The sequence below is a fragment of the Mesoplodon densirostris genome, chromosome 11 (genome assembly GCF_025265405.1).
Source record: "Mesoplodon densirostris isolate mMesDen1 chromosome 11, mMesDen1 primary haplotype, whole genome shotgun sequence".
NCBI classification, from domain to species: Eukaryota; Metazoa; Chordata; class Mammalia; order Artiodactyla; family Ziphiidae; genus Mesoplodon; species Mesoplodon densirostris.
The window spans coordinates 4,704,245-4,836,548 of record NC_082671.1 but is presented as its reverse complement, the minus strand read 5'-3'; the positions used below and the strand labels follow the sequence as shown (position 1 = coordinate 4,836,548).

General features: G+C 54.7%; 2 protein-coding genes and 1 non-coding gene across 4 annotated transcripts in view; 1 reads left to right on the top strand and 2 right to left on the bottom strand.

Annotated features, from left to right (window-relative positions):
• Positions 1 to 2,926: 2,926 nt before the first annotated feature.
• LOC132499686 (U6 spliceosomal RNA) lies at positions 2,927 to 3,033 on the bottom strand. The gene has a single exon (XR_009533915.1). It is a non-coding gene; the product is annotated as a U6 spliceosomal RNA (small nuclear RNA).
• An 18,731-nt stretch (positions 3,034 to 21,764) lies between these two features.
• Positions 21,765 to 110,855, top strand: IQSEC3 (IQ motif and Sec7 domain ArfGEF 3). Of its 2 annotated transcripts, XM_060112950.1 has the most exons (14): positions 21,765 to 22,288; positions 48,220 to 48,303; positions 65,993 to 66,272; positions 77,628 to 78,724; positions 80,868 to 81,029; positions 92,072 to 92,194; positions 92,646 to 92,812; positions 97,464 to 97,603; positions 98,730 to 98,855; positions 100,880 to 100,979; positions 101,111 to 101,272; positions 104,749 to 104,841; positions 107,184 to 107,233; positions 110,442 to 110,855. In XM_060112950.1, the coding sequence occupies exons 1-14, from the start codon at positions 21,765 to 21,767 to the stop codon at positions 110,853 to 110,855; spliced, it is 3,522 nt and encodes a 1,173-aa protein (XP_059968933.1). The 2 variants fall into 2 exon arrangements, with proteins under 2 accessions (XP_059968933.1, XP_059968934.1); XM_060112951.1 differs by lacking the exons at positions 21,765 to 22,288; positions 48,220 to 48,303; positions 65,993 to 66,272; positions 110,442 to 110,855 and adding an exon at positions 107,316 to 107,390 and having other exon boundaries at positions 77,634 to 78,724.
• A 16,193-nt stretch (positions 110,856 to 127,048) lies between these two features.
• Positions 127,049 to 132,304, bottom strand: part of SLC6A12 (solute carrier family 6 member 12) — a 17,148-nt gene continuing 11,892 nt past the window's right edge. The window contains exons 10-14 of the mRNA XM_060111968.1: positions 131,817 to 131,954; positions 130,949 to 131,051; positions 128,974 to 129,074; positions 128,371 to 128,541; positions 127,049 to 127,192 (exon numbers count right to left, since the gene is read on the bottom strand). Of these exons, the coding sequence (XP_059967951.1) occupies positions 127,049 to 127,192; positions 128,371 to 128,541; positions 128,974 to 129,074; positions 130,949 to 131,051; positions 131,817 to 131,954 (657 nt within the window). The remainder of the gene's footprint in view (positions 127,193 to 128,370; positions 128,542 to 128,973; positions 129,075 to 130,948; positions 131,052 to 131,816; positions 131,955 to 132,304) is intronic.

The window sequence follows — 132,304 nt, the reverse complement described above, 5'->3', positions numbered from 1 at the left end:
AGAACATGAAGAGCATGTGGGAGTTTTGATGGAGCAGGTCTGGCAGCAGCATGGATTACGCTTGTTCCTCTTGCACTGGCAAGACCTTGTTCACATGGCCACATCTAAGTGCAGGCGAGGCTGGGAAATACAGTCTATAGATGAGCCAGTTTCTGCTACAGTGATCAGGAGGTGAGAAAATGTGCAGCTGGTGTGGAGTGGGACGTGACACAAGACCATAAGCAGTTTGGTGTTGCTGAAGTTCAAGGCAGAGGGGAGGTGGGGATGAGATTAGAGAAGTAGTAGGAACCAGACCACAATACTGGGTACCGTTTTTGGAGCTCCTGCTCTGTGCCGGGCAATGCACCTAGTACTTTACATCTATAATCTCAGTTATGGTAGGGTGTCTGACCTGTGGAGAAGAGGCGGGAGATCTTCTGTGTGTATTTGCTTTGTATAACAATCCTATTTCCTAACGAGTATATAGAGTTTCACTGTGTGCAAAGCACATGTATGTACACAATATTTATAAGAATTTGGTGAGGAAAATAGTCCCGTCATTCCTATGTACATTGGGGGGGAAATGAGGCTTTGAGAGGTTTAAGAACTTGTCCCAAGTTCAGCCAGGTCCACCTGTTAATAAACACTCTCACCCATTCTATTCTATCACCTCCCAAAGAGGGTCTCATGTGTCATAGTAGGGAGTTGGGACTTGAGCCTGAAGTCTAATGGCCGATGCGCTTGGAAGAAGCCATCCCTTTCTGATGCTAAAATTGGACTCCCTCAGATTTGCTCAGACTTACCTGTCATCGGTGGCATTGGCCAGGGTTGGGGGGGCGCGAGGGTCAAGAAGGACTCTGTGAAACCAGGAACTCGTCCTTCCTGGGGCAGCACCTGGCTCTCCCAGCTGAGGAAGTTCTCCGTTTTCAGAGGGAAGGGGGCAGGGAGAGTCCACGCCTCCCTCTGAGGCCAAAATGACCCACCTGCGGACCTTACAGCTCTCCTGCCACCCCCAATCCCAGCCTCCTCTGCAGCCTCGAAGGACCAGGCTGGGAACAGAGGGCGGGGCGCAGGCAGGGCCAACAGTAACACAGTACTTTCAGAGGACCACCAACGTGTTTTCATTAAGATCAGAAGAAAAGTGAACTTCAGATGGAAGAAGATATTTAAATATATAATATTGTCATCTGTGTACCAACATAGAACATATGATTTTTAATATTTTTTATGGAGTAAGGTCCCCGCGAAGGCAAAAGGACCCACCTAGTCTATGAAAGTTGTCATGAGGTTGGTGTGTGTGTGTGTGTGTTTCAAGGCAGAGACTGAGGGCCTAGGGCTCCGGCTCTGACTCTCCAGCGCGCAGCCTGGCAGGCTGCCTGCGTCTTCCTGCTAAACTCCACACGCCAGGACGTGCTCTAAGGAACCTGGACCCCACAGCCTGGTGCTCACCACCCTGCGTGAATCTGCATTCCAGGAGCCGCACCCCCTTCCTGGCACGGCGTCCACCGCTCTGAAACCCCACCGTGTGCGAGCTGGACACAAGGCAGCAGGACTAATCCTTGCAATAACCCAGGGAGGATTATCCCAGCCTCTCCCAGCAGCGAGGCTGGGTTGGTTCCCAGGGAGGGGGAGGCCAGAGCAGGGGGGCTGCCCACAGTGCGAAGACGGGGAAAGGTGAATGAATGCCCAGCAGAGAGGCTTCCAGACTGGACCAGGCAAGAGGGGGTCCTCAGGGGCGGGGCTAAATCTCAGAGGTGGGATTATGCAAATCAATTCCAGGCAGAGATCTGAAGCTTGAAAAAACCCAGACTGGGGGAAAGAATTTAATTTATAAAAATTTAAAAGTATGAAATAGAAAATAATCCCTTAAGGTGCTTATTTAACAACCAAATCATTCCAACACAATGAACCGTATGTAAAATGTACCTCCCCCAGCCCCCCACCTACACCCCGAGGAGCCCCTCTACTCTCCACCATCCTACCACCCGGGCTTGGGTGCCTTCCCTGTCCTCCCTTCCGTCTCACTGACCCAGCAAATTGTGAAGTCCCACCTCCTCCAGGGGGTGACTGGAGGACAAGGCCCGATTTCCTGGGCTCCCAATCTGTGGGGGGAATATGTCTCCAGATCCTGAATTTGCCTATGCAAATTGGCTTTCTGATATGCTGATGTCTATACGTGGAGACTTAATCTTGGTAGGAGGCCTAGGTAGGTGAAAGTGTGCCAGGGGAGCAGGGACGCGTATGAGTCATGGGTGACTCCCACAGGCCGGGGTGTGGGTAGGCAGGGGAGCCCCTTTGAATGGAGACATGCGCACAGAGGGTCTGGGTAAGTCTGGGTGACTGGAGGAGCCCAAGTGGGTGCTGGACCCGGGGCCCAGACAGCAGAGGCTTACACTCTGGTAGCCACTAGTCACAAGTGAGTGTCCGAGCACTGGAAATGCAGCTTGTGTGTGCAACTGAGGAAGCGAACTGCTAATGTGCTTAATTTTCACTAAAAATTAAAAGTTGTTACTCTCTCCATTTAGTTATTGGAAAACATAAGTATTGGTGAGATAATTTGAGTATGTGAACTTACTTTTCAATGTGAATGTTGTGAAATCTGAACACAGGCCACATATTTCCAATAAAAATTTAGCATCCAAATTGAAATGTGGTGTAAGTGTAAAATACACAGTATACCTCTAGGACTTAGTATGAAAAAAAAGAATTTTTTCAAGGACCTCAGTAATTTTGTACATGATTACATGTTGAAATGATAATATTTTAGATACAAGTTAAATAAATATATTATTGAAATTAATTTCACTTTTTTAAGATTAAAAAAAGTTTTTTTACTGGAGTATAGTTGATTTACAATATTGTGTTAGTTTCAGGTGTACAGTAAAGTGAATCAGTTATACATGTACATAGATCCACTCTTTTTTAGATTCTTTTCCCATAGAGGCCAAAAAATATGGAACGCTTCATAAATCTGCATGGCCTCCTTGTGCAGGGGTCATGCTAATCTTCTCTGTATCATTCCAATTTTAGTATATGTGCTGCCGAAGCAAGCACTTTTTTTTTACTTTAAAAAATATGGTTACCAGAAATTTAAAAATCATGCATGTTGCTCACACTGTATTTCTGTTGGGCAACTCTTCTCTAGAGGGAAAGGCTAAGAGGGACCTAACTGGCTTCACGTGGCAAGGCAGGGTGGAAGGCTCTCTAGGGCAGGGCCAAAGGTAGCTTGACGCAGGGGTGGAGGTTGGGGGTAGGAGGGGAGTGGGGGCTGGAAGAGGGCAGAGACAACTCGACCTGGCAATGTTGAGAATGTGTTTCACGGGGCCGGCCGTGTCTGCTGTGTGTATCATGAGGCTCAGGTGTCTCTGCATCCCTCCATACCCTCTGTGCCCTTCTCCCCCGTCTTCCTTAGGTGCTGGCAGAGTGGGTCTCACCTCCAGCGGTATAACCATCACTGGACCGGAAGCTTCTCCAGCACACAGACCGTGTCTTATTTCTCTTTGTATTCTCAGTCTCAACATCATGTATAAAGACACTGAGCAAGTTTTGCCGACAGAGGGACCGGCAGTCCAAATGCTGTTTGCTTTAGTGGGCTGACACGTGTGTGTTGGGACAGGCCCCCCGAGGGGCAGGATGTGAAGGGGAGTGGCTACAGCCTGCTGGGGGAGGGGAGTCCTCATCCCCTCATCCCTGGGGAAGTGCAGGGGGTATCCCTCGGAAATGGACAGGAGTCTTGTCTGTGTCAGTTCCCACAGCACTGTCTGTGTCAATCCTGGGTCTAACGAAGACCCAATGCAGCCAAAAATTAATTAATTAATTAATTAATTAATTTAAAAAACCAAAACAAAACCTAAGCAGGGAACACCCAACATTGGCTCAGTGAATTTCAGAACCTCTATGGACCAGCGATTCCTTTGTACCTCTCCTGCTACCCTCCCCTGTTACTTTTTGAGCAGATTTTGAGCAGAAATGTCTGTAGTTGTTGTCCTGCCATGGTATGCTGTGTGTGGGCAGGCAGATAACTTGCATCTTTAGTTGTACAGGGCAGGTAAGAGGAATACCTAAAGGAAACTCACCTACACCTAAACCTGATTTAGATGAGATTCTGGACCCTGAGCTTTAGGGTGTCTTGGGAGGGAAGTGAATGTGTTTTGCAGGTGCAATGGACATGAGTCACTGAGGGACAGAGGACGGCGTGGACAGACTCTAAGGTGACCCGCATGATCCCACCTCCTGGTACTCACACCATTGTATAACCCCCCCGGCCCTTGGGGGTGGGCAGGGCCCGTGCCTTGCTTCTAATCAATAAAGCACAGCAAAGATGACAGTATATATGTGATTATGCATCCAGAGTATATAACATCCATGATCGTTACACTGGTCTCGCTAGAGCACTGACTCCCTTGCTGCCTTTGAAGAAGGAGGCTGCCGTGTTGAGCTGCCATATGGAGAGGGCCATACAGCAAGGAGCTGGAAGACACGTCCAGCTGACGTCCAACAAGCACTGAGGCCTTCCGTCCAGCAGTCGGCAAGGATATGAAGGCTGCCCCTAGATGAGGACCCAGCCCTGGCCCACAGCTTGACTGCAGTCTTACGGAGGACTCAGTTAAGCTGTGCCCACGCTCCTGATCTTCAGAAACTATGAGCTGATGTGTGTTGTTTGAAGCTGCCAAGTTTCCGATCATTTGTTTCCAGCAGTAGAGAACCGACACCGCCTACCCGCCCTCCTCAGTCTGAGCCTCACCTGCACCTCTCTGACCTCATCTCCAGCCACTGTGCCCCTGGCTCACTGCACAGGAGCCACAGGGCCCACTGGCTGATCTCCAAAACCACCAGGCAAGCATCTGCCTCCCAGCCGTGGCATTTGCTGTTCCCTGTTCCTGGAATGCTCTTCCTGCACCTAAAAGCAGGACTCACTCCCTTGCCCCCTTCAGATTATTGCTAAAGTTTTGCCATCACAGTGAGGCCTTCCATGGGCACCCTTAAAAAATTGCCACTCACCTCTGCCCCAACTCCCATACTCCCTACTCCTCTTTCTTCTTTATTTTTCTCCAATTCTTTTTAAAAATCATTTTTGCTTGTTTTTTCGTTTGTTGTTTACTGTTGCGTCCCCAGATCATAGGAGGTGCTCATCAAATACTAGCAGAGAAGTGAAATGAACCAGGGAGATTGGTGGAAGCTGCAGTACGGATAAGGTTAAAGTTAAGACAACAAAGAGGAAGAGACTGAGGCCAGAGGGCAGTTGCTGGCCGTCCGATGTCCGCAGACTCCAACTTCGGACATGCTTTTCCCAGAAACACTCCTCATTATATAAAATACGATCCTGGGAATTCCCTGGCGGTCCGGTGGTTAGGACTCCGCACTCTCAATGCCGAGGGCTGAGATTCCATGCCTGGTCAGGGAAACTAAGATCACACAAGCGGTGCAGCGCAGCGCTGCCAAAAAAAAGAAAAAGAAAATAGGATCCTGCAGGTGGGGAATGGACTGTATAAAATAGCTCTAGAACATAGCAATGACTGGATACATCGAATTACTCCAGGTATGTGAAGAGGCTGACATAACGTTACCCCTGGTAAGTGGTCTGTAGTGAAGGAGGTGCCCATCGTCAGACCCTCGTTACGCTCGTGAAGACACCCAGGTTCTCACGTGACCCAGGAACTTGATCCGGGTCACTCAGGTATTTCATTCCAGGTCTAGGAATCAGAAAGGAGGTCTCTGGACTCACCGGAGTGAGTGATGAAATTTCATTTTCATTTGTTGATGAAAATTCAATTAATTATCAAGTTAAGAAGAAAAAAAGGGAATTTTATTCGAGCCAAACTGAGGCTTATTATTATTATCATTTTGGTCGCACTGCACAGCTTGTGGGATCTTAGTTCCTCGACCAGGGATTGAACCCAGGCCACAGCAGTGAAAGTGCCAAGTCCTAACTCTTGGACCACCAGGAAATTCCCCAAACTGAGAATTATAACCTGGGAAGCAGATTCTCATAAAGATCTGAGAACTGTTCCGCCTGTTAGAAGTGGAAGGCACAGTCATACACATTTTCGAGATAAAGGACTGTACATCAAAATGACACACTGATGTTTTACATAAAGCTCACCAAGGATACACAGTCCAGGTAAGTGCATACAAAGCGAGCAGCAAGTCGCCATGACCCCCTGCAGAGCTGGGAAAGAACATTCTTCTTTTAAGGAGTTACATTGCTAGCATCAGAAGAAAGAAAAAAAATTGATTTCCACAGCTAAGAAGGCACTCCCATCTTTGAAAAGTTTTGATTAACGCGTAATGCAGGTGCACACTGCACATTAGGGAGGGAGGGAGAAGGCCCAAACAAACACAGAGAGAGAATTTTATGTTTAATTTTTTCTTGTCCCGCCTTAAAATATAATTTTTTTTTTTGGCCGCGCCGCATGGCATGTGGGATCTTAGTTCCCTGACCAGGGATCGAACCTGTACCCTCTTCAGTGGAAGCACGGAATCCTAACCACTGGACCACCAGGGTTTTATTTCATCACACGGTAACAGTGAAATAACTTTTTAAAAACAGATTTGAGGGTTTCCCCGGTGGCGCAGTGATTAAGAATCCACCTGCCAATGCAGGGGACACGGGTTCGAGCCCTCGTCCAGGAAGTCCCACATGCCGCACAGCAACTAAGCCTGTGCGCCACAACTACTGAGCCTGCGCTCTAGAGCCCGTGAGCCACAACTACTGAGCCCACATGCCACAGCCACTGAAGCCCGTGTGGCTAGAGCCCGTGCTCCACAACAAGAGGAGCCACTGCAATGAGAAGCCTGCGCACCGCAACAAAGAGTAGCCCCCGCTTGCAGCAACTAGAGAACGCCCGCGCACAGCAACAAGGACCCAACGCAGCCAAAAATAAACAAATAAATTTATTTTAAAAACCCAAAACAGATTTGATCCCATTTACTCTCCTATTTAGATACTTTGTGTGTGTGTGTTGGGGGGAGGAATTCTATTTAGGTTTTTTGTTTGTTTTTTAATTTTAATTTTTTGGCCATGCCATGCTGCCTGCAGAATCTTAGTTCCCTGGCCAGGGATCAAACCCACCCCCCATGCAGTGGAAGCTCAGAGTCTTAACCACTGGACCGCCAGGGAAGTTCTCTATTTAGATTCTTAATGGCTTTCCATAACTTCTAGGAGAAAGATCAATTCCTAATGGGATTTATAAGACTGGGCCATGTTCCAGTCAGGTGGCTTTCTTTTCCTGGGATGCCAGGGTCTCTCCTGCCTCAGGGCCTTTGCACAGGCTGTCCCCTCTGTCTGGAACAGTCATTCCTTGTTCTTTACTTCACTAACACCTTCTTATTGTTCACACATCACTGCCTCAGGGAAGTCTCCCCTGACCCCAAGGCTAGTTTAGGTCCTGCTACTACATGCCCTGAGGGAACCCTATAATATTTTTACTTAGCACTGATCAGCTTGTAATGATGTATTTCTAGGATCATTCGGTTAACCTATGTTTCTCTCACTAGACTGGTAGGCTCTATGAGGACAGGGACTGTATTTTGTAGATCCTGTGTCCCTGGTACCTCACCCCAGGGCTGCTATGTAATGTGTGGGCTCCATGTAAAATGAAAATGCAGGGCGCTGTTCAAGAAGTAGGAAAAAAGTGTCATTAAAGGTAGTAAAATATACAGCTTTTTCTTTTCTTCCGTGTTCTCTTTCTCTCTCGACTTGTCACAGTATTTTTTTTAAAATTTGTTTTTGATTGTAGTTGCCTTACAGTGTTGTGTTAGTTTCTGGTGTATAACAAAGTGATTCAGTTATATATATCTAATGGAAAAGAATCTTAAAAAGAATATATCTATATGTATCTAGATATATTCTTTCAAGATTCTTTTCCATTATAGTTTGTTTGTTTGTTTGTTTGTTTGTGGTACGCGGGCCTCTCACTGTTGTGGCCTCTCCCGTTGTGGAGCACAGGCTCCGGACGCGCAGGCTCAGCGGCCATGGCTCACGGGCCATGGCTCACGGGCCCAGCCGCTCCGCGGCATGTGGGATCTTCCCAGACCGGGGCACGAACCCGTGTCCCCTGCATCGGCAGGCGGACTCTCAACCACTGCGCCACCAGGGAAGCCCTATAGTTTATTTTTAAAAGCATTTTATTGAAGTATAGTTTGTCATAGTACTTTTATTTGCTCTTTCGTGTTATCCTAAGTTAAAAGGTTAAAAAATAAATTTAAATTATCGTCACGAATTTTCATTCATCTTTACACTGTACATTGCAAATTTTAAATGGAAATATGAGCCTTTAGCTGCTATGTGGAATCAGCAAAGTCACACAGTTCACGGCGGGTTCATGTGTATGTATTTCATTCTTACGGGAGCAATGGACGTGCTGCATGAACGAACTCGGACGTCTCTCTCCCTCCTGACATGCGCCATTCCACCCCGGCACTCTGCCTCGGGTCACTGATGACTCAGGCAGGGCTGCAAGGAAAGGGAGCTGGCGGCTGCTCTGTCTTTTCCTTTCCTTCCATGTAACCATTTTCAGCCTAAGCGTTGGTTAATAGGGACGTAACATCAGTAGCAAAGGATGTGATAAGGTTCCTTGGTCATTTGTGTCTCTTCGAATGTCACTGCCTCCTTTCTGCGCACAGAGCCAGCTCTGCGTTGGATGGATGGTGTGGCCTCTCCAGCCCTTGGGCGCCCCACCCGTCAGTCGGGGACCTGACAGCCCTCCCCTCTGTGCTGACTTGAGTCTCCCTGCACTGACCCCACGGTGTGTGTCCCCTGGAGCTCCCTGCCCATGGGGTGTCGAGAAGGCTGCACGGGAGTGGGCTGAAGGGTCTGGACACACTCGCATGACTCGTCTCCTGTCCGTGTGCGCTCCCCCCTGCACTGGACTTCCCTGACCACCTTACAAAACAACAACGTCAAGGTAAAATGATGAACGATTTCAAGATGTTGACAGAACAGCATTAAACCAAATGCAGGGTCCTTCTGAGCATAGGACCTTGTGTCATTTCACAGGTCACATGCTCATGAAGGTGACCCTTCAGAACGTACATAGTAGACACTCAAAAAACGTGTTAAATGAATGAGTGAGGGGTGTCACTTGATATAAGAGAAACAGTTCATTTGGTTTTGATAAAAACTAAAGACCTCCGTCCTCTATCACCTTGGAGATGCAACATAAATGTCAGAGGGGCACCCCTGCCTGGAATTGCGTGTTTGGGGAGAGATGCTTCCTCTCATGTTTCAGAGTGAGAGTGAGAGAGGAGGGGAGAGGGGGCGGAGAAAGGCTGATGGGTCTCCAGACTCGCCTGTCAATTAATCACTGCATTTTGCACGTACAGCATGTAACATCTTGTAGCCTGTGCTCTTAAGCCCTGGCCTCTGTGTGAATTAAGCTTCACAGCTCACTGCCTTCACCCACCTCCTCCCCACCTTTCAGCCTCCACCCTTACTCCAAGAGACCCAAAGTTGCTACTTCCTCTGCACAGGACCTCTGGGAGCCAGCCTGGAGGGAACGGGGCGTAGAGCAGCTCAGCCAAGGTCAGACCCGCTGGCTGCTGGGTGACGCTGATTCCTTGTCCTTGGCTTTGACTTGGGTCCACAGCTCGGCTCGTGCAGAAAGATATTTGAGAATTGCAAAGGCCAGGAGGCAGGAGACCTCAGCTCAAGATCTGGCTTTGTTCTACAGCACTCCATCGTGTGACCCTTCTCTAGGTCTCTGTCAAATGAGAAAATGAACTAGATAAGTGGTCTCCAAGCAGTGTTCCCAGAACCTCCAATGTCTCAAGAATTACACTGGTTGGAGGAAGGGAGAGTCTCCCCAACTTCAGTCATTGATCATCATCACCATCATCATCACCATCATCAACACCACCACCACCATCATCACCATCATCAACATCATCACCATCAACACCACCATCACCACCACCACCACCATCACCACCACCATCACCATCAACACCACCACCACCATCGTCACCACCACCATCATCACCACCATATCATCATCACCATCATCAACACCACCGTCACCACCACCACCATCACCACCACCATATCATCATCACCACCATCACCACCACCACCACCATCATCACCATCACCACCACCACCATCACCATCACCACCACCATCACCACCACCACCACCATCACCACCATATCATCATCACCATCAACACCACCACCATCACCATCAACACCACCACCACCACCATCACCATCAACACCACCATCACCACCACCACCACCATCAACACCACCGTCACCACCACCACCATCACCACCATATCATCATCACCATCAACACCACCACCACCACCACCACCACCACCATCATCACCATCATCAACACCACCATCACCACCACCACCATCATCACCACCATATCATCATCATCACCATCGTCATGGCAGACACTCACTGCTCCAGGGGTTATCTTAAGGCTTTAGATGCAGTAACTCATTTAGTAGTCACAATATTCCTATAAGGTGGGTTTTAACCATTACGCGCATCTTCAGATGAGGAAACTGAGGAGCTGAATAGTTAAGTGACTCGCTCCGGGTCACACAGCTAGTAAGTGACGGAGCAAGGACTTAAACCTTGTGGTCTGGCTCTACAGCACACCTATGTAACCACGCCATCCCCATCTTATCTAACCACCCGCCTCTCTGTTCATCCACCCATCCGTGTTCCACGCAAGAGTCTATTTGATAAAGAAGGATTCTTCTGAAAAACTATTAAAAAGGATAAAGAGGTGAAAACTACTAAATATTGCCATTCAAACTGGAGAAGCCCCAGGGGGTGGGGTGCTAGGATTGCTTCCCACTTCCTGGGTCATTCTCAGAGCAGCTTCTGTGGGTGGGGCGGTGGGGGGGGTGGTGAGGAAAAGTTGGCAGCAATCAGAAAAAGAGAATATTTCAAAACAATTTGTCAAATGTGACACCCACAGCTTCTGTGGAGACGATGCCATGTGAGAAAGTCAGGCGTTTTGGCTGTGGCTTCCTCCCTCCTCCCTCTCCCTCATCTCTCCCTATTCCTGGAAAGGCAGAGCTGGAAGGGGTTAAAAGGGATTGGCTGGTATAATGAGACTTCAGAGGGCTGAACTTGACCCATGGGAGAAAGGTCAAGGGAGGCAGATTACAGCTCAATGTAAGTAGAATCTTCCTAGCCATGCTGTCATCCTGAAATTAGACAACCATCTCGTGACGCAGGGACTTGCTTGTCCTGGGAAATCTGGGGCAGAGCCTGGTGATTTGGGACGACACGGTGGGATGCTTGCGTTTGTGGGGGAGGGTGTCCTCAGGTAGGTGAGCGCCCAGGCCGTTCTTTCTCCTGGATCCAGTGATTCCACCTCCACCCCGACTCCACAGCGGGACTCCTGAGGTCTGGAGAAAAGCAGACCTTGGCCCCAGCTCACGGGCTTGTCGGGGCAAAGGGGAAGGATTCGAACCAGTAACCAGGGTTCGCAGACCTGTGGCTCCAGCTGCAGCTTCTCAAATGTTCTCAGCGACACGCACAGCACTCCCTCTAAGGAGGAGGACAGTTCTCTCTGTGCCCTTCTCACTCCAGGGCTTTCTGGGGCATCTCTAGGCATCTGCCGTGGAGGCTTATGACCTTCTCCAAATTCAAGGCAGGCCTTTTACTGGGGCTGGAGACGGGGGGACAATGGCGGAGGGGTGTTCCCACCTTCAGCTGGGCCCACAGGTTCTGTTTGGATCTGGACTTCCTCCTAAAACTATGTATTCACCACTTTCCTGTTCACACAGAACATTCACAGATGTGAGCTCAGGGGATACCGCTACTGACCCCTTCACAGATGGAGGTGGGGATGCGCAGAGACAGCGACCATGACTCCGGGGAAACCTGTACTGCCCCTACTCTGGAAGCCGGTGGCGTGTACTCTATAGCAGGTACCGTGTAGCCACAGCATCCGCATGAGGTCCACCATACGGGTGAAGGAACGCAGACTCAGAGAAGGTGAGTAATTTCCCCAAGGCCTTATGGGTGGAAGGGTTAGAGTGAGGGTTCAAACCCACAACTGCCTCCTCCAGAATCCACGTTCTTTTCCATTCCTACATCCAGAGGAGCCCCAAGGAAATGGTATCTTGGGAGAATGGGTGTGCAGCTCTCTTCAAGCCAGAAAGCTTGGGATGCCTTCGGAATGGCCCGGAACCTGGCAGGACTGGCCTGATCCATCGGGGGGCAGTTAGGGTGACTAGGGCTTCCCCAGCTCAAACCCCGACTGCAGGAGGACCTCGGAGGCTCCTTCTGAGGCCCATGCCATGAACTGCACACCCTCAACTGAACTTCGCTCTGTGAGACACAGAAACGCCACCTCCTGGGCTGCGTTTGAAAGAAGCCCTGCCTGAGGAGACCCAGGGCAGCCCGGCCTGAGGGGGGTCTCGGGCTCTGGCATCTACTAGCCTTGGGAAAGCCACATTATTCCCGTGTGCCCCTGCACCCTTTTCTGTAAAATCAGGTTAATACAGATACTCCATGGAGGAGGACTAAATGACACTGTGCATCTGTGAAAGTACTTTGTACATGGTATAGCATTACTATATTTATTACTGTGTTATATAAGCTTTATTAAAATAAAGCTGATTTTATTGGACACGTGCTCTGTGCCAGACATGGCTCTAAGTGCTTTAACGCTTCACCTCATTTAAGCACACATACAAGTATAAGGTCATTGCTGACCATCCCCTAAAGTATTCTTTCCACATCCTATCAGGATGTCCGAATATGTGGTGCAGAGGAAGAGGAGTAGGGGCTTAGAATAGGAGACCTGGGTTCCGGTCCTGGTGCTGCCATCATTGGCTGTGTAACGTCAGGAAAGCTACTCACCCTCTCTGAGCCTCACTTGCCACATCTGAAAAACGTACTTGTCTTGCTAACCACTCGCTGAGAATCAAATAAAATGAATACGTGTGATTGCACATCTCACGCACTATTTATCCTTACAATATTCTTACAACTTATGATGGGGATTCAGTTATTATTCCCATTTTACAGTTAAGAAAACCCAGGCACAGAGAGTGAAATACAAATTCTGGCTAGGACTATCATCACGGTTATTATATAATAAGGCAAACACCTGTGAAAACAGGCCCAAAAGGTCACTGGAAGAGGCTGTGTTTGCTTTACTTCCCTGTAGGCTGATAGCCTGATTTATTTACAGTCCTGGCAACAAAATACGTAAGAAGCATGTGTGAGCCCGAGTTCTGGTTTGTATGGAGCCCAGAGGCAGAGGGTTGGACAAAATGCTCCCGAATGCCCCCTCTAGTTGTCTGGCATCCATTGAACCTCGTGGGCCGGAGCAGACACCGCCACTGTTTCTTCCCCAGCCCCACGTGCCCATCTGGCGAGCTGTCCAGTCAGAGCTATGTGTGAAATCCGTGGGTCTTCTGTGCTGAAGTGAGAGGATTCCCAGCCCACTCATCCCCCACCATGCGAGGCATCGTGTGGACAGAGGTGGTCAGGTCGTTGAGGGAGAAGAAAGGCACAGATTCACACCCTGGGCCAGAAAAACTGAATCCCTTGCTGTCCATTGGGCATCAAAGCCCTCATCAGTATTCCTTCTGCTCTTACCAAGTTACCCTAGAGTTATAATTTTACCAACATATATGTCCTAGCTAAGAGGGAAGTCTTAAAACCCCACCTCCTTCAGGAAGTCTTCCTGAACTGACCTCAATGTTGAAACATTTTATTGTTGATTATGCATACACGTAGAAAAGTACATACACACACCACACACACACACAATTTAACCAAGTGTCCTACCACGTCATTTTAAAAGAGACGTCGGACGGACTTCCCTGGCGGTCCGGTGGTTAAGACTCCGTGCTTCCACCGCAGGGGCTGCGGGTTCGATCTCTGGTCGGGGAGCTAAGATCCCACATGCTGCACGGCATGGCCAAAAAATAAAACAATCAGTAGGAAAACAAAAGCGACATCGGAGGCTCAAGGGGGTAAAGCGCCATTTTCTGTGGCTGAATTCTTCCCTACGACTGAGCATAACTGTGCACTGTCCTCTCTCTCACCGCTGTCAACCACCACCTTATTCTTCCACTGAACACATATCACTGCAATATTGGCCCAAGGCCCTGGGATGAGGGCAGATCAGGTGTGGGGTGGGTGCCCAGATTTATAAGGCACTAATTCTTGCCCTGGAGGAGTTTGCAGTCTAGGAGGAGAAGACAACTACATGGATAACCAGATAACAGAGAGAGTGGTTAAAGTCAGAGAGAGAGAGAGACATCAAGGCGCTATGAGAATCTAAACAAAGAAGAGAGGATGGAAGATGCTCACAGTGTAAGTGGTCTTTATACTGAACCTTGATGGGATGGGATCTAGACACGCAGGGATTCAGAGTGAGGAAGAGCGCTTTACACAAAATAGAAAATACCAGGAAGATGGACTTCCCTGGCGGTCCAGTGGTTAGGACTCCGTGCTGTCACTGCCAACGGCCCAGGTTCAATGCCTGGTCGGGGAACTAAGATCCTGCAAGCCGCGTGATGCGGCCAAAAAAAAAAAAAAAAAAAAAAGTGTCCTGAAAGGGGAATGGTAATCTCTTCCCAGCCATCCTCAGAGGGTGGATTGAGGATGACATGACAACGAACATGAAGGTGTCCTGTGACCTGGAAAGGCATTCCCTTTATTGCTCTCCAGCCCGGGAGCTCTCCACATTAAGGTGCATCGGAATCACCTGAGGTGCTCGTTAAACATGCAGTTTTTGGCTTCCGGCCATAAAAAATTGGCCGGAAGCCAAGAACTGGGACTGCATTTGCCCTTCTTCTATCAACGGCTAGAAAATTGTTATATTCCAGGACACACATGTATTTAAAAACCAATTTCCAGACATTGGGAAACTAGCTGCACAGGGCTACGGTTCCTGAGAAAAGGAATGCAAACCAGGTGAGCCCTGATCGCCCTGGCTTGCCGCCTGGGAGGAACTTTCAAGATGGCTATGCAGGGAGGGAGACCAAAGCAGAGCACGACAATCTCTCGGAGTTGAGGTCACAGACACTGGAGCTTGGGGAGGCTGAGGTGGCCGGAATTTACAGGGCAGAGGTAGAGAAGAAGGAGTTATACGAAGAAAGCTCCAGGAACCCGCAGAGAGCCCCCTTGAGTCTGTTGCTAAACACTGAACTGTACACATCCAGGGTAACACTCTACAAGACTCAGCAAATAATGACGGGGTTTAAGCTGAACAATTCTCAGGGCTCACACAGGCTGGAAGAGATTAGAGCTCTGACCAGCCAGACTGAAGAGACCTTGATGGCGTTCAATCAGATGACAGAGTGATCGCACCATAGCAGTAGGGATAGATTAGCCCTAGAATAATGATTACTCTAGACTGGCCCTTCAAAAAAGCCTGGAGGGCTTCCCTGGTGGCGCAGTGGTAGAGAGTCCGCCTGCCGATGCAGGGGACACGGGTTCGTGCCCCGGTCCGGGAAGATCCCACATGCCGTGGAGCAGCTGGGCCCGTGAGCCATGGCCGCTGAGCCTGCGCGTCCGGAACCTGTGCTCCGCAGCGGGAGAGGCCGCAACAGTGAGAGGCCTGCGTACCGCAAAAAAAAAAAAAAAAAAAAAAAAAGCCTGGAAAGTAGTCTTGAAAGGACCAAGTGGATCCACGGGTAACTTAACTACTTGCAAAAACAAAGCCCAACACTCTTTAAAGGAAAACAACAAAATCCAGCACTCAACAAAGTCACATTCAGAATGTCCAGCATAGCATAAAACAGTTACTAGATATGTGAAGAAGCAGGAAAATGAGACCCAAACTAGGAGAAAAACATAAACATAATGAGGTGAGAAATGTAAGATATAAAAAAGAACTAAGTGGAACTTCTAGGGGTAAAACTATCCTCAAAAAGCTCAGAGGGAAAAAAAGACTGGGGAAAAAAAAAAAAAGAATAGAGACTCAGTGACCTGTGGAATAATATCAATCAGTTTGGATAGTTTCTGTTGCTATATCTTTAAGTTTATTGATTTTTAAAATTCTGTAGTGTTTATCTGCTTTAATCCCATCCAGTAAAACTTTCATTTTAGATACTGTATTTTCACCACTAAATGCTATCTATAAGAAAAAAGACTTTAAATTTAAAGACACAGATAAATTTAAAGGATGGGAAAAAATGTAACATGCTGTATTAGTTTTCTGTGGCTGCCATAACAAATGATCACAAATGTAGTGGTTTAAGCCATTCAAATGTATTATCTTACAGTTCTGTAAGTTAGAAATCCAACATGGGTCTCACTGGGCTAAAATCAAGGCATCAGCAGGGCTGCATTCCTTTCTGAAAGCTCTAGGGGAAAATCAGTTACTCTGCTTTTCTAGAGATGACCCACATTCCTTGGCTCATGGCCTCTTCCTCCATCTTCAAAGCAAATAGAGTAGGTCTAGTTCTTCTCACATCACACTACTCTGACCATTCTTTTGTTGTCATGTCTCCAAGTGCCTACAGCCAGGAAAGGTTCTCTGCCTTTAAGGAATCAGGTGGTTAGATTTGGCACACTTGGATAATCCATGACAATCTTCCCATCTCAAGGTTTTAATTTTAATGGCATCTGCAAAGTCCCTTTTACCATGTAAGGTAACATATTCATAGGTTCCCAGGGGTAGGATATGAACATTTTGGGGAGCTATTAGTCTGCCTATCACACATGCAAACATTAACAATGAGAAAGCTGGAGTGGCTACCAGACACTTGCACATGAAATGTTCATCAAAACAGGCTGTAGACTGGACCATATAAAAGGCCCAGAAGTTTCAATAAATGTAAAAGAGATTGAACTCACACAGAGTATGTTCTCTGACCACAAAGGAATTAAATTAGAAATCAGGAATAGAAAGATTTGGAAGTAACAAGGGAAATTACAAAATATTTTGCACTGAGTGAAAATGAAAACAAAATTTGTGGGATGCAGCAAAAACAGTGCTGGGTGGGAACTTTAGAGCTTTAAGTGCTTATATTAAAAAAGAAGAAAGGTCCAAAGTCAATAATCAAAGCTTCTGGGACTTCCCTGGTGGCGCAGTGGTTAAGAATCCGCCCGCCAATGCAGGGGACATGGGTTCGAGCTCTGGTCGGGAAGATCCCACATGCTGCGGAGCAACTAAGCCCATGCGCCACAACTACTGAGCCTGTGCTCTAGAGCCCGTGAGCCACAACTACTGAGCTCATGTGCCACAACTACTGAGGCCCACGCGCCTAGAGCCCGTGCTCCGCAACAAGAGAAACCACTGCAATGAGAAGCCCACACACCGCAACGAAGAGTAGCCCCCGCTCGCCGCAACTAGAGAAAGCCTGTGTGCAGCCATGAAGACCCAACACAGCCCAAAATAAATAAATATATAAAATTAAAAAAAGATTTTTAAAAAAGGCTAATAGGAAAATATTACAAACAACTTCATGCCAATAAGTTTGACTCTTCAGATGAAATGGACACATTCTTAAAAGACACTTATATCTACTTCCTATTGTTGCTGTTTACCACAAAGATGGTGACATTTTTTTTTTTTTGGTCGCGCAGCACGGCTTGCAGGATCTTAGTTCCCCAGGGACTGAACCCAGGCCCACAGCAGTGAAAGTGCCAAGTCCTAACCACTAGACCACCAGGGAATTCCCCCATTTAAAACAACACAAATTTACCATCCATCTTAGAGTTCCGGAAGCCAGAAGTCCAAGATGCATCTCACCTCGCTAAAGCCAAGGTATTGGCAGGATTGCATTCCTTCTGGAGGCTCTGGAGGAGAATTTGTTTCCCTCCCTTTTCCAGCTTCTGCATTCCTTGCCTTCTGGCTTCCAGACAGCACTTGCCTCACTGTGACCTCTGCTTCTGTTGTCACATCTCCTCTCTGACACTCTTTTTTTTTTTTACGGTACGCGGGCCTCTCACTGTTGTGGCCTCTCCCGTTGCGGAGCACAGGCTCCGACGTGCAGGCTCAGTGGCCTTGGCTCACGGGCCTAGCCGCTCCGTGGCATGTGGGATCTTCCCAGATCGGGGCACGAGCCCGTGTCCCCTGCATTGGCAGGCGGACTCTCAACCACTGTGCCACCAGGGAAGCCCCTCTCTGACACTCTTGACTCCCTCTTACAAAGACTCTTGTGATTACACTGGACCCATCAGATAATCCAGAATAATCTTCCCAATTCAAGATCCTTATCTTTACCGCATACTTAAAGTTGCTTTTGCCATATAAATTAACATATTCACAGGTTTTGGTGATTAAGACAAAGGCATCGTTGGGAGGTCATTCTGCCTACCAGAGACACAAATTGCCAAAATGGATACACAAAGAAAGAGAATGTTGAATAGCCCCATATATACTAAAGAACTTGAATTTGTGGTTTAAAATCTTCCCACAAGGAAACCTCCAGGCTGGGATGGCTTCAGTGGTGAATTATGTCAAACATTTAAGGAAGAAATGGAATTTGACTCATCATATCAAACACAAAAATTAACCTGAAATGGATCATAAGCCTAAACATAAAAGCATAAACAATAAAACTTCTAGAAGAACACATAGAATATGATTTTGGCCTTGGGACAGGCAAAGAATTTTTGATAGGACACAAAAAGCATGAACTATAAAAGAAAGAAAGAAATTTTTCTTCATCAAAATAAAAACCTCATCAAAAGACAATGTTAAGAAAAAAAAGGTAAGCCATAGACTGGAGAAAATATGTGCAAGGCATACATCTGGCCAAGACTACTTTCCATAATAAATAAAGAACTCTTACAACTCAAAAATAAGACAAACAATTCACTAGAAACAGTGGGTAAAGAAGATAATGGCCAAATGGCCAAAAGCTCATGAGAAGATACTCAACAGCTTAGTCAATAGGGAAATACTTACTAAAGCCATATTAATATACTCCTGATTGATAAAGTAAAAAAAAAAAGGCTAAAAATACCAAGGGTTAGCAGGGATGCAAAACATCTGAACCTCTCACATACTGCTGGTCAGAATAAAAAATTGTACAACCACTTTGGAAAACAATCTGACAGTTTCTTATTAAGTTAAATATATATATATATATATATATATATATTTAGTATATGACTTGGCAACTCCAATTCTAGATTTTTCCTTCTGATAAGACACATGTAACATAAAACATGAAACATATGAAAACATATGTCTACACAAAGACTTGTCCTTTAATGATCGTAGCAGCTTTATTCAAGATAACCAAAACCTGGAAACAACTAAAATGGCCATTAATAGGTGAGTAGAAAAATTATGGTATACCCATACCATAGAAGACTACTCAGAAATAAAAAGGAACAAACTATTGATACCTATAAGAGAATAGATGAACCTCAAAAATATTATGCTGTGGAAAAAAAAAGAAGACACAAAAGAGTATATATTCTATGATTGCCATTTACATGAAATTTACACGACCAGGCAAAACTAATCTGTCTTGACAGAAAGCAGATCAGTAGTTGACTGGGGATGAGGATGACAGCAATTGACTGCAAAGGGGCATGAGGTAGTAACCTCATTTTTTGCAGTGATGGAAATTTTGATTTGAAGGTGTATATATTTGTCAAAATTCATTGAACCGTGCACTCAAAGTGGGTACATACTATTACATGTGAGTGCTAACCCAATAACGTTTTTTTTTAAATGAAACAAAAACAATTAAAAATATGAAAACACTTGGGCCCCATTCCAAGTGATTCCAACACAGCAGGACTAATACAGGGCCCAGAAATCTATGTTTTAAACAAGCTCCATAGGGAACTATGCTGCAGGCTGTTTTGCTTATAGAAACAGTATTGGTTTCTATGAACACCCAACTCTTATTTAGACAACAAATCAACTAGGCAAGCAAAGAAAATTCAGAAGAAAAGTGTTTGAGTTTTTGTGGGCTCTCATTCCACCCCTCAACCTCCATTCCTCAGCTGGAACACCGGTCACTACCAAAGCCTCCTCTTGGAAGCTGGCTCAGCTATGGCTAAGCTTCCTTCATGCATTCTTTACAAAAGGAAGTCTGCTAGGAAAATGAATGGGAGGAAAGCACATAAAAACACAAGTGCAGAGAAACCAATATATTTATTTGCAGAGTACAGATCCTTTCCTATAATGTCATTCAAGTCTGGCACCAGATGGGCTTGGCTGGCCCAGCTCACGGGACACGTGGTACCAACAGATATGCCTACTCTGGTGGGGGGAACAGCAGGTCCACAGGGAGGCTGGTGGCCCACCTGTGTGGAAGATACAACAGTACAACAGATATGCTAAGGGTACTCATAGCCCAGACAAAAGGGTCATTTTTTGGCCAGATTGGATTGAACGGAGATGCTCTATTTCCATTCCCTAGTCTTTTCCTGCTGCCTGACGTATCTCCCGTCTTCCTCTGTTCTACATGTTGAAACACTTCCCATCCTTCAAGGCCCAGCTTGAATAACGCTTCCTCCTTATCAGATCACCATAGTCAAACACAGCTTCCCACTCCCCGAACTCCTATGGCACTTGGCTTGAAGAGCCCTTACAGAAATTTTGATTGGTATTTTAGATATTCATGTGCATGCTGTATCTACTCTACTAGGTTGTAATCTTGCTTATAGAAACTATAACTTATGGTCCATGCTAGGGCTAGACTACAAAGTTCCTAGTACGTTACTTGGCACTTAGTGTGTGTTTTATGTACCTGTATTGTAGAAAGTAATGAATGATTCAGTCCATGCGGATTCCTATCTCTGAGCTTTTGCTTATGCTGTTCCCCCTTTCTAGAAAATCCTTCCCACTTCAAGTGTTATTCCCTCCAAGGAGCCTTCCCAAATCCCCAAGCTGTTGGGCTCCTATAGCGCTCTGGGCAATCTCTATCTTATCACTTACAACTACCGCCTTCTATTGAAATTAAATATTTATTACCTGTTTCTCCTACTTAATCAGAAGCTTCAAGAAGCCAAAGAGTCCGTCCCAGTCATCCTTATCTTACCACCACCTAGCACAGTGTTCCATTTCATATTTTCCAGACAGAATGCTCTCTTAAGAAGTTTCTGGAAGCATTAGCCCTGTGACACAGAGGGCCCTGTTTATTTAGTCTGTGTTCCCATTAGAGTGGCCCAAACTGTCCTCAGGTCTCATTCCCAGAGAAAATCCAGCGGAAACAGCCTTCCCACCCGAACTTTCTCCTCGGCTGGAGGAGTAGGACCAGATGTTCCCTCTGGGGTCCCTTACCGTCCCCTGATCCTCCCGATCCAAGGAAGACCCCAGCAGGACAGACTGCCGAGCGTGTGGCCTCTCCTCACAAGGTCTTTAAGGGGGACCCCCGTCCTCTGGGATGACTGGACATAGGAAAAAGCCGTGACCTTCCAGACCACCTCTGTCCAATACACTTCTCTCTCCTTTCACCGCCTTCCCTTTCTGCGCTTCCTCGTTCTCCCAGCCGCGCTCTTCTCCGCCTCCTCTTTCCTCCTCTGCTTCTGCTCTCCTACCGGTCCCACCGCACCCTCCCGGCGCCGCTGCTTCCGCCTGGCCGGCTTTCTCTTTCTCGCCAGATCCCGCTCATCCATCCCGGGTCCCTTCGTTTATCCTGCTCCTCTGCCAGCCCTGCAGGAAGCCGAGACTCCTCGCGAAGCTTAGAGGTGGGGGGGGGAGGGGTGGGCCCTGGCGCCGCGGTCCCGCCCCTCGTGCGTGTGTGAATGTCTGTGTGGCGGTGACGCGGCGCCGGCAGTGGCGAGGCGAGCGGATCGCCGGGGCTGCTCGGCTCCTGCGCGCCCTCGCGCTCCCCGCCGCCCGCCCAGGCGCAGGCAGGGCGCAGGCGGCGGCGGGCGGCATGGAGAGCTTGCTGGAGAACCCGGTGCGCGCCGTGCTCTACCTCAAGGAGCTCACGGCCATCGTGCAGAACCAGCAGAGCCTCATCCACACGCAGCGCCAGCGCATCGACGAGCTGGAGCGGCGGCTGGACGAGCTAAGCGCCGAGAACCGCAGCCTGTGGGAGCACCAGCAGCTGCTGCAAGCCCTGCCTCCGCCCGGGCTCGTCCCCCCGTCGCCGGCCACCCCGGCCACCGCCGCCTCCGGGGCCCAGGAACAAATCCGGGACCACGGACAGCTCCCGCCCACCGCGCCCGAGAAGCCCCCGCTTCAGCACCAAGGACAGCTCCTGGCGCAGCCCCAGCCGGGCCCCAGCGGCAGGGCTCACGCATCCCAGCAGCCCCACCAGCACCCGGCGGCGGGGCCCGGGGCCGTCGCCGACAAGGAGAAGGAGCGTCCCCCGAGCTGTTGCGCCGCTGCTGGAACCCTCCTTCAGCACAAATCCCCCGCCGCCCTCGGCAAGGGCGTCCTGAGCAGGAGACCCGAGTGAGTGGGGAAGGCGGCACGGGGACCAACGTGCCGGGAAGAAGGGAAGCAAATGGGCGTGAGGAGGGGACAAGGGGGAAGTGGGGTGCACCGGAGACCGAAGGACTAGGGCCTTCAGTGTGCTTGCGGGGAGAAGTGTGTCAAGGAGGCTTGGGGGAAAGGAGGGAATGATATCAGAGTCGGAGAGGGCTTGGGAGGTGCTGGAGCAGACGGCAGTATCCCAACCGTCACTGGGGGCAAAGGAGGAAAGAAATGAGGGTTATTGGAAAGTGGCACATTTTAAAGGGGACAAGACTGGGGGGCAAATTATACTGAAGAAAAGAGAACAGTTAAAGAATCTTTTCAAGTTAGGAAAAATCTGGATGGGAGTTTGGGTAGTAAAATTATTCGGATGGAGAGTGAGCTACGAAAAAGACAGAGGCTTGGCAAAGAGACATGTTGAGAGCTTTGAAAAGGGCAGGGTCCAGGAACGGTAGACCTGGGGTCTGAGGGGATTCAGAAGGCAGAGCACAAGGCTGAGAGGCAGGATGATGTGAGAAGGCGGGGGGCTGGAGACAGAGGAAGAGGAAGGGTGGGAGAAAGCGTTCCCCAGAGGAACGAGGTGGCTCTTTAAGTGATGCAGTGGGAGTCCAAGCCAGGAATGGCTCATTTGGGGACGCTTACTCTGCTCTGACCTGAGTGGGCACCTTTCTTCTGAATGCCCACAGACCCAGAGGGGTGCAAGGTAACAACCCACCAGGCCCATAGAGGATCCCTTTATAGTGTCAGGATTCAGTCTGGTTATAGCTTTTTCCTCTGACTCAAGGAGGATTTCTGTGCAGGGTGTTAGCAGTCGTGGAAAGGGGATAATGATGAGAGAGACAGTTGGCTTACGGAGATGGTATTTGGATGGAATTCCTGTTTAAATCTCTGTTGTGGCTGGTGACTGCAAACCTTGCTTCCCCTTGGTTATTTGGTGATGACTGGAATCCCATGTTAGGTCCAGAGAGAAATATGCTCATTAGCCCCTGATGAGAAACTCTAGGACTTCAAGCTCTTTCTTTATGCCCAATGCCCATGAACTAAAGATATGGGAAGAAGAGATGAAAGCGGACTGGAATATTCTCTCCTCTGTATTGGGAAGGCTGTGACCATGTCAGCTTCCTTTCTCTGATTAGACAGGTGATAGAACACCTCACGGGAAATCGGAACCCAGTCAGCTCCTGACCCTGACTATGGGGATGCTAAGGGAGTTGGGGGCGGGGGTGGGAAGGGTGGAGAGCCAAGAATCATCTTCAGCAGCCTTGGCGTGCTTTAGTCTAGGGCTACTTGTGAAGATTTGATGTAGACTCATTTTCTCCTCACATCTACTGCAGAGTTAGACAAGTTGGGTCAGAACACAGGGTAGATTTGACCAGAACTTTGGTTCCTTAGGCAGAAGATCCAGGAGGATCTTGCAGCATTTGATGCAAGTCCCAAGAAGATGTGGTTTTCCTTCCTACCTTCCTCAATGGCCCATTTGCCCTTCCTTCGGTTTAATGGTTTTTTTTCCTTATCTGGCAGAAGCAGCAGAAAGTCAGTTTTCCCTCAGTGCCCATGGCTCAGCAAGAGGCAAAAAAAAAAAAAAAAAACAGAAAAATAACCCACAAGATATTATGTGGCTTTTTCCCCAAATACGGGCAGCTATTCCATTCCATTTCCCGGGGGGCAGCCACAGCTTCATGGGAACTGTGGTTCTTCTCCTGATTCCGCTCCTCATGCCCTTTGGTGTCTCCCTCCTCTTCCACCACGTCCCCACATTCTTTGCATCCCTTCAGGGGACTGTGTGGGCAAGACCGGTTGAGGAAAGGTCATTTTTCTTGGATAAGGACTTTGCTGTGGCCCCCAGGGTGGCTTACAGAGCCCAAGCTCTCCTGCTCAGGTGCTCTTGTTGGGAATCCAGGGATTGTAGGAATCACCTGGATCCCTACCCATCCTCACATGTCAAAACTGGAAAGCAACCGTCATGTCCTCATCTTTCCTTCTCCCTTGTCCTGCTTTTGCTTCCCAAGGGAGCAGAACAAAAATAAGTAGTTAAAATGGTGGAAGAGAGTGGAAGTTTTGGAAATCTTTCACGTGGGAAGTTGTGCCAGGCACCAAGAGGTTAAACCCAGCAGTAACTCCTTCCTTTCTCCAGATCCTCCAGCTTTTCCCCCCTGCTCCCCAAGCCTGGACACCCAGAGACTTAGAGAGCTCAGACACACACGCCTCCTCCCTCTTCCTGCAGCTCCCTCCCCGCTCGCATGGGAAATCATGGATATCTAGGTGGACTGAATGCCCTTTGGATCACCCATTTCTTCCCACTGTTTTGCTTAACTTCAATCCAAGTTTCCCCCCCTAGAATCTCAGGAAGGAATCATCTTTGCTGACTACATGTTTAGCCCCACCCTGCTCTCCACCCACGACCCCAGTTTCGCACGTCTTGTCCTCCTCTGCCCAGCCTCTCAGTGGTGTAGGGCTAGATGCAGGCGGCAGGCAGGGGCACCTCTCCATGGATCGGGTGACATGGGGAGAGGGAGAGCGGAGCCAGCAGCCGTCTCCCTGGGGCCTCTCCTGGGGACCTCCCTGATGAATCAGTTCTCTACTGGGCATGCTGACGTAGGAGGAAGAGCCGGCGGAGGGGGGTCCCTGGGTCGTAATTTTGCTGAAATCCGTTCTCATTTCTTACTTCCCCTTCTCGGGACTCATTAGGCTGAGAATGCAGCTCTGGTGAGGTTGCTGAGGGGTGGGTGAGGGTTACCAGGGGCCAGGCAGCGTGAGATGCATTATCTCACCGCACAGCTTATCTCTTAGCCCCAGAACGCATCTTCCTCCCCAAATCCAGGAGAGGCAGGAGCCCTGGGGATCCTGGGGCTGGGAAATAATAGATTGTTTAATTGTCATCAGATCTGCATTAACATGCAGCCTGGCCTCTCTCCCTCCTTCAGCTGAGGGAGCTACTGAAGGTGATGGCCTTGGAGGTCGGGCCAAGGAAGCAACAACGTGGGTGTGAGTGAGCTCAAAGGCATCACGGAAGAATGACACCCGAGGGGTTAAAATTCTTTCTCTGCTGCTTCCTGGCTCTGGCTAAACTCCAGCCCCCACTGCCTTTGCCTCTTAATGAGAGCAGCAATCTAGCTTCCTCCTCTTTATTTTTTCAATCAAGGCTCACAGCATCTACAGAATTGATTATCCCTTTCCTGGCTGGAGCCAGAGCCTCAGCTTGACCTGGCAAAATCCCCTCCGCGTCATGGAAGCACATGACCCGACCTGAAGCTCCTGGCTTCAGTGGGGCCACAACTTCTCTGTCTGAGCATGTGTTGGTCCACCCACCCAGCCGTGCATTTAGAGCCAGTGGATCCCAGTGTTTGCCCAAGTCCCCAAGCCCACAGGCAGAGGATTACTGGAGGGTGGCAAAGATTCTTGCCTTATAATTCAAATTCAGCACCTACCCTGGGCTCCCTACCTCCAAGGGACCATGAAGTCCGAATAGCTCCTGTGTTCTCCTCTTCCTCCCTTGTCTTTCTTTATACCCTTCCTCTTCCTCCCTACTTTCCCCCTTTCTCCTTTTCCTTTCTTTGCTCTTACCCTTCTTCCCTCCCCTCAGATATGTTCCCTCTCCTGTATTTTCTTCCTTCCATCCTTTGCTTCCATTTAAGCTGCGTAGGGAAGTCTCTTCCTCTCTGCTCCCATCCTAAGCATAAACTGAATCTTCAGTCATCTTTTGAGCACCACGGTCTCATGCTACCTGGAGGCCGGGGCACGGCAGGAAGACCACTGGATGTGCTTTTTAGCCTGTTGTCTGAGATGCTGATTGGAGCCGGCATCTCTGCTCCTACTGAGTCAGGGTTGTCTGCCTGGAGGTGGCAGACAGCCAAGACTGGCCCCTCCTGGGAGCTATTAAGAGAGTATGACGGTCTGTCTGTCAGTCCACTCTACTGTATCAAGCGTCCGGTCCGTTCAAAATCCTGCACTCTGTGCTGCGAAAAGACAGGAAAGACGCCGACAGTCCTTGCTCAACACACTCGAGACACAGATCTAGAAACATCTAAATAAGTGGAAGCAGACTGCAGGTGCCCAGAGCTATCCTCTATCAGAACAGAATGGGGTTAAAGAGGGTGGGCGTACAAAGCATGCTCAGAGCCCAGAGGGAAGGGTTCCTTGGTTGGCGTCAAGGGCTTATGTCAGGAATAGCGAGAGTCAAGGAGAGCTGGAAGCCAGACGGAGCCGGGGGAGTCGATCCAGAGATGTCTGTGCTATATGCGCTCACCATCCCACCCTCTGACCTACAGCCCCTCCCCCCACCATCCCTCCCCGACCAGGCTAAACCCATCAACGTGGGAAGGAGATCTCTGCCTTGCGGCCAAAAGCCCTTCTTGCTGAGGAAGCAACGTTACCGCCTTGCTCCCTGGCCTGCCTGCCCTCCTTCTCTTTCCTATCTCAGCGAGGAGAGAACTTCTGGCTGGTCACCTGGAAAAGGGGGCCGAATGAAGGCTCACTGAGAGGAGGGCGTGGGGGTCTTTTGCTCACTCAGCAGCTGGTACGGAGCAGGCACTTGTGACCATCTGCTGTCCCCTGCCTCTCCGAGGGCCTGGACCACAGTTCTTCCCTCCCTCTCATCCAAAAAGAAACCAGTCACCCCGGCCTCAGGAAAACCCGACGGCCCCCCTGCTGCTCAGCAGCCCGTGTGCCTTGCTCCCCCGCCATCTCCTTCCTAGCCGGAGCCCTTCCTGGGCCCACACAGTCAACACCAGAGGCCCTTGCACAGGCATTTGGCGCGTCTTCCTCTTGGCCTGAAACCCAGCGGGAGGAGCAGCAGTTGGTCCTGCTGATTCAGCAAATATCTATGCGGTCCGAGTTTCAAAGATCACTTACGAAAAACGAAAAACGGCAGATGGGGGTCAGGTCTGGGGGGGAGAGTGAATGAAAGGGAGGGTGACATGAAAAAGTGGGGAGAGCCAGGACAAGCAGCTGGACCCTGGTCTGGAAAGAGGCTCGGATCTTGGATTGAAGTCCCACGTAAGGGGTTTCTTAGTAAGAGGACCTGGGGATGCTTTCATTGCACCTGGCAGATCCCCAAATGCAAGGCCATCTGGCAGGATCTCCGAGGCTTGGGCCACTGCAGCGCCTTCCTCCTCTGCTTCTGGAAAAGCACAAAGCGCGGGTTCCCACACAGGCTGCAAAGGGTTTTTGTTTTCACGCAGGAATGGAGTGGTCCTCTCCATTTCGGGCAGTGAGGGCATTAACAAACAGACAGGGGCAGGAGTAGAGGGAGGGAGAAATGAGGCTGTTCAGGCCAAGAGGAACTTAAGGAAACCACAGAATCACAGAATTTTCAAGATCTAGGTGGTTCAGAACATGGGCTTTGGAGGTAGGCATACCTGGGTATGAATCCTGCTCCACCACCTACCAGCTGGGACACCTTACATTCACGGTGTACCTTCTTTGAGCCTTGGTTTTTTCATTTATGATATGAAGAATAATATCTACTTTAAAGGGTTGTTGTAAAATTTTAAAATTAGATAGTTTTTTTTTTTCTTTTTACTGTTTCAGGCACAAAGTAAGTGCTCAATGTATTGTAACATTTCTATGGATAAAGAAACCAGGGCCCAGGCTTCCCTGGCGGCGCAGTGGTTGCAAGTCCGCCTGCCGATGCAGGGGGACACGGGTTCGTGACCCGATCCGGGAAGATCCCACATGCCGCGGAGAGGCTGGGCCCGTGAGCCATGGCCGCTGAGCCTGCACATCTGGAGCCTGTGCTCCGCAACGGGAGAGGCCGCAACAGTGAGAGGCCCGCGTACCGCAAAAAAAAAAAAAAAAAAAAGAAACCAGGGCCCAAGGCTCATCCAGAGTTAGACCATAGCTATCGAGGAGAATCCAGGTTCAGGATTCCTTCAGGAATTCTTCCAGGCCACCTTTCTAGAGTGACCTTTCCTCAACCACTCCCCTACCTCTGGACAGTGTGCACCCAAGCTATTCCAGATATGTGAATGGGCGCCTGCCTTAAAATGCAGCTAGGCAGGACAAATCACCATCCCTTAGTGATCTATAATGAGGTCTCACAACTGTATAGCTGGGAAATGCTTCCTTAAGCCCAACCTAAATTTCTTCGGTTGCATTTTCAGATTGTTTGCACTTCTCTTAAGGACACTGAAGGGATCTGAGCTACCACCCAACACCCCATGGGGATAAGAATGACCTCATCCATTTTCTAAATGGGGAAACTACAGTCTCATCCAGCACGCAGACGTGACAAGGACAAAAGTGGAGAGTGGGGACCGGAGTCTGGACCAGGAGACGGCCTCCCATTTGCTGGGATGAAAGCTAAATCCACTGTTCCAAATTCTTCCATCCCGGGGATGGAAGGGAGAAGGTAGAACCGCACTTTGCAGGACTCTGAGGTCAGAAAGCGACACAGAACAGCAGGGAGGGGCCGAGAAAAGGGAGGCCTGACCCGACGCGGGGTTCTGGTGGAGGCTGGGGGGGAGGGTGGCTGGCGGAGGACTCTGCTTTTCCTGGTCAAGCCCAGAGGGTAAAGGAAAAGAAAGGGTGGCAAGGTGGTCGTGGCTGTGTGTGTGTGTGTGTGTGTGTGTGTGTGTGTGTGTGTGTGTTGAGACACGGCGTGGGGCAAAGGCTGTCGTGCTGTTGCTGTTTGGAATATCCCATCTGGAGGATTATGTAACTCTGCGATACTGATGCCTGGGCTGTGCTGAGCGCTCCCTTTCCTGGCCAGCTGGGGCCCGGGCTCTGTGGACAGGGGGCCTGCAGGCCTGTCCAAGTCCAGAGAAGTGCCCCCCTGCCCCATACCCTCACGCTGTATGGTGGCAGGTCATTTCCTCTGGGCCACAGCTGCAGGGGCTGGAGGGCCTTAGGAGCTGGACCAGGGTCCCCCAGCCCCTCTGGGGAGTCAGGTGAATGTCAGAGCTGGAAAGGTCCTGTTAGGTCATTTGGACTGAACTTCTCATTTGGCAAATGAGAAAACTGTGGCCCGAGACAGAAGTGACTAGTGCTTCCAAACTGGTTAGTAGCCGAACTAGGTACAGAACTCAGCTTCTCTAAACTCTTCATCCAGTACTCTCGTCAACATAGTGAGGGACCAAGAGGACCAGTCAGGACTGCTCCGTGGGTGCGCATGGCCAAACTTACCGCGAGTTATGGGGGCTTCAGGCATTCCACGGAGGTCTCTGTGCCTTCCAGAATATCTTGCCTATGCCAGCAATTCCACAAGTAGAGATTCCTTTGGGTACTTCAAGGTTATCCCCCTTGTTAAAATGCAGATTCTCCTAGGACAGGAGAAAAAAAACACATTTGGCTCTATTAGACTGTTGCACTTCAGCATGACAGAGTTTATCTGAGCCGTTTCTGAAGGGCGGGTTTGATAAGGGAGAAGGATGCCTAGCGGCCAGGGCAGGACGCTCATAAGGCATTGAAGGGCTCATGGGGGACGCTGTTGAGAGTCTAAATGGTCTTCACCTCCACTGTATTTTGCAGAGAATTAGCACTGCCTTGCCTGGGCCTGGTAAGCAAAGGGCAGGGACCCAGGGCACTCACTCCCACACTGGCTTGTCTTGGAAAAGTAATTATCTGGGCTGGAGAAGGAATACTTCCCCAAGGAGCTTCATGTGTAAAAGTCATAACGCAGGAATTTAAGGAGCATCCTGGTGCTTGGTAAGCACTTTTGATGCTTTCTAGGCTCTTAAAGTAATTTTTTTTTTTTTTGCGGTACGCAGGCCTCTCACTGTTGTGGCCTCTCCCGTCGTGGAGCACAGGCTCCGGACGCACAGGCTCAGTGGCCATGGCTCACGGGCCCAGCCGTTCCACGGCATGTGGGATCTTCCCGGACCAGGGCACGAACCCGTGTCCCCTGCATCAGCAGGCGGACTCTCAACCACTGCGCCACCATGGAAGCCCTTAAAATAATTTTTTGGATGGCAAAATTTCACACAGCTCTATTGGGGTTTGTCATGGTGGGGATGAACAGCATGGGGGATGGAGGCCAACTCAACACCTAGTAGGTGTGTGATGAGTAATGCTGGAAGGAATAAACTCTCAGTGCGTAGGGCACAGGCAGGCCCATCCACGCTTGAGTGGAGGAAGTGGGTATGGAGTCAGGGCTGAAGAAGGTCTCAGCTGGAGGGAGCCCCACCAGGGGGTGGGTTGTGCCCTGGCCCACGAGCACAGTTTCTGCAGCTGAGCACCTGGGAAATGCTGGATCAGAGGCTTAGCTCTTAAGGCCATCTGGGGAGTGAGGGGGACCTAGGTGCCCCTCGCAGCTAACAGATCCCACCTCAATTCTACCCGTGAGTATGGAGAGCCCTCCTCCCGCTCTGCCCCCAGCCTCTGCCCAGTCCAGTCTTTAGCCTGGGAAGCTGCATTAAGAATGAAGCATGAGAAAGCCCTTGGAGTGTTTCACCTCAGACACCCACATGCACGGCCTGTCAGCAGGTTGAACCAGAAATGGAAAATGGACCTATGAGGATGGGAGGGAAAGGAAGCCGGAATCGTGGCCATGTCTCCAGGTAGAAAGAGACGAAGGAAAGCTGGATTCTGGGGTCCCACTCTGGCCTGGGAGAAGCAACAGGAAGCAGCATCCGGCTCCAGCCGCTCCTCTTTCTCTGCCAGGCAGTGGTGTTAGCTCTGGTCAGGGAGACGTTAGGACCCTGCTGGGAGGTGACTGGATGTGAGTCTGGCGTGGCTGCATTTGTGGGACTGAGGGGGTGCGTCTGAGTGTGGGTGAGCATTTTCCTGACTTGGGCTGGGGGAAAGGGGTGAGGACCCCACCACACAGCACAGGCCTTCTTCCGGTCTCCCCACCCCCGGGGCTCGTCACCCTGTCAGGACTCTGGGTTCCTTCTCCTTTTCTCTGCGTGCTTGTTTCTCTCTTCTGGCCAGCCAGTTCCTCCCGTCTGTAAAATGGGGCGAGTCTACAGTGCCTCCACGCCCCGCTTTCTACCCCTCACTCTGGTGTAGGAGACCTGGCCTCTGGAGGCTGTGAGCTCCTGGGAAAAAGGCTGCCTGGACGGCGGGCGGCGTGGGGCGAGACATCGGGGGGTCTAGTGACGCATTGTGTTTGGAAGGTCAGGTACCAGCAGCAGCAGGATGCATGCCAAGCTGCAGCGTGATCTTCCCTGCACCCGACTTGGCCTAGCTGTGGCCAGGGACTGGCGCCCATGACCTCTCTGGGCTGGACAAGTCAGGTCAAACCAGCTGTCCCCCTGCCTCCAGTCAGGAATGCACTCCCCATCCCAGCAGAGAGGCAAGGGAATTCCACCATTTCTTCTGTGATAAATGATTCCAAACGACCACAATTTTCATTCAACACATCAATCCAACACAATGATTATTTAAAACAGCAACAGCAACAAAAACTCTGCAGAGCAGTTGGGAATCTCTTGCCTACATCTAGTTTCAGCGCTTCCAGTGCACAGCCTGGTCTTTACAAACGGAGATGCCCTGGTGCTTCCAAACCGGCTGGTTGGGCGTCTTGGACATTCCTGGAGCTACTCAACTCATAAGAGCCCGTGCGTGAGGGCCAAAGGGAATTCCAGAGGCAGGTGAAGGCACCGTGCTGCACAGCACTGGATCGGGGTGGGGAGGGAGCCCAGAAGCTAGACTGAGCCCAGAAGCCAGGACTCCCGAGTTCCGACTGCTGTGCCCACCCTCACAGACCCCAAGTGTGAGCTTGCAGCTAACCGCTCCCCCTTCGCCGGGCCTTGGTGTCCCCGCTGCCCAACGGGGACAATCAGTCTTTGCCCACCTTTGGGCCCCTCTCTGCCCTCAGTTCACTGAGTCTGTGGCAAAGCAGCGCTGTTCAGAGGCTGCTGCAGCAGAAAGCACTTACCTTAGATGGGCAAAGTGACTTCCAAATGGTAAGAGCCTCAGGAAGGGAGCTCAGAATCCACTCTCCATTTCGAGAAAACAAAGGAGACAGACCCTGGGGCCGGGTGTAGGGCGGCCGGCCCCGCAGGTTGGGGAGGGCGGGGTGAATTCTGCAGGGGCTTCCAGCTCCAGCCTCCCAGGAATTTCCACGGGGCCCCCTCTGGACATTGGCGCGTCAACAGCTGGAGGGGGGCGCTAAGGATGCAGCCCCCTCCTCCCCGCGACTCGCCGGGAGCCTGGGGAAGCCCTTCCGCGGGCGGCGCATCCCTCGGGCTCCGGGGGGGCGGACCCAACGAGCCGGGCTCGCGGCTGCGTGGGCGGCCTGGCGGGCGGCCGGCGGGCGGCCGGCGGGCGGCGCGGGATCTACCCGCCCACGCGCCCCTCGGCGCTTCCCAGCGGGGGCGGCAGAGTGAGCCCCCACCCCGGCTCCCGGAAGCCGCGCGCCCGGCGCCCATCCCGGCGTGGCGGCTGCTGAGTCACGCGCCCGGGAAGCGCGGCCGCTGCCCCCGCCATTTCCCCACTGCGCGCCCGGGCCCCGTGGGGGTGGGGAGGGCGCGTCTCGCGGGTCCGCTGCTCCCCTCCCCCCACCCCCGCGGCCCTCCCCCCTAGCCTGGCGAGCCGCCCGCCCACGTCGTCTGGGAGCATCCCAGACGCGCGCCTCCCGGGGGAGGAGCTTACGGGCTGCGACCCCGCCCCAGACTCGACAGGCCGGGCCGCTGCCCGAGGGTGCGGGCGCTCCGGGCGGACGTGCGCTCCTGTCCCGGCCTCCGTGGGCCACTGCCCGGGCTGCGGGGGAGGGCCATCGCCTTGCTGGGGGAAGCCGCGGGGGCGGCTAAGAGGTGCGGGTCAGGGTGGTGTCACGGAGGTCCAGTTCTACCGAGCATCCCACCTCCCTAGCCTTCCTTGTACCCGAGTCACCTTGGCCAGAGAATCCCAGCTCCGTCTTAGCCTTACATATCTATATGTGTATTCTGTACAAATACAAATCTTCGAGTTCTGGCCCAGCCTGTGATAACCATAGTAGTTCAGAAGGTGGCCTGGGGTTTGAACCCTGACTCGGTCCTGTACTAACTGTGATTCTCAGCAATGACAGCCTTGGCTTCCTTGTCTGTAAAATGGGGGTAGGATTAGTGATGACCTCCCAGGACCGCTGTGAAAATTCAGAGTTGATGCCAATAAAGCACCGAGCAACCCAGGCGCCTGGCGCAGTTATTTGGGGACCCCTCTGGCAGGAACTGGGCCAGAAAGTGATTTTTGAAGGTAGAGGCTTCCCGAGGGCTGCGAACAGGGCTCCTCCTTCCCTCCCTGACAGCCTGTCCCCCTCCCTGGCCTCCTTTTCTTTCTCTTTTTCTTTCCGGTGAGCACACTGACGCCTACACTTTCTGCTCCACGTGGGTCTGGGGGTGTCTCTGCCCACCTGGTCACTGGCTTCTAGCTTCCAGAACACAGGAGCTGGAGACAGCCCTGTGGCCCAGGAGGTGTGGCTTGGCCAGTGGGGGCAAGGAGAGTCCCTCCCTCCCCCTTCCCCCCTCCCCCCTCCCCCCAGCGTTGCAGGTTCTGGACCTTGCCTGGCTCTGGATGGCACCTAGGAACCCACTGGCTTTCTCGGCCCCGGGCCACACAGATGGGACCTGTCAAAAGAGGTCAATGAAAGTCCCTGGGCTCCTTCTGCTGTCCTTCCACTTCTGGCCACTTGTACTTCTGCAAGTGGCTTTCATTTTAACACCCAAAGAGCTGAACTTTTCACATGGCTCCGTTGGTTTTCATTTTGTTAATCTGGTTGTGTTGTTTTTAAAAGTTAATTTACTCTTTTCAAACAGGTAATACTTCGACATAGTCCAAAATTTGAAAGATGCAAGTGTTTTCAGTGAAAAGTGTCTCCCCGCCCTTGTTTCCCACCCACTCACCCACAACCCTACCCCCATCCGCTGTCCCCAGCAACTACTGTTAGAAATTTCTTGTGCATCCTTCCAGGGATAGTCTATGTATATTCAAGCAAATATACATATATATATATATATATATATATATATATATATATATATACTTGTTTAGATATGTGTATGTTTCTTTTTACACAAATGGTAGTATACTATATGCCATTCTGCATCTTGTGTTTCTTTTTCCTCCCCCTAATAATAATCTATCCTGGTGATCCTTCCATATTCAGTATAAAAAGAGCTGTCTCATTCCTTTCAATAGCTGTAAAGTATTCCATTGTGTGGCTGTGAATCTAGGTCCTTTCTTCTCGTCTGCTGAGCGTGTAGAAGGCAAGCTCTGGGTAGCCTGCCTCTGTGTAATCATTTGGGGTGGGCTTTTCTGAGGGTGGGGTGGGTGGTGGATGGGTAGGCAGACATTACCCAGGGGCTCCATTTGAACTTGGCCCTCCAGCTGCGGACCTGCTGCTGGAGCCTTCTACAGACATTGGTAAATTGCGGTAGAAATAAGATTAAGGGAGCGGGCTTCCCTACCTGAAAACGCTTCACCACTCTTCCAGCTTGGAAGAGTTGTCTGCAGTCCTCAGGGCTGGGGGAGCTCCCAGGATATTATAATCTGGTTCAAAATGAGCTGAAAGTGAGTCCTACAGCCCCACCTCCTTCAGGAAGTCTTCCTTAACTGATCTAATAAACAGAGTTTCTCATCGCCTCTTCCCCTACTTCCCACCCCGGGCTGAGCACACTCCAGTCCTTGCTAATGATGAAATTAATTCTTCATTCCTGTGGCTTAAAAGTGCTTGTTTTCTTCTCTGCATAAGTATATGCTTACGGCATCTGTATTCTTTCTTTCTTTCACTTAACAAATATTTATCGATTAGCTGCTGTGTGACAGTTACTGTGCCAGGTACCAGGGTACAGCAGTGAGCAAAAAACCCCACATCCCTTCAGGAAGCTTATAGACAAAAAAATAAACAACATAAGAATGAAAACATAGAGTACATCTGATGGGATAAGTGCTCTGGGGAGAAATAAAACAGAGCAAGGGGGCCTGGGAATAAAGGGATTTGCAATTTCAGACAGGGTGCCCTGGGCAGGCCTCCTGGAGAGCTAGGAGAGCACCTGAGAAATGCCCTGGAGGAGGGGTCCTGTGCCATCTGGGGGAGGAGCTTTCCTGGCCAAGGCAGGCGCAGCACAGAGGTGAGGGAGGGAGCCTGTCTAGTTGTTCAGGTAAGACAGGAGCAGAGGGAGCGCAGGGAGAGTGGTCTGAGGTGGGTCAGAGACTTTGGTGGGGTGGAGGGAGGGTGGGAGCGTACAGGGCTGCAGCAGATCTTGTAAGAGGTTCCCACCTGCTATTTCCAAATCCACCAGGCAGTGTTTGGAAGTGCATAGGGACGCTTTAGCTGTCGCAGTGGCTGGCAGGGTTACGGGGGGGGGGGGGGGCGAGGAAGCATTGCTCTGCTGGCATTTAGTGGGCAAAGGCTACAGCAAACACCCTCTAGTGCTCAGGACCATTCCCGCAAGGAAGAATTTTCCTGCCCCAAATGCCAGCGTTTCTTGTTGAGAAACACTGATAGGGCCCTGGAACCTATTGTGAAGAGTTTGGCTTCCACATTAAGAAAAACTGGAAGCCAGTGGACGGTTTTAAGCAGAGAATGCTTCAAAGGGACCTCGGCTGCTGGGTTGAGAATAGACTTGAGGAAGAAGAAAGCCAGCCGGCAGCAGGGAGATAAGGTAGGAAGTGGTTGCGAAGTCCAGGTACGAGAAGGAAGTAGCTTGGACGAGAGGCCATGGCAGCAAGTGGGGATAAACAGTCAACCCAGCAGGGCTTCCTGCGGGATTAATGTGGGTGTGAGAGGAAGAGGAGTTGAGGCTGAGCCCAAGAGTTTGGACTGAAGTTACTGGAAGGATGAGATGGGGACATCTGAGGGGGTAAAGGTTTAGCCACGCTAAGCTGGGGATGCCTGTGAGACGTGCACTGGAGAGGACTGGCAGCTCTTTGGATGGACTGGAGATAAAAATTTGGGAGGGCTTTTAAAGCCTCAAGGCTGGATGACACCACCAAGGAGTGAGAAAAGAAGACCACAGAGGGCCGGTGTGGAGCCTTGGAGCACGCCGGTGTCCAGAGGTGGGGATGGGAGCTGAGAAAGAACAGCCAAAGAGGGAGCAGCAGACAGCTGGAGAACCACGTGGTGTCCCAGCGAAGAGGGGTCTCAGTGAGGACGGTGCAGCAGAGTCACCTCCTGGAGAGGGTGAGCAGGGAGGAGAGTCCATTGTGCAGCACGGAGGTCATTGGTGACCCTGAAAAGCACAGCTTGGGTAGAGCAAGGGGCAGGGTGGAAGCTTGATTGGTGTGGGTTTAAGAGAGAAGGGAAAAGAGATTTAGACAAATCAACCTCGGGTAAAGTGTGGACCTTGACTAGGTCCTAATTCAAATGAAGCAACTGTGAAAAGACATGTTTAAGGCCATCAGGGAAATTTGAACACAGATATTGGAAGTATGGTTACTTTAGTTAGCTATAATAATGATGCTGTGATATCTTTTCAAAGTTCTTACCTGTTTAGATGTACATTCTGGGTGAAATGGTATTATTTCTGGAGTACACTTTACAATACTCCAGCAAAAAAGATGGGGTAGAAGACTGGCAAAAATGTATGTTTGAAATTTCTATAAAAGGAAGTTTAGAAGGTGACAGAATGGGAGGGGCTGCAGAAAGTGAGTGTAGAAAACTCTTCGGTGAATTTTGCTGGAAAGAAGAGGAAAGAAATGGGGTGGTTCCTGGAGGGGGGAGAGGGTTCCAGACAGAAGAGTGTTCTTGAAGGGGGGAGCAACGGTGGTATGTTTGTCTCAGCCAACTGCGGGGACTGGCCGTCCACAGGAAAGGCCCTACGCTGGACGCTGCAGGGAGACTAAGGAACACGGCCTCACTGCCTGGAGGAAAGTAATAATAATTTAATGAAAGCTAATTTTTTATCTTGCACTCACTGTGGGCTGGGCATTGTGTTAAGTGCCTTACAAACTTTATCTCAATGTATGTCTCAAGAACTTCTTTTTTTGGTTAATTTTTATTGGAGTATAGTTGCTTTACAATATTGTGTTTCTACTGTACAGCAAAGTGAATCAGTTCTACGTATACATATATCCCCTCTTTTTTGGATTTCCTTCTTGTTTAGGTCACCACAGAGCACTGAGTGGAATTCCCTGTGCTCTACAGTAGGTTCTCATTAGTTATCTGTTTTATACATAGTATCAATAGATATATGTCAACCCCAATCTCCCAGTTCATCCCACCCTGCCCCTTTCCCCCTTGGTATCCATGTGTTTGTTCTCTGTGTCTGTGTCTCTATTTCTGCTTTGTAAATAAGATCGTCTATACCAGTTTTTCAGATTCCCCATGCATGCGTTAATATACGATATTTGTTTTTCTCTTTCTGACTTACTTCACTCTGTAGGACACTCTGTCTCAATAACTTCTACGGTTGGGGGGTGAGGCACAAGAGGGTCAGGAACTGCCGCCGCCCCCCACCTCGTTCAAGCAACCACCGTGAGGCAGCGTCCAGATTCAAACCCAGGGGTGTGATTCTGGGGTCATTGCTCTCAGCCTCTCTCCTCCTGCAGACGATTGCAGGAACAATTGCAGGAACATACGTCCAAATGGCCTCCGCCCTGGAGCCTGTCATTCAGGAGGAGGTTAAGGGAAGGAGGGAAGCCACATCTACTCTAAAGGAAGCTCTCAGGATTCCGACGCAGCTCCCCACTCGAGGACCATCAGAATAGATCAGCCTGAATCGGCTCGCTGGGGGCTGGGAAAAAAAATGAAAATATGTTGAGCTGATGAGCTGAGCTGTACGGGAGAAAGGAATGTGGAGAGAGGGAAGCTGAGCATATTACTGTTATTTAGGGATGAAGATTTTATTTAGGCTCCTCAAGGGCCGGAGTCCTATCTGTACATCCATTTAACAAGTAGTTATTGAGCACCTACTGCATGTCAGGCTCTGCTGTAGGTGCTGGGGATTCACAGCGAACGAGTCAGACAAAGACTCGGCCATCTTGGAGCTCACATTCGAGAGGAGAAGACAGACGTTAAACCAGAAAAGTGACCCAGGGATATATATACACTCATAAGGACTCTAAGGAAGAATAAGGGGGTAACTGGGAGGAGGGAGCTTGATAGGCAAGACCTCACTTAGGCGGTGACATCTGAGCAGAGAAATAAAGTGAAGGACAGAGTCATGGGAAGACCTGAGGGAAAAACATTCTGTGCAAATGCCCTGGGGCTGGAAGAAACACATGTTCAAAGAATAGGAGGGAAAGGTGGAGAGAGAGAGAGAGGGTCCTCCAGAGGGGTTTGTGGGGTGGAAGTTGTTTGGGTGGCGGTTTTGAGCAGGGAGCAATGTGATCCACTCCTGCAGGAAAGTCAGGGGGCTCAAGGGGCAGAAAAGGGAGAGCAGCTTGCAGAGAGAGCCCCGCAGTGCAACCCGCAACCATTTGATCTTCACTCATTTATTCAGTCTTTCTTTCAACATCCACGTACTAATTTCTGCTGTGCACTAGGCATTTATGTATGTCTTCTAATCTCATTTTCTCCATGCAATCCTAATGGAAAGGTATTATCCCCATTTCACAGATGTGATAAGTGAGGCAAGTGGGAGGCTATCAAACCAAAAAGCTTCTGCACAGCATGGAAACCATCAACAAAATGAAAAGGCAACATTCCGAATGGGAGAAAATATTTGCAAGTACTATACTGATAAGAGGTTAATATTCAAAATATGTAAAGAACTCATACAACCCAATAGCAAAAAATAAACAATCTGATTAAAAACTGGGCAGAAGGGACTTCCCTGGTGGTCCAGTGGTAAAGAATTCGCCTTCCAATGCAGGGGATGCGGGTTTGACCCCTGGTCGGGGAACTAAGATCCCACATGCTGCGGGGCAACTAAGCCCTCCTGACACAACTACTGAGCTCGTGCGCCTCAACTAGAGAGGCTGCGTACCGCAAACTACAGAGCCCATGTACTCTGGAACCCGCGTGCCACAACTAGAGAGAAGCCCGCATGCTGCGACGAAGAGCCCATACGCCACAATGATAAAACGATCCTGCGTGCCTCAACGAAGGTCCAGGGTGCCACAACTAAGACCCGACGCATCAAAAGAAAAAGAAAAAATAAAGGGGAAGAGGACCTGAATAGACATTTTTCCAAAGAAGACAAACAGACTGACCAATAGACACATGAGAAGATGCTCAACATCACTGATCATCAGGGAAATGAAAATCAAAACCACAATGAGATGCCACCTCACACCTGTTAAAATGGTCTTCATCAAAAGGACAAGAAATAAGTGCTGGTGAGGATGTGGAGAAAAGGGAACCCTCTTGCAGTGTTGGTGGGAAGGTAAATTGGTGCAGCCACTATGGAGAACAGTATGGAGGTTCCTCAGAAAATTAAAGATACAGCTACCATATGATTGAGTAATTCCACTTTAGAGTATTTATCCAAAGGAAGCGAAAGCAGGATCTGGAAGAGTTATCTGCCCTCCCATGTTCATTGCCCCACTATTTACAATAGCCAAGTTATGGAAACAACCTAAATGTCCATCAATGGGTGAATGGATAAAGATGTGAGATATATATATTCCACACAGTGGAATATTATTCAGCCATGAGAAAGAAGGAAATCCTGCCTTTTGTGACAACATGGACAGACTTGAGGGCGTTATGCTAACAAAATAAGCCAGACAGAGAAAGACAAATGCTGCATGGTATTACTTGTATGTGACTCTCAAAAAGAAAAAAAACTCAAACTCATAGAAACAGAATGTAGAAAAGTGGTTGCCAGGGGCTGGGGGTGGGATGGGAGAAATAGTGACAGGCTGGTGAAAGGGTACAAACTTTCAGCTGTGAGATGAATAAGGTCTGAGAAGCTGATGTAAGGCATAGTTGATAACGTTGTGTTGCATCACTGAAAAAAAAAAAAAGAATGCAAGCAGACTCTGCCCTCAGCCCAGCAAACATTGAACAGGTAATCAGTGGCCAGTCCGGTGCATGGGATAGGGATGCGGACACCCAAGATGTGGAGTTTGCCGTTTGATTGGGAAATAGAGCATCTCGTTCAAGAATGGAGCGACCGGGGCTTCCCTGGTGGCGCAGTGGTTGAGAATCTGCCTGCTAATGCAGGGGACACGGGTTCGAGCCCTGGTCTGGGAGGATCCCACATGCCGCGGAGCAACTAGGCCCGTGAGCCACGACTACTGAGCCTGCACGTCTGGAGCCTGTGCTCCGCAACAAGAGGCCACGATAGTGAGAGGCCCGCGCACCGCGATGAAGAGTGGCCCCCGCTTGCCACGACTAGAGAAAGCCCTCGCACAGAAACGAAGACGCAACACAGCAAAAATAAATAAATTAATTAATAAAAACTCCTACCCCCAACATCTTCTTTAAAAAAAAAAAGAAAGAAAAGAATGGAGCAACCTCTAGTTACTACGACCGCGGGCTGTGAGCTGAACATTTTCTCGTTTAGCTAATTCTAAAGGCACTCAGGCTTCCTGTTCGGTCCGCCCCATGCCCCAGCCTCTGCCTTACCTGTGAAATGGGGGGCAGCATCTCTGCCTCTCCAGTCCGTTGTGTTGTGTGTGTGGCCGTGGGTTCCTGGCAGGCAGTGTGGACATGATGCCTAGACAGACAGGCAGGCCGTTGAGCGTCCGCTGTCTTCTGGGCTCCATGGGCGACTCTGAATGAGGAGGAGAGACGGTTTTCCTGTTGGGGATGGGATGCCTCGATGCCCTCTTCAGGAAATGTGAAAAGGAGATGGGGTTGCTGTTTGCAGTTTGAATTGGGTGGAAAATTTGCAAAACCCGCACATAAGTGAGTCCAAGACGCTTCCTCTCTCTCCGCAGAGGCCTCTCGCATGTGCCATGTGAGTAAGGGCCGTGAGAGTGTCCACCTGGCAGGGGTACTGGGTGTGGAAGACCTGTAGTCATTCCACTGAAATCAGATTCAGAGACTGGTCTCTCCCTGAAGCGGCTTACAGTCTAGTGAGGAGGGAAATGCCCACAGTCCACAGGTGAGAGCTGTTATGAACCAGCCCAAGACATGGTGTCTGAAAACCACCCCGGGTCGGAAAGCAGCAACAGCATCTGTCTGCGCAGAAATCTCTTGCCGGGTCGGCTCTTCTGTGCGTGGCAGTGGTTGGCCGGGCCTGACTGCCCTGGAAAGCTCACTTTCAGGGTGCTCACGAGCACTGCCTGGCCGGCTGTGATTGGCGTCGGCCCCGTTCCTCTCCATGGATTCTTCCCCGCAGGGTTCTTTCAATCACCACGAAAACCACCGGGCAGACCACTTCCCTGGAAGCCAGGGGCTGGGGTGTTTCAAGAAGGAAGGTTGGGGCTTCCCTGGGGGCGCAGTGGTTGAGAGTCCGCCTGCCGATGCAGGGGACACAGGTTTGCGCCCCGGTCCGGGAAGATCCCACATTCCGCGGAGCGGCTGAGCCCGTGAGCCATGGCCGCTGAGCCTGCGCGTCCGGAGCCTGTGCTCCGCAAGGGGAGGGGCCACAGCGGTGAGAGGCCCGCGTACCGCAAAAAAAATAAAATAAAATAAGGAAGGTTGGGCTGGGAAAAGTTGAGTCAATGAGGAACTGAGAAGGTCCCGCTGGATTGGCAACCGGATCGCTGGGGGACTCCCTGGGGGGCTCCCTGGGGAAAGCTCTGTTAGGGCTCCTGGGAGGAGGCGCGTCCCAGCAGGTTGGCAGGAGATCAAGGTGAAAGGAAGCACCTGCAAGCAGACAGCTCTTCCTGGGAGGCAGTTGTAGGGAAAAATAGTGTTTCTAGGATGAGAGATTTGATGAGCAAAAGGCTGTGCCAACGACAGCAGAGAAGACCAGCGGGGGAGGAGAGGGCCTGAAGATGGGGCTTGGAGAGGAGGGAGCACCCCTCTCCTGAGATGGAAGCGAGAGAGGCAAGGGTGGCCGAAGGGGGACATTAATAACAGCTGACACAGGGGCTTCCCTGGCGGTCCAGTGGATAAGACTCCACGCTCCCAATGCAGGGGGCCTGGGTTCGATCCCTGGTCAGGGAACTAGATCCCGCAAGCATGCCACAACTAAGAGTCTGTATGCCACAACTAAAAAGGATCCTGCATGCCGCAACTAAGACCCGGCACAACCAAAATAAATAAATATTTTAAAAAAAGGAAAAAAAAAACAGCTGACACTTATTATTAAGCACTTACTGTGTGCCAAGTTCTATTGTAAGTACCTTGTGTGTCTTAACTCATTTCACCCTCAAAACGCTTTAGAGAAGTTCTATTGTTAACCCCATTTATAGATGAGGAAACCAAGGCAAGGCTGTACCAAGGAGTTAGGCAGGATGACGCAAGGAGTCTTGCTCCAGGCAGTGAGAAAAGGAGGGCTGGGGTGGGCCGCCGCTGGGAGGGCGGCCAGCAGCTCCTCTCCAAGCCCACTGCAATCGATCGGAGAGATGGAGCAGCCTTAGTAATCGCAGGAGGAGGGCTTTTGCTTAGAAGAATACTTTCCCAGTTGTTGCTTTTTTAAATAAATTTATTTATTTTGGCTACATTGGGTCTTCATTGCTGCACGTGGGCTTTCTCTAGTTGCCGTGAGCGGGGCCTACTCTTTGTTGTGGTGCGTGGGCTTCTCATCACGGTGGCTTCTGTTGTTGCGAAGCCTGGGCTCTAGGCGCATGGGCTTCAGTAGTTGTGGCTCGCGGGCTCAGTAGCTGTGGCTCGTGGGCTTAGTTGCTCCGCGGCATGTGGGATCTTCTCGGACCAGGGCTCAAACCCATGTCCCCTGCATTGGCAGGCGGATTCTTAACCGCTGCACCACCAGGGAAGTCCCTCCCAGTTGTTTTTTTAAAACAAGGAAACTTATTCCCCCAGCCCCCAAATCAAACCCAATGGGTGTCTCTAACACATAATCAGACCAAATCAGAGCTGCACTGGTTGAAGTGGAAGGTCCATGCCCTGCCTTCTCCACTTGCCTCCTCACCTCAGGGGGGGCCCTGGGGCAGCCGGGGGGGCCCTGAGGTTTCTCAGGGCACAGGAGAGAAGCACAGCGTTTCCGCAAGACCAGACTTGTTCATATGAACGTTCAGGGGAAACCTCTCTGAAAAGGAGAGGCAGGCGGCTCTTTCCCCAGACTCTGTAACCCCTATTCCTTGGCGGCGGGGATGTGCACTAGATGACCTTTAAAGCTCCCCAAAGGAGACTGAGCAGAGAAGGAAGGAGAAGCAAAGCCTGGTGAGACGGAGGCCCATCCGAGCTTTCAGCCTTCGTCAGGCTCGGGGCAGAACGCTGGAGCCCGCGGGCCTACCAGACCAGGGTGACATTTCTGTAGCTTTTTGCCCCTGGCTGCTGGGACATCCATCACTTGCCTTATTAAGACCTTTCCAAAGCTTTCTGAGGAGGACTGTGCAGTTGCCGATGGCACCAAGGAGCAAAGGAAGTCCACCCCTTCCTCCTCGGCCCCGGGGCCTGCAGGGGGGGGCGGGGAGGAGGGGGGAGGAGGGGGGAGGGGGAGGGGGGAGGAGGGGGAGGGGTGATGGGCCTGGTAGGTCTCTGATGGCAGCAGAGCTGGGGCTGCGGAGTCCCTCGTTGGCTCAGACTGATCCCAGTAATAGTCATTATAAAATTGTGCATCTGTGCAGGGCTTATTAGGTTTCTCCCAAGGCAGTTTCACATTCAAAGTCTTACTAAATCCCCATAACTCAGTGAGATAAACAGGACAGGGATAAGAGCCTTGTTTACAGCGACTTGACCTTCCCCAGGGCCAGCCACGTGGAGAGGGGGCTGGGTCTCCAACGCCAGCTCCACACTGTTGCTATGGTCCTTCCTGGAACCCTCAGCCCCAGGCCCGGGGCCAGCATTTCCCCAGCTCTCCTGCCCCACCCCCAACTTTCTCATTGTCCTGCTTTCTAGCCCCTGGACTCCTTTGGCTCAGTTACGCGCCATCTTGTCTCTGAAGATCCAAGCTAGCAGTTGAAGGGAAGGAAAGGAAAAAGTTGGTGTTTTTTCCTGCTGCTTGGAGGGGGGTTAATAATTAGGTGATCGGGGGCATTGGGAGAAGGGAAGTTAGAAATTATTCTCAAGACTCTTGATGAAGTATCAAGAAGTGAGAAGGGGGAGAAAATATTGTGCTCTTACAAAAATCAGCCATATTGGGCTTCCCTGGTGGCGCAGTGGTTGAGAGTCCGCCTGCCGATGCAGGGGACGCGGGTTCGTGCCCCGGTCCGGGAAGATCCCACATGCCGCAGAGCAGCTGGGCCCGTGAGCCATGGCCGCTGAGCCTGCGCGTCCGGAGCCTGTGCTCCGCAACGGGAGAGGCCACAACAGTGAGAGGCCCACGTACCGCAAAAAGAAAAAAAAAAAAAAAAAAAAGTATACAGTCAAGGTCATTGTGCAGAAGGAGGGGAGGAAACCTGAGCCCAGGTGACAAACCGGGAAAGGAGCCGAGGGGCAGGCCAAAGGCGTCACCAAGGAGAGTCCATGGGACTTAGGAGGATTTGCAACCTCTTGAATCAGTAGCAAAATCCTACTACAAATCTCATCTTTTATTGCTGTCTAGTGAGCTGTTCTATACCCTCTGTATTGTTTTTCCTGAAATACACTTCACCCACTGCATCACCGCATGCCTCATCACTTCCTCTCAACTACTCAGCTGTGTTGACGGCCAAGCAGTGGAATCCTGAGTCTCAAACTAAATAGACACGTGGGAAATTGTAGGTGCACAGCCTCCCGTGGCTCGGAGCCTGGCCTGGCTACAGCCTCATTAGCTCCTGGCAGCTCTCGGTGTTTCTTCTCCCTGCAGCCAGATGGCCTCTGAGGTCTCTGCCCTTCCCCAGGCAGCACCACCACTCTCTTCTCCGCTTCCTGGCTCTTTCAGAGTAAGAAACGGGGTCCTCTTCCAGATGAACCCCAGCTTCTCCTCTTCCTTCAGGCCCACGCTGACTCCTTGGAAGAGCCTTACCCCCCATCTTGCTTGGGTGATGCCCTGAAATGCCCCGATGGCCCACTCCTCTCATCCCCTGAGAACTCCATGCTCCTTCCCAGCCCAGCGTGGCAGCAAGACCAGGGATAAGCCACACACTGAAACCCTCATTCTGGGTCTGGACTGCCCCGCTCTAGGGTCAGCACATCCACCCACAATCCAGCCACCCCATCAGCACTCATCAACTCGGGGCACCTGGGATCGCTAAAGCCAGGGAGGACCGAGTTCTGCCTAAAGTCAGGGGCCCTGGGGTTACGTACCCGAGAAATAAGCTTTCAGCCTGGATACCATACGCCTCCCTCCTTTGATTCCAAGAGCCCAGGACTGAGAATGGGTTGTGTTCTTTTTTTCAGAGGGGCCCCCTTCCACTGCCAACTTGCTGGGGCTGCTCAGTTCCAGATCTCCGAGGGCCACGGCCTTGGGCTGCGAACTGCACAGACCGCGAGGTGAATGATGCAGCATGGCAGCTCCAGGAAGGCCCCTCCCGGGCTCCTGCTCTGGGCCGGGTTGGGGGCTGTAGGATTCCAAGGTCTGGCTCACGTTCCTGGCTCACCTTGAAGGGTGCCCCTCACCCCAAAGCGCAGCGGTTGCACTCAGGCCTGTGAGCACAGGCTTTCCTCCTTTCTTTACTTCCCCAGCAGCAAGGGGAAACAGGCCTGCCTACAGGTCCTCCACCTAAATGCCCAGCGTCTTCGGTATTCGCTCCACCTGCTGAGCCTCAGTTTCCACCACAATGAAATGGGGATGCAGGGATGTTGCAGGTTGCCATCTTCCCTGTCGATGAATTAGGTACCAAGGGCAGAGGTCTGAGAAGCCGGTTCTGAGAGTAGCAGGTTCTTGCTACGTGGAGGGGACGTTTTCTGCCTCTCGGTGCTCACAAAATGCAGCACTGGCTGCCTTCAGGCGTGCAGAGAGCACCCTTCGTGGAAGAAAAATTCTTCCTTTCTTTCTGTCATTTGAGCTGATGAAATTAAAGCCTGGGTCAGAAAAGTGAATGAATAAAACGTTTGCTCATATGACCCTTACCTTTATGATGTGCTTGTACATTCACTGTTGTATCTGCTCCCCTGAAAGCCCTGCCAAGTGAAGGATTCACTATTATCCTACTGGTGAGAAAACGGAGGCTTCGGGAGATAAAGGACTTGACGAACCTACACAGGGGTTGTGGTCCGCTTGTGGAGGGCTGATGAACCCAGCACAGATCCCAGCACCTTATCGGGGCTGGGCTGGGGGCAAGGCCTCAGGCCAGCTGTCCTGGGTTCTGCAGACAGGCCTCCTGCCTCACATCTGGACAGGCTGTGATGGGTGGTGGCAGTTAGTTATCACGTCTCAGTTTTCTCTGGTCTGTGGCAGTTTCTGTCTCTTTGTGGATTTCAAGACCTTGACAGTTTTGAGGAGGACTGGTCAGATATTTTGTAGAATGTCCTCGATTTGGGTTTGTCTGACGCTCTCCCACGTTTGGAATGGGTTATAGGTTTGGGGGAAGGATACCACAGAGGTGACGTGTGCCTTCCCCTCACTGCTCCACTTTTTTCTTCCAATTTTATCTCTAACGGGAATGAATTCTTGGGGTTCCTCTGTGTGGGTTCTCCTCTGAGGTGGAGGGAAGGGAGGTCTGGGCCTGACTTAAGCTAAGACCTGCCCAGATCAGGCACTTGGACGGTGACCTTGGGCAGGGCAGGGGGCCAGGGTGGTCAGAGGTGGGTAGCATGAAATTAATCCCAGAAGGAGGCACCGAGGGGGTGTCTATTAGGAAGCCCCTGGCCCAGGCTGAGAAGGTCCATGGGCAGGAGGTGGATAGAGAGGAAACAGGGGAGGGGCTGAAGGCAAACTCCTTCTCCCAGCTGGACTGTCCTGAGGGACCCCATCAGTAGGAACCCCAAAAGAGACTGCGACCCCCAATACACTGCCAGCCCGAGCCTGAGGTGTGGAAGGACTTGGAGACATCCAGGCTTATGTCTCCCATCGCACGTGCCAACGCAGCCGCGTCTGGTGACCTGGGAGGACCACGTGGAACTGGCCTCAATGCTGCTCAGGGGAGCGGCTCCCAGCCCTGGGAGGTTGATCAGAACAGAGCCCTTTCGGGTCTGACTTTCTCTGACTTCATGCTGGTGACTGCTTGCCAAAGGGGAGAAGGCAGGAGGTCAAGATAGCTTTATCCAAAAGTAATTTCAGGGGAGTTCCCTGGCGGTCCAGTGGTTAGGACTCCACGTTCTCACTGCCAGGGCCCGGGTTCCATCCCTGGTCGGGGAACTAAGATTCCACGAGTCGCACAGCACAGCCAAAAAAACCAAACCAAAACAACAACAACAAAAATAATTTCCGTGTTAAGTCTCAAGGTGGCTCAAGACAGGTATTAGAATCCCAGCCTCGCAGCAACGGAAGGACCTTGGAAATTGTGTAGTCGAACAGCTCTCAATTCTGGCTGCCCTTAGAAAAATCACCCGGGGGCTTATAAAATGTCCTGCTTCCCCTGACCCAGGCCAGCCCAAGTGAATCCGTAATTTAAAAAATCTCCTGGAGAGATTAGTAAGCAGCTGGGGCTGGGAATCGCTCCTGTGGTTCATTAGTAAATAAGCTGAAACCCAGAAAAGGTGAACCAGGTATCACAACCCAAGCCACCTGTAGCGATGGCCCCAGAACCCGGATCTCCACCTTCCGGTCGGCTTCTTCACCCACATCAGACAAATCTCTCATCGAGCCGGCAACTCTAAGGCCTCTATGAGTGCTTTGCATCTCTGCATATGATTAGCTTAAAACTGTTCACTGCGTGCAATTCTGCGCATCTTGGATGAATAGACCTAGTTCCGCCTCGCTGGTCGGACCTCAGTGGGGGAAAGGGTTACAGAGGGCTCACCGTGATAATGACAAAAGATACAGTCAAATAAATGTTACGTCACATGCAGGAGCCTGCTGCAGGGATTGGGGCGCAGAAGTAGAAGAGGTCAGGGGGCTGCAAACAGGAGGCGGTGTTTGCACTGACTCAGTGCTGCGCGTCCTCCCCTGGGTAGTGTTTGCGACCTTGGTGTTACCCAGGGGCAAGGTGTTGGGGCAAGGTGTTGGGGCATGAGCGCCTTGGGGTCAGAGGGCGCTGACCTTCTTCCTCTGCTCTGCCCTCAGGAATGAGACTGTGCTGCACCAGTTCTGCTGCCCAGCCGCCGACTCCGAGCAGAAGCCCGCCTGCTCCGACCTGGCCTCCCAAAGGTGGGAATAATTGCCGGACGGTCCTCCCTTCCCCACCCCCACTGTCCTTCCCCCTCCAAGCAGAGCACACACCGGGGCCCTACTCGGCCTCTTCCTCCCGAGTCTCGTGGGTTTTTTTATCTGGTTTTACCTCCTCCCTCATATTTCCATCTCTCCATCTTTCCTCTGGACCCCAGATGAGCCGTTCCCGATTTTTAGGTCATGATACCCTGCTGGGCAAATCCCAAACCTATGCTCCTTCCCACTAAGCAGCCTGTAAAAAAAAATCACCTTTTTAAACATCAGGGGAAATTAGCTTGATTCTATCTATACGTCTCACGCGGTGGGTTGTCTGGCACCCGAAGGTGCCCCATCAGTAATAGTACCCATCCTGCCTCTCATATCCAAGATTTGCATTTTTCTCTCTAATCTTTCTCCTTCCACAAAGGAGCCAAGGTAACTTTGATTTGAGGTTTGTCATACTCCGCTGGGTTTGCCGGCCACCTGGGAAGGGAGGGGGCCCAATGAGAAGTCAGGTCTGGAGTCCCATCCCAGGCTCTCCCCGCTGTCCCGTTCTGCATCGTTCGCCCAGCCTCTCCCTTCCCCGCAGGCTCTCGCCATCGCTTTCCTGCTTCCCCTCCCCTCCATCGTCCACCCCCCTGTCCCTCCCCTTCTCCTCCTCCCCAGCATCGCGTCCTCTCCCCCATCTCTGTGCTGCTCACACTTTGTCCACACGTTTTCCATCTCAGTTCAGTGCATTTCTCTTTTCTTTCCTTGTTCTTTACCTCCCTGGGGGTCAGGATACTCAGAGTCCAGCCTGAAACGCACCCCACCTGCAGTCTCCTCTTGTTGGAATGAACTTGGGCAAGTCCCTGGATGCCCCTGGGCCCCACTTTCCCCATCTGTACGATGGAGGGGCTGGTCTACGCAGGGAGCAGCATGACTTCCCATCTCACCGAGGCTTCTGGGCTGCTCAGAGTCTGGACGGGCTTTAGGATCCGTCTCACGGGAGGGCAGCAGAAGGTCCAGAGCCGCGAGCACCCTGGCCCGGACGTGCTGCACTAAGGGCCACGTCCAGGTTTAAGCCTCAGCGATGCCACGATCCCTCCATTCCTTGGGAAGTAACTGGGCAGACATCAGAGATGGTAGCCAGTGGGCTTGGGGATGGAAAACCTCCCCCGAAAGGTGTTACTGCTTGTTTTCCCTCAAAGGGAGTCCCAGCGGATTGGGAGACGCAGGACTCTGGAGAGGGAATGGTGGGAGTGGAGCCAAAATAAGGGGCCCACCCTGGGGATCCAGGACCGCAGGAGGCACGACCACATCGGGGGAAAGAAGGCAAGGGGAGGGCCAGTGCTGGCCGATGCCCAGAGGTCTCAGGGCCGAGCTCTGTGCCCAGGACCTAAGGAGAGTGAGGCCACCTGGATCTCGAGGGGCTCCCCATCCAGGGGCATGCGATGCCCCCGAGTTGAAAATGGCCCTCCTGGAAACGGGAAGGAAGAAGAGAAACGGGAGAGAGAGACGGTGGGAGAGGAAAGGAAAGAGGGCAGAGAGTGAGAGAGAGGCCCAGGGTGATGGGGAGCAAGGGGTGGGAGGGCCCTGCCCCATCCCCTGAGCGGTCACTCTCAGACACAGGAGAGGCTTCCTCCTAGAAATGTACTCCTCGGCAGGGAGGAGAAGAGGGGGGCTGTCTGCTCTGTCCCCTGCCCAGCAGGCCACCTCAGTCCCGTCCACCTCCACTGCTGCCCCCCAAGCACCGGCATCAGATGAGGGTGGATAACAGGGCGCCCCCAAGAGGCTCGCGCCTGGCAGGCGCTGGGGACGGAAATCCTCCCTTGGGTCCCCCACGCCCCTTCCTCTCTGTCCCGCTCACCCTTCCCTCTTTTTCTCCAACTGCCTGGCCTCCTACCCCGAAGCCCCGAGTCCTGCTCGGAGGCGGTGGGAGGACCTGGTACTGGAGACAGGGGCGGTGTACTGGGGCGGGGCGGGGCACTGCCCGTTCATGGGGGCCGGGGGCCAGGGGAGCGGGCTTCTTATACATCTATTATCAGTTTCCCATGGGGGGGCAGTGATGCTGGGAGGGAGGGTGGGAGGTGGGAGATTCTCTTGGTCCCCGAGGGCCTGTGACACTGCCCCCTGCCGCCCTCCGTCTACGCAGTCCAGACCCTCAGTCGCTGTCTGCTTCTGTTCCCAGTTATCCCGAGTCGTCCCATCTGTCTGGCTTGGAGTGTGTTTCTGTCTGTCTGTCTGTTCGTCTGTCTGATGTCAGCGTCTCAGCTTCTCTGGGAGGAGCCCCCTGGGTGCATTCGGACGTCCAATAGTCTGCGTGTCAGTCAGTCTGTCTGTTCTTGGCTTCCTGGGGGGATTCCACCCCCAGATAAGCTTTCTCCCTTCAGACTCCCAACATCCCTGCTCCCAACCTGATCCGTGACCTTCCCAGCCCCTCCCTTCCCTTTGACCAGGCGTCCCGCCCCCAGAGAGCATACCCAGTCCCTCCCCCCACCCCTCCCCCGAGTCACTCTAAGGAGGTGCGAGGTCAGAGGCCTGTGTGCTGTGAGCACACGGTGGCGTGGTGGGTCGCCAGGCCCTCGGGGCCACGCTGGGGAGACCCTGGGCTGGGCTCTGAGACAAGCCAGCCCCTCCCACTGCTCAGCCTGGGCTCCCACCGGCTCAGCAGGGCCGAGATGGACTCCTCTGGGGTTTCCAGGGATAAGCCAGGTGGTCTCTACAGGGGTCCCAGTAAGGACTGCACGCCATCAGTCAGAGCTCAGGGTCGGGGTCTCTGGTGTGTGAGCGCAGGGCTGGCCACCTCCCTCCTCTGCACCTGGCCAACAGTGACCCAGGTCGGCAGAGCCTGAGGTGCTATGCCCTCCCTGTCCCCACCCAAGCTGTGGGGCTGAGCGGGAGTCCCCTTGCTGAGCCGCTGGCCTCGTCCCCGGCGGGTGGCGGCCCATCACCCCTAGCGCCTCTGTTCAGACGCACAAAGACCAGCTGCTGCAGCCTGAGGGAAACCCTCGGCCCGGGGAGACCTGGGGGTCCAGGAGAGACCCTTGCCCCTCCCAAAGCCCCAGTCCTGGGTGTGTGTGTGGCGGAGAGGGGCTAGGACGGCCTTCCCCAGCTACCCAAAGGGCAGCCCTGGGGGATGGGGTCAGGAGAAACTCTGTCTTGGGACACGGAGCCTTGGGGAGAGCTAGGGATGGGCAGTGACAGGGCCAAGGGACGGGGTGCAGCGGCGTGGTTATGGGGTTGGCAAGGTCTCTACCACCCGTGCATCGCCCCAGGCACACAACCCATGCTTCCCAGGTGACAGGCCCTCGGGTGAGAGCAGCCTCCAGGGACCACGAGTGGAGTGCATGCCTCCCGCCTCCCCTCCGCTGCCACTAATGACAAGGCTTTATTCCGGGCCACTGACCAGGCCAGTAATCACAGCCCTGCTTTCCATCCGCGGGCTCTCCTCCCTGTGGGGGTCTCAGTGACGTCGGGAACAATGACCCTGGAGCTGGCCGCTGCGTCCTGCATCTAGAGAAATAGTGGCCCATTTGTCTCCGTGGGTGGCAGAGTGGGGCCTGAGAGGAGGAAGACTGGCTTCTGTTAGAGTAAGGACAGGAGGTGGCGGGGGACGAGGGGTCAGGAGGGGGGCCACTGGGCAGGAAACAGAACCAGCCCCAGCCCTGGGGAGGGGGAGGGTCTGGGGGCACGCTGCGCGTTGGGTCCTTCCGCTAGGATGGAAGAGGCACTAATATTACGGAACCTGCCGGGGCGTGGCACTAAGCACTCAGTACTTTATCTCGCTTCATTCCGTGTGACAGCGCTATGGCCGTTTGCAGATAAGGACTGGAGGGTGGAGAGAAGTTTGGGGTCTTGACAGAGGGACCCCTGCCAACTAGTTTTGGAGCCGGAAGGTCAGCCCAGGCCAAACTCCGACAGGCAGCCGCTTTCCACGGAGCTGCCGCTAGGATTTTCTTTAGGAGCACAGGAGGAATCCTTCCAGCCGTTCCATTTGACCCTAAATAACATCTATTTTCTCTGATTATAAGTTATACTGCTAGTTGTTGGAAATGTGGTAAATGCAGAAGTATAAAGAAGAAAATAAAAATGGAAGACAGTCATATAGAATGAACCACTGTTAATATATTAGTGTGCAACCTGCCAGGGTTTATTTTTCTAGGCTGGGTTTTACATTGTTCCCCCAGGAAAGAAAAAACGATTTTGTAGCCTGCCCTTCCGACGCAGGGCACCGCAGCCAAGGAGAGCCTGCCACCCTGACCAGTCCCTCCTGGTGCCCCTGCCCCCATCAGCTGCCAACCAGCCAGGCCGGGGGCCCTGCTTGGGATCCCTGAGGAGGGGACACCCAGCCAGGAGCGGTGTTGCAGGGAGAGCCCTGCGTCAGCAACCACCACATCTTGTCTCTCCCCAGCGGCCGGAGGCCTGATCAATGGACCAGACAGAGTTTACTCAGGGATCACAGAGCAATTAAATTCTCAAATCGATACAGTTTAGGCTTCAAACAGCTGGGCTCGGGGGCCACTGAGTCCTTTGCTGGCTGCATTAGTCGCATCCAGGCTCCAAGGCTGCTGGGAACCCTGCCCCACCCCCCGTGGAAGTGGGGAGGGTCATTCTGGGGCTGCAGAACTGCATGCTCTTCCCCAGAGACAGAAAGGCCTCAGCTTCCCTCGTGGCCCTGGGTGGAGGCAGGACAGGGGTGGAAGCGGGCCCACCCGGCCTGCCCGGCCCCCAGTCTCTGGGGTCCTTGCATCTTCACGTCAGGAGGGCCACAGGCAGCAGAAAGGCCAGGGGGGAGCTGTCTGGTCTCCTCGGAGACCGGAGATTCGTTTCCAGAGGTCTTTGCAGGGGTTGGGGTCCTGCACCCTGAGCCAGGGCTGTGAAGACCCCCAGGGTGCGCTGCCCTGGAGTGGAGCCCAGGAGGGAGCCCTGGGGGTTGAGGACCACCGTCCATGGTGGGCGCGGCAACCTGCCTTCAGTGCAGAGCAGCGGGCGTGGGGAGGGGCTGCTCCTCCTTCTTTGGGCCTTGTGAGCAGATGTGCTCCCTGTCCTCTGAGGGTCCCCATGTCGTCACAGCAGAGTCCAGCCCGGCTGGCTCCATACCAGAGGGTGACCTCAACGGAGGTGGCAGAGGAATTTGGCCCTGGAGCTAGGGAAGTCTGTCCCCTGTCACTTTACCCCTCTGTGCTCTTTGCCCCACCTGTGTCTTCCCTGCCAGACCCTGGAGACACAAAAGACAAAACAGATGCTGTCTGGGTGGGGACGTCCCCCTAACTCAACGGGCAGCAGGAAAGCTCTGTCCTGAGCTGCTGTCTGCCGTTCTGCTCTGTGGGACGTGGGACTCGTGTCTGGAACAATCTCCTGTGTGCCTTCCTCCCAGGCCTGGCCATCCTCTGAGATGGTCTCTCCCAGGACTTAGTTGGTCACCAGAGGTACTCAGGAAACGCACATGCCCAGGGGGCGGTGCCTGGGCCACCACGTGAGCCAGGCCAGGCTGGGCCCGCGTCCAGACAGCCCGCTTCCCGTCAGCAGCGTGTTTGGAGCAGGTTAGAGAATCCCTCCTCCCTTGGTGTTTCTGTTATGTGTCCCTGCACCCACAAAAGGGAAGGAGAATGCTAGCTGTCATGTGCTGAGCGCTTGCTGTGTGCAATAGATACGGGCATTATTTAATTTTCACTGAAAACTCATAAAATGTTGTTATTCCATGTTACACACAAGGAAGCTGAGGCTCCGAGGTGATGAATGACTTGTCCACGGGCCGTAAACCTGGGAAATGGCACAGCTGGGACTTGAACCGGGTCTGTTACCGCTTCTATCACTGGAGACAAAAGAAGGGAGGGGTTCGCTGGCGCAGGAAGTGAAGTGTGGCCACCACCCTGCACAGACCCTCCCGGAGAACGTGGCTCGTGGTCCAGGGACCGAGAAGTCGGGCCTTTCCCTGCCACCCCCCTCCCAGCAGGAGACTCAGGCAGCCTTAGGTAAACACATCAGCACAACCAGACTGAACAGAAAAATGACCAAGAGAATATTTTTAGAGGAGAAAAGCTCTAGGCTTTATTATTTAAAGAAATAAACATGGGAGCTCCTTGGTGGTTTAGTAGTTAGGATTCTGGGCTCTCACTGCTGTGGCCCGGGTTCAGTCCCTGGTCGGGGAACTGAGATCCCACAAGCTGCGTGGCATGGCCAAAAAAAAAAAGAGAGAGAGAGAAATAAACATAACTAAGATAATACTTCCAGAATAACAAAATGAAAGCTATCACAAGGATTAGCATTTATTAATGCAGAGTTTCGTCCAGTTTTGGGGGAAACAAATTCTTGTTCCATTTGCTGAAAACTTCTTGTTTGAATCTTTTGGATATCCTTTTTTCATTCCCAGAACGTGTGGCCTCTCTTTGCAGGCCTAGAGCTTCTTCTAACCTCACTGTTTCCTGTGCTGTCTTGTTTTCTCCTCTGAAAGGTCATCTTTACCTGTTCATTTATCTTGTAACTGATAACACAACTATGAAAATGACATAATTCCAATAAGCATTTCTGATGGATGACAGAAAGAGTTTTAAATGCGTTTCCTCAGACCCCAAATGAGGAAATAGTCTATAACAGGAGGGACTGCATGAGATCAGGCATTCTTCAAGAATTTACTGCCTTTGAGAGGCATTGGAATGGTTTAAGAAAAGAGATCTTTAAAGATTACTTTGTGACGATTAAAAAACAAAACAAAACAGAAAAGACAGCTGTTGGTGAAGGAAGACGTGTTTTTGTGTCTGGAGCCAGGAGAAGTGTGGCGGAGCACGGAGAAGGGGTCCGTGGACTTGGAACCACAGGCCGTCAAGGCGGCAGAGAACCAGGAAGACTTGGCCCTTTACTGCCCAGACAGGAGACCCAGGAGAGGAAGTGCTTCACCCCAGGTCTCCCACTGGTGATGCTGGTGTCATGCAGAACAGGGTGGGCTCAGGCCACCTGACATCGCTGGTGCTCCCCCCACTGCTCTAGGCCTCAGTGTCCTCAGCTAGCACATGGGTGGTGACCAGTCTAATCCCCCCAGAGTGATTCTATAGGAAGGCAAGGAGCTGCCTTGGCCGGATGAGGCATCCACATCTGGCCAAGGGAACAGGAGCGTTTGCAAAACAGGATAAAGCAAAGTGGTGTGGCCTGAACAGGAGCACCTGGGCGGAGGCTCGTGGGGAGGAAGCAATGGAACCTGAGTCAGAGGAGGGCTGGGAGGATGGCTGGCCACGGGGTTCCTTTCTCCATTTCACTTACTGTGAAAACACAAAAGGCAGTTTTAAAGGAGACCAGCCTCACCTCACAAGCATGACCCCACAGCCCTCGCATGACCGCCTGTCTCGTTTCCATCCCCGTCGCCTCCCCAGGGTGCGGCCTGGGAGCTGGGCTGGGCCCCCGGGAACGAGGGAGCGTTCGGTGGCAAGCCAGCCTCAGCCTCAGCTAACTGTATGCAGCGTCTGCCAGGTGACAGGCTCCTTCCCGCCCTCCACTCCACCAATCCTCCCCACCGACCTTCAAAGTCACGAGGGTGAGAATCCCTGTGTCCAGTTTTCAGCCGAGGAAATGCTCAGGGAGGGGCAGCAACTGGCTCAGGTTCTGGAGGTGAAGACAGAGCCCGTACAGACAGAGGAGCGGCGGGGCGCCTCTTTCTTGTCACTGTTTGACGGGTCAGGCCTGGGGCCCCCTCCTCCCCACCCCCGCGCAGGCTGGTGGGAACTGGTGTGGGCACCGGGCTCTAAGTCTAGGCTGCAGTCTTGCAGGTTTGGAGAATCAATTAGGCATCCCTGTGGTTCTTGGATTCCAGGGGGACTGACTCACCAGAAACAAATTCATGAGAGACTGATGTATCACATTAGGATGCATTTACTAATTCGTAACAAGAGACGATTCTGGTAAACAGGAGACTCTTAATTACTGACCAATGAAGAACTCTACAATACAAGGGAATACAAAGAATTCCCTTTCTTCTCTGAGGGCGGAGAGATGAGCACCAGATTCTTGTGGGATTCCCTTCTAGGTCGGAAAGGAGCAGGGTGAGGAGGTGGGATAGGAGGGCCTGGGCTGGAAGGTGAGCTCAGGAAGCCTTCAAGGAAGCACGAGGATGCGGAGCAGCTGAGAGCACAGACAGAGTAACTCAAATCCAGGTTCAAGTCCTGGCTTCGCCACTTACAAACTCTCTGACCTTGGTGCGATTACTGAAGCTTTCGAATCCGCGATTTTCTTATCTGTCCAACGGGGACAAGAGTAGCACTTAGCTCTTAGGGTGGTTGGGAGGATTCAACAACATGACGTGTGCAAAGGTGTCTGGTATATAGTAGGCACTCAATAAGTGCTCGCTGTTTTAAAGCTGGACTTTTCAAGAGCAGAGAGGGAGACATCAGTTAAGATCCAGGAGTCTCAGGAGAAGGGTTCTAGAAACTCAGGTGTGACTGAGAAATACTTAGAGTGGGCCGACTCCTTCAGGGGATGGAGTCCCAGCAGGAGCCCCTAGTATGGCAATCAGGAGGGGACCCACTACCCTGCATCTTGCTCAGGGTCGTTGAGCTGTGCCCTTCAGGGAGAGGGTCCAGTCCCTCCTTTGGACAGCAGGCGATGGGCATGGGGGAGGGGGCCACTTTCAGATGTTTCTACTCAAGCCTAGCCCGTGACACACAGAGTTGGCTGGAGAGAGAACGAGAGAGAGAGAAGCAGGGTGGGGTGTGGGGGGGTGACTCAAGAACTGAGGGACCAATTTGGGGAAGAGATCAAAGAAGCTAAGAGCCCCGATGGATGACAATCAAGCAGGGCCAACAGGCCGGAGAGGAGATTTTCTAGACGTCAGGGCAGGGGAGGAAATTATTTAACCCAGCACTGGGCTGTCACGGTGCGGCTAGGATGCGATTAAGGGCAGAGACATTTTATCAGGAACACCTTCTCGCCAGCCGGCAGTTTGGCTTCCTCTTAAGAGGAGGAGACAGTTTAGCCCCCGCAGGGAAAGGTTTATGGCCTGGCACTGACCCCTGCCCTGCCTGGAAGGGGGTGGCTCCCCATGCTGGGAGCTCTGGAGCTTCTGATGGTTGCTACTTATAGGGCTTAGAGCATCTCACATACATTACTACTGCGATCCTTTCCTAGAGAGGAAAGTAAGGCCCAAGTAGGTTAGGAGAATTGCCCAGGGCCACACGCAGGTGCATGGCAGAGCCCGGCCGCGTGGCGCCGGGTCTGCGTTTGTAACTTCTACCGTGCTGTGCTGAACTGTGAGTTGGCTGACACCGCCTCGTGTGCTCCCTCCTCTCAGGGACCCCAAAGGCACTCACACCCTTGACCTGGCTGCCAGCGGCTCACAGGCTGATGCTTCTCCCGAGTCCACCTCTGCCAGCCTCACCTGGCATTTCCATGGGCTATTTCTGCATGGCTCCGGACGGTCCCCATGGTGCCTTTGGAAATCGTTACCCATCCGGCCACACGGGGCCAGAAGCAGGGCTCCTGAGGGAGCAAGCCCATTTTCTCACTCGAAAGCCCTCCTTGTGCAGTAACGGGCACAGCCCGGCTGCGTCAGAGCCCTGCCATCTTTCCAGTCCAGCCTGGAGCTGGGGGCTGGGGGCCGTCCCCTGAGAGGCCCTCCTGCCCCTCCCTGGGCTCTGCTAGACCGTGAGAGCTCCCGAGCCGCCCCCGCCAGCACGAGGAGCACTTGGCAGTGCCCCTGCCCAGCAGCCAATGCTGCTTATGCAACATGACAAGGAGGAGATTCACCCCTAAGGAGAAGCTGGGGATGATAAACACAAATCCAGGGCAGGCATTCCTCCGAGGAGAGAAGGAGGAATCCACGGATATGGACGGGCTGTTTCTTGAGCTGGGTGCAAGCGAAGATTTTTCTCCGAACCTCGCATACACGTTATTCGTATTTGCATGTATCAGATAGTTCATAATAAAAGGAAAACGTGGACTAAAAGCCAGAGTTCACTAGGCTGTAACTATTCAGTGCAGCTGTGAGGTGACCGTGGGGTGTGTCAGGGACAGATTACAGGCCATACTTCTGCAGCTTCAGCCTCAGGGTGGGTGAGATGGGAATGTGGACAGACACGGGAGGTAAGAAAGCCCGAGGTGTATTCGGGGGCTCAGAGGGGCACGCACTTGGGAGCTGTGTGCGGTGTGACAGGCAGCGACCGGGGCGGGCGTCCTTAGAGCCTGATTTTCCTTCCAGATCCACGTCTACTGGGAGGAAATCAAATGCTCAAAAATATTAGGCCTCCAGGGGCAATAAGATGGCGTTAGTCCATGCGGCCCAGCTTGTGAGTCTGTGAAGGAGGCGTCCTGAGGAAGCTTCTAGGTGAGGCCTCCCTGGTGCTGGCATCCCGAGGAATGGGCTACGCAGGGGCCGTTTCCACGTTGGACTCTGGGGTCCCACCGTGACTGGGCCTGGGTCTGGGGAGGGCACAGGCCCGGAGGAGGACTGTGACGCCTTCAACAAGAAACCCGCCCCCCCGCAGACAAAGTAACCCAGCCAGCACCTTCTGGAGCAGCTGTGTAATCAAAGCCTGGAGTCTCCAAGGAGCCCACGGGAGAGACAATAACTCATTCTCTCGGGGCCTTGGGATGTGTCACAGCCAATGAAGGCAGGGCGGCCTCTGCAAGTGGACAGCAGGGAAGACACAGCCACCCTCCTCCAGGGCATTCTATTGTGAACTCTGGCTTCCAGCTTGGATGACACGGGGTCAGGGAGGCGGGGAGTATTCTGTTGTGCCCCTGCGTGTGGTGTGAACAGGAAGGTGCATGGCGGCCAGCATTTCCTAGCCTGTGCTTGGAATCAGCAGCGAGTGAATTTGTTTCTTACGCTGGCCCTCTGTTCACTGCAACCTCTCCCCAGTACCATCTGGGACACCCAAGGACACTTGACTCCCCTTGCTTGGCCTTTATCCTGACCACCTGAGATCACTTTATCGATTCAGGAGAGGGAGAGACAGGAGTTTTAGTAAAGGCTGAAAAATCTTGAGATGTGAGGCTTTTTGTTAGCCTTTGTCTGGAAAATGCCTAGTTTCTTTGTCCCAGAAGAGCTTTAAGAAAGGCTGGCAGAGACCGAGATAATCTAGTGCAATTGGTCAGGCCCTCTGGGGGAATCTTCTAGCCCAAGGAATCCTCCAGCCTTCAAAACACTCCTGGCTGGGTCTCTGGTAATTGCTGCTCTGGCCTTTGCAGGGAGGGGAAAGCAGCCCTCCCTCCCCGCCCATCACCCCCACCAACCAGCCGCAGGGGCTGGGCCTGCAGGACCCTCCTCATGCCTTTCTCTGCCTTTGTGCCAGGACCTGGGTGCCCCCTCCCCTGAAGTCTTCCCCTCCCCAGGCCCAGCACCCCCCTCCCTGGCCCTCACAGGCTCTGCAGTAGCTCCTGTCCCCTCAGCTCCTGGCACTGGGCAGGGTCTGCCTGGGAGCCTGGGGAGGACACCACTGCCGGGACCAGCCCCCTGGCAGGGGCTGCACAGCGGCCCTCCCTTCTCCCTCATCCTTCTTAGGGACGTATTTTCCACGGTGGCCAGCACACCAGCCTAGGAGGTCACTTCGTCTTCATCACTCTCTTGGAAAGGAGATATTCACACACCCATTTTGCAAATGAGAAAACTGAGGTGCAGAAAAGTTAAGTGTTTCGCTCGAAATCACCTGACTAGTGAGTCGCAGGACCAGGGGCTCCCTCCACTCAAGCTCTCTTAGCGGTGAGGGAGGATCCGTCGGTATTCAGGGGAACAGTGACTGGTGTCTGAAAGCCCTGTGGTGTGTGGAACCCTCATGTTTCCTCTGTATGACCAGAGCTGCCGGCAGCGCTTGGTGCAGCCCTCAGCATATGGACAAAATCCATGATCATCCCTCCAGAAGAGCGTTTTCAGCCCCGTCCGCGGAGTCTGTAAAGCCTCTGAAAGTGGAGGTAAAGCTTGGCGTGTATGAAATCACGTGCATTTTCTGGTAAGAGAGTCCAGAGTCTTTATCAAAGACATCTGGAGCCCAGAAAGGCTTTGCAGGTCTCGGGGCAGGGAGACCAGGGTAATCCTGGCTGACAAGGAAAAGGAAGGAAAAAGAAAAGCTGGGTCTCCATCGCTGACTGGTGCCTCTGGGAAGGAGATTCTGAGTTCAGGGTGCTGGATGCTTACTAGAGGATGCTGGGGACCAACACCCATAGAAGGGAGGGCAGGAACACGGCATGGGGCAGAGAGAGAGTCAACCCGTGTTGCAGGTCCACCAGAAGCCTTGGCTAATCCCACGGGAGCTCTGGAGGGAGAGTGACCTATCCAACCCATGTTGGGTCATGTGGCTGAGCCTTTATGTCCCCTCTTTGTCAGCTGTTGGATGCAGATAGCCCTGGGGAGGATTTTTTTTTTTTTTTTTTGCAGTACGCGGGCCTCTCACTGTTGTGGCCTCTCCCGTTGCGGAGCACAGGCTCCAGACGCACAGGCTCAGCGGCCATGGCTCACGGGCCCAGCCGCTCTGCGGCATGTGGGATCTTCCCGGACCAGGGCACGAACCCGCGTCCCATGCATCGGCAGGCGGACTCTCAACCACTGCGCCACCAGGGAAGCCCCCCTGGGGAGGATTTGACTTTGGCCCAGTAGCTCACTGCAGTTCCTGAAGGAACTGGGGTGGGGGGGGTGCAGCTGACAGCTAAAGGCAATCTTGAACAGCACCTCCAGAGCTGGGCAAGCAGTCCTTGATGAGGGTCTGGGTGGTACATCACCAAGCTCACCACAGTATCTCTGCCCTTGGGAAAGTATAAAAGATCAAATGCCATCCATCCATCCATTCCTCCCTCCCTCCCTCTATCCATCCACCCAGCCATCCCTCCATCCATTTAACATTTATTAAACATGACTTAAAAGCCAGCTCACTGTGATAAGCACCTGTGACAAAAAGGTGTACATAGCACCGTCTGGTGGAAGACAGAGACATATCGATGAACAATTAGGGCACAAAGTGGCCATTGCTAAAATAGAGGCAAGTGCCAAGAATTATTGGAGCATATTGTAGGGTGGACTCTTCCTGGGGCAATGAGTGAGCCCTGAAAGGGTTGACAAGGCAGAGAGAGGAATGGATGGAAGGGTCAGGGGCATGAGGCATTTCAGGCAGGAGGAAATCACGGGAGAGGCGTGGTGGTCTGAGGGTGTGTGGCAGATTTGGGGAGAGTTTCAGCGTGGACAGAGTGGCTAGGTCACTCCCGGAGATGAGGCTGGAAAAGGAGATCGGGGTGAGATCACGAACGCTCTTGAGTACCGCTCGGCTATGGACGTGAGAGGAACAGTGAACTGTATCCGGCGTTACTGGAAAGTCACTGCTGGGTTTGGGGCAGAGTATTGGCGTTAAAACATCGCATTTTAGGAAGTCAACTCCGACAGCAGAGATGATAGACAGGCCGGGTGGTCACCGGAACCTCAAGGGAGTCCTATATGTGCCAGGACCAGGCTTGCTCAGGGGGTACCTGGAATCCCACTACACACAAGCCAGCGTCCCACGTGAGTGACCCTCCCCTGATGATGCTGAGTTCCAATACAGATCATTCTGGTCCTGTGTGCATGCAGTATTCCTCTGAGCAACTGCTTGTCCCCCCGAGTTCTCAAAGACTCTCATTTCCCATACTCACATCCTGTGTTCTCACGCGTGGCATAACCCCGTGGATGGCCTAGGCCCCTTGTACGTGTATCAGCCTAATGTCATGTGGGTACAACCAAAGCCTTCTGAGAACCTCTCATTCTGATGCCACCCACATTCTACTTTTCCCTTCTCAAATGGGTGCCCCAACCCAGGCAAGACTCTTGTGCCAGCATCTCCCAGCATCACCAGCAGGCTAGTGGACTACCATTCAAGGAATCTGTTTCTGCAGCTGGATATGAAGCCCAGGACCGCTAAGTTCATAAGGATTCCTCTCCAGAAGCTCAAGGAAGAGGCTTCAAAGAAGCTATGCTTGTCATAGAGTGAATCCCATTCACATGATTCCTGTCCACGTGCCAGGCTGCCTGAAATTGGACCCACTAGGGATGCCGGCTTTATGATGTGAGGTCAGCCTGGCAAATTCTGGAAACTTAAGGGACCCAGCCTGTGTCTGGAGAGGAGTGATGCTCTGGGCGCTGGAACAATGGACTTCCAGTTCCGTAAGAGACTGTGGATTGAGAGAGATGGTCCTTCCAGCTATGACAGCCTAGGCTGAAGATTTGAGCTTCTTTCCCTGTGCCCAAAGCACAAATCCACACAACCAGCACTGGACAAACGTCCACCTAGGGCATGCCCCACACTGTGGTGGGTCCCACCAGGGGGTGAATACACACAGATTCCTCAGAGGCCATGGATCCCATGACTCGGTAACTCCCAAGACCAAGGCCCTTCACTGGGTTCTTTCTCCAGTGGGTGGAGAACGGTGGTGGGAGCCAGTCCATCTTCACTTGTCTCCCTAAAGACCCTGGGAGTTAGTCGGGGGTCTGGGAAAGGCCATGAGGAATGATGAAAAGCCCTATTATTTCAATTTTGTGAAGGTTGACAGGAAGGCTAAATATTGAGAACCTCTTCCACTTAGGAATACTCCATGCTATTTTTCTGGGCATTCTTGTGGGACTCCATGCTATAGGGTTTCAGCTCAGAATACATCCACCATTGCCATCAACTACCGTGTGCCAGGCACTGTACTGGGGGCTGTGCCAGCTGTATTTATTCCTCACAGCAACTTTGTAAAGGCCTTACAAGGATGCCTGTTTTGCAGATGAAGAAATAGAGCCACAAGGAGGTTATGTAATTTGCCCAAGGTCACATCACAAGTAGCAGAACCAGGATTCTAACCCAGGTCTGCCTTCCATATTCTTTGGCCTCCACTGACAAGTCTAAACCTTGCCATGTTGATGACAGTAGTCTTGGGTTTCCATCGCCACCTACCACCACACAAGGCTGGGGAGTATTGTAAGGAAGGAAGACAAGGATGGGGTCCCCTTTCCAACACTCTTCATCATACACCTGGCGGGGGCACAGTCTCTCGGGTCCTTGTGCACATAGGTGGGCAAAGACGGCGTTGGTTCCACCAGCCAGAGAGCCTGGAACCTTGGGGCCGGTGGGCCTTGGTGGTCTGGCCTTGGCACTGGAATCCAAGCTCCCAGAACGTCCAAGCTGGAGGGTCCCTGGAGATGAGTGAGCTCCTGTGAGGTGGCAGGTGAAGACACTGACTCAGGAGGACACGAACTACCCGAAGCCACAGAGCTAGTTAGAACACTGTGTGTGAGTGTGTGTGTGTGCATGCACGTGCACATGCTGGAGATGGCAGTGGGGGCCTCCTATCTCCCAGACCCTACGGATGAGTTCAGGTGAGAAGGCCTTGGAGCTTTCATCCATATCCAGAGTGGTGGCCCACGAAAGAGGTTATTTTAAAACTGTGTTTTGTTTTAACGTAAGTAGTGTCTTTGGGACCAGGTGACCCCAAGAAGTGTCAACAGGAGAGTGGCGGATGAGACACAAAAGAGAAGGAAGCCAAGGCAGGTTCATTAATGATCAGGTCACTGCTTTGGGCAACTGGGGTTCAATCCCATGGGGCACTTCTGGGCGATGGTGTGAAATGTGTCTCAGAGCTGTCCTGCCCAAGAGACAAGGAAGCTGGGGTATTTGTCTACCAGCCTCCACTCTCATTGGTTGAGTGCTGCTGTTGAGGGGCATCAGCTCCTTAGAACCTCTTGCCAAGCATCCTCCAGCAGCATAAAAAGAGCAAAGGGCTATTTTTAAAGGTGTTTGGTCTCTAAAGAGTCTTGAAAACCTTTTAGGGTTAAGAAGCCTTGGGCATCAGCACCAAGGACAGTGCAGAGAAGAGATGGGTGAGACGGAATGCTGTTCCCAGGAGGCAAGCTGTGCTGGGAGTTGGAAAGGGCTATTTCCATGGGCCCTGCAGGAAGAATGGCCATGTCCTATCACAAGAGGAGCTGAAGTTAGATCTTAAACAGAACTTCCTGGTGATACTAGTGAAAAAACCACGTACTTAGAGCTCATCCAACTATACAGCTTGATTGACGGCCACAGAAAAACTGACAAAGCAAAGAATCATGCAGTGGCAAGGAGTTTGAGGCTCCTTGTTGCTAGGGCTGGCCAATGAGCTCTTCTTTATCTATTCTTGGGGGGGTGCAGGGGAGTGCTGGGGGGACAGATGAAGTTGAATGAAGAGAGGATTCTTCACTCCACCCTTGGTTATTCTAGCACCAGGAGGCTCCAAAGTTTGGGTGGAAGCAAGAGCTTGAAGAGGTCCCTTCTCTGGCATGATTTGGGGCATCTTACATGGGACAAAGCCGTGGAAAAACTAAGTCCTAAGGTTGACTGGCCCTGCAACCAGAGCCAGCCCACCTCCCTGGGCCCCTGCTCCTCATACGTGAAAAAGGGAGATGGGAAGGATGAGCTAGATAACCTTAGGGACTCTGTCCACTGCCGAAGCCATGCCAGTGGCCTTGGGTTCTCTTCAATTCATCCTTCAACAAGTGTTTACTGAGCCTTCGTTGTTTGCTCAGCACTAACTGTGGAGAAGGGATTCGCATAGAATACAAGCGCCGGGCTCTGGGGGGAGCGGGGAAGGGAGATGGGGAACTAAGGGTTAATGTTTACGGAGCACTTAGTCTGTGCCAGGCACTGTGCTAAGCACCTCACATACGCTGACTCCCTTACGCCTTGCATGAGCCCGTAGGGCAGGTTCTAGTGCCTCCTCTATACGGATGAGGAAACCAGGGGTCAGGGAAAAAGCCACTTGACCAAAGCCACACAGTAGTGGAGCTGCACTGGAGCCCACACCGTGAGCTGAGATGCTTCTCCTCTGTGAAGGAGGCAGTGACTCTCTGGTGTTCTAGCAGATGGAGCCTGAAAGCTGGAAACACCGGAAAGGCGTCATGCAGGAGATGGCTCAGCACTGGGCCTTGGGGACGGGCAGAATTCAGAGGCTGGCCGGGGAGGGGAGCAACCTGAGTGTAGCAGCCCCCCCGGGCAGCCAGAGTGTCGTCTTAGAGGAGGCGGGTGGGTAGCAGCTCTGGCCAGCCTGCTGGTGGTTCCACAGGAAGAGAGTAGTTGCTGGGGAAGAACAGATACTTCATAACCCAAGCCAGGACTACAAGCATCACTCCTCCCCGCAGCCTCCTTTTGGGCAGTCTAAGGATGGAGCTGGTTCAGCGGGGATCAGCTTCCTCCCAGCTACTTAAGCCACTGGCCAGAAAGCCAGACCATCGATAATTACGGTAGTTAGCACACACAGAGCAGGGATAATTACGGTAGTTAACACACAGAGCAGGGAGCCACGAGCCAGGCACGGCTTTAAGAACTTTAACCAGCTTAAGCCTTCCAGCATCCTTATGAGGTAGGTACTAGTATTATTCCTGCTTTATAGATGGGGAAACAGAGGAAAAGTGAGGTTACGTAACCTGCTCAGGGCCCCAGAGCCAATACGAGGCAGGGCCCAGCCTGGAACCCAGGTAGTCTACCCTTAAGCACCTGCTCTACCGCTTCTAAGCAGGTTCCTGAGCTTCGGCCAGTGCCAGCCACTCCCTCCCTCTGCCCCCGGGGACCCTCCGCAAGCTCAGGCTCTCCTCCAGGGCCGGGGCCCTTCCCTAGTGGGGACCGCAGGAGGCCCCCGCCAGCCCCTCCGCTGGTGAGGCCCGTCGCTGCCAGAGGGCCCCAGCCCCCCTCCCCCGCACTCACATGCACCCCGCCCCTCCCCCCAACCGAGCACCGTTGCCTTTCGTTCACAGTGACGGCTCCTGCGCCCAGGCCGGTGCGGGCACGGAGGACTCCGTGGCGGCGGCGGCGGCGGCGGCGGCCGGCAGACCCAGTGCCCACGCCCCGAAGGCTCAAGCCCAGGAGCTGCAGGAGGAGGAGAAGCGGCCGGGGGCGGGGGGCGCCTCCCCGCGGGCCGGCCTCCACTGCGCGGCCTCCCCCAGCAGGCAGCAGCCTGTCCCGGCAGCGGCGCTCTGCGCCCGCGCCCCTGCCGCCTCCGATTACGAACTCTCCCTTGACCTAAAGAATAAACAGGTACCCAGGGCCTCCGAGGGGGGTGGGAAGGGTGGTGGAGGGCCCTGTCTCGGGCGCTGTCCAGGGTACCAGGGATGCCCCTGTCTAGGCCGCCTCTGCTGCAGGCAGACCTCTTTGCCGCTAGTTCTCCCAAAAACTGAACCAAGTGACTGCCCTCCCCTGCAGCCCAGTTCCTCAGGCAACCAGCCTTCCGTGGCAGGGGTCACCCCTGTAATGCCAGGCCCACAGGCAGCGTGTTCAGGGCTCTGCCCCGCTGACCACTGCAGGAAGACCAACTGCTGACACACTTCCCACCCCCAGAAGAGATGGCCCAGCTTACCTGCCCACCCAAGGGGCCAGCCCCATGCTCAGCACACACAGGCTCACATGAGGTTTGAAGACAGTGGTCTCCTCCAGGTAGACTGAGGAATCCCAAGATTAGCCCAGACTGGGGGAGTCCAAAGACCTCCTTATTGGAGAACAAATTTCACTGAGGAGTTCTGAGCCTCCAGCTTCCATTCTGTGACGCAGGAGGAGAAAGTAGTCAGTCACTGGGTCCCAGCTGAACCCTCCAAAATGATAACGGCATGGCTTGTTTGGGTGGAAAATTAAGAGACCTGAAGGAAGATCTGTGTGTGTGTGTGTGTATGTGCGAACGCATTTAGAGAAAGAGTTTATGATTTAATATTGCTAAGAAAGAGCATTGAGCTTGGAGCACAGATGTGGGAGCTGATCCTTGTTCTTCTAGTTCCTCTGTGACTTGGGAAAATGCCACTTAAGCACTCTGGGCTTTGGTTTCCTCATCAGCAAAATTGGGAATTAGACCTTGAATCATCTCTGAGGTCCTTTCTAGCTCTAAAATGTGTAGGTTCTAAAGAACCATTCTTTAACCCAACGGACTGTGAGTTTTTGAAGCGAAGCTAATAGAAAAGTCACTAAGACTGAGTCAAGCCCAACCAAACTCTTTTCTTCCTTTCAGCATAGATGTCGAGCTATTATCCAAGGTCAGGGGCTGCAGGTGGTGCACCAGGTTTCAGTAAAGTATTGGACAAAATCTCCCGTGATATCTATGTGGACAGGATAGGAAGTGGGTTACTTGACAATATAGTCAGGTGGGCTGTTCTCAAACGGAATTGTCAAAAAACACTGATTTTTCTATCAGTGCCAATGGCAGGGTCATTGAGTGGGGCACTGTCCTTGGTCCTGCCCAGTTCAACCATTTCGAGAAAGGACTGATGCAAAGCTGAAAGGGAAAAGCTAATACCTTGATGACAGAATCTCAGATTTGAAAAAAAAGAAAAAGACTCATTAGGAAATACTGTTTAAGTGGAAAAGGTCAAATGAAAGAGGGAAAAATCTAAAGTTCTGTTCTTAGCTTTGAAAATCCCACAGCACTACTATAAGATGAGCAGGCTTGGTCGTGGGTGAGAGGCCTTATGGATTCAGTGGACTATAAGCTCAAGATGCATCAATAGCCAATGAAGCAGTTGCCAATGATATGGGTCCAGCAGCCTTCACAGATGGGTAGATAAAAGCCCCAGTGTAAGGGGGCAGCTGCCTGGAGCCCCACACTAGTTACCGGTCAGGCTGTCTTGTTCTAGGGGTTTCATTTAAGAGGGAAAAAGAGAATCCTGAGGTTCTAAGTTTCTTCTAAGAAAGAAAACAACTGGCTGGGGTCATACAGGGAAACTGTAGACATGAAAACCAGTTTTAAACATGGAAGAGCTGAATGTGAATTGGCTGGATTAGATTATTTTCTATCATTCCAGGTAAAAATAGTGGTATTAATGCATGAAACTTGTAGGAGAGGAAGGGGTTTGTTTTTAGCTCAGTTAACAATTAGAGCTGTTAAAAATGTAGACTGTGCCGCTTCTGAGGTAGAGGAAGCCCATGCAGGGGCTGGGAGGCAGTCCATCTGGAACCGCATGCTGTGATGTGGGCGGTCAGCTGGCACAGATGAGAACGTCCTCTCAGTTCCCCTTGAGGACAGAGACCATGTCCTGTTCATCCCGTCCCCTGGCGTCCAGCAGAGTGCCTCGGGCAGAGTAAGAGCTTATCGAGTGAATATTTTTTGAACAGCTGCGATGCGTAAAGCAATGAGGGAGTGGGGTACCAAAAAGAAAAAATACATGGTCCCTACCTGCTCCCCAAAGAGATTACAGTTCAATTTAAGGAGTATCCTGTTAGTAACACTAGAGGAAACTGGTGCTTCTGCTTGGGCAGGGGATTAGTTTAATTCTAACTGATTCGTGGGGTAGAGAGGGTTGTGCAGGGTTCTGACGGGCACTGTGGACCTTCTCCATGGTGCGCATAATTCTAGTAGACGGGTTTGCACATCAGGCCAGCAGCAGTGGGGCAGGAAAGATGAGGGCTGGTAGGGGTGTGGTGGAGCCCTCGTGCCCTGGGGAATAGCCCGCCTCCCCTGGCCCCTGTAGCTGTCCAGGCCAAGACAGGCTAGGGGTGGGAAGAGGAGGGGAGAAAGGGACTGAGGGGAGCAGGGGGGCTAAAAACACAGCACACGTTTACAAGAGATGGAGCACCACAACTCTCTCTTCTGCAGATGCACTGTGTGACCTTAGGCAAGTTGCTTAACTTCTCTGAGCCTGAGTTGCCTCATACCGCCCTTTGCCTCTACTGCTAACATTCCTACCCCCCTCCCACTCCTGCACTGGCCTCATTCACTCCTCCTCTTGCTTTAGGACTTGCTCTCCCGCACCTTCCTCCTCGCTGGCAGCTCTCCCTGCCCTCCCAAGGCTGTGTTGGATGCCGCTTCTCAGTGGTCCCACAGCACCCAGGCATTCCCAGACATAGCCCAGGATCACCATTCCTGTTTACTTGACGTCTCCTTTAAGGCAGGGCAAAGACACCCATCATGACACCCCTGGTGCCCGACACAGCGCCTGACATGAGAAGATGCTCAAAGGATGAAGAGCAGAAAGTAACAGTTCAGTGACCTGAAGGGGGGGATGGGGACGGGCACGAAGCCTGGGCCAGGTCCTGACTCTACCTCAGGTTTCCCTGAGATCTAGGATTTCGTATTCTGCTCCTGTGATCCTCATGAGTCACCCACATCCTGTGGTCCTCGGGCTGGAAGGGATCTGGGACAATCACCATCTCCCCAGTTCACCAACCTGCCAGGCCCGCTCCATCAGCCAGGCCAAAATCCCAGGTGTTTTCCGTGGCTCCTCTCTCCGCCCCGCGTCTGATCCAGCCCCCCACCCCCCACGCTACTCTTAACCACTTCCCAAGTCCCAGCCTCTCCTGCCATCCCCCCCGCCCCTGCCCTAGGCCTGTGTGCCCCTGGGGAAGCCTCCTATAGACCCTCTGCTTTGACCTAGTCCCCACCCCGCAGCTGCATCCTCCTTGTGAGCAGCACATCGGTCATGGTCCCCCACATGGAGGTGCCCACGGCCCCTCGTTTTCTAGGGGAGAAGGACTTCAGGCTCTTCCGCCCCCAGATCCAGCCCCACATCCTGCCTTGCTCCCACTCGGGGCTCCAGCTGTGCCTCTTGGCTATGCTTTGAGCCCTCATGTACTTCGCTTCCTCTGCTGGGAACACTCCCCACCCATCCCCCGGTCACCCTCACCTGGGTGATCTCTACCCACAGTTCAGTCTCGGCTCAGAGTCCCCGAGCCGGTGTGTGTGCTGTTCCTGAGTGCCCACGGCGGACTCTGCCGTCTGGCCGCATCCCCCTCGGGAGGGCAGGGGCTCTGTCATGCCCAGGCTGTCGCAGAGTGAGCAGATTGTGCTCTGAATGCCTCTGGGGTGCCGTCCCCTCCACCGTCGGGGTGAGGAGTGAGCACTGCCTGGGGGTGAGCCCCGGGCGCTGCCAGCCATGCCCGCCACCCAGCACAGCCTGGCGTCTAGGAACTGCTGGGTATTGGAGGAGCACAGGGATGGACAAACCAATGAATGGATGAGGCCCCCAGGCTTGCCATTCTCCCCGTCCCGTGCACCGACTGGCCCCCTCCCCGAGGCCCCACAGGGAGGAGACTGTCTTCCTTTGCTTGATTTGCCCTCAACTCTCCCATTGCATCTCAAGGTGATCCTTGGGGCTCCACCCTAGAGGGAAGGAGCATGCGGACCCCTTGCGGGGAGGTTTCTTTAGGAAGTGGCCATGTTAAAGATACAGAGGGCACGCATGTGACTTCCAAATTCAAGTTCTCTAGGGAGTTTGTGTCCTGTTCTCTGCTCCTGTGGGGGAGCACCCACTGGAGCCCATCTGGGATGTCCAAACTGCATAGGTCTCTGTGTTGTCCAAGCCCGGCGGCCGTGGAGCTGTGGTCACAGCATCCAGGCCCTGCTCCTGAGTCAGGGTCCTGGGTGGCAGCCGCTCTCTGTCTGGAGAGCAGATCTCCTGGACCCCAAGCCTCAGGGTCCAGCCTCACCATGGGGTGCCTCTCACGGGGAGAAGTGGTGGCCATGTTTCCAGGTCACTGTCCCTCTCTGGGCCTCAGTTTGCTCACTCGTGTCTGAGGCTCTGTCCCGCTCTGAAGGTGAGAGCGCTACCGCGGGCGTGAGGGCCCCAGTGGACCAGCCTGCCGAGGGTGGCGGTGAGGATGAGGCGTGCCAGGGTGTTGCTCCGCTCCGTGGTCTCAGTTCGGGTAACGGCAGTGCACAGCTGCTGTGCTGGGCCCCATGCGAGGCCTGGGGGCACCGCGATGTGGAAGACGCAGTCCTGGGTCTCAGGGAGCTCCGGTGCCCGTGGTGGGCGCTGACACAGAACGGTACAGGCGACCCTAACAGCACTGCATCTCGGGACAGTGCAGAGTGTGCCCAGCACCTTCTGTGCGTGTCATCTCCCCCGACCTGCACAATGTCCCTGCGGGCTAGAGACTGTCACTATCCCCATCTTAGGAGTGAGAAGACTGAGGCTTAGTGATGTTAAGTGACTTGCCTAAGGACACATTCCTAGGTGTGCACCCCGGTGCAACCAAAACAGACCCCACAGTCCGCGATTTTAACCCAGAGCCCTCCCCCTCTGCCGCCACCGCGGTGGAGGGGTAGGTTCTTCGGAAGCGGTGAGCGGGGCACTGCGGGATCCTGGCACAAGGCAAGGAGCCCGACCAGGGTTCAGAGCAGGCTTCCAGGAGCAGCCCCACCCGAGGGAGTATCTGGCTCAGGGAGCAGCGCCCCTACCTGGCTGCATCGGGAGAGGGTCCCAGGGCAGCCCTGCTCCCCAGCAGGCCTCTGTGCCCCTCGCCATGCTGAACACTTTCTGTGTTTTGGACGGTGGGCAGGGAGGTGGGCACACAGAGAAGAACAACCCCGCTCAGTGCAGGCCACCCGTCCTGCGCGCCGCCCTGCCTTCCTCCAAAGCTCCTCTCCCCTCCCTAGACTCTGCCCCGGAGCCAGGTGAGGCGTGAGGTTCGCCTCGCCAAGGTCTGCAGACTCACACCACGTACTGCTTTAATCTTCTCAACTGAGAAATCCTGGCGCACGTGGGACCCGTCCCCGCCCCCTCACCCGGGCCTGGTGCCCCAGCGTCCCTCAGAGGCCCTGTCGGGCTCAGCCATGCAGCAGCTTGGAAGGGGGGGCCTGTTCTGATGTACACTGAAGGCTCGTTAGCGAGACAGCCCCCAGCCCCGCCCACTGCCTCCCCGGCAGGAGCCGAGGGATGGCTCTCCTGGGAGGAGGGAGGCCACAGTTATCCAGGCAGGACTCACGGGGCTTTGAGAGAAGTGGGCGGAGCTGCTCCTTGGCCGGTGGGCCCAGGGACCCCTCCCTCCCACGAGCTGGTCCCTCAGCTCTCTGGCCTGGCCCTGCTAAGAACAGGGTCAGGGAGGTGAGAGGGGCCTGGCTGGGGCGGATGGCGCTGACCCGGGGAACCACCGATTCCCCAAGGCCTGTGACAATGGGGGGAGGGTAATGCATATGGGGGGCGGGGCCGGTGGTACAGCCTTTGGCTCCGAGCCCAGATCCAGAAGACAGCCTGGACTGCATTTCCCCAGGCGCAGAGGAGAGAGTTCAGTTTAGTTCACGACCGCAAACATTGATTAAGTCCCAAACACGGGTCTGGCTCAGCGCTGGGAACGGGGGATGCAGAGGCGGATTGCGCTGTGCCGCCTGTGACGCACCGTCTGGGGTGCTGAGGATGCGAAGGAAGCGGTGGGGACACTGGGGGCAGCAGGCACGAGGCCAGGATGAGTGGCAGCCGGCTGTGTTAGACGATGGGGACAAACGGTGACGATCCCTCAGCTGAATTCAGAGACCGTCGTGAGCAGTGGCTTCGGGCCAGGCTCTGGGCGGAGGCCGTCCGTGCACCAGAGGATGAGAAGGCCACATCTGGGGCCTCCAATGACTTATGCTTAGTGGAGTCTTGGGGAGGGAAGCCTAAGTTAGATGAATACCACCAAGATTAGTAGGGGAAACTGAGTGTCCAAGAGAAGCACGAAACAACCTTCTCGGCGGTGGGGCGTGGTTCAGGGCAGGGAGACCCCGTTCTGGCTGGGGGAACTGGGAGGCTCCGTGGAGGAGGCACACTTGAAGAAAGGGGAAACGTTTTGCCTGGAAGAGAGGGCATGAGAGTGGGAGGTGAGGCTGCGGAGGCTGAGCGAGAGATCAGAGCAGGAAAGCCTAGTTGGGGGAGGGGAGAGCAGGAGGCGGGGCTGGCGCGTGAGCTTGGACTCCGCGTAGTAGGAGGGGCTGGGGGTAGGCGGGGCCAGGCTGCTCAGCGCCAGACCCCCAGGAGATGGTGTTTACACTTGTTTAGGGCAATGGTCTCAAGCGCCGGAAGTCCTGTGTTTACACCCGCTCTCTGAGGATACTGCTCAGGGGAATATAGTACAAGGCGGATGGCGCTGGAGCAGGAAGCAGGGAAGCAGCTGGGGGGCTGTCAGAGTGGTCCAAATGGGGGGTCCAGGAGAGCCCCACGTGGTGACAGTCTGGTGGAAAGTTCAGGATGATTGCAAAAGGCATGGCGGGGGGCGCTATAGGACTTTCAGCCTGACGAATGCGGAGGATAAGGTAAAGGCGGACCCAGGGACAAAAGCGAGGCCCCCAGACTGGATGACCTTGTAGCCGGGGTGCTGTTAGGTGAATAAGGACGTCATCCAGAGCTGGTTTGGGTGAGCCGGGGGAGACGATGGGCTCTTGGAAATGTAGGTCTAGGATAGAGTCTAGGGATGGAGAGTTGAGAGTCACAGAATCATCACTGTCAACATCAAACTGCTATCACTTATTGAGCACCTACTGTGTGCCAGGTGCTACGGGCAATAATTTAATTCTCACAGCAAGCTACAGAGTCAGCAGGAGTAGCTTCATTTAACAGATAAGAAAACTGAGATTCAGAGACATTAAGAAACTTGCCCAAGGTCAACTCTTCCCAAGGAAGAGGAGATCTGGCACTGGGTATTTCCCCCATGGGCTTGCTCACCACCTATCAGAGTGAAGTTACAATGGAAGACGAGGTTCTCAGACAAGAGGTGAGAAGATATTGGCCCGCGGGACACCTGTAGAGTTGCCACGAAGGCTCTGCATGAGACAGTTCTCACTTCATCAGCTGTTAGTTATCAGCTGCCAGGGGGCTGCTCTAAAGACTTCCAACATAGAAGTCAAGGAAGACGTCCAGAAAGGCACAGGAAAATCATTAAAATGTGTCTGGAGAATGGAAGAGAGCACACATGTGACTCGTAACTAGCACGGTTAGGGACCTTGTGGTCAGAATATAGGATCAAGGAGCTGTGTGGAGACAGGAAAACCAAGACGACTGGGTCACGAGAGCGGAGGACCAAGTTTCCAGGTGATAAAGTATCAGAGCTGCAGAAAGGATGGGGAGGAGGGCTGAGGATGGGATTTAGTGATTGAAGGTCATCGGCAGCTTTTCTGAGAGTCCTTTCGTTAGTCTGGTGGGAGCAGGAGGCAGGTGCAAGCAGCCAGGGTACACGGGGCTGGCCGGCGCTTCGGCGTGTGCTCACGGACTGAGGCGGAGCCCTCCTACAGGTTTGGTGGAAAAATACAAAGAGATTGGGCTAGTGCCCCAGAGCAGGGGAGTCAAGCAGGGTCATGTTTCAGCCTGGGACACTAAGGAGGGTCTGTAGGCTGGTGGAAAGGAGTCAAAACCAGGGTAGAGGCTGGAAATGCAAGTAGGAGAGACTAGGGGATGAAGTAAACTTACAAAGGAGGCCAGAGAGGGTGAAACCATCAGCCCGGGAGAGAAAAGTTACGGTCAGATTAGGAAGGGTTTAATTTATTCAATAAGTATTCATTGAAGATCTACTATGTACTCTAAGCATTGGGGATAGAGCAGTGAGCATGGCAGGCAAAGTCTGCCTTCACAGGGCTTACAGTCTAGTGGAGGACTTGATGGAACAGATTCAAGAATTTAAAATCTGGTTTTCTTCTCTCCTTGGGTGAAGCATGGACACCGGCTGGTAGAAGAAGTCTCCTCAGTTATCTCAGCCAGCCTGTGCCTCTAGGTGGGATGACACCATGCCAGGGGGTGGAACTTTCACCATTTTAGAAACACTCCAGGCAATGGGATTTCATACCTTCCCTCTATTGCCGGTAGCATCTCATAATCTGAAGAGAAGCTCTTGGGCCAGGGGTTTCCCTAGACCTATGAGCAGGCCAGGGGGGAAGGAGATGTGAATTCCTGTCTGGGGTCAGTCGCTCATGGTGCTTGGGGAGGGGTAAATGGGATGTGGAACTTGCGAGAAGGAGGCAGGTGAGCAGTCAGTTCCCCTCCCTCTCTACTCTTCCCCTTGGAGGACTTTTCTGCCTAAGCCAAGGCCGATTCTGGGCCTCAGGAGCTACAGTGTTCTCTTCCTTCTGGTGTGATTTCTGCAGAAGCAGGAGGGGAATGCATCAGAGGCAGATACCTGTGTTTCTCTGGGGCTCCTGGGTGCATGAGGTCATACCTAGATAAAGGCCCACAGGCAACTGTCCAGTTGGTATGGCAGGCAGCATTCTAAGAGGGCCCCAGAGATGCCTGATCCCGGTGGACACGCCTATATAATCCCCTCCCCCCAGAGTGTGGGCGGGACTAGTGAATATGATGGGTGTCACCACTACGATTAAGTTACCAACCAGTTGACACTGAGTTAGTCAAAAGGGAGGTCATCCCGGGTGGCCTGAATGAATCAGGTGGACCCTTTAAAGGCAGTGAGGCCTCAGACAGAGGCTCTCTTGTTGGCCTTGAAGGAGCAAACGACCACGTTGTGAAGGGGACCAGGTGGCAGAGAACAGCAGGCAGCTTCTGGTAATTGAGGCCTCAGTCTTAAATCTCCAGGAGCTGAGATCTGCCAACAGGAGTGAGCTTGAACGAGGACCCCGACCCGTAGATGAAAGTGCAGTCCTAGCTGACACCTTGATTTCAGCCGGGTGAGATCCCGAGCAGAGAACCCAGCTGAGCTGTGCCCAGACTGCTGGCCTCCAGAACTGTGAGGAAATAAACGGTGTTCTTTTAAGCGGCTACCTTTGTGGCAATTTGTTCTGCAGCAGGAGATAACTAATACGCTTGGCATGCTTTATAAGAGCGCCTTGGATGTCCCTACAACAGCAGGGGCATGAGTCCCAGGAGAGCTTCCTGCCTTCTGCTTAAGGACTTGCACCTTGTGAGCTGCAAGTGCTTCTGGGAGGAGTCCTATAGGAAGACTTGGTGGCCTTCTCAACCTTAACATGAATACGTTTTCCAAGTCTCTTCAGAGAGAAGCATTGGATGTGGGGAGAGAGGCAGCGTAATGCCACTAGGCTCGGGGATGGGAAAGGGCATTGGATGGTGAGACAGGAAGAGCCCAAGACACACACTGAGGAGGTCCCGTGTACCTGGGCTTGTCCCTGGGCATTGGGATTGTATCTATGACGTCTCCTGGGCTGGGAGGATGTCTCTGCTGGTCCAGCTGTGGGTCACCCACAGGCAAGGAACAGAGGGGGCTGCCAGGGTAGTTGGGAAGTAGTCACTCCAGCTGCAGTCCCTGGGGGAGCAGGAAGCACAGTGAAGTGTTCCTTGTATTGGGGGATGAAATTTGGCCTTTGTATCTGTACCCCTCCCCCCACAATCCTGGGGCAGGATGGAGGACTGATGTTGCTCTTGCCTTGAGTTATTAATTTCAGCCCCCTGCCCCGATTCTTAGTTCAGGAAGGCTACTCTGTGTAAGTGGAGTGTACGGCTGGGAATAGGACACAGTTTCAGGGCCCAGGAATACTTTCTCACTTCCCAGGCTTCCCTAAGGACTGATGGAACCCACCACAGTACTACCATTTTGTCCACTCCGCTTCACACAGGCTTTGTCTGTTATTTAAGTGCGAACATCTCTAGGAAGGAGCACTGCTAACTGTTACGGGTCATTCACACCTCATTCACACCTCGGGGGAATGTCTTTCTAGTCCTTTCCTGAGAGGTTTTTGATAAGAGAGAAAAAGTGAGACCTTAGCCACCCAAGGAGGAGAGAAGAACACAGATGGGTGACAGAGAGCTGAGAGGAGGGGAGGAAGGGCCTTGAAGACAGACTGGCCAGTGCCAGAAGTTTTCCTGGGTTCCCATCTGCCCAGATGAGGCAGTGCCGTCCCCACCCCGGCCCCTGCCAGCCAGCCCCACCAAGCCCTGCCCTGGTTGTAACAGCTCCCATTGTTGGAAACAGAGGTGACTGGAATTGTGGAGCAGGGTAGCCTGGAGGGACTCCCCTTATTGAAACATCCATCCATCATCCATCTGTCTTTTTATGAAATTCCCAGTTTTTGAGCTCTATCCTGTGCCAGCACTTGGGCTGGATGCTGGGAACACAGAGATGATCCAACCCCGATCCCAACCCTTATGAGGCTCCCAGGAACAGGAAACTACCCCAATGCATGACATGAATGCTGAGAAAGAAAGCAGGTGAACAGGAGTAGCAGCAATGTTTTTAGCCTTTCTATTTCATTTTCAATTTTCTGCTATTTAAAAATATACACAAAAGTGGAAAGAATAGTGTAATAAACTCCCATTTAACCATCACCCAGCCCTAACAAGTTTTATTAATATTGTTTCATCTAGCCCTCCCACTTTTCCTGATGGAGTATTTTAATACAAATTCAAGATGTCATGCATTTCAGCCATGAACACTACCGTATGCATCTCTGATATGAACATTTGGAAATAACCGCCTCCTACCATTCGTAGGAGGGACAACTCGTCCGTCCCCTGCCCCTGGCGTCACCAATCCCGGAATCCAGTCCTACATCCCACACCTCTAGGAGCCTTGGCATCTCAGGCCATGGCGTGCTAGGGTTTTCAGACATGAGCCCCTCAGTGCCCCGAAGCTGTGCCTTCCCGCACCCCCGCCGAAGTTTAGCAGCTCGCCTCCTGCCCCAGTCGACAGCCGCCGCCACCGTCTTTCTCAAGGGCTGTCACACCCCTCCCCTAACTGCGCTCGCGCGCCTCTTTGTCTTCGCTGCAGATTGAAATGCTAGAACACAAGTACGGAGGCCACCTGGTGTCCCGGCGCGCCGCTTGCACCATCCAAACCGCCTTCCGCCAGTACCAGCTCAGCAAGAACTTCGAGAAGATCCGTAACTCGCTCCTGGAGAGCCGCCTGCCGCGGCGCATCTCCCTGCGCAAGGCGCGCGCGCCCACGGCCGAGAGCCTGGCGGCCGAGAGGGCGCTCCTGGAGGGCTGCGGCCTCTCGGCGCTGCCGCTGGCGCGCTCGCCCTCCCTGCCGCCCACCATCGCAGGCACGCTCACCGAACTGGAGGACTCCTTCACGGAGCAGGTGCAGTCCCTGGCCAAGTCCATCGACGACGCCCTCAGCACCTGGAGCCTCAAGACCGTGTGCTCCCTGCAGGAGAGCGGCGCTTACCAGGTCCACAGGGCCCTGCGCGCGGGCACGGGGCCGCCGGGCCTGGAGACCGAGGCGCGGGAGCCCGACGGCGCCCATTCGGGGGACTGGGCCGAGCCCGCCGAGCCCGCCGGCCCGCCCCAGGGCCACGGCAGCACCCTCATGATGGCCTTCCGGGACGTGACCGTGCAGATCGCCAGCCGGAACATCTCCGTCTCCTCCTCCACGGCTCTGTCCGTGGCCAACTGCCTGGGCGCGCCGACGGCCTCAGCCCCCGCAGAGTCCGCGGCGGGCAAGGCCGAGCAGGACGAGGCCGTTGGGCAGGAGGCCCCGGAGGTCCCCAGCTCCGGCCAGGAGGACGTGCCCGCCGAGGACGCGAGCGCAGAGGCGGGAGCCGACGGGGCCCTGCGCGCCAGCGCCCCGGGGGCCGCGGTGCCGGCGGCGGCGGCGGAGGAGGAGGAAGACGGAGAGGAGGAGGCCGAGGAGGCGGGGAAAGGGGCGGAGGCCGAGGCCGGCGACAGCTCGGAGCAGCTGAGCAGCAGCAGCGCGTCCACCAAGTCGGCCGCGTCGGCCTCGGCCTCCAAGGAGGCCCTGCAGGCCGTGATCCTGAGCCTGCCGCGCTACCACTGCGAGAACCCGGCCAGCTGCAAGTCTCCCACGCTGTCCACCGACACGCTGCGCAAGCGGCTCTACCGCATCGGCCTCAACCTCTTCAACATGTAAGTTCCAGGAGGGGCGGGGCAGGGGCTGCACTTACAGGTGAGCAGCGGGCCCGGGGAATGGACCAAATCATCCCAGGGTCCTCCCAGGTGGCCTCCGGCCCACGCCTGATCCTTGAGATAGTGTGGGAATACTCATTCTATTTTTAACTGATATGCATTTATGTTAAAGATTAGGGTTTAAAACACCTCAAACCTATGCTTTAACCACTAGTACTGCTAGATGAAGCTAGGCTTTGAAAAGTGAGAAAATTTCAGAGAAAATGCAGTATTAAGTAGATAATAGTACAAGTAGTATAAGGCTTGGGCAGAAAGCATTCGGGTAGGACATGAAGTTAAGGAAACAGGGAATATCAGTCTCATGGGGTTGATGACACGGAGAGAAGAGGCGGTGACCAAAGGAGGAAAGGGTGGGGGGACCAGAGACCTGGTGCAAGGAACGGGGGTGCGGGGGGCGGGTAGGAGGGGAGTGTCAGGCAAGCAGAGGTGAAGCAGAAGAGAACAGGGGCGTGGGAGCAGAGAAATGAACGACCACCATAGCTCAGAGCCCCCAGCCAGAACCTCCTTGCAACCGAGGTATACAGCTGGTGGCAAGCAGAGGAAGCACACATGCCCGTCCTGTGGAGATTTCAAGTACGTGAGGCCCTTGTCTCCACCCTCCACTCACCCCTTCCTTCATAGCCCTGAGCCGGGAGACACGGCCTCCCTCCTGCCTAATCAATGAGGACTGAGCAGAAGCCATTCGCCTGTGTGTTCATTTACTCATTCAGAAGTTATGTTTGGAGTGCTTGCGGAAACCGCAAAGATGGGCAAGACACATCCCCTGGCCTCAAGCAGCTTATATTCTAGGGGGAAGAGCTACTGTTCATAGCTCACCTGACATAAAACATTTGCAGACTTCCTAACAAGTTCTAGAGAGAGCATCAGTACGCCATTTTACAGAACAGGCAACAGGCTCACACAAGAGAGGTGAGCTGAGCCCGGTGAAACAGCTAGTAAGTGGCAGAGTTGGGTGAAGTCAGACCTGTGTGACTCCCAGTGCTGCTTTTTTTTTTTTTTTTGCGGTACGCGGGCCTCTCACTGCTGTGGCCTCTCCCGTTGCGGAGCACAGGCTCCGGACGCGCAGGCTTAGCGGCCATGGCTCACGGGCCCAGCCGCTCCGCGGCATGTGGGATCTTCCCGGACCGGGGCACGAACCCGTGTCCCCTGCATCGGCAGGCGGACTCTCAACCACTGCGCCACCAGGGAAGCCCCCAGTGCTGCTTCTTGTACCTCAGGCTGCCACCCTGGTGAGCACAGCCCTACCCTCGCTTCTGCACACGCACACATACTTGGATCCCACAAGACAGTGGTTCTCAAATTATCTGTAGTGAAGGACCAGTTTGGGTTTTTACCCAATATGCTGTGGGCCGACACTTCTGTAAAATACAATTAAAATGAGTTGCTAGAAAAACAATCACATGCTTGGTTGTCCTGAAAATGTCAACGTGCTAGAAAACGGTCTAAAGGCTTAGCCTCTATTTCTGTACTTATCTTCTCCTGGACCGGTAAGCTCCAGCTCAGGGAGCAGCATGGATTTGCAGACCAAGCTGGGAGCACATGTGCCTTAAGACACAGCACTCACACCCACACCCACACACAGACTCAAGCCTGGGAAAGTCAACCCTGAAGAGCAGGGTCTTTCTTGCGTCTGCCACACACGGGGAAGAGGGGTGTGGTAGGATATCCCACCTCCATTTCCCAGTCTCCTCTGTCCTCCCGGTTCGGGCGTGGGTCCTGAGTGTAGACAGCAGGATACAGGTGGGAGGGAGGGCTTGGGGACCTCAGGGTCAGATCCAGTGGGACTGAGGCAGGAAGACGCAAGGGACACCTCTCCACCTGCTCTGGAATCTACTTGGCCAGACCTCCCCAGTCCCGCACCATCTTCACTCCTGTGCAGGGAGGCTCAGGAGAACATGGCGAGAGGGGCTTTTTAAGGGGAGCCCCTCTGCCGTGGAAGGAATGCTGACATGTCCTGGGAGTTCTGCCCAACGACCTCCAGGCACTTTTGTGGGTTCCCTAGGCAGGAAGGAAGGGAGGAAAGGCGTCATGGGGAGACTTGCCTCACTCTCTACCTCTCCACCCCTCCCCACCCCACCCCCAGAAACCCGGACAAGGGCATCCAGTTCCTGATCTCTCGAGGCTTCATCCCCGACACCCCCATCGGAGTGGCCCATTTCCTGCTCCAGCGTAAGGGCCTGAGCCGCCAGATGATCGGAGAGTTCCTGGGCAACAGCAAGAAGCAGTTCAACCGCGACGTGCTCGAGTGAGTGCCCCGCCTCGGGCTCCGCCCCGCCCTCCCGGCCCCTCCTCCCGGATCTCCTGGGCGGCCTGGGACCTCAGCTGGGGAAGGCCACGCAGAGGACAGGACCTCTAAAGTCTGGGTGGATTCCCAGAAGTCCTGGCTCCAGTCCTGGTGGCTTCCTGATTGGTCCAGGAGCCAGAAGCCCCATGGTCCTTAGCCAATCACCTGCCTCCCTTCCAGTCATTCTGCTGCTTACTGAGCCAAGGTGCTCCTCTGCGTAGGCGCTGTGGATGGGGATGGGGATGGGGACACAGGGACGGAGATGGGGATGGGGATGGGGATGGGGACGCGGATGGCGCTGGGGACGGGGCTGGGGCTGGCACAGAAATGGTCAAGGGAGACCAAAAGGCATGAGAGTGAGCCTGAAAAAAGAAGGCCGTGTCAGCTCCAGGGCCATCTCCACCTGGGGGACCGGCCCTTCAGCACCCTCTCCTGCCACCTTCCAGCTCCCAGCCCCTGAGTGTCCTCTTTATATCGTGGGGGAAACATGAGGCAGAAAAAGAAGGGGTTAGACTGAGGGGTTTTAGAGCCAGAAAGTACTATGATTCCATAAAGGTAGACTGACCACCAAGATTAAAGTCCAGGAGATGGAGGATTTGGCGGGGGTGAGGGGGCTGCATTTGCTAGGGCTCTGCTTCGTGGGTGTGGTGCCATGGATAGGTAGGCGAGCCCCAGGGCAGGGAGAGCATTCCCTGGGGTGGAGGGGCAGGGCCTTGGAACCCCCCCTCCTCTGGCAGAGAGGGGGCGAGGCCCCGTGAAGTCTGCTCCGGACCCCTGTCTCTCCCCACGCCTCTCCCAATGCCCCTCCTCTCTTCTGCTGGGCCCCCACTAAGCTCACTTCCTTCTCGAAGGTCACCATTCTGTAAGGAGCCCTCCCCACTTCTCTCCCCACCCCCTTCTCCTTGGGTACAGTCTGCCGAAGCGTTTCCCCAGGAGTCCTGGGAGAACCTCGTCCTTTTGTACTTGCTCTTGAAGGAGCAAGGGCCTGCTACAGAGGGCTGGGGGCTCCTGCTTCAGGGCTTAGAAGCACAGAGTCCCTGTCAGTGTCCCCAGGGTGGGACTCAGACACCTGGCTTCTCTTTATGGAGCAGTCCTGCTGCGGTGGGTTAGGAGGAGAGATCCGTTGTGCTTGGGAATCCCTGTCACATTCCTAAATTCATGATGGGATAGTTGTTACCTGAGTGCAGTCAGAAGAGAGGGGGCTTGGACCCATTCAAGGGGCCTTGAAATCCCTGATGGCCCTTAGTTGACAGAAGCCAGCTCCTGCCTCTGACTCCTGGTGGCTTTGGACCATCAGCTGTTCCTCCCAGAACTGGTGTTCTGAGCGCCTAAAGCCCTAAAGGGACAGCATTTCTTCGTCTTCCTCCTCTCCCTCTGGCTCCGCTTCTCCATCCCACCACCCCTGCTGTGTGGGTGCCCTGAGGGGATGCCTTGAGGCAATGGCAGAAGAGGAGAAAGATCAAGGTTTCCGTCTCCTTCCTTTCCTGTTTTCCTCTGTCTGGTTCATCTTCCCGACATGAGCTTTTCATTTGCTTTTGTCCCCTTTCCACTGGCAAAGGAGTACAGTTGCTGCGCCCGATGGCTTCACTCCTTCCCACTGCCCCACACCCGCTGGGGGACCCCGCTTTGTCCGTCTGCTCTGGGGCAGGGGTGACTGCTTCACTCCCAGGCCCTGACCGCCTTGTCTGTTCTCTTCTGCCTTTCCAGACCCCTTGTGGCCTGGCCCCGGCATTCTGACCTGCTAGGCCCCTGTTGATCTGCAGCTCTGGGAACACACAGTTTTTCTGCAGCCCAGGTTGTGCGGAGCAGCACAATGGAAGCTAATTGCCATCCTCCCTGGGAGGTCATGTGGGCTGGAGATTCAGACCAGCCGCTGCCGCCTGTGTGAGAGGGGAGGTGGGCTGGGGTCTAGGGCTCGCGGCTGAGCGGGCTCAGGCTTGGATGAGAAGGCAGTGTGGGGGCAGGAGAGGTGGCTGGTCCTGAGAGTCCGGCTCTGGCCCCTGCTCTGTTCCTAACACGCTCTGGAGCTTTTGCAAGTCACTTCTCCAGGCTTCCTCATCTGCAGAGACAGAGGGTTGAGCTGTGTGATCTCAGAGGTCCCTCCAGCGCCGGTGAATCTATCGTCTTTCCTAATCCTTAGTGCGTTTGTGGCACCCTGGTGTCATGCAACATCATGTGCCCTGAACAAGCTTTGTCATCCTGCTAGAGCTGCCCAGAGCAGCCCTCAGGCTCCAGGGTGGGGCTGGGGTGCCAGCGTTCACGGGGGAACAAGATGGCCATTCACCACTCATTCAGCAAATATTGAGTGCCTACTGTATGCTGGGAATAGGACTGCACTGGGCATCCCACGTGTGTACATGTCGGGGCGGGATGGTGGGGGGAGGAACAGGCCTGGCTCGTGGCCTCAGGGAAGTTATAGACCCAGGTCTCAACGGGGAGAGATGCGAGGAGGAACATGGAAAGAGAGGTGAGGGGCCCACTAGCCTCCAGTGGGCACTGTGGGCCTAGGGGGGGTCGAGTACAGAGCTGAGCCCCAATTCTGCCGCCGTGAACGCCTCAGTCCCTCGTGCTTTGTTCTGCAGCCATGCAGGCCCTGGGCTCTGAGGCCCCAGCAGACTCGGCCTGCACATGACGCTCCATGGAAAGGAGCCCTCCTCCCCCAGGTCTGCAGCGTGCCGACTGCCTGGTTTGTCTGCTGCGAGGTGCCTGGAGAGGATGAAGAAGCAGGAAGAGACAGGCACTGGCAGGGCAGCAGGACGCTGGGGTTGCTGGCATCTCCCTGCCACTCAAGCCAGCGCTCTCAGAACCTTTCAGGATCCAATGCCTCTTCCTTACTCCCACCAGAGAAAACACACAGGGACAGTCACCCAGTGCCATGTGTCCAGGCCGGGAAGGCTTCATTGGGATTCTGCACGTGCCCCCGCCCCCGCCGGTGACATTCAGCCTGTTGTATCCATTCTGTACAAAGCTGTCTGCTGAATAAAAGACATAAATCACCCATCCCCTTGGAGACTGAGACAGCCCAAGCCACCGCTCTCTCCAAGATGCAGCCAGACGGGAAGGGGAGAGGCTGAGAGTCTCTGGGAGGGGAAGGCATGGAGCCCTCCCCCCACTCCTGGGCCTGGGGGGACAGGAAGAGAGGAGGAGCTGGACCAAGCAGAATCTGATCCACGTCTGAGCATCACAGATGCGGTGACATTTGCCTCCGGGGTCAGGAAGCTGACCTCTCCATCCCTTTGTGTCCTAGCTCCATGGATGCCCCATTCCAAGAAAGAATGTATCCAACCAGGCTTTATCAGATAATAATAGGAGGCATTCTGAGCTCAAAGGGCCACGTCCATTCCAGTGTTGACCCGGGAAGGTGTTGCATTTTGGTTGTTGGCGTTTGTTTTTTGTTTGTTTGTTTTTTTAGGAGAAACCAGCCTCAATTTCCTCATTTGTCAAATGGGGATAATAGAACCAGTCATATGAATTAAATTTTTTAAGTGCATATAAAGTGCTTAACTCAGTGCCTGATGCTTAGTACATTCTTTTAAAATGTCAGCTATTTCTATTATTATTTTTCCCACTTAAAAGCACAGGGCACTAGACCCCTCTCGCCTCCCTTCCCCTCGGCTCCCTCCTCCAACACAGGGAAACCTCAGACTCCTCAGGGCTGGTCTGGGACAGAGTTCCATGCTGGGGAGGGGAGGGGCCACCGCAAGCTTGGAGGAAGTCGTTCCCTGGTGCTGAGGGGGAAGGGCAGTGGGAGCCAAGGGGCAGCGGGGATCAGGATTCTCCGGGGCTGCAAGCGTCTGGCTCTCAGTTTTCACATGGCTGGGAAGTTTGCCTCCGCTCTGTTTCCTTTCTGAAATGTGCGCTTCAGCAGGTTTGAAGGCCAGCGGATGGGGAAAGGGTGTGTGCTGGCTGTGAGCAGTCTCTTTCCTGGCCCGGGTGATCTTCATGCCTGTGGAGGGCATCTGTCATTTCCAAGAAAACGCACGAAAGGCAGCTTCAGGGTTGAGTAGCCGGAAGAAAGTTTCCCGGGTGTTCCTTCTCTCACGGTGTCTGCTCCATTCTTGGTTAGATATTAGAGTCTGACGTTTTAGTCAGATTTCATTATTTCATTTCCATGGAAATGTTTTGGCCAGAGTGCAACAGATTTGTTCTTCTTAGGGGACATTCAGAAATGAAGACAGATTGTCTGTCAAACTCAATAGGCTGGAAGGCTCTGGCCTCTCATCGCTAGGAAGGAATGATTTGAGAAGGTCCTGCGTGTTGTCTGTGTGTAGCCTCGGAAGGGTTGCCCTGCTCCTGAGGAGATCCACGGGGCAGGGGAGAGCAGGCTGGGGCCCAGGCCCACTCTGACGGGGCTGGCGGAGGGTGGAGAGAGGCTGGGGCAGGCAGGGATCGAAGACTTTGGGGGCTATTTCCACTGTTCTGAAAACTTGATGCTGACCCCCAACCAGAGGAATGGAAGGAGGGGGTCTCTTCTAAATGTGGTGTCTTTGGGTTTTATGACCTTGACCCCTCACCTCTCCAGTGCCCTCTCCCCTATCCCCACCACTGCACACACACACAGACACACACACACATGCTCACACACACACACAGATGAAAGATTCTACTTACCAGGAAAGAGTCATTGGCATTTAAAAGAATCATTTGCGCCTGTATGTGGAGATCTTGGAACCCCAGCGTGGGGTGAAAAAGTCCAGAGTTGAGACTGTCTTTGGCTTCGTCACAGATGCATAGAAATTGGGCTTTTACACAAAAATGAACATACCCACCACCCATTCCCTTCCTGAGTACCCAGGGCCCAGCTCTGGAGAGGTCTCTCTGGATCCTGTGTGATGTTCAGGTGTGGCTGAAACTGGCCGCTCTTTGCAGTGGGACTTCCTGGGAGTCACTCCCCGCGGGTTTCTCAGGAGGGCTGTCTGTGAGTGAGCAGGCAGCTGACACATATCCAGCGTGTATCGTGTGCCGGCAGGAACGGTTCTAAGAACCTTACGTGCAAAGCCTCATACCATCTTGCCAGCAGTGCTGGGAGGCCAGTGTTGGGAGTCTGCACCAAGTGAAGGAAACCGAGGAAGAGAGGGTGGGTTGCTTGCCGCAGTCCCAGAGCTGACCAGCGGCTGAGATCTGAAGCCTGGCAGAGTGGTCCATGACCTGAGCCCTGAGCTCTCCACCATCCTAACTTGTGCTTCATCCCAACAGATGTGTGGTCCGAATGCCTTTACTGTGCTTGTCAGAGCCCAGCTGTGAATCATGGTGCTGAGAAATGCTTTAGACGCGTCAGCTAGTCCAGCCCTCTCATTTTACCCGGCCAGGGACTGAGGCCCAGAGAGAAGAAATGGCTAGTGCCCAGGCCAGGGGCAGAGTAATTGAACGGAATCAGATGCTGTCCCATCCATGACTCACCTTTCTTTGCTGGGCTCCAACCCTCTCATCTGGGAAGAAAACAGAGCTGAGAAACTGATGCACAAATCTCCATTGATCTGAGCTAAGTCAGTTTCCTCTCTCTGATAGAGTATGTTTTAAACAGTTGATGGGTCTAGTGATGAAATTTCAGGTGAGTTCATTGGCAATGAAGGAGAGGGTCTTCATACCTACGCTAGAGGGAACCGCAGATCTACTTACTCATGGGGCACGTCAGCTCCGATTCGGTCCCTAACGAGAACTCTCATTTCTTTTTTTTTTAATATATATTTTTTAGTTGAAGTATGGTTGATTTACAATATTGTGCCAACCTCTGCTGTACGGCACAGTGACTCAGTTATACACATGTAGACATTCTTCTTTTTAATATTCTTTTCCATTATGGTTTGTTGCAGGATACTGAGTGTAGTTCCTTGTGCAAGGTACATTAGGGCCTTGTTGTTCATCCATTCTAAATGTAATAATTTGCATCTACTTACCCCAAACTCCCAAACCATCCCTCTCCCTCCCCCCGCCCCGCCTTGGCAACCACAAGTCTGGAGAACCTCATTTCTTAAGCTCTGTTATAAACTGGGAGCTTTACATACATTGTCTCTTCTAAAACCCATACCACCCTGCCCCACCTGCCCACTGGATGTTTTAGGTGTTAGCTCCATTCTAGAGATGGGGAAAATGACGCACAGAGAGGCTAAGTGACTGGAACTGAAGACGTATATGGCAGAGACAAGATTCAAATCCAAGGGTGCCTGACACCAAAGGCCTGACTTCTTCCCGTCCTACCCGTCATTGGCACAGAGCATGGGTCTCAAAGTGTGGTCCCCCAAACAGAAGCAGCGCCCAGGAACTCGTTAGCAACATCGATTCTCAGACTCCAGCCCAGACGCCTGGATTCAGAAACCCTGGGGTGGTGCCTAGCTACGTGCAGTTGATCAGCCTGCTGGGTGATTCTGGCACGCCCTCAAGTTTGAGAACCACGGGCGAACAGGGGGCTGCCAGGCCCAGCAAAAGGGAAGCAGCCTCCGCGTCCACACGGACTCCCGATTTGTGGGGGCAGTTTCAAGGTGCACCCGCCGCCATCCCTTCTGAGGACTTCAAACAAGATTTTCTTTGTCCCCGTGTTGTCACCAGGGAGTCTGGCAGGTCCTCCTGCGTCAGTTCCCTCCCGCTCTATTTTCTTGGCCACGTTGCACTTTTCCAGAAAGCCTTGACCTTTGTCTGGCACGTTATGAGCTCCGACTAACAAAAGTAACTCCCTAGCGGATGGGGATATTTTTAATTGAATTGAGACAAGAACTGCAGAAGTAACACCTGGGTTCCTTCAGCTCGTGGCGGTGGGCAGTTTTGTTTTCCATCCTAACCCTGAAACCTGGCCCCGGCTCCGCCTGGAGCAGAGACCCACATGGGCCCCGCACACACCCCTTCCCGGCCTTGGCCTGTACCTCACCTTCCAGGTCTTTGCTGTCTCTTCAGCCAATTAAAAACCCCTGCTGCTAACATTACCTATTTTCATCTCCCAACCAGTTCCTTTGTCTGCCAGACACTGTCTTGCTATCGTTTAAAAAAAAAAATAGTTGAGATGACGAAATTCATTTTGATCACAGTTGTGTGCGCCACTTCATCTCCCTGCAACACAGACTAACGCCACGCACGGATGTGTTAACCAGCAATTTCCTGCAAGGTTGCACCTGTTTATACAGATGCGGGGAACATCTGTGCTTACGCTTGCCCAGCCCTTGGGAGGGACTTGCCACAGAAACCCACAGAAAGGAGAAGCCCCCCCCCCCACAGCAAGAGCACCTCCGCAATCACCCCTAGTCAGCGGCCCCTCCGAGGCAGGTCCAGACAGCACCTCAGGAGCGGCCTCATCAGGGCCAGGTCACCGGGTTCTCATCACTCAGTGGCCCGTGCGGTTGGCTGAGGGAAGTGGGAAGCACGGGCACTCCAGGCTGCCTCGCTGCCCGAGGTCTGGAGTCCACGGGGCCCTTCCCTCGGCAGCCGTGTCCGGGGGTCAGGTTCAGCTGATCGCGGCCGCCAGGCAGAGCTTCCAAAGGCACCGGCCGCAGGTGACCGTGTGCTCACAGCCCCATTCGCTCTTGAGCTTGGTCTGTCACTCACTCATTCATCCACCCCAGGAATGTTTACTGAGTTCATACATACGCCAGGGATGCAGAGACCGACGCCGGGCGTCGGGGAGCGTGTGGCCCGGTGGGAGGACGGGCAGTTGTTTGGGTGACACGGGAGACACAGCAGAGGCACCACGGAGGTCGAGGAAGATTCTGGAGAGAGGGAAGGCAGACCTGGAGGTTGGGGGTGGGCGGCAGGAAGGAAGAGCAGCGTGTGCAAACCTGGGGCCGTGGGAGAGCCAGGCTGCAGGGCTGGAGTCAGGATGCGGCAGGGGCAGGAGAGTCTGGGGGCGACCAGGGCCGTGCTTGGCTGGGGAGCTCAGGCTTCACACGAGGGGTGTGGGAAACCTCGAAAAAGTATAAGCAGAGGAGTGAGCGACAGGGCCAAGTGGCCGTCCTAGAAGTGTGGTTCCGGAAGATGGTTCGGAGGCAGGGAGGCTGGTTCGGAGGCTACTGACGTCCCAGCTGTGGCCGGATGACGAGGCCCTTAGCCTCAGCAGAGGCTGCAGGGAGGGTAGAGGCGGGCGGAGAACAGAGGCAGGGAGAGGCAGCAAGGTCTGGTGACTGGGGCGGGCGGAGAACAGAGGTGGCCGGTCACAGCGCACAGCCTCCGGGGCTGCCGGGAATTCGGAACACCAGGTCCTTGTGTGCGAATATGTCTTTGCTGCAGGCCCACTGGAGTAATCTGTGCAGAGTATACCAAATAAACACGTACATATGTTTAGCTTTGAGGGGAGAGCGATGCTGGGTGTGGTGACATTTCATCTGGAGAATTCCTCAAAGTAGACATTATCGAATATTTACTCAGAGCAAGTTAAACTATTAAATACTTGGTAAAACATAAGATATGTACACCCTGACTTCCCTGCAGGAGATGTTAGCACCACCTGTGGCCTCGTGGAGACTCTGCCCAAGGACCGGCCTGCGCACTCAGCAGCCCTCACCCACGTGTAGCAGCACCACCACTTAAGGTGGTCTCTTATGAACACTGTAGATTAACAACAACAAAAATTAACTAGTTAGTGACTACTGGTAAAATAACAAGGGTGAACTCACTGCTACACTTACGAGTTGTAGTGCGCGGTGGCATTCAGAGCCATAGGAATGGGTGAGGCCCCTAGGAAGAGGTTGTAACGTGGGGGAGGGGACCTGGTGGCCAGCCCTGAGTTAGAGACCAGGGGGAGGAGGACAAGGAAGAGGGCCTGCGATGGAGGAGGGGTGCCTCCAGAGAGGAGAGAGTCAACCTAGGGGAGGGCAATGGGGTGGAAACAAGAGAGAGGAGTGTTCCAAGGAGGGAGTCTTTAACCATGTCGATGCTGCCAGGAGGCTGGTGTGAGGAGGACAGACGTTGGCGCCCCTGGACTTGGCAACATGGCGGCCACTGGTGGCCTTGACAAGAGTTTTAATGGAATGCTGGGGTAGATGCTTGGCTGGAGCGGGTTGAAAAGTGAATGGGATTGAGCAAGTGGAAACAGCATGAGTAGGGATGACTTCTAGAAGTTTGGCTCCAAAGAGGAGTAGGGGGACTTCCCTGGTGGCGCAGTGGTTAAGAATCCGCCTGCCAATGCAGGAGACATGGGTTCAAGCCCTGGTCCGGGAAGATCCCACATGCCGCGGAGCAACTAATCCCGTGCGCCACAACTACTGAGCCTGTGCTCTAGAGCCCACGAGCCACAACGACTGAGCCCGCGTGCCGCAACTACTGAAGTCCACGCACCTAGAGCCTGTGCTCTGCAACAAGAGAAGCCACTGCAATGAGAAGCCCGTGCACTGCAACAAAGAGTAGCCTCTGCTCGCCGCAACTAGAGAAAGCCGGCGCACAGCCATGAAGACCCAACGCAGCCAAAAATAAATAAATTAATTAATTAATTTAAAAAAAAAAAGAGGCGTAGAGAAAAGAATTAGTGACTACAGAGCAAAGGGTCGAGGCTGTCTGTCTCAGGTGCCGAGACGCAGCCCATTCCCATCCTTGGGCCAAGTCCTTGCCTCCCATCTCCCAGTCCCTGCCCCACCCTCTACTGAGGCCGCCAAGCCTGAGAGAAGCCCGGGCTTCATCAAGCTGAGCGTGGCTCCCAGCCTGCAGACGGCCATCTGCCCTGTCCTGGGGGAAAGAGCCCCCGGCCCTGCCCTCCCTGGGTGGCCTCGGGACGCCCCTGCCTCCTTGTTCCCCACAAGAGGACTGGGGGGAGGCGGGGCCGCCGACCACCAGGGCCCTGACTGCCGCCACGGGGGCTCCTTGCTTTCTCCTAAAAACCGACAGCAGAGCCAGGGTCAAGTGGGGCCCCCCAAGTCTCCCAGGCCGCAGGCAGCCCCAGAGCTGATCATGGAGGAGTTGGGGCCTGCTCAGGGTGGGACAGGTGGGCAGTGGTGTCCAGGGCTGTGATGCTGGTGGCGTCCACCACGGGCTGTGGGCACGGAGAGAGGGCAGGGTGGGGCAGGTGTACGATGACCAGGACAGAGGAGCGCGGAGCAGCGCGTGGGCGCAGAAGGCGACACGTCCGCTGCACGGGGGGGCCTGCGGCCCTCAGGGGCACGGGGCCCGCCGCTCACGGCGCTGGAAGCGGCACACCCCGAGGAGGGTGAGCGTGGATACGCCGGTGGTTGGGAGGTCCTCGGGAGGGAGGCCCAGGAGCAGGCCAAGCCACAGGAGAGACACTGACTGATGGGGGTGCCTGGCACTCGTCCCCACCACGCACGGAAGGGGGACATCCAGAGGCGAACTCTCCAGGGTCAGAGGTGGCATTTCGGAGGTGGAAGCACCCTTGGGGAGCAAGACTCTGACCCTCCCTTCTCAGAAAAAGAAACTGAGGCTCCAAGAGGTGAGCCTGTGGCCCCAAGCCACAAAAATTCAGTGATTGGCCCAGGCCCAGAATCTGGCTGCACCTGTCACCCTGTCCCCTCCACGTTAAGCTGACTTGTCATTTACCTGGGGGGGAGGATGGGGGGCTCCTTGTCTGCAGACGCTCCGACCTGGGAGGGTGGTGGTGTAAGAGGAGGTTCCCGAACGGGGCGGAACCAGGGAGAAAGGCCCCGAGAGGCCTTGGAGAGGAGAGAAAACACTGTTCACCGTTTGAACCTCTGACTCTGGGCACCCTGGGGCTGAGAGGAAAGGACCTGCATTGGGAAGCAGCAGGCTCAGCCTCCTCCTGGCCCTGGGGCCTCGGACAGCTGGCTGCAGCCCCGGGCCACAGGGTCCGGAGGTGGGAGGGAGGCCCTCAGCCAGTGCCTCGCAGGGCTGTCAGGTGGGAGGAGGTGTGACGAGGGTCCTCGTGGGCCGTGGAAGGAGTCCCTGGGGGTGGGTAGGGTAAGTCCCCCCTTGTTGGTTACAGACACCAAGTCCCCCCTCCCCACCAGGGTGGGGCTTCCAGCCGGTGGGTGGGCCGCGCCCTCCTCCCAGCTCTGGTGGGTGGATGGAGGTTCGGGGCCCACGCCCCTCACGACCCCCTCCCCTCCCGGCCTCAGCTGCGTGGTGGACGAGATGGACTTCTCTGCCATGGAGCTGGACGAGGCCCTGCGCAAGTTCCAGGCGCACATCCGCGTGCAGGGCGAGGCCCAGAAGGTGGAGCGGCTCATAGAGACCTTCAGGTGGGACCCTTCCCCAGCCCCACTCCCCTCGCACACGCCCGGGACTTGGGGGCGGGGGGCGGGCGGGGAAGCAGAGTGGCTGTAAGCCTGGGGTCCAGGAGTCCCTGGAGGGCCTGGAGGGACGCAAAGATGTGGGACAGACCCCCCGGGCTCTCCCTGCAGGCACCTCACCGTCCCCATCGACCAGCGCATCTTTCCTGAGCGTCTGTGTGAGGCTGGAACGGGGCCGGGAGTGGGGCTCCGGGGGTGTCTGGGTGTGTGACAGCTGCCCCGTCCCCTCGGAGGGGATGGGGACCGAGGTACGGGGCAGACGGCAGTTGGCGGCGGGATGGGGAGCCCCCCTGGGCTTAAGCCCTCAGAGGACGGGGCACGTTCCCAGGCCCCCCCCGTCGCTGGAGCTCAGGGAGGCTGCGGGCCCTCAGTCAGCACCCTCCCGTGTCTCCCCGCACAGCCAGCGCTACTGCATGTGCAACCCTGAGGTGGTGCGGCAGTTCCACAACCCGGACACCGTCTTCATCCTGGCCTTCGCCGTCATCCTCCTCAACACCGACATGTACAGCCCCAACATTAAGCCCGACCGGAAGATGATGCTGGAGGACTTCATCCGAAACCTGCGAGGTACAGGGCCGGCGGCGGGAGGAGCGGGGACGCTGCTCGGGTCGTTCCGGGAGTCTCAGCCCCGACGCTAAGTTGTCACCCCGGTGGCCGAGGGCACTGCGTGCCGCCCTCCGGGCCCGGTCTCGCAGAGCGGCCCTGGGGAAGGTGCTAGCATGCCAGGCATCGGGGGAGTTTCCAGGAGCCGCTGCCACTGTCCTGCAGCAAGCGGCAAGGGCCCCTGGGCGATGCCCCGTGCCCTCTGTGGAACGTCCTCCGTGGGGCGACCTCCCGGCCCCAGGCACCACGGCTGGTGTCTGGGTGGTACCGGCCCTTTCGTGGTCCGCGATTTAGGAGAGAAGAGCCACGAGCAGGGCCTTGGGATAAACTTTATGGCGTTTACCAGCCAAGTCGTCTCCTAACTGATGTGTGTTGGATTCAGGTTTCCTGGGTTTCATCGCTTCCTCGTTTTTAGTTTACCTCCAGAGAAAAGGTACACTGGAGACAAACTTTTTAAGAGTGTGCATGTCTGGATATTTCTTTTTCTATCCTCAGCCTTGGTTGAGCATTTGGCTGGGAGCAGAATTCCCTGTTGGAAACACTGAACTCAGAATTTGGAAGGCGTGGCTCCGTTGATTTTTAGGTGTCAGTGTGCTGCTGCTGTTACAGTTCCTGACCTCCTGCTTATGTTTTTTCACTCGCCCTGAACATTTTTAGGTTCTTCTGTCTTTTGTGTTCTGCATTTTCACCATGATGTGCCTTGTCATGGTCCTCTTTCATCCATTGTGCTGGGTACTACGTTCTTCCTTTTAGTCTAGAAACACATGCCTCTGATTGTGGGAACCTTTTTTTTTTTTTTTGATAGAAAGGAAAGATGCTTTATTCAGAAAAGCCGGCAACCTGGGGAGAAGGTGGACTTCTGTCCAGAGACCCACTCTGAAGATTCTGCTCAACCATGACAATTTTTAAAGGGAAAAAGGGGAAACAATCTCAGTTAATCATTAAAGCAGGAGGTCAGATTCTTTGTCATTTTTCCATTGCAGGCAGGCCTGCTGACTTCTCCTGATTTTCCTTGGGACGCTGTCTTACTCGAGCGGTTTGTCTGCAATTGGATTCTTTTACCCACGTGGTCCGCCTGTGCCCTCGGGGTCCACCTGCAAATTTACTAAGGGGGACCTAGGGGTAGAGAGTTAGTCATTCTTTAACTACTTAATTCTTCATTCTTACTCCTTCTAATCCAGGAAAGGAATCAACAGGTTAAGAGTAAGACATTTTGTACATTTAGTAAAGCAGAAATCAGGACCTAGGTTGAATGTTGCTTAGTGATCTCATCTTTATGATGAAGGTCTGAGGAATACAGGGATGAACAAACAGAAAAGGGGCAAAGGAGCTGCTTACAATTTCATCATCTACGTTAAGTCAAATCATTAAGCTGTATACCTTAAACTTATACAGTACTGTGTATCAATTATATAGCAATAAAACTGGAAGAAAAAAAAGAAAATCAGTTGGTACTTTCAGCTGTATCCAGTTGTTGGTTAACTCACAGATAGACCTGATAATTTAATATTCACAAAATATTTACCCTCACATAGTAATTGCAGATCAAATTATTTGTACAGACTCCTTTGTGTTCCTACTGGTAAAGCTTTAAAAATGCTGTGAAGTGTAAGAGTTCTGCCCCATCTGGCAACATCTTCGCATAAGCTTATATTATTTTGGAAAAATGCATACATATACTCCAATATACAATGTCTCTAATTAGAATTTATTTTCAGATGGGAACTCTTCTTAAATACTGTATCTGATCATTTCCCCTCTCCATTTTCCTACTCTCCTTCTGGAACTCCTATTATTCAGGTGTTAGAACTCCCAGTTTGAGCCTCTGATCTGTAGAGCTCTCTATTTGCCATCCTTGTCTTCTCATTTGACTTTCTTGAAGATGTCCCTCAGCTTTATCTTTCAAATCTCCTACTAAGTTTTTCGTTTCTGCTATCTTATTTTTCATTTTCAATAACTCTTTTTTGCTAAGTGTTCCTCTTCTATAGCATTTTGTTCCTGTTTTGTAGATGTCATATCTTCTTATTCATCTCTGAAGATATGTTTTTTTCTGATGAAACTTGGTTGTCCATCCATATTTAACAGTGAACCGGGCCTCCCTGGTGGCGCAAGTGGTTGAGAGTCCGCCTGCCCATGCAGGGGATACGGGTTCGTGCCCCGGTCTGGGAGGATCCCATATGCCGCGGAGCGGCTGGGCCCGTGAGCCATGGCCGCTGAGCCTGCGCGTCCGGAGCCTGCGCGTCCGGAGCCTGTGCTCCGCAACGGGGGAGGCCACAACAGTGAGAGGCCCGCATACGGCAAAAAAAAAAAAAAAACAGTGAACCACTAAAAGGCTGATTAAAACTCTGAGCATGTATGGGGTTGCTGACTGATGGACATTCTCACAGCAAGATTTAGTTCAGTTGTTTCATTGGGAGACCTGACTGCAGAATCTTTAGATATTTTCTCTTGTGCTGGTTGCTTCCTCAAAAGAGAAATGTCCAGTCTGTTGCCCAGAGGGTATGAGTCTGTCTGCCGGTATTCCGAGATCTTTGTGGAAAATGGGTTGAGGGGGTCTCCTAATACGTAGACATCATCTCCATCCCCCAGTTTTTAGCACAGACTCCCGCCCTTGGCTGGGCTTGGGGTCCCCCAGCCCAGAGTTCCTGGTTCATCCCTTCCAAAGGAGGAAGCCTCCATCAGAAGACTGGGGTGGGGCTTCCCTGGTGGCACAGTGGTTGAGAGTCCGCCTGCCGATGCAGGGGACACAGGTTCGTGCTCCGATCCGGGAGGATCCCACATGCCGCAGAGCGGCTGAGCCCATGAGCCATGGCTGCTGAGCCTGCGCGTCTGGAGCCTGTGCTCCGCAACGGGAGAGGCCACAGCAGTGAGAGGCCCGCGTACGGCCAAAAAAAAAAAAAAAAAAAAGACTGGGGTGGAGGAAGGGGTGGGGATGTCTAATTGCCTTTTAAACTGATTTTCCACCGACTTTCCTGTTGCGAGCCCAACTTCACCTCCACCTCCAGGGGCTGCACCAACTCCAGGGCCTTGGTGGTTCTGAGCCTCCTAACCTCTCTGCTGGCTTCTGTTTCTTCTTCCCCAGGTTTGCTGATCCACGTCCTCATTCACCCACTTCCAGGTCCCCTGGTGCCACTGCCCCTTTCCCCGTCTCTGCCTTTTAAAAAAAATTCCTTTTTCTAGGGCCTTCAGAAGGAGCCGACGGGGTGCAACCTGCCGTCTTTACCTGGGAGCCCCGTGTGCTCAGTCCCTGGCCTGCTCTTTTGTGCCCCCAGCCTGGCTTCTTCCAGGCCCCTGGGTGCCCGACTTTCAGAACCAAAGTTAGATGTGGGAGAAACAGGGTCAAAACAGAGGGCCGCTCACAGAAGGTGTGATGTCCTCTCGGCACTTAGGAAGACTCCTTGGAGAGCACTTGCCCAAGATGTTTTATTTTTAATTTTTCCCTCTTAAAAAAAAGGAGTGTAGGGCTTCCCTGGTGGCGCAGGGGCTGAGAGTCCGCCTGCCGATGCAGGGGACACGGGTTCGTGCCCCGGTCCGGGAAGATCCCACATACCGTGGAGTGGCTGGGCCCGTGAGCCATGGCTGCTGAGCCTGCGCGTCCGGGGCCTGTGCTCCACAATGGGAGGGGCCACAAGAGTGAGAGGCCCACGTACCGCAAAAAAAAAAAAAAGGAGTGTAGGGCTTCCCTGGTGGCGCAGTGGTTAAGAGTCCGCCTGCCGATGCAGGGGACACAGGTTCGTGCCCCGGTCTGGGAAGATCCCACATGCTGCGGAGCGGCTAGGCCTGTGAGCCATGGCCGCTGAGCCTGCGCGTCCGGAGCCTGTGCTCCGCAATGGGAGAGGCCACAACAGTGGGAGGCCTGCGTACCGCAAAAAAAAAAAAGGAGTGTACAATCATTAAAGAAAGATTTAGAAAAAGTAGAAAGAAGACTTTTTTTTTTTAATTGCCTCTGTTTCTACCTCCCGGGGAAAGTTGTTTTCGTGTTGGTCTATTTCCTACTGGTATTTCTTGCTACCAGGGTCTGAACGTCTCTGTGACGTGGGCGAGGGGTGGTGGTCTCCTCACAGCACCACCACGGGGGATGCCCTCCTCTCCTTCACTTAATGCCTCACTACCCACCCACCACCGCCACCCCGTGCTCCCAGCGAGGGGAGGATCTTGTCCCCACTCAACAACTAATCGCTGAGCTCCACGCTCCCTACCGGAGGGGAGGGGTGGGCCTGAAGACCGACACAGCGATGCTCAGCGATCCTCCTGGTGGGGCTGGAGTGGAGGCTGTTAAGACGGGAGAACCGGGGGAGCAAAGGCAGGACCACAGAGGCCGCGTTCAGAGATGGGGAAGGAGGCCTGGGAGGGGGGAGCAGAGGCTCTGGCTATGGCACAGCAGGAGGGGGCGCTGGGGGCATGTGCTGGGCCCTAGTGGAGTAGCTCTGGTGCCTGGCCAAGGAGTTCATCCCTACTCTAGCGGGTATGAGGAGCCAGCCACCGAAGGCTTCGGAGCGGGGACAGGGCAAAATCAAGGCCATTTCATTCTTTGGAGCGGCAGTCAGGTAGGGGGCGCCCCCTCTCTGGCTCCAGGCCCCTGACACCCCTCCCCTTGCCCGTTCCACGGCTGTAGGTGTGGACGATGGGGCTGACATCCCCCGGGAGCTGGTGGTCGGCATCTACGAAAGGATTCAACAGAAGGAGCTCAAGTCGAACGAGGACCACGTCACGTACGTCACCAAGGTGGAGAAGTCCATCGTGGGCATGAAGACAGTAAGTGCCCACCGCAGAGGAGCACGCGCCGCGGGGCATCATTTCCCCTCCCGGGGCTGCAAAGGCCCTGTCTCCATCTCCTTCCCTTTCCTTCTTCCTGGCATCGCCTCCTCATCTTCCAGAAACGTGTTCCCCCTCTCCGCTCACTTGTAGTTACTGTGTCCAGTGCCTCCGTGTGCTGTGCAGGGCACCCTCTTCCTTCCACCCGCCCGATTTCCTCATCGCTCCCTGCGACCAACTCCTGTGGCAGGAGAGATCGAAGTGAAATACTGAGAAAGACTGCCGGGTGCTCTAGGGTCGAAGCATCTGGATGGCCAGATAGGGAGGTTTGGGGTGGTATGGGTCTTGGGCATCCTGGATGGTCCTACTGAATAGAAGGCAGGACATGGGCTAAAGCAGGCTCTGGACGTGGGGTCTCAAATCCTTGGGGTGGCCCCTGAGTTGTAGCCCGTGTGGCAGTTTGCAGCGCTTTCCAAGTTTGCGATGATTTTTAAGGGAGCGTCCTCAGTAAATGTCAGAAGAGGCTCTGTATACCGTAGACATAAAGGTCCTGGCCTCCATCGTCCTAACCCTAACCTCCCCGAATTCTTGGCTCAGGGAGCAGTTTGGGGACCTCGTCTGAGGCTCTGTGCTGGACCCTCCCGCCCAGTCGTGCGGGGCCGGCCTTTTCTGGCTGGAGCCTGCTGTGCCGAGGTCAGAGCCTCTGTCAGGTTTGCGGACGCCCCCTGAGGAGGCTGTTTCATGCACTGGAGCAGATTCGCGGTGTCCCCGGGACCCCTCCCTCTTGCACACTGGTGTTTGGGTGTGCAGCAGAGACAGGCACAGCCCGGGATGTGGGGCTGCCCTCACGAAGGCCTCGGAGGGAAAGGCGTGCACAATCCGAAGGCTCTTTTCAGTTTCCTTCCCCTGCCTTTTACCTGCTCACTGCGTCCAGCACTGTGAAGCCCTCTGGCCCAGCCCTGCTCCCTAAGGAGCCTGAGGAAGGGGAGAGAGCCCGGGGGGAGCAAAGAGGGAGGGTCGGGGCCAACCTGGGGCTGCATCTGCTCTTCCGGAAAGTGGGCGCCGGGGGCAGGAGGGCTGCGACCTGGGCGGCCGCCCCGGCTGTGAGCGCTGTGCCCCGGCCCAGGTGCTGTCAGAGCCGCATCGCCGCCTGGTCTGCTGCAGCCGGCTCTTCGAGGTGACGGATGTGAACAAGCTGCAGAAGCAGGCCGCGCACCAGAGGGAGGTGTTCCTCTTCAACGACCTGCTGGTGGTGAGTGGGGACCCCCAGAGGGCCGGAGGCCCCGGGGGCTCCGAGGGCACCCTGCCCCCAGGATGCCATGATGCTGCATACCCCGTGGCTGATTTCCCAGCGTGGGGTGTGAGGTAGCCCAGGCAGATACGAGCCTTCCTACTTTGTTAGTTATGAAGCCGAGGCACACAGAGGTCATCTGCTCGCGGTTCCCGGGTCCTGGTGCGAGTGGATTAGATCCCAGAGCCTCTGCATCCCCCCACTATGGGGAACCTGGGGCTGGAGGGTACAGGGCTGCACGTCCGTCCCACGGGAAGTGCAGGAGGCCTGGGGGGGGGCCCACACTGTCCCTGGGCCCAGGGGGGATGCCGGCCTGCATGTGGGTGTGTGCATGCGCGTGGGCGCGTGTGTGTGCGTGTGTGTGTTTGCGCACGTCTGTGGGGAGCTCGGCCTTTGCTCTCTGAATACAGGTATCCATACAACAAATATTTAACGAGTACCAACCATGCCCCAGGCGGTGTTCTAAGTGCTGGGAAGCAGAGTGAGCAGGGTCTGGCCTCTGTCTTTTCCTCAAACCCCATACCTTCTCCATCCACGGGTCATACTGGCACTACCTCTAAAACTGTCCCAAATCCAACGCTCCCCGCCTGAGGTCCACCTCCGCAGAGTAACGGAGTCAGCACCTCCAGCTCCCGGACCTCACCTCCCTCCACGCCTCTCCTCTGCCGCCCGCCCCCTGCCCCACCAGCTGCCTCCACAGGCCGACTCCAGGCTCCGTCTATCTCGGGCCTTAATCTTGCGGCTCCATCGTCTGCTTGAAAAGCTCCCCAGACCTTGCACGACCCCCTGCCTCTCCTCATTCAGTGCAGACGCTCTCCCCGCACCTCACAGGTGGCCTCTGCCCACCCACCGTCTAGTCCTGACCCTACTTCGTCTTCAAAACACCTACCAGTTTCTGCAGTTACCCTATGTATCCGTTTCTTCACGTTGCTTTTTGGCGATGATGGATTGATCCACTGATGGATTCATGGACCCTGAGGGTCCTCCTCCCCGGAGGGAGGCACCCTGAGGGCTGGGCTCCCCCGTCCTCTCCTGTGTCCCAGCGCCCAGCTCAGAAGGTGCCGAAGAAACATTTGTACATTGATGGAGACAAGGGAGGTAGAAAATAATTAAGAAGACAAACAAGATGATATCAAACCGGGGGAAGGTGCTATGAAGACAACAAAGCAGGGTGATAGGTTGCAGTAGCTGGTGTTAAGGTGGATTTTTTTTTTCTGTTATTTTGTTTTTGTTTGTTGTAAAGGCTGGTGAGGGAAGGAATCTCTAAGGAGGCAGCATTTGAGTTAAGATCTAAGTAATGAGAGTAACCCAACCACGCAAGAAGCTGCAGGGCGAGTCGTGGAAGGAAACAGCAGGTGCAAAGGCCCTGTGGTAGGACTGAGCCTGCCCCGTTCAAGCTATAGAAAGGGCAGCATGGACTGAACATAAAGCCAGAGTAAGGCAGGGACCAGACCAGGTGGGGCTTACAAACCAGGGCACGAAGTGTGGACTGGCTTCTAAGTGCTGTGGGAATGGCCACTGGAGCATTTTGTGCAATGAAGACCGTATTTTTTTTTTTTTTTTTGCGGTACGCGGGCCTCTCACTGTTGTGGCCTCTCCCATTGCGGAGCACAGGCTCCGGACGCGCAGGCTCAGCGGCCATGGCTCATGGGCCCAGCCGCTCTGCGGCATGTGGGATCTTCCTGGACCGGGGCACGAACCCACGTCCCCTGCATTGGCAGGCGGACTCTCAACCACTGCGCCACCAGGGAAGCCCCTGAAGACCGTATTTTGATATTGTGTCTGTACATATGTATGTGTGTATACATGTGTGTATATGTGTGTGAATGTATCCTAAGTGTGTAAGTGGGCATGTGTGTGCGTGTCTCTTTTTGGGTGTTTACTTGTGTTCACAAGAGCCCTGGGTGTTCACTCATCCAGGTGTGTAAGGCACGTTTATACACACGCACACCTGTCAGTGCACGGCTGTCCCCTGTCTCGGACAGATTCTCAAACTCTGCCCCAAGAAGAAGAGCTCCTCCACGTACACCTTCTGCAAGTCCGTGGGCCTCCTGGGCATGCAGTTCCACCTCTTTGAGAACGAGTGTAAGTCTCGGTCACCCGTGGATGTGGCAGAGGGCGGGGGGTGCGGGGGAGGGGGAGGGGCAGGCGCTCCCGAGGCCCCCTCCTCACCCGCGGCTGCTCACGGCCTGTGGGGCCTGGGGTCTGGTTTCCAGATTACTCTCACGGCATCACACTGGTGACCCCTCTCTCGGGCTCCGAGAAGAAGCAGGTGCTGCACTTCTGCGCCCTGGGCTTGGATGAGATGCGGAAGTTTGTGGAGGACCTGAAGGAGTCCATCGCGGAGGTGACGGAGCTGGAGCAGATCCGCATAGAGTGTAAGGACGCGGTGAGCCCAGAGCCTCCGCGCAGCCGGGCTCCGGTCAGCGGGAGCAGGGTCGCTTGCAGACAGACACTCCCTGCACCCCTGCGGAGGGCGTGTGGGCGAGCCAGGCCCCTCCTGCCCTCCCGAGCCCTCCCTGCCCCAGCCCCACGGCACCATCATGGCTGATGGATGCCTCACAGTTAAGGCGAGGTACCTGAGGGTGCACACACGCGTGTGCACATGTAGCCAGGCTGTGGGGCGGTGTGCGGGCCCCTCGGAACGGAGAACTCGGCTGGGTTTGACCAGGACCAGCGAGTGAGCCGGCCCTAAAGGCGGGCTTGCAAACCGAGGAGGTCCGGGCCTGGAGCACTTCTTCCCACCCAACCTCCCTGGCAGCCTCCTCCCCTGACCCAGTCCAGATTCACACGTCACACCTGGTTGTTTCATGGTTTTCACCTCTTCTAACCTGGAATAGCCCCCCCACTTAATTTTTTCATAACGTCATCTCCTGAAGAGTCCAGTCTGGCTTTCTGACTGTCCCTCATCTTGGAGTTGTTTTCTGGCCTCCAAGGAGTGCCTTGGTTCCTGATTGCTCCCGTTCAGGTATCGTAGACAATCTCTGCGCCTCTTCATCTGTCCGGGTGGTTTACCGGTCACCTCTTAGTTCAAGAAAAGAGCAGTGACACCCTGTGGTCTCTGCCCACCTAAAAGCTTTCCTGGTGAAGCATTGCAGCGGCTTCAAAGAGCCTTTAAAGGAAAATTAAGTAAGAATGGATTCAGAAACTAAACAGAAAATAAAAACAGACTCCAGGTCTGCCTTACATGGCCACTTAGTTGAAAAGTATTTCTAAATTGGTATAAATCCCTTGGGCAGGAGGAAAGGTGGTGGGAGTTTCTGAGCAGGGGCCAATGCGCCAGGGCGGTGCTATTTCATCAGCATCTTTGGAGCACCTACTGTGTGCCAGGTGGTTTGTTTAGGTGTTCACGGGGTGGGGGTGCAAGGCAGATGTTGGCCCCCACTTCACGGATGGGACTCAGAGCAGTTAGGGGATGTGCCTAAGGTGCATATTAGAAGCGGAGGATCTGGCAGTTGCAGTGAAGTCTGATTCTAAGGTTCATGTACTTTCCACCCTGAAAATGAGAGGATAGCTTCTGTTTTTAATTTCCTAAGGAAACAACGAAATCAGGTTAAAACAAAAACTCACCAGGGAGTTCCCTGGTGGCACAGTGGTTGAGAATCTGCCTGCCAATGCAGGGGACACGGGTTCGTGCCCCAGTCTGGGAAGATCCCACATGCCGCGGAGCAACTAAACCCGCGCGCCACAACTACTGAGCCTGCGCTCTGGAGCCCGCGAGCAACAACTACTGAAGCCCGCGCTCTAGAGCCCGCGCGCCACAACTACTGAAGCCCGCACGCCTAGAGCCCGTGCTCTGCAACAAGAGAAGCCACCGCAATGAGAAGCCCGCGCACCGCAATGAAGAGTAGCCCCCCGCTCACCGCAACTAGAGGAAGCCTGCGCTCAGCAACGAAGACCCAACGCAGCCAAAAAAAAAAATAAAATAAAAATAAAAACACCTCACCAGACCAGACTGTGAAACTAACTCAGTATCGCCTGGTACAGGGAGGGTGTAAATTCCCTTTCTGCTCTCCGTCGGCGACGTGAGTTCAGGGGTGTAACAGACAGACTTTTCAATGCCACCTTTGCTGTTGATCTAGAACATTCTCAGAGACACACCCTCTTGTCAGTACATCCTAGATAGGTCCGCACAGCCGCGGAGCACAACGCCCACAGGTGGGCACCAGCATGGCTGCCAGAAGTCCCTTCCCCCATCAGCCTGGGAGCAGCACGTCCTGCCCCTCCAAGTACTAAGGAGGAGATATCGCCAAGGTCCGTGTGCTGAGGGCAGGAGGGCAGGGACCAGGCTCCTGTCTGCTCCTATTCTTCAGATGGAGAGAAAGGGAGGAAAGCTGAGGACAGAGGAAGGGCTGCTCAGAGAGGCAGGGGAAAAGGAAGTAGAAAACAGGAAAAAGTCGCCACAGCTCCCGTTTCTCGAGCACTTACTACACGCCCACGCTGGGCTGAATGCCGAGCCTATTGTATGAATTGTTGCTACATCTTTCCAGGAGGTGAGAAGTATTATCTTCATGTTGCAAATAAGGAAACTGAGTCTAACAGAACTTAAGGAAGTTGTCCAAATTCACGCAGTCATTGACAGAACAAGACTGGCACCCAGGTTCCTGGGATGCCTTGCTTGTAATTACAACGCTAACTTCTCCAAAGCCAAGACGGCCCCTCTGAGGAGAGAGAGCCACTCTCACTTCAGTAAAAATATTGAGTATCGCTTGATGGTGTGACTCGGGCAATCGGCACAAATGGTTCTGGTTTGGGGTTTGCAGGCCGGTGCCCCCAGATTACAGATGACTAGACAGGCAGAAAATGGGACCCAAGAGAGTAGCTTTAATACAAGGAATTTGAGTGATGTCTCCTGGAAAAGAGGAACGGAGGAGAGATTTAATAACGGCTGTCAAATCTCCAAGGAGGGTAACTGGCCGTTCTCCAGCACCACCGAGAAAAGACAGGAAGGAACAGGTTTACAGTCTAGAGAGAGGAATTAAAGCCGAGTAGCCAGACAGACCTCTGCCGGGCCCTCGGGCGACTGGGACCCCCTCGTCGGGGGAGCTCAGCCAGCTGGCTGGACGGCACCAGCGGTGCTGAGGCTGCTACACCAAGTGAGCCTTTGATGTCGTCACAGGAGCTGATATTTACTGAGCCCTTGCAACATCCAGGCCTTGTTCTAAGTGCCTTAATGTCTTTCCTCCTGTGATCCTCTTTTTTTAAAAAAATAAATTTATTTATTTATTTATTTATTTATCTTTTATTTTTGGCTGCGCTGTGTCTTCGTTGCTGCGCATGGGCCTTCCCTAGTTGCGGCGAGTGGGGGCTACTCTTCGTTGCAGCGCACGAGCTTCTCATTGCGGAGCACAGGCTCTCAGCATGCAAGCTTCAGTAGTTGCAGCATACGGGCTCAGTAGTTGTGGCGCACGGGCTCAGTTGCTCCGCAGCATGTGGGATCTCCCCGGACCAGGGCTCGAACCCGTGTCCCCTGCGTCGGCAGGCGGATTCTTAACCACTGCGCCACCAGGGAAGCCCCCTCCTGTGATGCTCTTGATGACACTCAGAAGTGGATGCTGCAGTCCCCTTAGGGAGGCACAGAGAGGCTAAGTAACCAGCCTGAAGCCACACAGCCAGGCAGCGTCAGAGCCGGGATGCAGACCCAGGCTGTTGCCTCCCTCCCGTCAACCCCCTGCACCTCCTCTCTGGCTGCCGGAACAGGCGCTGCCAGCCCCGGCACTGAAGCTGACATGGAGTGGGTGCCGTGTGTCTGGGAGCCCCTCTTCCTCCTCCTGCTCTCGTCTCATTTCTCCTCTCCCCTCTGTGTGCTAGAGGTCGGGGTTTCTCTCCATTCACGAGCCTCTCCGTTCCCCAGGGGAGCTGGAGAAGCAGCAAGGAACGAAGACTCTCTCCTTCAAGGCCGGGGGAGCCCAGGTGGACCCACAGTCGAAGCAGGGATCGCCCACAGGTGAGTTCCAGACCTGCGGCCCTGGCCCATGTGGAGGCCACTCAGTGCCCCTGGCCTTGGGGTCCTGGGGATTCGGGTGAGGGAAAGGCTCGTTTCCATGGCCTCATCTGCTGGGGCTTTAGCAGTGAGATTGAGGGGGAAGGTGAGAGAGGAACGTGCCCACTTACAAAGGTCACTGTTCCCCCTGGAGGCATCAGGCTCAGGGCTCTGACATCCTGCCCCAGTGCCCGCTTGTTCCCTCTGCACATCGGGGGTTAGGGGTGTGGGGAAGGGAAACCACGTGAGAAAAAAAATGCCGTGTCTGTGGCTGGGAGCAGGTGAGAAGGCAGGTGGCCAGAAGGGTCTGGAAATCTTGATCTGCCCTATCAAGACCTCTCCCTAATGAGCCAACGTCACTCTCTAATCCCAGGCCTGAGTCAGCACCCCGAAACCCAGATGAACCCTCAAACCCAATTTCTCAAATGATTTCTTCAAGTTGAATTTTCACTCCAGACAAGTCAAGCCAGCTTCAGGTTTTGTATCACCTTTGGCCACGTTCTCTAGACCCGCTCCCACTGCCCCCTCCTACCTTCCCCCCTCCCCCCAACCTGCAGGGAGGCAGGAAGAGTTGTCTCCACCCCTCACTCCCCCACCCCTGCTCCATCTGCCCCAAATAGAAAAGAATTAGGAGAGGTGGCATGAGAATTAAATCCCATCCCAGCAAACCCCAGCGAACCATCCAGAACTGTTCACTAATTAATTCAGTCGTTTATTCCTACATTTAATGAACACGTACTGAGTGCCTGCTGTGTGCCTTGTGCTAAGCCCTGGAAAGCCAGGGTCCCAGCAAGACGTCAGCTTGAGCTGAGACACTCCAGTGGGCTCCATGCTGGTTCCAACCCCCCGGTTACAGTTATGGCCGTGGCGCCGAGATGCTGTATCAGCATCACAGGACTGGTCACACCAGCTGGGAGAGGAGATTTGTTTTCCAAGCAAGACTCGGGGCTCTTTTAGCTCATGGAGACTCTCACTATGGTGTCTCCTCTGTGTATGGGTCTGACCTGCCACCATGCGTTCATAATTCTCCACCCGCCCAGGTTTTCAGCTGGTCCTTCATTTCTTTCTTTTTTTTTTATAAATTTATATTATTTATTTATTTTTGGCTGCATTGGGTCTTCATTGCTGCGTGCGGGCTTTCTCTAGTTGCGGTGAGCGGGGGCTACTCTTCGTTGTGGTGCGCAGGCTTCTCATTGCGGTGGCTTCTCTTGTTGCTGAGCACGGGCTCTAGATGTGCAGGCTTCAGTAGTTGTGGCACACGGGCTTAGTTGCTCCGTGGCATGTGGGATCTTCCTGGACCAGGGCTCGAACCCATGTCCCCTGCATTGGCAGGCAGATTCTTAACCACTGCGCCACCAAGGAAGTCCTGGCCCTTTATTTCTACAAGGTCAGAGTACACGCTTGTTTTCACAGCTGTGTAATAGAGTCAAACCTCAGCCGTGATTGATTCCCGGACACCCTGCCCCACTCTACTCTCTGCAGCCCAGACTGCCTCTTTGGGAAGCTGCAGCCCCTGGCCAGGCCCTGATATGTATCTCCAGGGCCTTGTCCATCAGTTCCCTCCCCAGCTTCCTCTTGTGCTACAGAAAGCAGAGGGATGTGCACAGCAAGGGAACTAGCACCCTCCCCGGGGGTGTAAGAAATTAGAGGGGCCCTGGCCGACGGCTCTGGGGTGCCTGCTGGGGGTAGGGGTGGGAGTCAGGGGTGACTGAGCCAGAAAAAATCATCAAGCTGTCCCCGGGTGTCTGCAGGGTCCCTGGTGCTGTGCCAGGCCCATCAGGTAGCAGTCAGAGCCATTATCAGCTATTTGTGCCAGGCCCTGCCCTGTGGCTCGTGCAGCTCGTTGAATCCTCACCACTCAGCTAAGTAGCAGGAACAGGAAAGGAACGTGGCCCCTCCCTCTCGGAGCCTGTGCCACAGACACAGAGGAGCCCCCCTTTGCTCTGGGAACCAAGAACCAAGGCCTCCTCACAACCAACCTGCACAGTCCGTATGGGGCGCTCTGACTGTGGGTAAAGGAGACTCCACAATACCCAGCAAGGAAAAACGCCAGAGACCTTCTAGTCCATGAGGGCCCAGAGAGGTGCAGCATCTTGCCCAAGGTCACACAGCTAGTACGTGGCAGAGCTGGGCTCAGGCGCCCAGTCCACTGCCCCCGGCGTGGTGGGGGCCCTGGAGTCTCCGGCCGCCGCATTGAATTGCAGGGAGGCTTGGTTGGGGCCTGCGGGGCGGTGGAGACAGGGCTTCGTGCGGGGCAAGGGCCAGGGCCAGGTGGAGAGTGAGCCCTGTGCTCTTTGCCTTCAAAGCCAAAAGGGAGGTGGCACCGGCTGAGAAGGCGGCGGAGAGCACGGCGGAGGTGAGTGGAGGCCTGGTTGCCCAGGTGAGTGAGTCTGTGCCCCCTGCCCTCTTCTCACTGTCTCTGTTGTTTCTCTTCTCAGGTTTTAATCAATGCCTCCCCAGCCCGACTCACCATTTTACCAATTTCAAGAGATACAATTAAAAGTTACTGCTAGCATGGGTAATACCCCTCTTCCAGCACCTAATCAAGCCACAGTGCCCCCTCCCGTTCCCCAGCCCACCCTCCCCGCCGAGCCTCCCAGGCCGAGCTCCCAGGCTAATGCGTGCAGATAAAGCCCCCAACACCCCCATCGCATCCCTCCCGCAGTCCCCCGAATCTGCCGCCCCGCACACTGCCATGGTCCTGATGCTCCCGTATCAGAGACCAAGGTTCCCTCCTCCACATCTTGCCAGCCTCTGTAGCAGGGAGCCTGGCCCCTTCGAGAATCACCCCTTAGGTCTGTTGCCCGAGTGAGCACGGCGGGGCAGACCCTGTCCTCCTGGATGCCTCTGGGGAAAGTGGAGGCAGCTGGGAGGGTACAGTTTCCGCCCAGGACAGCTGGTCCACCTGGAAAGCTGGCCTCGGGGTGGGATACGCAGGAGGAGGTGAGGCGAAGTGGGGGTGGGGTTGTCTTAGGGCTTCTCCGGGAGGGAGGGGCGGGCAGCTGCTGCATCTGAAGACTGTCCACATTGGAGGGAGGGGACTGGAGAAGTAGCAGCAGCAGCTGGTGCCTACCAGGCCCCCGGTGGCCACCTGGGACAGGCATGCAGCTGCCCTGCAAGTCTGCTGGGCCCCAGCCCTCCCCACTGGCTCCCCTCGGACCCTGGTGAGCCCCTCACTCCTTTCTGCCAGGGCTCCAGGGACCCTCACTGCTCACACAGACCCTCACTCCAAACTGGAGGAGCCCTGCCCCCAGCCTGACTAAGCTTGCGGAAGCCCCAGGACACCCCAGAAAACCCCAGCTTCTCCTCTCCCCCCCCACACACCTGTGTCTGGAGGAGGCACCTTCACACGGAGGAGCTTCCTGCCCCAGCAGCTGACAAGCCCCCAGGGTGGGTATTCCATCCCCTGCCCCTCCTCCGCCCATCATCCTGCAGCTGCCCGTTCTCCAGCCTTGCAGATAAACACACGAAGTTACCAGCCCTTCGGTTTGTTCCACCAGCCCTGCCTGTGGCTTAGCGCCCCCTGCCCAGGGAGGACCGCGATCTGGGGGCCATTATCCCCTCCTCCCCGGCCCAGGGGGCCACGTGGCTATCTGCAAGGCTGCCACCCCGGCTAGTCCCAGGGCTCTGACAGCCTCTGCTCGCCTGCACAGAGGCGGCCTCACCGCCGGCCTCTCAGCTGGACCCTGAGCTCCCGCGTCCTCCCCCCCCCTCCACCGTCCTTGCCTGGCCACCCCGCTGGCAGGCGCTTCTCCAGCTTGTCTGAGCTGTCAGGCCTGCTACTCATGTTCCATCTTCTCTCCCTCTCTCTCTCTCTCTCCTTTCTTTCATCAGCAGGGAGGTGAGAAGGGGGTCAGAATGAGGGAATGTTTTGCTGTCACTTCCTGCTTTTCACTTACTGACCAGAGGGAGGTGCAGACAGCGGAGGGGGAGGGGGGAAGGGGAGGCGAAGAGGAGGTGCAGGGTGAGGCCAGGGCTGCGGCCACAGGGGGCCTCGGAGGGTCCGGACTGGGGCGGCCAGGCGTTTGCCTGGGGCAGGGCAGCTGTGAAGTCTGGGGGCGGAGAGCAGAAGGCCTCCCCCGCTGTCTCAGGCCACTTTCTCCCAGGGAATAACTCAGAAGCAGGTGGGGAAAGGGGCCGCACCCACCCCTCCCCAGCTGCAGTGGACAGAAGCCTCCTGTCCCAGTGAGGACCACAGAGGGCTCCCCGAGAGGGAGGTGGACGCAGCCCTGCTCTCGGCCCACCCCAGGGCTTGGCAGGGCACTGAGGGGCTCCGGGGCTCCTGTGATTGGTTGGGATACGGGGGCGGCTCAGGCTTAGAACACACGGCAGAGGCTGGAGGTTGAGAACGGAGAGTAGAGCCTGCAGCCTGCGGAGCTTGGCGGTGGGGGCTTGTGAGAACCCAAGGGCAGAGGAACGGGGCTGGAGAGCCGAGCAGCCCACCAGGGCAGTGCCCGGACCCAGGAGGGGGCGTCCCTGAAACTGCACCTTTTGCCAGGATCTGCTGGCCTAGGGCTCTGAGATAGTTTAGGGCAGGGCCCTCCTGGTCTAGACCTGGCCATAGGATGCCCTCCCCTGCAGCCTTGGTTTCCGCCCCCCGTGCACTGAGCAGCGGGCCTGGGTCGTGGTTCCCAAGGGCATCCGCAGAGAGCAGGGTCTCAGCCACTCCCTGAAGGGCCCAGGTGTCGGAAGGGGATGGTGTGTCGTACCTACAGGCTGGTGAGCCGGAGGGATGAGGAATTAAACCCCTCTCCTTCCAGAATCCTCCGATTTCTTCCACCTCCCCTGCTAGCAAGAGGAAGCCAGGCTAGTTCCCAGTGCCCTCCATGGGCCACTCCCCTCATGCCCCAGCCAAGGGGGAAAGATAGAGCCCTTTCTGGGTTCCCCCTCCTGCAGCGGGATGGGTTTCTCCAGGGCCCAGGTTGGGCCAGAAGGGCACCTGGGGACCTGGCTCTGGCCTTGGCCGCTCTCGAATGTGTGGGCACAGCCCTGGGGAGTCTGGGAGGATGGGGCAGGTCCAGATCACCCCTCGGGGGTCCCTGGCATTCCAGGGTTGGGATACCTTTGTGATTCACAGTGATGAGAAGACCTCCCTTTAAGAAGCTGGTGGGAGGGTTAGGGGCTTGCAAAGCTCCAAGCCACCTGCCTCCTGACTCTGTCCCTGTGTCCGCCACACACCCCTGGGAGGCAGGGCGCAGGCAGATACCCCTGCCTTTCCAGCTCGAGGTTGGTGGGAAGGCGGGTGGGCGCCCTCCCGGGGCCCAGGGCCACCCAGCAGGACCTGAGTCCGTTGGTAAAGCCGCCCATCCCACAGAAGGAGCCAGGCCGCTCAGGCCGGGTAGAGCACAGCGTCTCTGGACTCCACCCAGGCTCAGCGCCTCTGCCTGGCAGCTGGGTGCCCTCTGGGTGGCGGAGACATGGGGAGCGGGCCGAGGTGAGGGCTGCGAGCCCCTGGTGGGCACAGGGGCCGGGGAAGGGGGGAAGGGAGGCCCAGGGTGGCCAGTCCTAGCAGCTGGGACTTAGTCTTGTAACATTTCACACTTCTCTGGCTGTTTCTAAACTAGGTGTCAATTCACAACAGGCTTCAAACGTCCCAGCACTACTCCGGGCTGGGGGCCGAGAGGGGAGCACCAGCGCCAGACCTGCAGCCTAGCCCCTCGAGGGAGCAGCCCCCTCTGCTGCCACCACCGCCGCCCACAGCCCCCGGGACCCTGGTGCAGTGCCAGCAGATTGTCAAGGTCATCGTCCTGGACCAGCCCTGCTTGGCCCGCATGGAGCCCCTGCTGAGCCAGGCCCTCTCCTGCTACGCCTCGTCCCCCTCCACGCCCCTGGGCGGCCCGGGCTCCCCCGTCAAGGCGGTCCACCAGCCGCCCCTGCCCCCCGCCCCGCCCCCCTACAACCACCCGCACCAGTTCTGCCCGCCTGGCTCCCTGCTGCACCGGCGCTGCTGCTCCAGCGGCGCCAGGAGCCTGGTGTAGACTCGGCAACACCCCTGCGCTGCGGTCCCGGGGGGCTGCGTCGGGGCCCCCGCTGACCCTTCACCCGCTGCTCCCCACGCCCGGCGCCTTGCTGGCTGCTCACCACTGTCGTTTCAGAGAGAGAATCCCAGTCCCTGGCACCTGGTTTGCTTGGCCCAAGCTTCCCTTGCTCAGTTGAGCGACCCTCCCCCCAAATCTGCAGACACCCCTCACTCTCCTGGGGCCCAACACAGCCAGGCACGGCCAGGCCTCCTCTCCCCCCACCGTTACTCTGGCCACTTGGAACAGGGACTGAGGGCCTAGCCGGCTTCCAGGCCAAGTCTGCCAGGCGCGAGGGCTGGGTGGCCAGCACCCAAGCCTTAGACAGAAGGTGGTCTGGCTCACCGCCCCAGCGCCGGGTGCCACGCTGGGTGGGGGACAGCCGGCCCTGGGTCCCTGGAGCGGCCAGGTCAGGGGGAGGCATGAGGAGGGGGCTTTCTCTGCTGCCCCCCGCCCCGCCAAGCTCGGCAGTCTCAGGAGGCAACTCCTCTGTGCCCAGGGACGTTGGCTGTCCTGGCCACAGACTCCCCTCCTCCCAGGGCCTCTCCTGCTTTCTCAGGGGCTGGGGCGCTGCCTGCCCAGGGCTGCCGAGACTTCAGGACAGTGCTGGGAAAGGGGGGGAGGGGAGGGGGCACCCATCTCAGCTCTCTCTCGGTCAGTTCAACAGAGCCAGGGAATCAGGAGGTCACGTATCTACAAAACAGAGTTTCTTGTTCTCTAGCCCCAAGTCATAGCCAGCCAGTGCAAAGTGCGCCCAGGGCATAAACACATACATAGGAGATCCAGGTCCTCCCGGTATCGGAGCAGAAACGGGGAGGGGCAGGGGTGGGCCCAGGGGCGAATGCAGCCAGCAGAGGCAGGATTCCGGCCCAGGGCCAGGCTCCCTCCTGAATGACTTCCGTGGCCTCCATGAGGGACGTGGACGCAGAAGTGGGCGAGAGCGGCAGGTGCTCCAGAGGCCTGGCGTGTCCCCCGCTGCCGTCCCAAACTAGCCCTTTAAGCCCCGCCCCCCCACCCCAGAAGGCAGCAGCCCCGCCTGCAGCAGGGGGAAGAGTCCCTACACCTTCAAAATCGTCAAGGAGAGCCAAGAGGGCACGCTGCCCAACCCAGGGCCCAGCAGAATCAGAGCCAACCTCTGTGCAGCCCCACAGGGCTCAGGCAGCCCCGCCTCAAAGGCCCCGGGGCGGGGGGTACCCTCCAGGGACTGTCGGTCCTGAGCCAGGCTGGACCCTCCTCTGGTCCTGAGCCGACAGCTCACTGCTGTCCTTTGTTAAGGTCCCCTCCCTCTCGGAGCCCAGGTCCAGGACATCCCGAGAGGTGGAGGTGAATACTGATCTAGAGTGCGTTTGCTTCTCCCTAACCCCTACCCCACAGCCCAGCTGCGGGCCCCTGGGCCGCTAGGAGGCCGGACTCCCCCTGCTCTCAGAGATCCCAGGTGACCTAGTTGCGTCTGTATGTGTGTGATCGCCAGGCGTCATTGTGCTGTCCCCTAGCGAGTGTATACTGGCCCTGTCTCCATCAGCCGGGTGTCCATAACGTGTGACCACTTGCTGACTCCTCCCCCCTGCCCCGCCCCCATCCTTGTTGTCCCAGCCCCTCTCCTGTGTCTTTTCTGTCACACGGTCGCTCCGATCAGAGCCTTTCAGGGCAGAGTGGCTGACCGATGGGGTGCACAGTTCACACACCCGGTGCCCGAGGCCTGGGCGGCAGGGGTGTGGGTTCAGAAGAAGAGTTACGAGTGGCTGGATGTGCTTATGGGGTGGAGGCGTGGGGGCACAGTCCCAGCCCCCGGGCCCCTTGTCACCTGCTCACCCGGTGCCCCCCTCCCACTCTGCTGACGCCCAGACTTTCCAGATTGGGACCTGCAGGCGCCTCAGGGCTGGCACGTACGTGGAGCATCTCTCTGAGGGCTCAGATGCTCCGGTATCTCCGTGCCCTCCCCTGGGTAGGGGCTCCCCGCCGGCCCCAGTTGCTGCAGTGGCTGCCTTGGGCCCCACCGGCGGCACTGGGCATCCCGGCCGAGGATGCACGCCAGCCTGCAGTCAGCAGCGTGTGCAGCGAATTCTGAGCTGCGAGGGGCTTGAGTGCCCGAGGACCTGGGGCAGGGTGCGGCGGCGCCAACTCACAGTTGGGGAAGCAAGGCTTCCCGGCCTCGGTGACCCCCTCCCCTGACCAGCCAGCAGGCTGAGGTTGGGACCCGTCTGCATGCCCGTCCCCAGAGCTGAGCCCCCAGACAGCTGTGACGAGCCTTGTGTCCTCCCCGTGGCTGCGGCCACGTCAGGGCCTCCACCCTCCCGGAGGGCCCGGCTGGAAATGCTCTCGGGCCTCCCGCTCACCCCCAGGCCAGGGGAGCGGCGGGGTGCTGACTGGGCTCCCAGACACAGCCTCCTGGGCACACACGCAAGGACCCCAAGGTGGCCTCGCGATATCAACACGCGAGGCCTTACTTTGGGGACCGGGCCCCCTCCTGGTTTTATCCATTTAGCCCCAACTCCAGAATCAGGAGCGGGAGGTGAAACTAGCTCTCCCACCCACTTTGGGGCCAGCCCACCTCCAGAGCTGGAGCTTGTCCTGGAAGCCTGGCCACCTATGTGCAAAGGCACCCACGCGATCAGCCCCAGGCCCCTGGCCCCCGCCCCACCTGTCCCCCCACAACCGCCTGCCAGACGTCTCTCTTTGCCAATAGGTTTCCCCGATAACCGTCGGTCCGTCTGTCCCCGTGTCCTGCTGTACATACATCCTTGCGGCACCCCTCCCCCTGCACACACCCTCCCCCCCCCCCCCCCCCCCGTCAGAGAGCAGCCTCTCTAGGGAAAGAAAGGCAGGGCGGCTGCACCCAGCAACTAATCCAAATGGCAAATATTTTGTAACAAAATAGCCCAGAGGTATTTTATCTGTTCAATTCATAGAGTTTTAGAGATTATATTGAAATATGTCACTTGAGCAAACCGTGTCGGTTCTGTTTCTTTCATTCTCCAAGAGGGGGCTCCACCTCAGATCAAATCTTGGCGAGATCGCAAGGGCCCAGGGCAGCAGCTGGGCCTCTTCTGGCCACAGGGGTGTCACCCCTTCCATGCTACTCTGTGACACGGTTAGGGAGCCCGTTCCTAAACAAACGGGGCTAGGTGCCGGGAGCCATCTGATGGGCGGGTGCTGGGTCAGAGCTGGGGGTGCAGGGCCAGAGAGTGACCCCCACCAACACACACACACACACACACACACACACACACACACACACACACACACACACCCCTTCTAGCCTGGTAAGAGAGAAGGTTTCAGTGGCGACCAGGGCAGCTTTGGAGGGAGGAAGCACCACGACGGCCAACGTGCACCCCAGCAGAGTGGGAGTCCAGGGGGTAGGACTCCATCTGCTCCGCTCGGCTTTCCATGATGGAGGCGGAGGGTATGCTGGGGTGGCAGGCTCCTACTGACCACACTGGGTCATCAGCCTCGGGTGATTTTCACCAGATGTCAGCTCTGAAGCCCGACCTTCTAATCACAGGTCCTGGGTTGAGAAGCCCCAGGGTATACCCTTCCTAAAGTGGAGGGGGACAGGCCCAGGTGGAAGGACTGGGGGAACATTGCTGGGAAAAGCCACAGAGCCACAGAGTGGAGTGGAGCAAACATTTACGGAGCCCGAGGTGCGCCGGGCCCCCTGCTGGAGCGGGAAGGGATGCCAAGATCCTGCAGAGGCGTGGGTGACTGTGATGCACGAGAGAACACTGAAATCCGGGCTGGAGAGAGGCGCGGGGTACTTGGCCGGCACTCACACCACGTGCAAGGCGCAGATCAGGCTCCACGGCAGGGGCCTGCCCCAGAGTCATGTCTCCTGGCAGCAGGGAGAGGAGAAGCCTTGCAGCAAAGCTGAGGCACCGAGGGAGAGAATCAACTGGGAGGGATGGCTGGTCCGGGGACACCTGCAAAAAGGGTATCCAGCTCTCCTGGTGACCAGACCTCTGAACAGAAATCCAGACAGCACCCCAGGCTGGGCCCCATTATCCCAATTAAAGTGAAAAGGAACATGACCTCACCCTCCTTCCAGGAAACGGGAAATTCCAGGAGAAGCCTGGAGCTGGCTTTGACCTGTCCCATCCTGAGAACTTTCTGACCCAGGAAGCTGAGGCCTGGTCCCTCGAGAGCACCCCTGAAGGGACCCGGCTCAGCCCAAGCCTGGGAGAGGGACTGCTGCTGTGTGGGGACATGGGGCGTGGACATGGGAAGGGGCACCGTTCTCCAAGTCTTCTGGCCTCGAGGCCATCTAGGAGGAGGGGGCCAGCCCTCCGGTGGAAAGGCAGACAGCCTCTGGTGCCCCAGGCCCTCTGGGTCCACCCGCCATACGGATGCAGAGCTATGGTCAGTGCTTCTTTCTTGTAGTGACCCTTTAGACGGGGGAACCTCAGACTCATCAGCCACTGACTTAGAATGCTTCCAACAAGGGGGCCCAAGCTTCACAGGTTTCTGGCTGAGAGCAATGGGCCAGAAGATGCCAGTGCTAGAACAGGGAAAATCCAACAAGCTTAGGAACATCTGGTGCTTGGCATGCGCCCAGCACTGGTCCAGGGGCGGGGGATGTGTGGTGATGGGCTGAGAAAAGTGCCTGCTCTCCAGGGGTTCATGTTGGGTGGTGCTGTCCAAAATACACAAATGGACCAATCTTTTCACACAGTGGATGGTGGTGTGATAGAGGTGATGGGCGGGGCTGGTTATAGCAAACAGTCAAGGAAAGCCTCTGTGAAGCAGCAAATTCAACAAGGTCAAGGTTGCGTCTGGGGGCAGGTGAGCAGCTCAGAGACCACCTCTAGGTGTGGAATGAGGCAGAATCCAGGACAGTCTTCCATATATTTCCTGATATATAAATTCTTACTAAATCTTAAATGCATTTTAAAACCACCTGGACTTCCCTGGTGGTCCAGTGCTTGAGACTTTGCCTTCCAGTGCAGGGGGTATGGGTTCAATCCCTGGTCGGGGAGCTAAGATCCCACATGCGCCAAAAAACCAAAAAACATAAAACAGAAGCAATATTGTAACAAATTCAATAAAGACTTTAAAAATGGTCCACATTAAAAAAAAAACTTAAAAAAATAAGTAAATAAAACCACCTTAACTGAGGAAATGATAAAATGGGCCTCTCCTAGGAAACCCAGGACAGATGGTCCCAGGCTCTCAGGAAAGGAAGGGAGGGTGAGCGGACAGTCGGGCGGCTCCAGCGGGCTGGGTGGTGGGAGCAGCTCGTAGGGCCCGGGAGACCAGCCCAGCAGCAAGGAAAGCTGCCCCGGCACCCGGCAGCTGCTGTCCAGAGCGGCTCCTGCCGGGAGGATCCCAGCCCCGGCCTGCTTGGCCTGCAGGCCGCGCTGTCCACCTATTCCCTGTCGCCTCAGTCCAAGTGGACTCAAGGACTCATGGACTCCCGCTGGCCATTCAGAAAAATAACAGGATGGACCCCATGGCCTATTAGCACCTGGTCCTGGGGTTGACCACCTTTCTCATCTCAGCATGAACTAGGTGAGGCTTTCGTAGGTTGATTCTCCTACAGCAGGGCTGGCAGACACACCCCTTTCCCCGCCTTCACAGAGGCAGCTGACTGATCACTGCTTTCTGGGAGTCACCACCAATCACCGTATGTGGACACCCAGGATGGAATTAACGCTGAACCACCTAGAGGGAAGGCATTTGGATGGGGCTGGTTTAGAGCGGGAGGTGCAGGCTAGGCCTGGGCTGAGACACCGGGGAGCAAGGCCCTTGGAGGAATCACCCAGGGCCGCTCACGCAGGCCCATCATTCTCTGACCGCTCGTGGACGTGGCTCTGCAGGGACGTCAGCTCTGTCCCTGGCTCCCCACCACCCTGACCCTCGGGCTGCTTCCTTTTAGGGCTCCACATGGCCCTGGCAACCTGGCAGCTGCCTGACAGCGGGCCCCCTCACTTGCTCCACTCACCTCCCACCTGCTCCATCTCCTTGGACCCCAGAGTGAGCCACTGAGAAGGACACAGCCACTGGGCCAGATGCCGATTGGGGCGCCAGGGGGAGCCCCCTATCCCAGGGCAAAGCCTGGCCTGGAGAGGCCACAGCCAGCACTGCTGGCCTTGGGAGAGACCCTTCCTGAGGCAAGTGGCCTGGAATTGCAGGCTGTGTTCTTATCTGCACCCCTCCCCTTCCCAGGAAGGCGGCCGGGCCCAGGATCAGTCCCAGGCCCCAGCCTGGAGTCAGAATTGGTCCTGCCAGGAAAATTCCATTCTGGAGGAGGCCAGAGAATGAGGGAACTGGGCTCAGGAGATGGGGAGGAGGGATGGGAACTCTCTCCTCACCCCCTCCTCCCCTCCCCCCTGCAGGTCTGGTGGCTTCTTTCCCTAGAGAACCAGGCGCCCTCACCCCACTAGCCAGCCCCTAGCACCTCAGTGCTTCCTGCTCCCATGACCCTAAAACCTCAAGGCAAACTCTGGAAAAACTGTGGGAACTGGCCCCAGGGAAGGAGAGCACCGGGGGAGCTGGCTCATACTCCCTCATTCCCAACCCCCTGGACAGACCTGCTGCCCTCCCAGGAGCCCCCAGTCCTTCTTCCTCCCAAGACAGCTGGGTAGGAAGCAGCCTCCCTCCCCCACAGGGAGTCACAGAGTTCCCGAATGTCAGACCTGGAAGCAAGCAGGTTATGAGACAGGCTGGGGTGTGGGACGTGGGACCCTTCACTGCAGCGCTCGCACCTGGACAAACGCCTGCTCTCTTCGAGCAACAGAATACAAAGAAACTATAAGGAACTGAAGCTACCTGGGTGCCTGCACAGTTGGGGCAAATCATGAACAATAAGATACAAAAAGGCCAAAACCCACCTGCCACGATCCCTGCACACAGCACCACCAGGCGGGTGGGCAGACCCCCTAAGCCACCCCTCCGGCGGATCCACCCATCCATCCATATCCTCACCCCAGTTAAGGGGCCAGCTTCCCCTACTCCCCCCTACCCCACCGAGGGAATCTGTTACTTGTTTTCAGCTCATGCTGCTGCAGCATGAGCCCCAGTAAAGCCTTGCCTGAATCTGCTGTCTGGCCTCTTAATAACTTCCATTGATTAAAGAATCCAAGAACCCAGGTCAGCGGTAACAACCTAGCTGCTTCCTTTTACGGATAAGGGGACTGTTTAAGAACCATAATTCAAAAAGACACACGTAGGGCTTCCCTGGTGACGCAGTGGTTAAGAATCCACCTCCCAATGCAGGGGACACAGGTTAGAGCCCTGGTCCGGGAAGATCCCACATGCCACAGACCAACTAAGCCCGTGCGCCACAACTACTGAGCCTGCGCTCTAGAGCCCGCGAGCCACAACTACTGAGCCCATGTGCCACAATTACTGAGCCTGTGAGCCACAACTACTGGAGCCTGTGCACCTAGAGCCCCTGCTCCACAACAAGAGAAGCCACTGCAATGAGAAGTCTGCGCACCGCAACGAAGAGTAGCCCCCGCTCGCCACAACTAGAGAAAGCCCGTGCGCAGCAATGAAGACCCAACACAGCCAAAAATAAATAAATTAAATAAATAAAATTTTAAAAACCCCACAGTACTAAAAAAAAAAAAAAGAACCGCCCCACGCACAAAAAGACGCATGTGCCCCAATGCTCATTGCAGTCCTATTTACAATAGCCAGGTCATGGAAACAACATAAATGTTCATCGACAAATGAACGGATAAAGAAGATGTGGTTCATATATACAATGGAGTATTATTCAGCCATAAAAAAGAACGAAATTGGGTCATTTATAGAGATGTAGATGGATCCAGAGACTGTCATACAGTGAAGTAAGTCAGAAAGAGAAAAATACGGTATATTAACGCATACGTGTGGAATCTAGAAAAATGGTACAGATGAAAGTATTTGTAGAGCAGGAATAGAGACGGAGATGTAGAGAACGGACATATGGACACAGCGGGGGAAGGGGAGGGGGGGACGAATTGGGAGATTAGGTTTGACATAAATACACTACCATGTGTAAAACAGATAGCTGGTGGGAACCTGCTGTATAGCACCGGGAGCTCAGCTTAGTGCTCTGTGGTGACCTAGATGGGTGGGATGGCAGGGGAGGTAGGAGGGAGGTCCAAGAGGGAGGGGATATATGTATACGTATAGTTGATTCACTTCACTGTACAGCAGAAACTAACACACCATTTTAAAGCAATTATACTCCAATAAAAAAATTAATTAATTTAAAAAAGTTACAAAAAGGACAACAGGATAATCGCAAAGTAAGCAAAAGGAAGGAAGGAAATAATAAAGAGCAGAAATGATGAAACAGGAAATACATATATGATAAAAAGGCTTAACAAAGCCAAAATTTAGTTCTAGGGCATGACTAATAAAATTGAAAAACCTCTGGTAAGATGATCATGAGAGTCGGCCCAGAGAAAAGACTTGAGGGTGAAGAAGTGGGACTGTTGTCCCGCAGAGATTTTCTTATGAGTAGAGACAATACTACAAATAAACTATAAACCTATGACAGTGAGTTTGAAAACCTCCACAGAATGAACATTATTCCTGAAAATATCTTACCCAAACTCGTTTAGGAACAAGTAGAACACCGGAGATGGATAACCCTTAAAGAAATTTGAATACGTAGTTTAAAATCTATTTACCATCCTCCCTAAAAAGCAGCACCAGGCCAGATGAGTTTTTTTAATTAATTAATTTATTTATTTACTTTTGGCTGTGTTGGGTCTTTGTTGCTGTGCATGGACTTTCTCTAGTTGTGGCAAGTGGGGGGCTTCTCTTCGTTGCGGTGCGTGGGTTTCTCATTGCGGTGGCTTCTCTTGTTGCGGAGCACGGGCTCTAGGCGCACAGGCTTCAGTAGTTGTGGCTCACGGGCTCAGTAGTTGTGGCACTCGGGCTCAGCAGTTGTGGCTTGTGTGCTCTAGAGCGCTGGCTCAGTAGTCGTGGCGCACACGCTTAGTTGCTCTGCAGCATGTGGGATCTTCCTGGACCAGGGCTTGAACCCGTATCCCCTGCATTGGCAGGTGGATTCTTAACCACTGCGCCATTAGGGAAGCCCCAGGACAGATGATTTTATAAAATTCTACTATACATTCAAGGAACAGACAGTTCTGATCTCTTGTTAACTCTTTCAGAGAAGAGAAAAAGAAAGAAAATTCCCAAATGCCTTTTAATGAGTCTAGTATAACCTTAAAAACAAAAACTAAACCAGACAAAGACAATATGAGAAAGGAAAACTCTCGGCCACTCTTGCTTGTGAGCATAAATGCAAAATTCTGAAAAATAAATTAACTGAATCTAGCATTGAATTACAAAAGTACCATACACAATGACCAAATTAAGGTTTGTCCCAGGAATTAAAAGATGGCTAAATGTTTTAAAAATCCATCAATATCATTCACCACATTAAAGACTAAAGGATAAAAACGGTATGATCCTCTCAATAGACGTAGGAAAAGCAATCGCTAAAAATCAACACTTATTCTTGATGTTTTTAAAAAACAGCAACCTTGGAAGAAAACTTCATAGCCAAATAAATCGTACCTATCAAAAATCTACAACAACGATCCTACTTAGTGGTGAAACGTTAGAATTCCTTTCAAACTGGGAAAGAGGCAAGGACGCCTGCTACCGCCACTTCTAGTTACCAAGTGAAGGAAGACAAGAAAAAAAATGAAAGCAGTGAGGATCGGAGAAATAAAGTATCCGTATTTCCTGACAGTCTGATTATCTACATAAAAAACCCTACAGAATCAAGAGGGGGAAAATTAGAATTAGTTCAGAGGAAAAGCCAGCAGCTGGTGAGGGGCCCTTCCTCCTGTCCCACTGGCCTCTCTGGCCACCCTCTGTCCCTGTCCCCACCCTCCTCCTGGACCCTCCTCAGGACAACAGACCCAGATCCAAATGCACTGCTGAGGCTGGACCGGCCACCTGCACTTACGCCTGCAGCTGGGAGTCTATGTCTTGCTGGGAGGGGCTTGTCCACTGCTGGTGACCGTGGATCGTGGGAGTTCTGGCCTCAGGGCCAGGCCCTTTCGGTGAGATGGTGTGGGCAGCAAAGCCTCAGAATGCGGCTGCATCAGGAGTTCGGCTGGATTCTTGCTACAGCAGTGGGGTTGGGCACTGACCCTGCACAGGGACCCCTGCCCTCGAGGGCTCCCCTCCCTCTCTGTGGCATCACCTGGCAATTCTGTGCTCACCTCCTGGACCCCTTGCATGACAGTAGGGCCCTTCAGACCACAAGAGCGAGTGACCTGGCTGTGCTGGCTGGTGGTCCGACTGGAAGCAGAAAGTACTAGAATGCAGGGCCCCAGGGCCCGGGCACCAGCCGGCCTCAGCCGCACTGTCTTCCTGATGGGTGATTAACAAGCTTTTCACCCCTGTCGGGTCCAATCAGCCCTTGTCACTTCCCTGAGCAGCTAACCCTGCAGGGAAGCCAGGCACGCTGGGTCGTCAGGGAGTGGGCACGTGAGGCTGAGGGAAGCAGGCCCTCACTGGGCGCAGAGCAGACAGACGAGGGCAAGGCCAGGGTCAGGGAGGGCTCTGTGCGGGTCAGGAGTGGTGAGGTTGTAGAGGAAGACAAAGGGCTCAGGCAGGAAGAACAGCAGCAGGGCCGCCCCTACCCAGACCCTCAAAGAGGGTGCTTCACGTAGCCGGGGAAGCCGGGGGGCTGTATCAGCTATAGATGCTGCTTAACAAGTTACTCCAAAACTCAGTGGCTAAAACAACAATACAGTTCACTCTCTCTCACTTGGGTCAGGAATTCAGGACCCAGCTGGCAGGGCGTTTCCAGCTCAGGGTCCCCTCATGAGGTCACAGCCGATGTCGGCCAGGCCCATAGTCATCGGCGGGCTCACTGGGGCTGCGGGATCCACTTCCATGTGGCTCACTCCCTGGAGGATTCTTGGGGGTGGCTCCATAGGGGCCTCTCTGTTGGGAAGCTTGAGTGTCCACACAGCATGGCGACTGGCTTTTCCCAGGGTGAGTGATTGGAGAGATCAAGGTGGATGCCTCAGTGGCTTCTAGACCCACTGCAGAAGTCACCGACCTGCAGTCCATCCACATCCCTGTGGACTGGGTGTGGGTGCTGGGACATGAGGGTCACCGGGCCGTCTTGGAGGCTGGCTACCAGGCCTGAGGGCACAGCAGGTGGAAGGGCTGCAACATTACCCAGGGAACTCCTTCTGCGCCCCTGGCCACTGGAGGATGAGGCCTTTCCAGGGAGCTGAGCTCTAGCCCTGGGATTCTGCGATTATATTTCCCCACACCTCTCTCCTCCAGGCCTCCTAGTCTGTGTCCCGCCGCCTCCCCCCACCCCCCGAGACATGATCCTGTTCCTTTCTCCTGCCCCCAATCCCATTCCCAAGCCCAGTTCCCTCACCTCGGCAGCTGAGGCCCTACAACGCTCACAGGCTGAACAGCCTGCATTCTCCTTCTCTGACTGGGGGGAGGGGAGGTTCTGACCTGAGGCCCAAGAGCCTGCATCCCTGGGCAGCACAGGGACGGAGCGGGAGGGCACAGCTGATGTTTCTGCCCCCAGTGGGGCGGAGCAGCATGAGACCCCGACCAGAAGTTAAGGGTCTGCCGCAGGTGGCCTGGACCTGGAGGGTGGTTTGGGGAGCTGGAGGGGGAGCCCAGGCCATTCCTCTCTCGTGGCGCTCTGTGTGGAGTGGGTGGGAAGAGCTGTGAGAGGGCGATGGCAGGCTGGGTAGGGGAGCAATTTGCCCTGGTCAGGTGCCCTTCCGGCCTCACACACACACACCGCAACCTTGCAAGTGCAGAGTGCACTTACGAAGGGCTAGGGGCCCCAGTCTCAGCAGAGCTCAAGGTCCTCCTCAGTTCCCAGAGCTCTCCCAGCCCGGGGCAGGGGGTGCGGGGGGCCGAGCACACCTGAGCCCACTCCTCACTCCTGCACAGCGCAACCTGCACCTGGACAGAGGGAGGGGCTCTCAGCTGAGACAGGAGGGGAGAGCCCAAGCCCAGGCCAGCACCAAGGCTCAGCCTCGGCAAGGCGGACCTACGGGAGGACCGACTTGAGCACAGGGGACACCACCGGTGGCCCTGGAGAGCCAGCTCGGCAGGAAGCCCAGCCTGGGGAAGATGCGGGTGGCGGCGGATTCCCAGGAGGAGCTCCAGGTGCCAAGAAAGCGGGGACACAGAGAGGAGGAGCGCCTGTCAGGTAAGAATGCGCCTGCCTAAGATAAGGGAGAAGGAGAATGATTACTGAGCACATCTGGATGGACTGATGGGGTCGGAGACAGAGGTGACCCCAATCTGCAGAAAGTCCAGCCGAGTTCTTCTGGGCTTTGGCATCCACTCTGCCATGGCGCAGGTGTGTGTCGGGGGGCTCTGTGGCCTGATACTTTAGACCTAGCTTGTAAATAAACTTGGCCAGCACCCTTCTTTGGGAAAGGGAAGGGCCTGGTGGGAGGGGGATTGACCCGGGATTAATAAACAGCATGAAAGGGTCTACTGAATGGGAGTCCACACGTGAACAAGCTGGGGTTGGTGGCTGTCTGACAACTACCCCCTTCCGAGGCACCAGGGCTCCGGAGACCACTGGCCTGTGCTTCCCGCTTCTGCTCAAGCAAGGTTTCTGGGTTCTTCCACTAGGGCACAGGTTATGAATGTATGAGAAGGTCGGATGAGGGTAACAGGGAGTGGTGGAGCCTGTGGCTAAATGGAGAGGGCCTAAGGCTTTTACTTTAGATTTTTTTTTTTAAATGCCAGACTGGCCAAACAAATCATAGCTGCCCGCTCAGGCCATCAGTTTAAAACTCAGTGCCAGGGCCTCCCTGGTGGCGCAGTGGTTGAGAGTCCGCCTGCCGATGCAGGGGATACGGGTTCGTGCCCCGGTCTGGGAGGATCCCATATGCCGCGGAGCGGCTGGGCCCGTGAGCCATGGCCGCTGGGCCTGCGCATCCGGAGCCTGTGCTCCGCAACGGGAGAGGCCACAACAGTGAGAGGCCCGCATACCGCAAAAAAAAAAAAAAAAAAAAAAAAAAAAAAAAACTCAGTGCCAGAGATGAGATGACAACACCCGAAGTTATAACCAGCACTTGCTCCGTATGCACACGAGCGTGTACATGCGCACACACACACAAACACAGACACACACAGACACACACCCTCACACCCTTGAATCAGTGTTCTGGGCACTTTAAAGAGTTGAAACAGTTGCTCCCTGCCCATGCCGTGCACCTGATACGAGCGGGTTCCCATGAGCTGTGCAGTGGCCTGAAGCCCCTTCCCGTGCTCTGTTTCCTCCAGCCCACACCCACCCATCCTGATGCCTTTGGACTTACGGGTCACAGAGGCTGTACTGGGTGCCAGGACAGGAAAGCAGTCAGAGGGAGGGATGTTACAGACACAGGCCTTCAGCAGTCCCCATGCCAGAACAGAGAGGCTGTGAGTGTAAAGCCAGGGATCAGGGCCACTGAGAGAGCAGGTGAATTACAGGGGGGCCTGTGAACAGTCTGCAGAGACAGAGACGTGAGGCCCGGGGCCCAGCGAGCTGGAGAGAGCCTGTGCGCCACCCACGCACAGAGCTGCCCAACTGCCTGTAGCAGACGATGTGGTGCTCCAGCTGCTCGGCACGGAGCACTCGGGGCAGGTGGCTGGTGGCCAAGAAGCCTGCTGGCCCTCACCCCGCATCCCTGGCAGCTGGGCTGCCCCAAAGGCAGCTGACTCTCTTGGGCACACCTGCCGGGGCCATGGGGAGGGGGTGTAGGAAGCTTTCATTTCCGGAGGGCGACAGCTTGCACGCGGAGGGGGAAACGCTCAGTCTGTCCATCTGTCCAGCGAGGGCAGGGGGTGGAGGGTGCTCAGGAGGTGGGAGGCAGGGCTGGGGAGGTGGCATTGCTCCCTTCAGCCACCAGGCAGCAGCAGAGGGCACCATGCCTGCCCCACTCAGGTCCTCAGTTCGGTAAATGAGGGCAATCTGGCTGGTGCAGACTTCCTCTCCATCCCCTTCTGCTGGACCTCCTTCTTTACCCACTGATTCGCCAATAAAAGTGAGTACCAGGGACTTCCCTGGTGGCCTGGTGGTTAAGAATCCGCCTGCCAATGCAGGGGACACGGGTTCGAGCCCTGGTCTGGGAAGATCCCACATGCTGTGGAGCAGCTAAGCCCGTGTGCCACAACTACTGAGCCTGCGCTCTAGAGCCTGCGAGCCACAACGACTGAGCCCACGCACCACAATTACTGCAGCCCATACGCCTAGAGCCCGTGCTCCGCAACAAGAGAAGCCACTGCAGTGAGAAGCCCGCGCACCGCAACGAAGAGTAGCCCCTGCTCGCCACAACTGGAGAAAGCCCACGTGCAGCCATGAAGTCCCAACGCAGCCAAAAACGAACAAATAAATAAATAATAAATTTTTTAAAAAAGTGAGTACCAGTGCGCGAGCAGTCCAGAAGGAGGCAGAAGGGAACATCCTGAACCCAGGGGTCTGGACATCTGCTTGTGCCCAGGGTGCCAGCGTCCCTGTTCTCACAAGCTGAGAAGCCCTCGCAGATCTGGGCGAAGGATGGCGGACGATCTGAGGATGCCTGGGGCTGTCAGGCTGGAGCTCACCCTGGCTGGACCAGACTTTTCCTCGTCACCAGGCAGTGACTTTTCCTACCTTCGCATCACCGCAGGCGGTGGCCCTTCTTCCAGACCCCAGGTTCTCCCCAGGACACTGTCCAGAAGTGGCCTACCCCCCACCCCTTGCCGTTGGAACACAAGACCACAGAGCCTCCTCCAGGAAGCCTTCCCCAGCCAGGGAAGGCTCTGGCACGGTTTGGCAGGGGCCTGGGGAGAGAAGCACCCCACACCTCTCTCCGTGGGAGTCGGGGTGGCTCTACCAGATGCCCAGGCAAACCCTGGGGGAGGGGAAGTAGAAAGTGGGAAGAAGGGCCTCCCTGGTGGCGCAGTGGTTGAGAGTCTGCCTGCCGATGCAGGGGATACGGGTTCGTGCCCCGGTTTGGGAGGATCCCATATGCCGCGGAGCGGCTGGGCCCGTGAGCCATGGCCGCTGAGCCCGTGCGTCCGGAGCCTGTGCTCCGCAACGGGAGAGGCCACAACAGTGAGAGGCCCGCGTACCACAAAAAAAAAAAAAAGAAAGTGGGAAGAAGACCAAAGTCCAGGGAGAAAATCTGGTCCGAGGGGTACGGGCTCGTGGAGGAGCTGCCAGGGTAGGGCTGCCAATCTGGGCAGGCTGCTCACATCCCGCCCCCAGAGGGGACTCTCTCCCTCCCACCCCAAGAACCACAACGAACAGAAAGAAGGCTGGCACACACCGCAGGCGATCCATGGGTGCTTGTTAACAAGGCAGGAGGGGGCAGTGGGAGGGTCACCGGCCTGAGAGCAGGACACCCGGCTTTAGTCGTGTCTCTGGCCCCGAGGAGCCTCAAGAACTCGAAAAGTCATTTTGTCCCTTGGGTTCCTCAGTTTCCTCATCCATGAAGTCGGGGTCGGGACAAAGGCAGGATGGCAAACGGAGCTGCCAGGTGCACTGTCTTCAGAAGGCGTCAGCTGGGGAAGAACCTGTGACCGACTAGCCATGTCTGTCCTGGGTGCAGGCCCGTGGTCATGCCTATTTGCTAAGTGCGGGAGCCATCCTGAGCCCCTGCCACCCCAATGCTCTGTGCGTTGAGGACACCACTGCAAGGCGGGCGTGGAACTAGGGCTGGAGCTGGGGACACCTTGAGACACCGCCTCCGGGAAAAGGCAAGACAATGGCGGCCGTTTCTCTGGTTCCTTCCCGCGGGCTCCAGGACACTAAGCCAGGTGAGGGAGGCCTCCAGTGGCGCGTCAGGACCCAGCGTGGGGTGTTCAGTTGTCACATGCAACATGGCGTGCATCTCCATGGGCGCTACCCTCCCCAAGCACAGGGGTCCTAAGTGCTAAGAGGAAGCCTCCCTACAGTGGGTGGTCCGCTGTAGCACACTGCAGTTGTTCTAACCAGACGGTGGGCTCCGGAAAGACCACCTCCTTCACAGATAAGACAGGGTGTTCCAACAGGCACGGCAGGCTCCGGCGGCACCGTCTCTAGCCCACAGGGAGGGGCTGCCCACGGACATCACAGAGCTTCTCGGCAGGGCTGCGGGAGGGGGAAGAGGTGAAGGCTGTCCACCGGGGGGCACGGGGGCCCTGACCCAGCTTCCTGGCTCAGTAGCCACCTGGTTTCTGGCCACATCCTACAAGTGCGTCTCCTTCTCCCCAGCCATGAGACCCGCCTTCGTTGGGGAGGGCCCGCAGTCCCGGCCACTGCCACCATCCAGACACAGGTGTTGCTTGGGCTGTGGCAGGCTGGGGTCAGGGGTGACGAGCTGCCGCAGGCGCTGTGGGGAGAAGGGGAGTCAGTGGTGCTGGTGGCAAGAGAGGCAAAGACGTGTCCTCGTGCCTGTGTCCCCAGGGCTCAGCACACAGCTCAGCGTGAGTGAGCGAAAGGGCACAGAGCTCGAGGAGCGAGAAGAGGCAATACCACGTGACTGAGCGTGGGAACCGCCTGGCTCCCGTCCTGGCGCTGTTACTGACGCCTGTGTGGTCGTAGGCGACCCACTGAACCACACTGTGCCTCGTCTGTAAGATGACAGCTCACACCTCAGAGAACAGTGCCTGGCACAGGGGTAAGTGATCAGCGAGTGTCTAGTTTGTTCTTGTGGTTACTATTCTTACTGCTATTATCAGATGCTCAGGAAGCGTCTGTTATTGTTCTTCCTAGTAGCAGTCCTACGATTACTACTGTTATCGGTGCCATCTCCTTCTGGCTTTGAATGCAGACGTGATGACTGGAATCATGGCAACCTTCTTGTGACCATGCGATGATAAGCATGATGATGAAGAGGCAACATGACCAGGATGGAAGTCCAGGAATAGAGGAAGCGTCTGGTCCCTAATGGCCTCTTTAAGCAGCTGAACCTAATGCCAGGAGCCCCTGTCTCTGGTCTTCTTGGTAAGTGAGAAGAAACTAAGCCCGTTTGCTTATTGCACGTTGGGTTTTCTGTGACTTGTGGGCGAGATAGATTTCCACAAATGTAATGTCTTTGTGGGACACTGGCTCTATCCTTTCCAGGAAGACAAGTCCCGAACCCTAAACAGGGAGCCTTTTGCATATGGTTCGCAGGCAGGGTTGAGAGGAAGAGAGACGCTGGGAGCCTGTGTGGATGAACCGTGACGGCTGGTCGCCAGTTTCCATGAGCAGGAACCTGTGGTCTGCAACCCCCTGCGTCTGGCACCTTGTGCTCTTGCTTGTGACTTACTTTCCCCCTTAACCCTTTGACAGCTGCCCTTGGTCAGCCTGCCCAGAGGATCTGCTGGAGGTCAGATTCTGGAGGTCTAGGACTCTAGGACTCTTGAACATTTCTGAAAAGGAAGCCCTTCTTCAAAGACCCTCTCCTTAAGATTCCCTTAGACCAAAGGGCAGCCCCGCACCCAGAGCTGGCCTGGCCGTGGTGTCCTGCCCAGAGTCCAGCCCCTTCGGTGCGCTCCTTTGATGTGACACTTCCCCAGCCCCTACCTTCCTGAAGGAACCCTGGGTCTTCAGGAGGGCGACGAAGATGAAGACTGGGACGCAGCTCATGGAGGAGCCAGCCAGGAGCCAGCCGATGGAGTATCCCCAGGCCGGGTACACGTAGATGTTGTTGTATCTGAGAGGTGTGTACTTGCTCAAGGAGAAGAGGAAAGTGGCCTAGAAAGACAGCGGGAGGGGCCGACGCAGATGTGGGAGGGAGCCCGTGAAACCCTCTCCTTGGGACGGAGCATAGTTAAATATCAACACAGTGGGGCCTCTAGAGATGGAGAGCAGAGGCCATCACAGACCGTGGGCTCAGAAGGCAGGGAGGGGAGACCAACAGTTGGGAAATCACGCAGGCAGACAGACGGACGGAGGTGCCGGGGAGGAAGGGATGGAGCAGGAACTAGACCAGATGGTAGTGCTGGTAAAGCAAAGAGATGGCCGAGAAAAGGGGGGAGGGGAACCAGCACATAAGAGGGCACGGAGCAGCCCCTGCAGGTAACTGCGCAGGCAGGAAGGAGCCCCGGAACTCCGCCTGTGCTCCTCACCTCCCCAGACGGCTAGAGGCAGGAGGAGATGGGGGTGGTGGTGCTGGAGGGCACATACCAGGCAAAGGCCCGGGGTCAGGAAGAGCCAGGAGATCTTCACCAGGGGCCACGGCCGGTAGCCAATCATGTCCTCCACGTTGTCATAGAAACGGTCAGCCCCTGACCAGGCGGGTGGGGGGAGAGTGTGAGGACAGGAAGGGGACGGCGGGTGGGTTCGTCCTCCTCCCCGCACCGTGGGGGGGAAACGGGATCTGGACCCGTGAGTGACGCTGGAGCGGGGGAGGCCGCCACCAACAGACAGCCCGTAACCTCCCAGTGTCTCTCTGCTCTCAGGTCTACGGATGAAGACCCGAGTCCTAACACAGAGGAGGCTGTGAGCCAAAACGGGGCTCAGCGGCTACACACGTGCTTACTGCGTCGCAGAGGTGAACTCGGCTTCAAGTAAAAATAGCAAAACACCAAGGGAGCTGACGCTCGAGCCCAGCGCTGAGCCCTGCGGGGCGGGGGCGGCACCTGCACCCCAGACTCCAGGGGGCCCCTCTGTGCTCCCAGTGAAGCACAGAAGGGGCCTGGGCTGTGGCCATGGAAACGCTGCCTCTTGCCCTTGGTTTAACCTCCTTAGGTTTCCACGTTTGCTCCACCTTCTAAGAAGTAAAGAGCCACTGACTAGCCACCCCTTCACCACCACAAAAGGAACACTTCGAAATGCCACTGCTAGACAGTCGTCCCTTTGGCTTCTTAACTCCCCCCCCAGGTGAAAAGCAGATACCGCTGCTGTAGGTGTAACATATTATCAGCCGTTTACACCTCGCTGTGATCGAGTTTGTCAGATCCTCTCGGAGAACAAGTGTTGAAATATAGCTAGTGGCAAGCAGCCGCAGAGCACAGGGAGATCAGCTCGGTGCTTTGTGACCGCCTGGAGGGGTGGGATAGGGAGGGTGGGAGGGAGGGAGACGCAAGAGGGAAGATATGGGAACATATGTATATGTATAACTGATTCACTTTGTTATACAGCAGAAACTAACACACCACTGTAAAGCAATTAGACTCCAATAAAGATGTAAAAAAAAAAAAAAGAGAGAAAAGCAGTGGGGAAATCAGAGCGAAAAGGTCGGAGATGCGTGGGGAGGGAGGGACGCCAACGAGGAAAGCCTAGGGTAGCGAGATGAACCCTTCCTGTTCGCGGCTCGTCCTGAGGCCCTGCTGCGTGGCACCCACGCACCCTCTCTGCCCTGAGCCTTGGCACACTGGCAATCCGTTCCCCCAACTGGTGCAGTGGAGCCAGAGGGACCTGCGCATGATGACGGCGCCTCCACTTGCCTGCTGTGTGAGCTTAGGCAAGGGACCCAACCTCTCTGAGCCTCGGTTTCCCCCGTAAAGGGCTGTGGTACGAGACAGCAGTCGGCACTCAGCCGTGCAGTGCTCGGAACATAAAGGCTCCTCCCCTAACCTCACCCCAGGCCGCCGCCTTCATCAGGCACGATAACAGCCTGGACACCACGTGGTCAGCAGCACCGGCTGACTTCTCAGTGCCGAGGGGGCGGGGCTGTTGGTGGGAGTCAGTGGAAGCCAGAATTCACCAAAGTATCAGAAAGAAATGCACGACCACGACAACAGAAAAGGCTACGTCAAAAACGCAGGGATGAGCTTCCTGTCCGTGGAAGTGTTCAAGCAAAGCCTGGGAGATGACTTTGAAAGCGCACGTGGGAATCTCTGAAGGATCAGACTAAGTGGCCCCGGAGGTCCCTTTTGACTAGGATTCCCATGGGAGAAGGCCTCCAACAGCCTCTGCATCCAGAAAGCTGTGCACAGTTATTTATAATTATTCTCACTATTCAAAGAACTCCGTTGTCATTAGCCCAGCTCCACTGCCGTAATGAGAAACACCTGGGTTCCCAGCAACGGCTAAACCTCTCAAGTAAAAAGGACCAGGACAGCAGCACAAAGACCTGCAGAGACCGGCGGGCCCGTCCTCACCCAGGGCAGATCCTGCCCTTCGCGTGGCCCCAAGCCTCCCCCACGCACCCACTTACCATACACCCAGCCGATGCAGATCACTTCAAACACGGAAAGGAACAGCAGGCACGTGCCACTGCAGGCGTAATAATCAAACAGCTGGAAGATGTACATCCCACCCTGTGGGGCAGGGGTCAGAGTGAGACCTCGGCCGGGGGGCAGGGGACACGCCCCAGCCCACACGAGATGACAGAAGCCCATCTGGGATGCCACCCTGCCCGGTCCAGGGAACTCATCCCTGGCAGCTAAAAAGAGTTGGCCCCGCCTGTCCCTGACTCCCAGCCTCCCGGCCCTCATTTGACAACATCTCTGACATCTGTGAGGACCCCCGGGGACTGTGGTGCACGTACACTGTGCTGTCTGTCCAGCATCCCACCTTCCGGAAGTTGCCGAGTTGCGGCCACCTCACTCTGAGTGTGCGCCCCTCCCTGCTCCAGGCCTAAGGAAGAGCAATGGCCAATTCTCAGGGAAAGGGCCCTATCCCCCCGGGGTTGGTGGTGGTACAAGGGAACCCTGAAGCTGCCCAGCGCTGTCTGTAACATCCCAGGAGGGAAGTCTGCCCAAGAATGACATCACCAGAGGAAAGGGGAGCCAGGAGATAGAGGGGAGCATCCCTGATGATGTCATTGGAGCTGCTGGATCCAACCGTGCCTGAAACCGAAGCATCTCTAGACTTTTCTGTTTCCTAACCAAAAAACTTCACCTTCCTGCTTAAGCCAGCTTGTTTGGTTTCTGTCACCTGAAACCAAAGGAGAGGGAACCAACACAAGAAGGTTCCGCCATGTGGTCCCTCCAACCTCGCAGCGAAGGGCTGGGCGGGCGAGGGGAATGTGGCTCTGAGAGTGTCAGGGGGTCGCCAGCCTGCAGGCCGCCCCCGCCACTCACCTCGGTGACCAGGAAGAGCCCGATCAGGTAGCACAGGACCGCGACGGCGAGGATCAGGAGCTCCCGCCGCCCGCTCTTCCGGAGCTGCCTGGGGAACATGTCCACGGAGGCTGTCACCAGGCACTCCACACAGACAAACTGTGGGCCGGAGGGGGCTGGTAAGAGGGGCCGCTGCCTCCTCACTCCCCAACCCCACGCTGGCCCACAGAGCGCAGGGGGCCCGGAACTGGGGTGAGGCCAACCCTGCCTCAGCCATGTCTCCACCACGGAAGGTCCTGGCCGCGAGGGCTGGCTGGGCGGGGCTGGGCGGCCCCAAGGTTTGGGAGGGCGCGTCCGCATCTGCGCAAGGGTCGGGCCTGGGGGAGCAAAGCAGGTGGCCCCTCCCGGAAGAGGAGGCCGGGCGTCCCCCGACCAGCCTCAAGGACAGGCCCCGGAGGCCGGGGCCAGGGCTGGGAAGTCGGGTCGGGGGACAGCGAGGTCGGGGAGGT

What these genes read in the sequence shown, in the direction of transcription:
- IQSEC3 (XM_060112950.1), top strand. Translation starts at nt 21,765, where the DNA reads ATGGAGAGCTTGCTGGAGAACCCGGTGCGCGCCGTGCTCTACCTCAAG. An exon ending in GTCCTGAGCAGGAGACCCGA is followed by an intron (nt 22,289 to 48,219) that starts GTGAGTGGGGAA and finishes CTCTGCCCTCAG; the next exon opens with GAATGAGACTGTGCTGCACC. An exon ending in TTGACCTAAAGAATAAACAG is followed by an intron (nt 66,273 to 77,627) that starts GTACCCAGGGCC and finishes TCTTCGCTGCAG; the next exon opens with ATTGAAATGCTAGAACACAA.